Below are 144,179 nucleotides of genomic sequence, written 5' to 3'. Positions count from 1 at the left end.
AGCATGAGCAGGGCAAGGGCAGAGAGAGAGGGAGACACAGAATCTGAAGCAGGCTCTAGGCTCTGATCTGTCAGCACAGAGCCCAACGTGGGGCTTGAACTCATGAACCATGAGATCATGACCTGACCCGAAGTCGGACAGACAATCAAGCAACTGAGACACCCAGGCGCCCTACCCAGGCAGTTAGTCTTGAAGGGTAATCTAGGTTATATTGTTCAAAGGTACAGATTCTATGAGTCTTTTGCTGAGACTTTTCTTTATAAAAAGGGTAGATGCTTGCTTAAAATTTTTCTTTGAGAATTTTTCAAGATAGTTTTGCCAGAACATTCTCTGTAATTTTGTTTGTGTTAAAGCAGACATCAAATAATTTTGAAGGATTTTTCCCATCACAAAGTTGGCAGAGATGCATAGACATATTCACTGTATGTAGATAGCACCGATAGAAAGAGTAAAATTAAAATATTCATAATCCCAACAATGAGGATAACCATTTAACACTTATCCTTCCATAAATTTTTCTGTGTATATAAACGTATTTTTTAAAAACTAAGATCATGCATATTGTTTTCTATTCTGCCTTTAAACATCACCCAGTGTCAATAAATACTTATCTACAAAGTCTATTCTTTTGTTTATTTATTTATTTTGAGAGAGAGAGAGGGCGTGCACATGTGGGGGAGGAGCAGAGAGCGAGGGAGAGAGAGAGAGAGAGAGCACACACATGTGGGAGAGGAGCAGAGATGGACAGAGAGAATCCTAAGCAGGCTCCACACTCAGCATAGAATCTGATGAGGGGCTTGATCTTAATAAGCACAAAATCACAACCTGGGCAGAAATCAAAAGTCAGATACTTAACTGACTGAGCCACCCAGGAGCCCCTAAAATCTATTCTTTTTAAAATGGCTTTATTGAGATATAGTTAATATACCACATAATCGACTTAAAAGTGTACAATTCAAAAGTTTTTAGCATATTCACAAATATGTGCAACCATAACTATGGTCAATTTTAGGACATTTTCATCACCCAGAAGAGAAACCCTGTAAGCTTTAGCTAGCATACCCCCAGGTCCCTAGGCTCCCCTCTGTCCCCCACCCCCCAGCAGCCCCAGACAACCACTAATCTACTTGCTATCTCTACAGATTTCCCTGTTCTGGACATTTCACTTGAATGGAATCGTACACTATGCTAGAGACTTCGTTCAATTTTAGTTTATTCATGTTGTAGCATCTCTCAGTACTTCATTCCTTTTTATGGCCAAATAACATTCCACTGTATGGATCTACCACATTTTGTTTTTCCATTCATCACTTGATGGACATTTGGGTTGTTTCCACTTTGGACTATTATAAATAATGCTACCATAAATAGTTTTGTGCAAGTTTCAGTGTGGACGTGCTTTCAGTTCTGTTGAGTAAATACCTAGGAGTAGAAGTAGAATTTCAGAGTCATATGGTAACTATGTGTTTATTTAAGGAACTGTCAGACCGTTTTCTAAAGTGGCTGCACCATTTTTTATTTCTACTAGCAACGTGTGGGGGTTCTGATTTGTCCACCTCCTTGCCATTACTTGTTGCTATTTGATTTTTTTTTTTTTTTTAGTTTATTTATTTTTGAGAGAGAGAGAGCAGGGTAGGGGCAGAGAGAGACACAGAATCTGAGCTGTCAGCACAGAGCCCGACGCGGGGCTCAAACTCATGAACTGTGAGATCATGACCTGAGCCAAAGTCAGAGGCTCAACCGACTGAGCCACCCAGGCGCCCCTTGATTTTTTTATTCTCGATATCCTAATGGGTGTGAGTTGGTATATCTTTCTGTGTTTGATTTGCATTTCCCTAATGACGGATACTGTCACGCATTTGAGAAGACCGCATATTCTATGATTACTGGGTGAGGGGATTCTACAGATGTCTGTTAGGTATTGTTGGTTTATAATATGTTCAAGTCTTCTATTTCTTTTTTGGTTGTCTAATTGTTCTATCCACTATTGAAAGTGGGGTATTGATGTCTCCAACTATTATTCTTGAACTATCTATATCTGTTTTCATTTCTGTTCTTTTTTACTAATTTGGTGTTCTATTATTAAGTAACACAAGTTTAGTATTGTATCTTCTAATAGATTGAACCTTTTATTACCTTTCCATCCTTTTATTTTCTATCTATTTTCATCTTTAATCTAAAACATGGCTCCTACAGACAACTTATAGCTGGTTCATGCTTTTTATCCAGCGTGACAGTCACTGGTTTTTGATTGAATTATTTAATCCCTTCACATATTTAATCTTTCTATTAACATAGTTGAATTTATATCTGCCATTTTACTTTCTTTTCTATATGTCTCATGCCTTTTTGTTCCTTTATATTTCTTTTATTGCTTTCTTTTACATTAAGTGAATATTTTCTAACATAACACTTTAATATCATTACTGATTTTTTGCACTATATTTTTTAGTTTTTTTTTCTGTCTGTTTAATTTGTTTCAGTGATTGCCCCAGAGTCTACAGTTTGCTATATCAGTATCAGCTTTAAAATTATGTAGGCTTAATTCCAGTAATACACATTACACTTACTGATGTTTCAACCCAATGATACATTGTTAATTATTTTATCATCTGTAGTCATTTCCTTAGCCCCACACAGCTTTGCTCCCACATATCTCCTTTGTGCTATTATTGACAAATATATTATGTTGCATTTATGTATGTTAAAGGCCCAGCAATATATTATATACATATCATTTTTTGTAGTTACATTCTATTTATTTACTTTTTTAAATTTTTGAGTGGGAGAGAGCCAAAGCATAAGAGACTCTTAAAAACTGAGAACAAGCTGCGGGTTGATGGGGGGTGGGAGGGAGGGGATGGTGGGTGATGGGTATTGAGGAGGGCACCTTTTGGGATGAGCACTGGGTGTTGTATGGGAACCAATGTGACAATAAATTTCATATATTGAAAAAATAAATAAATAATGATCAAAAAATAAAATAATTTTTTATTTATTTTTGAGAGAGACAGAGACAGAGTGTGAGCAGGGGAGGGGCAGAGAGAGAGAGAGAGGGAGACACAGAATTTGAAGCAGTCTCCAGGCTCTGAGCTGTCAGCACAGAGCCCTACGCAGGGCTTGAACTCACGAAATGTGAGATCATGACCTGAGCTGAATTCAGACACTTAACCAACTGAGCCACCCAGGTGCCTCTGTAATTGCATTTTAAATCAGTTAAAAAGAAAAAGGAGGAAACTGTGCATTTATACTATCTTTATAATAACATAATTATCTTTACTAGCACTCTTTATCTGGGATGGGGGAGGCGGGGAGATGTGGATTCAAATTACCATCTGGAGTCACTTGCTTCCAGCTTGAAGAACTACTTCTAATACTCTTTGTAAGTCAAGTCCACTAGCAACAAATCTCTCATGTTTTGTTTAGTGGTTAGGTTTTATTTCACTTTCACCTTTATCTCACATTTGGAAGATAATTTTGCTGAATATAAGATTCTAGGTTGATAGCTTTTTTCGTCTTTCAGCACTTTGAATACGTTACCCCATTTCTGCTGAGAAGTCAACTGTTAGTCTTATTGGGGTCCCTTGTAAATAATGAGTCGTTCATTTTTCTCCTGCTGATTTTAAGATTTTTACCTTGTCTTTCAGAATTTTTACTATAACGTGTCTCTTAGTAAATCACTTTGTTTTGTTAATTTTGAGAGAGAGAGCACGAGCAGAGCAGGAGCAGGGCAGAGGGAGAGAGGGAGAAAATCTCAAGCAGGCTCTACGCTCAGTGCAGAGCCCAACGTGGGGCTGGATCGCACGCCCCTGGGATCATGACCTGAGCTGAAATGAAGAGTTGGACACTTAACTGACTGAGCCACCCAGGCGCCCCTCTTAATAGATCACTCTTCATTATCCTCCTTGGAGTTTCTTGAGCTTCCTGAATATGCAAGTTACTGATTTTTAATTAAATTTGGGAAGTTTTCAGCCGTTGCTTTGAATATTGTTCTGCTTCTTCCTCACCCTCCTCTCCTCTCCAATTTTGTATGAATTGGTGCTGTCTATTCTGTCTCACCTTTCTCTGGGGTCTCTTCTTTTTTCTTCATTCCTTGTTCACTCTACTCTTCAGCTTAAATAATCTGTTTGTTATCGATCTCTCTTCAAGTTCATGTATTCTTTTTTCTGCCACTTCCAAAGTACTGGGGAGTCCCTCTAGTGAACACTTTTTAATTAATAAGCTTATTTGAGGAAAATTTTTAGGTCTACAAAAAAGTTGAACAGTCCAGTGAGTTCCCGAGTATGCTTTCTCCCCCACGGTCTCTTCTGTTATAACATGTTGAGTTATTGCGGTATATTTGTTGTCACTAATGAGTCAATTCTGACACATTGCCATTAACCAAAGGTCATAGTGTACATTAAAGTTCATTCTTTGTGCCATACACTTCCATGTATTTGACAAACGTATAATGTCATGAATCTACCATTACAGTATCATAAAGAATAATTTCACTACCCTAAAAATCCCCTTGACCCACCTCTTTGCCCCTTCGTTTGTCCTGCTAACACCTTAACAACCACTCATCTTTTACTATATCTAGAGTTTTCTCTTTGTAGAATACCATATAGAATATCACATTGACTTCTTTCACTTAGCAATATGCATTCAAGGTCTTCTATGTCTTTATATGACTGGACAGCGAATTTCTTTTTATTGCTGAATAATCCCATGATATGGGGCTATCATGGTTTGCCCAAACATTCCCCTACTGAAGGGCATCTTGGTTACTCCCAAGTTTAGAACTGTGAGTAGAATTATGAATAATTATGAATAAAAAACATTTGTGTGCAGGTGTGTGTGGATATAAGTTTTCAACTCATTTGGGTAAATAATAAAGAGCACAATTGCTGAAGCATATGGCTTCTAGAGAATTTTTTATTTCAGTTATTTTATTTTTCAACTTCATAATTTCCACGCAGCTCTTTTTTTTCCATTTCCTTATTGCTATTCTCTATTTGATGTGATATTGTCATCATACCTTCCTTTACTTCTTCTTTTCTTTTTCTTTTTAGAGAGAGAGATAAAGAGCACAGGAATCGGGGGGTGGGGGGGGATTAGAAAAAGAGAGAGAAAGAGAGAATCCCAAGCAGGCTCCATGATGTCAGCACAGAACCCAACATGGGGCTTGATCCCACAATGCTGGGATCAAGCCGAAATCAAGAGTCAGACACTTAACCGACTGAGCCACCCAGACATCCCATATCTTCTTCCTTTGTTTTTTTAATCATGGTGTCCTTTGATTCTATGAACATGTTTATAAGGGCTATTTTGAAATCTTCCTGCCACATCCAACATCCAGTTACTCTCACAGAAGGTTTCTGTCAGTGCCTTTTCCCCCAGTATATGGGTCATGCTTTTCTGTTTCCTTTTACACTTCATAATTTTTTGTGGCAAATTGGATATTTTAGATAACATGTCATAGCAGCTCTGGGTACTAGCCACCCCCCACACCAGATCTGTTGTTGTTATTTGCTTGTTCATTTGCGTCATGACTGTCTGGATGATTTTAGAGAAGTCCCTTTTCCCCTCATACAGTATAAGTTTCTGTTGTTTCTCCTCAGGGAGGCACAGGCTTGAATATATCCACAGTCACCCTGCAAGGTCGGCAGTCATGGTGCATGAGTCCTAGGGCTCTTTTCTTCTCTCTCCTTTGCCACATCCAAATGCCCATCTCCACCAACTGTCAGCTGATTGCTCAATTGTTTCCAGCAATGCCCTGGGTCATAAACTGTTTTGAAAACAAATCCAATCAAATTATGGCTTCTCAGAATAGTTTCTGAAGCCTCTGTCTGATATTTGCTCTGACTTCAGGAGGAGTGTTAGTGGAATCAGGCTGTAATGAAAAGAAAAAAAAAAAAAACCACAAACTGGGGTGCTAAAACAATATTTCTCACAGTGCTGGAGGCTGAGAAGTCCAAGATCATGGCATAGGCGGATTCACCTCCTGGTGAGGGCCCTGATTTGTAGAAAGCTGCTTTCTTACTATGTCCTAATATGGCAGAGAGAGAAAGAGGAGGCAAACACCCTGGTGTTTCCTCTTACGAGGGCACTAAGCCCATCATTAGGGCTCCGTTCTCATGACCTCAACTAAACCTAATTACTTCCCCAAGGCCTAAGCTGCTAACACTGGTGGTTAGGGCTTCAACATATGAATTTTAGGGGAACACAAACATGCAGTCAGTAATGCAAGATTTTCTGCCAGCTGTCTTCTTCCCTGATTCTCTGCTTCCAACTAGCCAGCCTACAGTTTCATTTGCATATTGAGTCTCCTCCAATTGTCTTTCATCACAACCTCTGATTTTTAAGGTCATCCCTAGGCTTGACTTCCTCCAGGCTCTATTGCAAAAGGAGCTGGTTTCTTTGGGAAAAGATTAGAAGCTATTTGTGTTTTTATTGGGGTTTTTTTGTTTGTTTGTTTGAGAGAAAGGGCACAAGTGAGCAAGGGGCAGAGAGAGAGAATCCCACAAGGGGCAGAGATAAATAGATAGAGGTGGGGAGAGAGAGAGAGAGAGAGAGAGAGAGAGAGAGAGAGAGAGAGAGAGACAGGGCTCACCCAAAGTGGGGCTCCTGTTTTACTGGAAGTGGGTCCATATTCACCCGAAGCAGGGCTTTGAGCTCACCCTATGCAGGGCATGAGCTCCCCCCATGTGGGGCTTGAGCTCATCTGATGCAGGGCTCAAGTGCACCCAAATCAGAGCTCAGACTCAGGATCTCTGAGATCATGACCTGAGCCAAAGTCAGATGCCTAACGACAGAGCCACCCAGGTGCCCCAGAAGCTCTTTGTTTTGCAGCTTGCTTCTCCATGCCAGATAAAATCTCTAAGTCAGGGTTCTAGAGCTGAGGGTGGGGACAATGGCCAGCTTCTCCCTGAGAGACACATTCTCTACAGAAGCCGAGCACTGGGGCAGTGGGAGGAGTGGGGCTGACAGATATCCTTTTGGTTTGCTTTTCCTGATTTGCAACCATCATCTCATGAACTGAGGTAAAGATGATCAGCGTCCCAGACTTCAGAGTTTGCTGCACAAAAGGTAAAGCCTACATTCCATGATGGAGGATGGACAAAGAAAGAACCCCTACCTCTCAATCATACTAGCTCAGGACTTACCCCAGTAGCAGACAGCTGTGACAAAACCTTCCAGGTTAGTAAATGCATGGAGATTTGGAGAGTAGACCACTCAGAGAGCATGGAGGCCCTGTGCCCCTTTCTTCATACCTTGCCCTACGCAACTCGTCCATCTGACTCTTCCTGAGTTACTATCTTTTCATAATGACCCAATAATCCAGGAAGTAAAGTGTTTCTCTGAGGTCTGTGAGCTGCTCTAGCAAATTAATTGAACACAAGGGGGTGGTTGTTGGAACCTCTAATCCACAGCCAGTCAGTCAGAAGCACAGGGGACAAACTGGACTTAGCATCTGAAGTGAGACGTGGGGACAGTCTGTAGGACTGAACCCTTCACCTGTGGGATCTGACCCCGTCTCCTGGTAGATATGTCAGAATTGAGTTGAATTGTAGGACACCTAGCTGGTGTTCCAGAATTGCTTGATGGCATGGAAAACACACACACACACACACACACACACACACACACACACATACACACACCCACCCCACGTGCCCCCCCCACACACATTGTAATTGGTGTCAGAATCTTAACCCCCACCACGACCAAAAGTTATCAAGTCCTAATTCCTGCAATTTGTGATCGTTACCTTGTATGGCAAAGTCCCTGCAGATGTGAATAAGCTGAGGGTCCTGAGATGGGGAAATAATTCTGCACGTTCCAGGTGAATGACATTACTGCCTGACGTTCCAAGTGTCCTTGTAAGAGTGGCAGAGGGCTTTTTCACAGACTCACAGAGAAGGTTATGTAAATGGGGAGTAGAGAGGGACTTGGAGATGTGGCCACCTGGGGTTCTGAGAACCACCGGAAGCCGGAAGAGGCAAGGAATGGATTCCCCCGCGGCACCTGCAAAGGAAGCGTAGCCCTGCCGCCAACTTGGTTTTGGCTCGGTGATGTATTTTAGACTTCTGGCCTCCAGTACGGTGGACAAATGTATTTCTGTTGTTTTAAGTCACTGAGTTTGTAGTACTTTTTTTTTTTTTTTTTTATAACAGCCACAGGACTCTAATACACCCATCTTAAAAGTTGACTGTTACACATTCTATATCCTCAACTGTTTCCTAAAAGATACTTCAAGCAACTGCTGTGTGATCTGCATTTTAATATTCAGAGTGATGCACCATCTTGGATTCTTTGCATAGTTCAACACTTTTTCAGCCATTACAGGTGAAAATTATTTTCAGACTCAAATCAAACAGAGCCAGCAATAAATATCACATTTAGCAGAATATATTTAATTTGGCATAGCACTCACTAGTTTATTTATTTTTTTAATGTTTATTCATTTTTGAGAGACGGAGAGAGACAGAGCTCAAGTGGGGGAGGGGCAGAGAGAGAAGGAGACATAGAATCCGAAGCAGGCTCCAGGCTCTGAGCCATCAGCACAGAGCCCGATGCAAGGCTCAAACCCACCAATGGTGAGAATCGTGACCTGAGCCAAAGTCAGACGCTTAACCAACTGAGCCACCCAGGTGCCCCTAGCAGTTACTAGTTTAGAGTTCAACATGGTATGCCAAAGTCCATGGCTGAGGACATGACCCATTCTGTTTCTAGCTGTGATTAGCTGAAAGTGTACCATAGACAATGGCTGCTTTATAAATACAAATAGCTAGTGTGGAATCATTCTTAGACAAGTAACATTATAATCATGCCATTCCAGGTGGTGTTATTTGGGGTATAGGTTTAGTAAACCAGGTATACTTTGTAAAAATATTCTTGGACATCTGTATTTTTTCTTTGTCAGTTGCTTGTTCTTTTGTTTTCTATTATATTTACCTTTTCCATTTTAATAACATTGAGATCAGGTGTCTTAAATGTATTGTCCAGGTGTTTTTCCTACTTTTTCACCTCTTAAGCTTGTTTGAGACAGTTTTTTTTTTTTTTTCTGTCAGGAACTTTTACCTTTTTATGTGGTTATGTTGATCACTTTTCTCCACTATGGGTTCTGCCTTTAGCATAATCTTTATAAAAACATTTTCATTAAATGAAAACTGATGTAGCCACTCTGGAAAAGAATATGGAGTTTCCTCAAAACATTAAAAATAGAACTACCATATGATCCAGCAATCGCACTACCAGATATTAACCCAAAGAATGCATAGATACTACTTGAAAGGGACACATGCTCCCCAATGTTTATAGCAACACTATCTCCAATAGCCAAATTATGGAAACAGCCCGTGTGCATCGATTGATGAATGGCTAAAGAAGATGTGATATATATATGGGATGGAATATTACTCAACCATAAGAAGAATGAAATCTTGCCATTTGCAATGACACGGATGGAGCTAGAGGGTGTGATGCTTAGTGACATAAGTCGGCCAGAGAAAGACAAATACCACATGATTTCACTCATATGTGGAGTTTAAAAACAAAACGAATGAGCAAAGGGGGAAAAAAGAGAGAGGCAAACCAAGACACCGACTCTTAACTAAAGGGAACAAACTGATGGTAACCAGAGGGTTACAGGGAGGATTAAGGAGGGCACTTGTTTGGGTGAGCACCAGGTGCTGTAGGGAAGCGATGAATCACTGTTTCGTACCGAAACTGATATTACACTGCATGTTAACTAACTGGAGTTTAATTAAAAACTTAAAAAAAAAAAGCCTTCCCATTGCTAGTACATACAAACACTCATGCGCACCTGAGCATACATGCATACACCCACATGCACACACACACACGTATTCGTGTACAGCCCAAACTATTTCTAAGAAATATCTGAAGCCAGCTTTAGGAATTGCCTCAGTCCACTGCTGTGTAGAAATATAATAGCCTTCTCTTCCATAAAGCATCCATCCTCCCTAGACCCCTCACTTTCACAGGAATGCGTCAGCTGAAATAGGAAACCCAACACTTACCTGGTAATATACACCCTCTGTACTATGGGTACTTTTCTTAGAGCACATATTAGTCAGCTCAAGCTTCCATAACAAAATTTCTTAAACAGAAATTTATTGGTCACTCTTCTGGAGGCAGGAAGCCTAAGATCAAGGTGTTGTCAGGTTTCATTTCTTCTGAGGACTCTTTCTTTGCCTTGCAGATGGTCAACTTCTCACCGTATCCTCACACGGTCTTTTCTCTATGCATGGGCATTCCTAGTATCTCTTCCCCCTATAAATGCCCATTCAATTGGATTAGGGTCCCACCCTGATGACCTTATTCAACTGTAATTACTACTTTCTTAAAGGCTATATCTCTACATACAGTATCACGGAGGACTAGAGTTTTAACCTATGAATTTTGGGGGGACACAATTGAATCCCTAATAGAGCAAAATCTGAAACTGCCACTGAACACTTATGAAAAGGAAATTCCTTTTATTCCTCTTAAAACCCAATGAAATAAAATTAGGGAAATAGAGAAAAAGAAAGTTCTATAATATCAACAGGCATGAGGAGTTATTAACAGCATATGAGAGGTTTCAATGAACTGGTGGGCCACATAAAGTGGTCAGAGTGTACTGTCAGATGAAACACGGCCAGGGGAACAACCATCAGGAATATTCTCCCAGGGTACTCTAAGAGAGATAAGCACCAACCCACCTTTGGGAAAATGGATAATTCTCTGGGCTCTGCATCAGAAGCTCTGAGAGAAGTCAGGAGTAAAAAGTGGGGCTAAACAATAATGAATTAAAGGTTGGTGGATGCAACGATATAGCCTCTGTGCCCCAAGCCTAACAACTCAAATTATTCAGGAAATCTAGCACTTAACTCGGGGCGGCGGGGGGGGGGGGGGGGGGGGGGGGGAACCGGAGGACTATTTGCTAAAGATATAAATGTCCTTGGAGAGTTTTAAAGCTTCTAGTGTGGGGTGGCTGCCTAGAGTAAATACTTGATCCCATTTTGGCATTTGGGGATCCCTAAGCCTTCTTCGTCCACCATCCACCACTTCTTCCACCATTATTCTTCCTAGTTAAGAATGCCAACCATGGATCAGTAGGAATAGGAGAAAACCCAGCAACATAAAAGTCTACTTGACGAAAGAGGAAACAAAAAGATTTAAAAAAAAAAAAAAAAAAGGTTTTTAGTATATTCCAGTAGAATTGAGATAATACAGCCACCCAAAACAACCGAACACTGTGCCATGAAAGAGAATAATCGCAAAGCAAAGGAAGAGCCTTGGGAAAGAGAGCTCTTATCTTATGATCAATGATTCAGCTACTACGCACATTTCCTTCTCTGCCGTCTCAGATTCTAATGGGTGGTCCACTTCTAGGTCCTCAAAGAAGGGATAAACATGATTTCCACTATTGTTCCTACCTTGTGTCCCTCTTTGCCCAAATTTACTCACTTTATTAACTTTCCATTTGCCTTGTTTTACTTAGTGCATGTCCATAAACTGCCTTAAGTCCTTTCTGGAAAGAAAAGGAAGGGAGGGGGCAAGGAAGAAATCTGGCGTACAGATTGAATAAAGGTTCTTAAGAAGATCCTAACACATTCAAGAAATTACTTATGAAGAGATGAAAAAAATAATCTTCCCTTTATGCTAATACAGATATATTTTCTCCATTCTTATAGAAGCCATATTAACTTAACTCTGCCTATTAAGATGTTGATATAATTGAATACATTAAGAAAATAAACTTCTATAGTTGGAAAAAGTCTCAGAAAAAAAGTAGGTAGTATATGGTCTATGGATGGTGTTTAGGTACTCACAAATTCTCTGAAACTACAGGCAAAATTTTGAGATTGTATTCATTTTCCTGGTGAGAGAGTTGACAGTTTTCCTTAGAATTTCAAAGAGTTTTGGGGCACCTGGGTGGCTCAGTCAGTTAAGTGTCCAGCTCTTGCTTTTAGCTCAGGTCATGATCTCATGGTTTGTGAGACTGAGCCTTGTGTCAGGCTCCATGCTGACCGTGTGGAGCCTGCTTGGGATTCTCTCTCCCTTGCTCTCTGCCCCTCCCCTGCTCTCTCTCTCTCTCTCTCTCTCTCAAACATAAATAAATGAACGTTAAAAAAAAAGAATGTCAAAGAATTTTTTAAAACTAGATCAAAAATCACGAAAAAAGTCCAACTCCACCATATATGTTCTTATTTAGAAAGGAGTTTAGAATAATTTCTTCCTATATACCTTTTCAAGAACTTATCCACAGCTAAAACAAAAAAAAAAACAAAAACACCTTTATTGCTCTTCAATCAAAATCTCAATTCTAATATTCTAAAAATGTCTTTAGAGAAACTGTAAGTTCAGGGAAATGCAAATTAAATAAAATCCAGGACCCTGACTACACCAAACACTGTTGGGGGGGGGGGGTGGAGCTCACAGTCATTGCTCCTGGGAATGCAAAATGGTGTAGCCATTTTGGAAGACAGTTTGGCTGTTTCGTGTGAAACTAAACATACTCTGACCATGTGATTCAGCTGTCATGTTTCTTGGTATTTACTCGAAGGAGATGAAAACTCATGTACACATAAAAACCTGCACACTGTTGTTTACAGCAGCCTCTATTCATAATTGCCAAAACTTGGAAGCAACACAAGATGTCCCTCAGTAGGTGAATGGATACGTTAACTGGGCTATATCCAGACAATGGAATCCTACTCAGTGCTAAGAGGAAATGAGCTTTTCAGGTCATGAAGAGACATAGAGGAACTAAGTGAAAGAAGCCAATCTGAAAAGGCTATGTACTGTATGATTCCAACTGATACGACATTCTGAAAAAGGGAAAACTATGGAGACAGTAAAAAGCTGTGGTTTCTCTGGGGGAGTTGGGAGATCAATAGTTAAAGCTCAGCAGATTTGGGGGGCAGTAAAAATACTCTGTATCATACCATAATGGTGGATACACGTCATTATATATTTGTCCAAACCCATAGAATGTACACCACCAAGAGTGAACCCTAATGTAAACTATGGACCTCGGGTGATTATGATGTGTCAATGCAGGATCATCAATTATAGCAAACATGCCGTTGCGGTGGGGGATGCTGATAACGGGGAGGCTATTGCGTGTGCGGGGCAGGGGGTATGTGGGAAATCTCTATACCTTCCCCTTAATTTCATTGTGAACCTTAAATTTCTCTCTAAATAAATAAAATCTTAATAAAAAGGAAGAGCAACTACAGTTGTGAACTCAGCCATTAGTTCTTTTAAAATTGATTCAACAAATGACACCTTTTTCTGATTATCAACACATACACGTTTATTGTTTCCAGAAGGGAATAAAATCATGTTACCATTTGTTAACAATTTGGGAGAAATATTCTTTCAGCCTTTCTTCCCATCCAACAGTGTTTTGAATGTTATGAGATTTACAGGTTTATGATAAGAGGGATCTTATTTTTTTTAATAAGACAAAAATACCATAAGCTATAGAATGTACCGTGAACAGCCAGTCCCTGAAAGGCTGTGGTACAGCTGAAAAGACACACCTTGGGATTTGTACAGCACCTTGAACGAAACACTTTACTTCCTCAAGTCTCCGTTTTCTCATCGGCATGTTGGTAATAAATAGAATAATTAATATTAATAATATCTCTTTCACCTACTTTTCAGGTTTGTTATGGTCAGATGAGAAAATATAAGTTAAAATGCGTTGTAAGCTCTAAATAGCTTGCACACATTTTCCTCTTTTATTCCAAAAATGCTGCTATTTCCCAAGATATTTTCAAATGTCCTCTCTTGGAATTGCCTGGAAAATCCACTTGCAACTAATGGAGGAAAAGACATCTGATTAATTAATAGCTGAGTTTTATTTTTGACCCACGTGTACATTACCCAGCTTCATTATCTAGTAACCATCTCTCCTCTGTCAGTCTCCAAAAATCAAACCCACTTCTGAAGACAGATTACTTTTTAACAGTGAGACTATAACTAACATTCTGTGTTCTCCAAAGTAAATACCACAATTTTAGGTAAAATTTTTCTAATAAGTATTTAACTTCCCAATATTGTGACTTTGAAAAACACTTAGGTGGATATACATCTAGGCTTGTTTTGTTTTGTTTTTTGCTTTTGTTTGTTTTTCACATGGTTTTCTGGGTATATCAAAACATAAACCAATTTATTACAATCCTTATATGTTTTATTTCATTTAAATGTCACTACTTAAGTATACTTACTTTGCAACTCATATGATATGACAGAGAAGGATATGATAGAACAGACAGAAAAAGGTGCAGAAAGGCACCGAAACAGCACACATTAAAATGGTTAAGACGTTACATTTTATATTATGTGTATTATGTGGTTTTGCCACAATAAAAGGCAAATAAATAAAAAGAAAGACACAGACATTTAAATCATAAGGCACATGAGCTATTGTGAACACAAGTCATTGAGCTCCTTCTACTAACATTCCATGCTGAAGTACCAACAAAAAATCTCAAAGGAGCTAATAATTAATCACATTGCCCTCCTCTAATATACTTATTCTCAAAATGATATTAATACGAGCAAAAACATAAGAGGAAACTGAAGCCCTTTCTCCACCATCACTCCATACCAAAAATGTAGCCAAATTCAGCGAACAATGGAAATATGAAATGCATCCGTTAGAATGTTTTAGTTACAGGAGAAAGAACGGCCATTTGCTAAAATAGGGGTAACCTGCCTCCCAGAAACTCTTCTGTCCTTTTTCTGATGGCCACGAGTTGAAGAATTGTTCTTAATGTGGAAAGCTGAGCATCGTTCTGTTGCATTCTACGACAAACATAACGTCTATGATTTTGTTTTGATGGCTAGGTCTTAGCAAGCACCGTGAGATTGAATAGAGGCAGATATGTCATAATAGCTTTAAGCCACCAGAAGGAGCTCTAAAACAGACTACTGGGAAATTTTAGACCTGCTGGCAGAGGGGGAAATAATATATTGTCTACAGATGGAGAGTTTAAGCCACATTAAAACTTAATAAAGGATTACAAAGTGGCTGAGGGAATTATAACACTAAAAAGTCTTCAGAAGACAGAATACAAGTGCCTAAAGGCATTAGGTTGGTACTGTATTTCTGTGGGTTTCCTTTTTTTTAGAGACAAGAAAAAAATACACAAGAAATATTGATTCAATTAGTGAAACCAAACAAACCATGAGATTGTAAATGAGAGTAAATTTACACAGGACTTCTCAACCTCTCCATCTGCCAAGATACCCCTTTCAGTGCAGTCAGCCTTATGCATGAGGTTTGAAGGATGTTTCAAAAGATGACAAACGTTTCTCTTCATCAGACATCTCTTCTGATAAATCCCTAGTACCTGAAATTCCTAAGACTCACAGCTCATCTTTAAGATCCTTAAGCTTTGTTATGTTTCGACATTCTTACATGTTTACCAGTGTTAAGGCTTTGTCTCAACTTGGATGGCTAATATTGATAATTGGCAGGATTTAGCTTAAACAACATAATCTTTTACTATAGATCAGCATATGGTGGGAGGATAATGCTTCGACCGTTAACTTGATGATGATTTTTAATTATGGGGAGAAGGCCAGGTGTGCAAAGCACGGTCTGTAGCCAGTGGAGGAGATCTGCCAAGACCACCTGCAAAAAGAGAATAATATCAATTACAAAGTAACAGCAAAGAAGCACAAAGATAGTAATAACTCCCTCTTTGGCTCGCTAGGGCTGTCATAACAAAGCACCAGGGACTGGGAGGTTTAACTAACAGAAATTTCTTGGGGTGCCTGGGTGGCTCAGTTGGTTAAGCGTCTGACTTCGGCTCAGGTCATGATCTCACGGTTCGTGGGTTCAAGCCCCATGCCAGGCTCTGTGCTGATGGCTCAGAGCCTGGAGCCTGTTTCAGATTCTGTGTCTCCCTCTCTCCCTGACCCTCCCCCGTTCATGCTGTCTTTCTCTGTCTCAAAAATAAATAACCGTTAAAAAATTTTTTTTTTTAAATAAAAAAAAAAAAGAAATTTCTTCTCACAATTCTGGATGCTGTAATTCCAAGGTCAAGGTGTCAGCAGACTTGGTTTCTTCTAAGTCCCATCTTCTATGCTCATAGCTGGCCATCTTCTCCCTGTGTCTGTGCACGTACATGTCTGTGCCCAAAAGTCCTCTCCTTGAGAGGACTCCCGTCCGACTGGATGAAAGCCCACCCTGATGACCTCATTTTAACTAAATTACCTCTGGGCAGACCCTTTCTCCAAATATGGTCACATTCTGAAGTACTGAGGATTAGAATTTCAACATAGATGTTTGAGGGGGGATGAAATTCAGTCCATAAGACTCACCTTCTTCGTGACATTGCCCACCCTTCTTAAATCTCCACAGGGCAGTGGGCTGGCTATGAAGCAGTGGGGATGGCCTGAGTTTTGGGGTTAGGCCTGTAATAAAATGCCAGCTTCACTATTTCCTAGCAGTGTGACCTGGGGAAATTATGTAGCCTCTTAGCCTTGGTTTCCCCATTTGTAAAATAAGACCAGAAGTGCCTTCCTTGGGGCGCCTGGGTGGCTCAGCTGGTTGAGCGTCTGACTTCAGCTCAGGTCACAAGCTCATGGTTCATGGGTTCAAGCCCTGCATTGGGCTCTGTGCTGACAGCTCAGAGCCTGGAGACTGCTTCCGATTCTGTGTCTCCCTCTGTTTCTGCCCCTCCCCCACTCGCGCTCTGTGTGTGTCTCTTTCTCTCTCTCTCGAAGATAAATAAACATTAAAAACAAATTTTTTTTTTTTAAAAAGAAGAAACACCTTCCTCACCAGGCAGGGACGAAGTCGAAAGAGATGATTAATGTGCAAACATGGACATGACATGTCTCACACATGGACGGAAGCCCTTGTAAGGCTTTCACTGCCCTGGAGAGATGACCCCCAAATCCTTTGCAAAGCCAGCGAAATCCCTTGTGACCTCACTCCCATCATTTCTCCAGCAGAGCCTCTCTGAGGTGAGAAGGGCCTGAACCAAGTAGAATTGTCGACGACCCCGACAGAAAAGAAGCACCCCTTCCAAATGATAAGACAAGGAATCAAAAGCCATGGTCTGTGTTTAAATGTTTATTTAATAAATACACATGCGCATGTACTACGACTGTATACACAAACTCAACTGGAAATAAGCTAAGAGTCTACACTGGAGGCTGTTACGAATTTTTGCCACATGTCTAAGCACCTCAGAGAGCAACCCTAGATTCTTTCACTTCATTTTGCCAGGCTCCTGCCTGCCCCAGGCACTTTCCTCACCACGCTGGACAACTAATCTTCCAGATCAACACTCCAACAGTGTTTCCTGAAGAAAGGCTTTCTCCATGCCTCCAGCCACCGCCCTTGTATGTCGTTTGTCCCGCACACAATTTCAGTGGGGCCACATGAGCTCACAGGAGCTCTGTGATTAATCTTTTTAGCAGTGACCACAATTGTAATGAAATAATTCATTCTATAATTGCTTGTTTCATCTCTGTCTCTCCTGCTCGAATGTAAGCTCCCTGCCAATTGGAACTTCATCTGTCTTGCTCATCGGTCTATCCCCAGAGTCCTGGGAAAGGCCTTGCCTAGGTGTGAGCTCACTAACTATACCTGAGTCAATCAATAAGTGACTTTAAGGTGAATAAAGCTGTTCAGGACTCAGTCCGCTGTATATAGACTTTTGATCTTCTCAACTACAAATGTCAAGCTATATCTACTTTCATTTATTCAAAAATAATTCCTGCAAAAAACAATAAAATGATAATCCCTGCAAAACTCTAACATTTGAAATATCCTCATTCAATATATTTATCCACATATATCATTTACTGTGAGAACAGGCAGTTGAGATGAATGGAGAGGGGGATAAAATATCACCAGTAATACAGGGATACTGTGACTTTTTAGTCACTAATGATAAAATGTTCTGGAAATTATATCATTCAAAGAATGTCATTTTTAGTGTCTGTTCGATGATGAGTTCTGTTGATGAAAACATAAAAACATGTTCCCAGTACTGGGGCACCTGGGTAGCTCAGCTGGTTAAGCGTCCAACTTTGGCTCAGGTCACGATCTCAGGGTTTGTGAGTTCGAGTCCCACGTCCGGCTCTCTGCTGACAGCTTGGGGACTGGAGTCTGCTTCACATTCTGTGTCTACCTCTCTTTCTGCCTCTCCCTGGCTCATGCGCACTCGCTCTCTCTCTCTCTCTCTCTCTCTCTCTCAAAAATAAACATTAAGAAAAAAAAACACGTTCCTCATACTGTATTCTTTTTTTTTTTAAGTTTTTTTTTTTCTTAACGTTAATTTATTATTGAGAGACAGAGCATGAGCATGGGCTGGGCAGAGAGAGAGGGAGGTACAGAATCCGAGGCAGGCTCCAGGCTCTGTGCTCAGAGCCTGACGCGGGGCTCGAACTCACAAACTGCAAGATCATGACCTGAGCTGAAGTCGGTCGCTCAACCGACTGAGCCACCCAGGTGCCCCCCTCATACTGTATTCTTTTGATGGTTTCATTTTCACAGTGGTAAACTGGAGGAGCATCAGGAAGAAATATATCTATCTGTCCATTTTTTATGAAAAAAAAAGTATTTATGAATAAAGAAATAAACATCAAGCTGTTGGAAACACAATTGCCACAAAACAGTGTTTACTCTGGTTCCCAGAGCCCACCATCCAGTCTGTAGGCAGAACATGTGCTCCACATTTTGTTTTTTAACCCAAATAGCTCACATAGATGAGGTGGGAGCCGCATAGGGCCCACCTGAGTATCCACTCCCATTCTGCACCAGTTGCCATGTTAATGAGTATCAGTTAAACACCATAAGGGAGGGCGCCTGGGTGGCTCAGTCAGTTGAGCCTCTAATTCTTGATCTCAGCTCAGGTCTTAATCTTGGGGTTGTGAGCTCAGGCCCTGCATTGGGCTCCGTGCTGGGCACAGAGCCTGCTTTAAAAACAAAAACCAAACAAACAAACAGCCATAATGGAAGCAAAATGCAGACAATTCCATGATTTTCAACTACTCACTCAAATTTAACTCTCTTAAAATTTCAAGTCCAGAAACCTGGATATACCAACCTAAGAATCAGAGACAGTCTGTCTCCTGTGGCAACATGACTTAGAATTATCTGCAGCTGGCCTAAAGAAAGAGGGAAAGTAGGAAGGATTCAAGACATGGCCACCTCATTCATTCAACAAATATTGGCTCCGAGCCTACTACATTCTGGGCACTGTCCTAGGCACGTGGCCCCACTGCCAAAGACCACATTGGAGAGGGACCAGGGAGTCCCTGAGGCTGTCTCAGAGCTGTCTGCTAGCTGCCACCCAAAGGAATCAGGTCACCCCCATTCTCTCCTTTCCTCTCCCTGCATTGCACGGAGCTCAGAAGCTTGTTGTGGCAGTAAGACCTCCTTCCCTCAAACTTGAACATCATCCTATGTTTTTATCTTATTTAGTGGCATTGCCATCCACTCCCATACATGCTGTAGTGATTTTGTCTCCTTTCTAGCTAGTCTCTATTTCCCCTGAGTTATCTTCGTAGAATATAGGATTGATCATTCTCTCGACTCTCTTCTCCAATCCAAATTGTGTCTAGGCTCTCCACTGCCATTTTCTCCAAACCTAAACGCGTCATCACTCCTGCATCCTTGCCCATATGCTCCCCCAGCCTCCTGCTCTGGCCTTTACACTCCCATCCTCCTGCTAACCCCTCCGAGCTTCTCGCTGTCGCCCAGACATGCCACGATCTTGCATGATCTGTCGTTTTCTTAATGTTTATTTATTGATTTTTTGAGAGAGAGCACAAGCTGGGGAGGGGCAATGAGAGGGAGAGAGAGAATCCCCAGCAGGCTCCATACTCTCAGTGCAGAGCCTGATGCAGGGCTCCAGCTCACAAACTGTGAGATCATGACCTGAGCAGAAACCAAGAGTCAGATGCTTAACCCACTGAGCCACTCAGGCACCCCATTGCATTATCTGGTTTGGTTTTTTTTTTTTTTTTTAGTCTCCCTCTGTTCCCCTTGACTGAGATACCTTCCTCTTGAGCTTGAGAAATCCAATCTATTTTAAAGCCTAACTCCTTCTAGAACTAGTTGGCAGAAGGAAGTTGCTGCTGTTTCTGGACCCCCACAGTCTCTTGTCTACACCTCTATTGAAGTATTTATTATGCTGGTTCTATTTAATTGTGTATGTGTCTATTTACTCTGCTAGATTAGAAGTTCTTTGAAGATGTGCCACCATTTCTTTCTTATCTCTGTATTTCCAAGACCTAGCTTTAGGGTTTAGAACAATGTGTGATGCAGATTAAGTAAACTAGAACGATTCTTGATGAAGTCCCTTGTGCTCATGGATACTTGTTTGAATGGACGGAGGTCTGGGGTATTTACGCCACGCTCTCTTGCACACGGCTAAGGCTGGGGCTCTTCAGGTAGCATGAAATTACAAATGCGTGTTTAAATTACAGGGTTAAACGTGGTAACACATGTATGGACACTTGTTTACCTTGGGGTTCTTTGGTTGCAAGCCCAAAACTGGATGTTTAGGTTCTGGTTGCTTACACACAAAAAAGAAAGTTTTCTGGAAAGGTATCAGGAGTAGTGAAAATCCATGGGCAGCCTGGAGAAGCAGAGTTTTTATGGACAGGAGGCCAGGTAGCTCCAGGGACTAGCCAACAAGAGCAGCAGGAATGAAGGGGCAGCAAGGACAGATTTTCCGAGTTAGTGCTGCTAATATACATCAATTCAGTCATCCTCAGTCTCTGTACTCTGCTCAGGATTTAAACTTCACAGAAGGTGCATCAGACTCAGGTTATGTGCCCAGCCTTAGCTTGGTGAGGAAAGAACATTTGACTCAGAAAAAATTCCACCAGATTAAAAACAACAAGAGATAAGATAACCCTCAAAAGGAAATTAGTAGTCGTCTATGGGAAAGAGGCAGGGGATGCTGGCTGCCAAAAAACTACAAACATCTCCTGAACTTGGGGCCTAAAACTAACTTTAGCTCAATACTCTAACCATTGTTATAGTGTGATCATTATTAAACCATATTATTTTTCATCTATAGCCTCTCACTTGGGGGAAATAGACCCTTAATCCAATTTTATTTATTTATTTTTAAATGTTTAGTTATTTATTTTGAGAGAGAGTGCAAACAGGGGAGGGGCAGAGAGCGAGGTAGAGAGAGAATATCAAGCAGGCTCCACACTGTCAGCAAAGAGCCCAACGTGGGGCTTGAACTCACAAACCGTGAGATCATGACCTAAGCTGAAATCAAGAGTCAGATGTTTAACCGACTGCACCACCCAGGCGTCCCCTTAATCCAATTTTTAAAAAGCTTTTGTATTTTTTCTAGACTACTAACTTATGAGACTCTGGATGTGCTGTGACAGCACGTAAGTGAATGAGTAGGAAAATAAATGGCCAGGGGTCCAGCAGCATCAGTAAGTTCCGGCCATCATCATCCATCTGGATCACCATCAAACCCTTATCATCGTGGCAGAACAGTGTGTAGCGATGGGGTACTTCAATAGCCCTTCCAGACCAGTGCTATGTTACAGGCCATTTAGCTCCTGTGTGTAGCTGGTGGAGCCTGAGTGTTGAGGGAGTCATTGGCTCAATTAACTGGCATTAAAACACTGTGCCTCTAGAATCATAATCGGGGGAACATGATCATGACTCCTGAAAATATCTGAAACATTGTCCCTGCTGGGTAGAGAGGGAAAATTAAATTACGTGAAATAAATTCCCAGTTCTCCATATGTGAACTCTCCACATTACAGATTGCCAGCTCGAAAGCTGTCATTTGTCACTATGGCCATGACCATGACCCAGCTGGTCTACGACATGCAGCTGAGAAACTACGTGGATAGGAAATAGGTTTGCTCTGGTTATTTACATTGACAGTGTACTTTATAAAAACTACAGGAATAAAGGATGTTGCTTAAACCTGAGATTTTTATTTTAACTGACGTGTATTACTCTTCTTGTTTCAAATATCCCTTCAATCTTGTTAGGAATTCCAGTCTTTCCATAATCTATAATCCTCTTTATCACCAAGTTTCTTTCTTTTTTTTTTTTAAGATTTTGTTTGTTTATTTATGTTTGAGAGAGAGAGACAGAGAGACAGAGCATGAGTGCAGGAGAGGCAGAGAGAGATGGAGACACAGTATATAAAGCAGGCTCCAGGCTCTGAGCTGTCAGCACGGAACCTGATATGGAGCTTGAACCCACAAACCGCGAGATCATGACCTGAGCCGAAGTCGGACATTTCACCGACTGAGCCACCCAAGTGCCTAATCACCAAGTTTCTTAGTGGCTGTTTTCTGTTAAATGGTTCCCAAAGTCTTACCTTCTTATGTCAATTCCTATTCAGGTTTTTCTTCTTTTTAATAAATCACCGTTTTCTCTGATAGCAAAAGACTAAAATGTCTTTCATACTTGGCATTTTTTATTACCAATAGGATAAGAAAATCTCTTTTATGTTAATGTAATTCATTTACAATTCAGTTTATAACACCAACCAGAAATCTTAGCAGTCATGTGGGTAACTGGAATTGGTCTTAGATCTGTGATACTTTTAACCCTTCCTGAAATGACAAGTGTATCAAACAAATAAGACACCTCTGGCTAACAAATTTTGCGATATCTCTGTCAGAAACTTCTAGATTCTAGAGCTTCCCAATGGTTTTGTTTATTTAGCGATTTTCAAACTTTTCGGTCTGCCAAACACACTGCAGTTTTAAAAATTATGGGGAACTTTTGTGTATGTGGGTGATTGTTGATATCTACCATATTCGAAATTTGTAGTGAGGAGTTTAAAAAATATTTTAAAATGACAATGATAAACCCATTACCTGTGGATATAGATAATGTATTCACCAAAAACAAAAACAAAAACATGTTTTTAAAATAAAGTTAATCCGAAGAATGGTTTTGTTTTATATTTTGGCTATTCCTTTAATGTCTGTCTTCATAGAGGAAAACTGGATTCCCATCATCTGCTTGTGCCTTTAATTCATTGTGATGTATTATTTGGTTGAAGTACATGAAGAAAATTCAATCCCACAGGGGTGTGTAGTTAGAAAAGGGAAGTCTCTTTAATAGACTTCTTGTATAATCGAATATTCTTCTTTAGTACTACACTGAAACTCAACAAGTGGCAGCTTTTTAAAGAGTGGTTGAACGTGGAAACCAAAACCATAGTTAACCGAAGTGAGCTCTTCTTTCCATGAAAGACCATCATTCTATCTCCCAATCTGAATGGATCTTGTACATATGTGATTATATAACTTCCAAATGTTGACAGATTTCATTATTACAATGTCAAAAAAGTCACACTTGCTAATATCCCCACTTATTTCATCAAGAACATTATTTTGACCATTAGGAAACTACCAAGCTCATGGTTTTATATGAAGGTTTTTAAAAATTAAAAGTTTTGCTTCAAAGATGAGTGTGTGTGTGTGTGTGTGTGTGTGTGTGTGTGTGTGTGTGTGTTGCAGAGTACTTAGAGAATTTCTTACTGATTGAAAAACTTACTCGTGGGTCATGATTTCTGGTACATAGGACCTGGTACATTGAACCAGATCTTTCTGTAGGCAAATCATTTCTTTTTCTGCCCACTTCCAGTTTTTTTGGCAAATATTTTGTTAATATACAAAGTGATGTATATTTACTATAGAAGAATTAAAAATTAAGCAAATAAAGAAATAGACAGGAAAATAGATAAATGAATGAATGAATGAATGAATAAAGTATCTACAATCCCACTAACAAAGATAATGCTGTAAATATTTTAGTGTGTATGATACATCTGTTTTTCTCTATTTTGTCTTAAGTAGTCGTTAGACCTATCTAGAAAAATAATAATCAAAGGTAATTCATGCTATAAAGTTATTTCCCTTATTTCCATGTAAATTAGATACTATGCTTAGCCTGGTTTTCTTTTCTTTTCTTTTTTTTTTCCATCTGGAAAGCACTTCCATTACTTTTCCAAAAATGTCATATATTATTTTCCTCTGGCTGCTATATCAAATTACAATAAAGTTAATGGCTTAAAACAGCACAGTTTATTGCCTTACCATTGTGTAGGGGCTCACTGAGCTAAAATCAAGGTGTCAGGAAGGTGGTGTTCCTTTCTGGAGGCTCTAGGGGAAAATCCACTTCTTTGCCTTTTCCGATGTATAGGGGCCACCTACATTCCTTGGCTCATGGCCTCCTTCCTCTGTCTCCAAAGCTAGCAAGGGTGACCTGAGTCCTCACACTGCCATCTGTCTAATTTGTCTTCCATAGGCACGTCTCCCCTTGAACACGCTAGGAAAGGGCCGTGTGATTAAATTGGGCACACCCAGGGCATCCAGGATGATCTTGGATAATCTTGCAATCTCAGGCTCCTTCATTTAATTACATCTTTAAAATCTCTTTTTGGTGCAATTCTGTGAAAGGTAAATGTTCACAGGTTTTGAGAATGAAGATGTGGACATCTTTGGCGGGCTATTATTGTGCCTTTGGCGATTATTGGCAGCATCTGAGGAGGCTTTGTTATTTCCAAAAGCAATTTATATTGTTTAAAAAGTAATAGGCTGCGTGTCATACTCTTCACCGGATATCTTATTCATAAATCTGTGCAAAAGTAGACTGGTATGTTTTGGTTTGTTCTATGGCTATTTTAAGGCTTCTCTTCTAATTTCCACACTCTTTATGTATCTAGAAACAGAGAGTGCATCCTTTCTCTGCATTTTACACCTGTCATTGGTCAATACCTTTTAAATAAATGATTATATTAAATGTGGCAAGCAACACAATCCTGGGTGATAAAAAAAAAAAAAAAAAAAACCTGGTCCATTTTGTAATTAAAATCTATTGAATGTCAAGGCCATGTGGAGAGTGATATTTTGTATCTCTTTCACAGGGACAATGGGGCCTGTTTTCAGTCACCTTTCCGAGTTGATTTTAAGCCCCAGTGAAGAGACTAAGAATTAAAGCAAGTACTCACATTTTAAACAATGCAAAGGGAGTCTGCACCTAATTGTACAAAGAAGGGCAACTGAAGACATTGAAACCATGGAAAAGAGAAACTACATTGAAAGAATGAGCCACGGGGCACAAGAGTTGGTTGAGCATCCAACTCTTGATTTCAGCTCAGGTCATGATTCCACTGTTCATGGGATCAAGCCCCAGCATCAGGCTTTTCATTAACGTTGAGGACCTTGCTTGGGGATTCACTCTTTCCCTACCCCCCCCTCCCCACCCCCACTCATGCTCTCTCCTTCTCAAAAAAATAAACTTAGAAAAATTAAGAAAAAAAAAAAAAAAGATGAGCCACAAAGTGTGGACTCTTTAATTGCCAGGATTTAGACTAGAAAGACACACAACACACAAATCTAAACCATGTGATCAAGGTAAGAGAGATTTGTTAGCTAAGTTCAAAATACTACTATAAGGGGCACTCTGAAACTTGAATGGGATAAGTACAAGAAATATGAGGAAATATGACAGCACAAAGCAGATAATAGACTAAAGTAGCTGAATCTCTCTTTCTTCTTTTTTTTTCAACTTAAAAAATTTTTGAAGTAGGTTCACACCCAGTGAGGAGCCCAACATGGGGCTTAAACTCCTGACCTTGAGATCAAGACTTGAGTGGAGATCAAGAGTCAGAGGCTTAACCAACCGAGCCACCCAAGTGCCCCTGAATCTCTCCTTCTTCCATCAACTTTCATTGATGAGATATGCATGGACAGACATTCTACTAATTGCTAGGAATCAGAAATGAGTAACATGATCTCTGCCCGTGAAGAGATGTTACTAGAGTAAACAGGCATGTGAACAAATATTTACATTATAGTTTGATCTAAAATTACACTATGAACAGGAAACCATGAGGATGCTGGGCATTCAGTATCTCTTGTGTTTTACCTTGGGTGTGGCTAGGTCAAAATGGAGATTGGGGGATGGCTCTAGGAGGAAGTGAAATTTTACTTGAATCATTAATGAGAAGTTGGAGGATAAGGAAGTTACTGAGTCCAAAACAACTTTGCAAATGCTTGGGTGTGTGAGTAAGTATGCTGCTGCTCCCAGTAGAGGCTTCCCTCCCGGGCTTCTGAAGCCTGGGGAGATGCAGACGTGAGCACTAGCCAGAAGTCAATGAGCCGTGTATTCAGGACAACAGGCTGAATCCTTTTTCTACCCAGTCTCCCGTTTCTCATCTCTTTACTTCTGTTATTATTAGAAGCCCAAACTTTTCAAGCCGCTGATGCAAGACACGCATTCCGAATCTGATCCCATCTCTCATCCCTCCCTTTCTCCCCAAACTCTTAATCATTTGTTCTTTTTAAAATTGTTTTTAATCTTTACTTATTTTTGAGAGAGACAGACAGAATGCGAGTGGGAGTTGGAACAGAGAGAGAGAGGGAGACACAGAATCCGCAACAGGCTCCAGCCTCTGAGCTGTCAGCACAGAGTCCGACGTGGGGCTTGAACTCCGGAACTGTGAGATCATGACCTGAGCCAAAGCCAGATGCTTAACCGACTGAGCCACCCAGGCACCCCAATCGTTTGTTCTGTCTTAATCCTGAGTCCTTACACCCCGAGTACTTTTGGATCAAGAGATAAAGTGTTTCTTTGTGCAGCCAAATAGCTCCTGAGGAATAAATTCCTAGACATGAAATCAGTGGTCTTGCCACCTGTTTAAATTGCCTTCCAGAAGGACTGGTTCACTTGTGCCCGTCTCTTCACAACTCTGTCTTCAATGACTTCCTGTTGGTAGCTTGAAATTGGCCATGACAGGAGTATTTATACCACAGCTATTGGTAAGCACTGGAAATCAGTCTGTTTTCTCCCAGCTTGCTAGTTGTTAAATCTGTATCAGCACACACTTGAAACAGGTACCAAAGTTTAGTTCTATCGGTCATGTTTAAGGATTTAGCCAACGCTACCATTAATAGAACAGATTATTTGCTAATTTGATATATGAAAATGACATCTCATTTTGTTTTACTTTTTTTGTTGTTGTTGTTAATTTTGAGAGAGAGAGAGAGAGAAATCATGCGTGTGTGAGCCGGGTAGGGGCAGAGAAAGAGGGAAAACGAGAATACCAAGCAGGCTTGGGGTTCCATCCCCCGAACCATGAAATCATGACCTGAGCCAAATTCAAGGGTCAGACACCCAACTGACTGAGCCACCCAGGAGCCCCTGTTTTACTTTTTATTTCCTTGTTTATTAATAAAGTTGACATTTCTGTATTCTGAGGTGTATGATGTATATCTTAAAGTCACCGTTTCATTTATCAATTGCTACTTACCTTCTAATCTAATTCATACTAATCTCTCACAGGCAATGTTCCTGTAAAAAGTTCCTGGGTTTATAAAGTACTCACTTACTCATGCAGGGAAGATACTCTATGCAGATGACAGATAACAGGTGCCCTCTGACAAATACATTCCCTGAGGAGAAGAATATCTCAATGTGGGCATATGCATTTCCTGAGGCTCACTGAGACTGAGGCAAAAATCCAACTGGCCATAAAAATCTGAATTTCAGAAACAATATTAACTGTGCAGGGAGAACCATTTAAACAATTTTTTTTAAATCTAGCTTAGAAGAATTGCCTGAATGGCACAAGAACAGACACTCAGATCAGTGGAACAGAATAGAGAACCCAGAAGTGGACTCACAAACATATGGCCAAATAATCTTTGACAAAGCAGGAAAGAATATCCAGTGGAATAAGACATGCAGAAGAATGTCTGGACCGCGACATGTGGTCAGCTGGACAGCGACATGCAGAAGAATGAACCTGGACCACTTTCTTACACCATACACAAAAATTAACTCAAAATGGATGAAAGACCTCAATGCAAGACAGGAAGCCATCAAAATCCTTGAGGAGAAAGCAGGCAAAAACCTCTTTGATCTTGCCTGCAGCAGCTTCTTACTCAACACGTCTCTGGAGGCAAGGGAAACAAAAGCAAAAATGAACTACTGGGACCTCATCAAAATAAACAGCTTCTGCACAGCAAAGGAAACTATCAGCAAAACTAAAAGGCAACTGACAGAGTGGGAGAAGATATTTGCAAATGACATATCAGATAAAGGGTTAGTATCCAAAATCTATAAAGAACTTATCAAACTCAACACGCAAAAAACAAATAATCCAGTGAAGAAATGGGCAAAAAACATGAATAGACACTTCTCCAAAGAAGACATCCAGATGGCCAACCGACACATGAAAAAATGCTCAACTTCACTCATCATCAGGGAAATACAAATCAAAACCACAATAAGATACCACCTCACACCTGTCAGAATGGCTAACATTAACAACTCAGGCAACAACAGATGTTGGCGAGGATGCGGAGAAAGAGGATCTCTTTTGCACTGTTGGTGGCAATGCAAGCTGGTGCAGCCACTCTGGAAAACAGTATGGAGGTTCCTCAAAAACCTAAAAATAGAATTACCCTACGACCCCGCCATTGCACTACTAGGCATTTATCCACGGGATACAGGTGTGCTGTTTCGAAGGGACACGTGCACCCCCATGTTTATAGCAGCACTATCACCAATAGCCAAAGGATGGAAAGAGCTCAAATGTCCATCGATGGATGAATGGATAAAGAAGATGTGGTTTATATATACAGTGGAGTATTACTCAGCAATCAAAAAGAATGAAATCTTGCCATTTGCAACTAAGTGGATGGAACTGGAGGGTATTATGCTAAGTGAAATTAGTCAGTCAGAGAAAGACAAAAATCATATGACTTTACTCATATGAGGACTTTAAGAGACAAAACAGATGAACATTAGGGAAGGGAAACAAAAATAATATAAAAACAGGGAGGGGGACAAAACAGAAGAGACTCATAAATATGGAGAACAAACTGAGGTTGCTGTAGGGGTTGTGGGAGGGGGGATGGGCTAAATGGGTAAGGAGCATTAAGGAATCTACTCCTGAAACCATTGTTTCACTATATGCTAACTAATTTGGATGTGAATTTTTAAAAATAAAAAATAAAATTAAAAAAAAGAAGAAGAATTGCCTGAAAAAAAAAGGTAAGGTCGTATCGCTCCACTAACCTCAACACTAACTCAAAAGCCTGAGTAGGCATGAAAGGAAAAAGAAGAGGTTCACGCCCACATTGCCAGAGTGAAAACATTCAAAGGGTTATGGGTAGTGTCTACCATGAGGGGCAGAGCTAGCATCTCATTGCTGTCCCATGACCTGGTCCTTCTCACATACGTTTCACTTGTTTTTTCTCCCCTTCTTCACGTAGCCATGTGCTTTGGGGGAAACTCACTCTTACGTTTGATTTTAGAGATGGCCCTGGCCTAAATCCCATTGAACAGTCCATTTTTCCAAAGTCTTTGATTCAAAGTAGTTGTGAGACCTAGAAATCTGATCAAGGTGGATCTCTGGATTCTTGCTAGGATGCTGGGCTAGATGTGGTCTCTCACCCTGAAGGAGAAAACCTAAACGATCCGTCAGCCCCGTGGGGAGAGGGGCCAAACTTACAATCAGCTAATGGTGCTACAGGCCTAACACAGATGGAAAGAAACTGTGTCTTTGATGAAAATGTTGAGCCACTAGCTCAATAATCCTTGAAGTCCACTGTACCTCTGATTTCCAGGTATCTATGCCGAAAATTCTCTTTGTTAAGCAAGAAGTGAAAGGGAGAGGGAAGCAGTAACTGTTCCCACCTAACTTTCAAAGCTGTTTGTGTACGTTCTGAGCTTCTATCAGGCTAGTTACACCATTATCAAATTTGAATATTTAAATCATATCAGGTGACTCCCCTGCTCTTAACCCCCCAGGTGGCTTCTGTCACTCATCGTCAACGATGACAATAATGGTAATAACATAATAACGAATAGTCTAGTGCCCTCCCTAGCTCCATGTCTCTGGCCTCAGCTGCCTTAGCTCCACCTCCCTTCCTGTGCTTAGCTACTTCAGCTCAGGTCTCAGTGCTGCTCTGTTTACTGTCCCCTCTGTCTGGAATGCCCTTCCTGGGATCTTCACATTCATATCTAAATTCATTCATTTACTAGCTCAAATGTCAATCATCAGAGTGGGGTTCCATGACCCCCTTATTGAAAGCGGTACCTACCACCTTCACACTCTAGCCCTTGTTCTGTTCTTCTATTTGTCTTCATGGCATTTATCCCTACCTGTATTGATATTCCTTGCTTTCAATCTCACTAGGATACACGTTCCATGAGGGCAAGTACTGTATTTTCTTTACAACGGTGTCTCCAGCACCTAGAGCATTGCCTGGCACACAGCAAACAGTCAGTATATATTTGTTGAAGAAAAAAATAGAGAAGACAGTAATAGTGTCCAAGAGTGATCTTCCTTAAGAAGAACTATCAAGGTAAAGTCCTTGACTATTATTTATTTTAGTAACGGGGTACATACTGCTGGTTGGGTGACTCAAGAACCATTCCCCATCCCCTTCTTCCTGGCTACTTTCCACAATCCTGCCTACAAGATTCAAATACTTTTCTTAGCCTCTATTGCTGCCATAGGCTTGCCTATATCACAGTTCTGGCTGATGAGATATAAGTGAAAGTCTGGAGTATGTTTCTGGGAATGCTTTTGGCTGCCTGGTCAAAGGGACAAGAAAGGCTCTATCTTTCCTCCTTATTTCTAAATTTTTTTTTAATGTTTATTTATTTTTGAGAGAGAGGAAGATACCAAATCCGAAGCAGGCTCCAGGCTCTGAGCTGTCAGCACAGAGCCCGACGCAGGGCTCGAACTCACAAACCGCAAGATCATGACCTGAGCCGAAGTCGGACGTTCAGCCGACTGAGCCACCCAGGCGCTCCCCTCCTTATTTCTGTTCAGAAGCCAAGTATGATCGTGGTAACCAAGCGGTGATCTTGTGGACCATATGGATGTAAGCCTAAGAGAAAAGTCACATCATACTCCTGAGCTTTTCAAACATAGCCGATAGTGGGAAAATGAACTTAAACTGTTGACTGAGTTTTCTGTTACTTATAATGCAACAAATCATAACAGACACAGTGGTGACAAAAAAACTACCGAGCAACCACGAGATGCAAGACACTGTGGTGAGTAGTAATGTGATATAAAGACCAAGAAGCTGCTGTTCCTGTTTCCAATGAGTTTCCAACCTAAATGGAGAGAAAGATCCCAGTAATATAAGGTAGACTGGGATCACTATTAAAATCCTCATTTGACTGTGAGCTTTGTAAAGTCACTATCTAGTGCCCATTACGACGTCTGACATATCTTGGTGTGAAATAAACATGTCTCGAGTGAATGAACGTGAGATGAATTCCCTGGGTGCATCAGGGAAGGCCTTAAAGTCTTGAGTGGCAACTTAAGTAGGTAGGATGTTGACAGGGAGAAATGTTGCGTGAAAGATACAATGGCACTGAGGCAGAGAACAGGAAGCTTAAAGGCATAATGGAAGCAAGACATAACATATAAAAGAGAATGATGACTGACCATATTGTCTAGGTAAAAAAAAAAAAATAGGCTACCACTTCTACTTAAGAAGAGCTAAATATGGACAACTTCATAAGATTTCTAAAAAGTTTTTCAAGAATTATTTATTGATATATCAGGCAGCCACACAGTCGTCAGGGTCTAGAACATCAGTTCTTCCACCTTATTATTTTTGAAAACCTTCTTGCTGCTATGTTAGGAAAATGGTACACAGCTGTACGTAATCTTCCATTCATAAGATTTTAAAAAATAACTCAAGCAGACATTTGTCAGAAATATGCATTAGTGAAAGATATTCATTTTACGGACAGGATGAAGACAGTGTTCTTGCTTACTCTGATGATGGTCACCTTGCAAGTGGGAGGTACATAAATTTACACATCCTCATCTGTGACCAAACACAATTTTTTTTAATGTTTGTTTGTTTGTTTGTTTGTTTATTTATTTATTTTTGAGAGAGAGTGAGAGCACAAGTGGGGAAAGGGCAGGGAGGGAGGGAGACACAGAATCCGAAGCAGGTTCCAGGCTCTGAGCTGTCCGCACAGAGCCCCACACGGGGCTAGAACTCATGAGCTGTGAGACCATTGCCTGAGCCGATGTCAGACACGCAGCCAACTGAGCCACCCAGGCGCCCCTCCAAACACAAGTTGTTTTTTTTTTTTTAAATTGATGAGTACAAAGCTCTTTGAAGTTTTTAGGGCTTATTCTGTGCAATGAAAATAAAAACACTTCCGAGAGCTCAAAGATGTGTTTTGGCCTTGCAAAATAGCTCTGAATGAAAATTGTTTCAAGAGAATAAAGCTCTGAGTTTATGAGGATGCTAATAGGGGCGGGGGTAAAGAGATGAGATCTCTTCCAGAGCTTCATCATGTTTTCTGGGGTGTGCAAGCACCTTGATTTGAGGTCGACAACATTACTTCAAACTAGTTTTGTAAGCAACTCAAGATCAAAGTAAGATTGGCTTCGAGCTGGGGCCCCCTGGGTGGTTCAGCTGGTTGATTTCAGCTCAGGTCATGATCTCAGGGTCGTGGGATTGAGCCACATGCTGGGCTTTACGCTGAATGTGGAGCCTGCCTAAGATTCTTTCTCTCTCTCCCTTTGCTCCTTTCCCTCTTGAGCTCTCTCTCTGAAAAAAATTTAAAAAACAAGTAAAAACAGAAGACTATCTTATTTACTCAGCCTCATTGGAAGTCCGACATTCTGTCCAAAACTCCATTGCCTGGGGGACAAAGCAATCTGTCAGTCATCCCCCAGTGAAATCTTTTACTTTGTTATATGTCCTGAAATTTTCCCTCTTGTCTTCCCTGGTAAGTCTCTGCAGGGTAGAACCTTGGAAATTTGCTATTCAATTGAATTCACCCACACCTAAACCTAAGACTATATCTCTGATCCTCCTTCCTCCACCCCACCCAATCACAGCACGGGGTAGAACGACCTGTATGGTGAGTGCAGAGAATCAATGGTATGAAGTTAGGCAGGGGAGAACCCTGCCAGGGAGACTGGGGAAGAGTAAGGACCAACATAAGAGAAAAGCAAGGCAACTGTGGGGCCTTGGAACTCACGGAGGGAAGCACTCCAATAAGGAGCTGTGTCGAACGCGACGTTCAAGTATGCGGAGTTCTGCTAACAGATAGGGAAAAGATAGGATAGAACAGGCAGAGAGGGAAAGGTTAGGTCCCAAGGCCCCTGGGTGGGGAAAAAACATATTTTGGAACAATGCTGGGAGAGTTTGACCACAGCAAACTCCCTCGGGGGTAAGTTTCCTCTTAAGAATGTGAGAGATACCACCAACTCCCCCTCAGGTTCCCCTCAGGAATTTGCCAAAAGACCATGAAATGTATGACCCACAAGGAACAGTATGGTCATAGACCACCCCTCATTCAATGGAAGCGAGCCAATCAAGAGGGAATGACTAGGCATTTAGAGTTACCTAGCCAATAAGGGTAAAACCTGAGAAGGAACAAGGGGGAATATGGAGGCTGACTAGAACTTATGAAGCAAGGACACTTGGGGCTCCTGGGTGGCTCAGTTGGTTAAATGTCTGACTTCGGCTCAGGTCATGCTCTCACGGGTTGTGAGTTCGAGCCCCCCGTCGGGCTCTGTGCTGACAGAACCTGGAGCCTGCTTTGGAATCTGTGTCTCCCTCTCTCTCTGCACCTCCCCCACTCACACTCTGTCTCTCTCTCTCTCTCAAAAATAAATAAAAACGCAAACATTAAAAAAAAAATTTTTTTTTTAAAAAAGGGGCGCCTGGGTGGCTCAGTCGGTTAAGCGTCCGACTTCAGCTCAGGTCATGATCTCGCGGTCTGTGAGTTTGAGCCCCGCGTCGGGCTCTGGGCTGATGGCTCAGAGCCTGGAGCCTGTTTCAGATTCTGTGTCTCCCTCTCTCTGCCCCTCCCCTGTTCATGCTCTGTCTCTCTCTGTCTCAAAAATAAATAAACATTAAAAAAAAATTTTTTTAAATAAATAAAGAAAAACGTTAAAAAAAAAAAAAAAGGACACTTGCCTGTAGTCCATGGGCATTCACTTTAGAATGCTCCCTCCCTGTAAAGGGAGCTTTCATACTGTTCTTACTTTCTAAATTTATACTCTAATAAACTTTCTCGTGCTGCTCATTTTGTGTCCACCTCCTCACTCTTCGAAGCAGCGAGACCACAAATCCCAGTTATTGAGGTAAAACACCCTGCAACACCAAGAGTTCAGGGAAGTTGAAGGTAGAAAGGTGACCAAGGAACATGGTGACTTGACATTTCAGTCGAATGATGGAAACAGAAGTCCTGTTGGAACAGATCGAAGGGAGTCCAAGGAGAGAAAATGCAGGCAGCACATAGGGACAGATGTCTCCAGAAGTTTTGCTAAGAATGGGGAGCTAGAGGAAACAAAAGGACCGTGTTTTGAAAACTGTATTTCTATTTGGGTGGGCATGATTCAAAAGGGAGGGAGAAATAGCCAAAGCAAGGGAGAGAAAGGGACTAGAGACAAAGCACAATTATGAAAGCGAAATTGCTGAGAAGGAAGAAGTTGGTCTTTCAAAGGAGCAAATATACCTCAAAACAGCAGTAAGGAAAGCACAGGAGCAGATGCCAGAAGGATCTGGAGGTGGAAGGGGGCTGAGGAAATTGCCGCCCCAGTTCTCTCAATTCTCCACCAACATACACTCTGTGACGGCAGAAGCATCCGTCTTCTGAGCCGTTGTTCTAGAAAATCCTTTTGAGTGAGTTTCTTCCCCTCCTCTTGTCAAAGATAAAGCTGGGGAAGTGAAGAATTACAAAGGGTTAATCAGTGTAAAGGCAGTATCTGTATCTGCTACCTGGCAATTATCTTCCTGGACTGGGAGACAGAAGCCTGATCCTTCCTGATGATTACATTTCAAAGGAATGGCTTTCAAGTCCTTGAGAAAGGCATTCCTGAGTTGTAGGAGGTACATGTTTGTCCATCTCACAGGTTCAGAGAGAGAATTCAGAATTGGAACCTCTTTTTAGTAAATGCTCTAAGAAACAGCAGTCAGGGGTTCATGTCAGGTGTTGGCTAGAACAAACATGAAATTCTATCGGCAGCCTTGAGCTTTCTCAGACGGGGACGTTAGAGGAGGCTAGGGTCATCCCAGGTGTGAGGTCTTGAGCTGTTAGAAACAATGCTAGTGTTGGTTTAGGTCTTTTAACGTGGGTGAGGGTGTGGAGAAAATCATTTGTGCTGAGAGTCTGTAGTCTTTATGGGGCACGGTTGAGGCCTAATTGACAAAGAAGTTCAAAGAGGCCTGGCTAAAGTTCGGTCAAGGAGAAATTGCTTGTCACTCTGCCTACCAGAATCACATTATCCTTTAATGTTTAATGCATATTTATTTTTCTTTCTTTCTTTCTTTACTTAGGAGAGAGAGAGAGCACAGGCTGAGGAGGGGCAGAGAGAGGCAGACACAGCATCTGAAGCAGGCTCTAGGTTCTGAGCTGTCAGCGCAGAGCCCGAGGCGGGGCTTGAACCCACAAACCAGGAGAGCATGACCTGAGCTTAAGTCGGCGCTTAACAGACGGAGCCATCCAGATGCCCCATCCTTTAACGTTTAAAAGAAGAAAACGTGCATGCTGTTTTCTTGCCTTTTCCCAGCCAAAAGTGGTACCTCATAATACCTATAACTCTTAATATGTATTGTGTACTTGTCATATAGAAAGCTATCACATTGTGCCTCTTTGCAGTTATATCATCCTGTTTCATCGTGGATCTACTCCTGTATTTGTCTTGGCCACCCGACTAAATCAGAGTTTCCTAGAGGTATACTGGGGCTAACGCCTCGGACACGTTTGTACAGTTACAGGTTCTGTGCAGTACTTGGTCACACGGAAGGGACTCAGTGCAAGTTACAGGGTATCCGCACACCCTCACTCCTTCCCAAACGCTTGTAATGAGTGCCCCCTTTATGCATATCATTTTTCCAATGCTGCGGGGATCAAGTTCAGTAAGATCCGGCCCTGGCTTTTATTCCTGGTTCTCCATCTTTCCTTCAGAGATGTCCTGCCACATCCTAGCGAGCTGAAATACTCATTTACCCTGAAGCTTTTAGAAATCTAACTCTGCAGAACCAGATCTGTAAGATAATACATACGTGTTAGCATATATACAGTTTAGAAGTTTGTTATTCTAGAAATCCTTTACAGTCACAGAGTCATGCTCAGGATATATGAAGGAGTCATAAACACAGTGAGATACTACTCACTCCCACTAGGATATAGCTATAATCAAGAAGTCAGATAATAACAAGTGCCAGCAAGAATGTGAAGAAATTAGAACCCTTATACCCTGCTGGTGGAAACGTAAAATGGTGCAGCCATTTTAGAAAACAGTTTGGCAAAAAAAAAAAAAAAAAAAAGAAAACAGTTTGGCAGTTTCTCAAGTGTTTAAACGTAGAGTTCCACGACCCAGCAATTCCACTCCTAGGCAGGTAGTCAGTAGAAATGAAAACATCGGTCCGTGCAAAAACTTGTACAAGAATGTTCTTAGAAGCATTATTCATAACTGCCAAATGATGAATGGATTAACAAAATGGGGTACGTCCGTACGCTAGGATCTCTCTCTCCAGCAATAAAAAAGAATAAAGTACAGATACATGAATGAATCTGAAAAACATTCATGCTAAATGAAAGAAGCCAGACATAAAAGGCTACATAACGTACGATTGCATTTATATGAAATGTTGCGGATAGGCAAGTTCATAGACACAGAAAAGTTGATAAGTGCTTGCTCATGCTGGGCTTCGAGGACGTGGGGGTGATAACCGAAGGGTATTGGGCGGGGGGGGGGGGGGGGGGGAGTTCTGCATATCTGCTACCGTGGTAAAAATCACCGAATGGTACACTCTAAATGGGTGAACTGCTTGCTGTGTGAATTCTAGCTCAACAAAGCCGTTAGAAAAAGAGAGAAAGAGAAGTCATGCGACCAAGCATTTCAACTACCAAGAGATCGAGAGCCCCAAACGGTGTTATTTGGAGTCCCGGTGGCCAGCAACGTGGGGGCAGTCCACGGGCAAGCTTCCGTTTTCACGCGTGCAACATTCAAAACGGGGCTGTGCAGCGGGTGACTGAGCGGGGAACGTTCGGCGCGTAAGCACAGACCGCAGGCTGGCCCCGGTGCTTCCCCCGCACCCGGCGGCCAGAGTGTCGGGCGCCTCGGGTCAGCGCGCGCCCCTCCTCCGGCCTGAGTCACGGCGCCGCGGGAGTCCCCACGCGAACATGCTCCGCTGAGCGCGGCCCGGACGCCGCGGGCCCTGGGGGCGCAGCGTCAGGCGGTGGGGCGCCCAGCGGCGCCGCCGCGCGCGAAGCCAGGCCCCCCAGCCGCACTCCCCTCCCGGCCGGGACCTCGCGGGCCGGCTCGCGGGGCCCGCCTCCCAGGCGCGTCCCGGACTCCTCGCGGACTGCAGAGGCGCCCGAGCCGTGCGTCCCCGCGCGCCGGCGCCCTGCCCTCCCTCCATGGCGTTTATCCGGAAGAAGCGGCGGGAGCAGCAGCTGCAGCTCTACTCCAAGGAGAGGTGAGCGCCGGCCCCGGCCTGCGGGCGGAGGCGGGGAGGGCCGGAGCCGGGGTCGGAGGCCGGGGGAGGGGGGCCCGCTCGGGGGCGGGAGCCGGGTTTCCGGCCGGGCCCCGAGAGGTCGGACCCGGTGTGGGGACCCGGCACAAAGGCCGGGGCCCGGAGCATGCCGGGCGCTCGGGCGGGGGCCGCGGCCGGAGCCCGGGAGCCGGGTCGGGGCCGGGGTCGCGTCCCGGTCGGGTAGCGAGCCGGGCGCAGGTGGGGCCACGCGGCTCACCCGGAAGAGGCCGCGAGGGTCCCGGCGCCCCGGCCCGGGACGCGAGCCCTGGCGTTCTCTGGAGGGGTGCGGCTGGCGGTGCGCGGGCCGGCGGCCTCCCCCTGTCCCCCGCGGGTCACCGGCGCCGGGTCCGGGCACTGCGTGGGCGCCGTAGGGGCGTTCCGCCAGGGCTGCCCTCCGCGGTCGGCGACCACCCCGCCTGCGCCGGGACGGACCTGGATACCACGCTTTATTGCGCCTTTTTTTGTCGACTTCTTCAGACGATAGGCCAAGGCAAGGGCCTGCCCGGCTCCCTGCCCTGCCGGGCCGCGAGGTGGGCCGCAAGAAAGGCCTTATTCTGCGAAAAGCCAAGGGCCACCCCACAAACTTGTTGTACCGAGCGATGGGTCTCATTATATACAAGACAAGTGCATTGGAAGGCTTTGCATTCAGACGCGAGGTGAGGCACAGCAGTCATTGTCCCCAGATCCCAGTAGGGATTTGGGGTCCCGCGAGCTCAATCAAATGATCTCTGAGCAGCGGCACCCGTTTAGTTTCTGATTCTCCGCCTCCAAGGGAAGTCATTTCTAAAAAAGGTCACTTCTGCCCTAAGTAAATTACTGGTGAGCGAAATAGCTTGCTGAATTTCGGGTCTGTAGTCTCGGATGTCAAAAGGAACTGGGAACGAATTATTTTACAGTCGTTATTTTGATTGTGAGAATAAGTTATCTAGGAGTTCTGCTAGCCTGTCACGTTGTTGTGTGATCAGCGGTGGCAGGAAACAAGAATTTTCCTTTACCTTTGAAGGTCTTCCAGCTGGGCTAAATTCAATTTGCATACAACAAATGAACAGGGGGAGAAAAGCAAAGTTTTATGACTTGTCTGCAGAGGCCCAATATTAAAATAGAGACCTAAAGAAATGACCAAGGCAGGCAGTTCTTTCACATTTCAGACAAAGAGACGATACATTTGTGAGGAATTGATAGGATAAAGAAAACAGGTGTTTGGGAGCTTTAATTAGTAGGGAATTCAAGGTAGAATTTAGGCTGAGGTAGTAGATGGGGGGGGGGGATAAGGTTTGTTTCTACAGCTTTCTTGGCTTTAAAGGCCTTATCTGTGGTGATAAAGATGTCTTTTTGTTTCTTAGTAGGGAGGGTATTTCTCATTTGGAAGATTCTGTTCCTGATTTCAGGCGGGAGGAGGGTCTGAGTGTCCCTGCATTGGCTATTTCTTAAGTAACTTTTATGTAAAATATGCCGCAGGGGCACGTTTTGGGACAGCCTGCCCTTGGCCTCTACAGTGGACACCAACAAAGCAGATTATACATGGAAATACAGGTGGAGACTTCAAGGTTTGCGTGATCTTGCAACATCCACACCTGTTTTATAGGTGTTGATTTGATCCGTTTTGTCCAAACATTCATATCCTTTTCTAATCTATAATGTTGGCCTGGCCAGGATATCCGTAGGTTGAAATTTCATTCCCCACTGTAGAGAAGAAGATAAGATGTATCAAAAAAACATATCTCAGACATGGCTTTCAAGAATGTTTCTGGTTTTGTGATTAGCCTTTTATCCACAGAAATGCCTTTTTTTTTTTTAATGTTTATTTTTGAGAGAGGGAGAGAGAGAGACAGAGTGTGAGCGGGTGAGGGGCAGAGAGAGAGGGAGACACAGAATCCGAAGCAGGCTGCGGGGTCTGAGCTGTCAGCACAGAACCCAATGTGGGGCTCGAACTCACAAACCATGAGATCATGACCTGAGCCAAATTCGGATGCTTAACCGATTGAGCCACTCAGGCATCCCCAGAAACGCTTGTTTTTTAAATAATGACTGGACCCTAAATAAAGTAACTCATACTTGTAGAGGCTCTTCTGACTTCATTTATAATGCTTGTTTCATTTGGAAGGAGCTTGAGTAGAGTTTCTTTGTTCTGTACCAACACCGTTAAGAATTGGGGGTATTCTGTATTAAATAGATGGATGTTCGAATTTGCATTGTAAGACCTTAGAAACACTTGAATTGCCCTCATGTTCTCTGATCAAAGAGTTATTTGTAACAATTCTGTGGCCTCTTTCATAAGAGGAAAACCTGTTTTCTTTAGATTTGTCAGTTCATTCAATAGCTGTAATTTTTGCTTAATTTGCTTAGTTTATACAGCTCTACAATGTCGCACAAATCCTAAAGTCTGCACTTGCCATATCAGGAATCTGAAGACGTTGGCGCCATATATCTTAGAGTTATTTGGATCTTACTTGCTGACTGCCCACGTTTTTTAATACTCTGCTTTCCGACTTTGCAACCTTGGGCTGATGAGTGGACTTTAACCCCGAAGATGTCCTTAGAGTACCAGTTGAATGAAAGGAATCTGTCTCACAAGCAGATGTAGGCTAGAACCACGCACTCTCTATAAATCTTAGAATTCACTCTGAAAGACAAGGCGATTTATTTTAAAGCACCTTCATTTCCGGGGTGCCTGGGTGGCTCGGTCGGTTGAGCATCCGACTCTTAGTTTAGGCTCAAGTCATGATCTCAGGGTTCGTGAGATCCAGCTCTGTGTTGGGCTGTGTGCCAACGATGCAGAGCCTGCTTGGGATTCTTTCTCTCCCTCTCTATCTGCCCTACCCCTGCTCACTCTCTCTCAAAATAAATAAACTTTAAAAAGCAAACTTTATTTCTGCACAGATTTTTCCTAGCTCATCCCTTTGTGGCAATAAACACCAATTAGCACAGTGATTGATATAGGCCATTTGCTCAAGCATACCCAAGAGAACTGTTTCTTTCCTTGGGACTCCTTCGGAGGTGACCCTTAATAAAAGGCCTCACCTCTCATGCTGCTTTAGAGATTTTAGATTTCTACCACTACCCAGTAATAACCTCAGAAAAGGAGAAACCTGAAGTTAGCATTTATTTCTTTTAGTATTAAATTGATGCTACTGCATTTAGAGTAAGTGATATTTCTACAAAGATAGAAGCAGAGAGACCGGTTGGGAGATTCTTGGTGGCTGAGACCAAAGCGGAGGCAGAAGAAATGGAGAAAAGTGTATGGATTTTACACTTAGGAGATGTTCTTAGGAGGTGGAATTGACAGGTCTTGGTGTGGTAGATTTCATGTAGGAGGCAACGGAGAAAGAATCCCAGCTAGAGTTGTCAAATAACATACAGGGTGCCCAGTTAAATGAATTTCAGATGAATAATGAAAAATCTTTTAGTGCAAGTATGTCCCATGCAGTATTTGCTACATACTTATATTAATTTTTTTGTAATTTGTCTGAAATTCAGATTTAACTAGTATCCTGTATTTTTGTTTGCTCAGCCTGGCAGTCCTACACTCAGGTTTCTGGCTTGACCAGCTGTACAGTAGTACCATTTATTAGTCATGTTTGTAAAGAATGCTTTGGGAATTTTCGGTAGTGTATCAGAAAATGAAGAGATACTTGGTCATTAAAAGTACATTAGTATTCTGGTTAAGATTTAGATGCCAGGAACTATATTAATTTTACTGGTTTTTAAAAATGTGTTGTCGGGGTGCCTGGCTGGCTTAGTCGATTAAGCGTCCGACTTCAGCTCAGGTCATGATCTCACGGTTGGTGGGTTTGAGCCCAGCATCGGGCTCTGTGCTGACAGCTCGGAGACGGGAGCCTGTTTCAGATTCTGTGTCTCCTTCTGTCTCTGCCCCTCCCCTGCTTGCGCTCTGTCTCTCTCTCAAAAATAAGTAAACATTAATGGGAGGCCTGGGTGGCTCAGTTGGTTAAGTGTTTGACTATTCGTTTTAGTTCAGGTCATGATCTCACAAGTTTGTGAGTTCGAGCCCCACATCGGACTCCGTAGTGACAGTGCGGAGCCTGCTTGGGATTCTCTCTCTCCTCCTCTTTCTCTGCCCGTCCCTGCTCACTCTCTCTGTCTCTCTCTCAAAAATAAATAAACTTAAAGTAAATAAAATAAACATTAAAAATGTTAATTAAAAAATGTGCTGTTAGGTCTTAATGAAGATCAGTGGAAAACATTTTTAAAAGGCAACTCGTGTCTTTCTTTGGAGTTGTTGGAAATAACGCGTCCAGTGGGTTAGCAGATAAGGATATTTTACAAACTGCTGCATTTAAGATTTTTCTATTTCAAGATTTAGGAGTAGGTTAACTGTTAAATATTTTTATCTTCACATCTAGAGTGGTATGATGGAAGAATAGCTATTTTTTTCTGGGGTGATACAGAAATTTAGATAACCTAAGGCATACTCTATTGGGGAGTCAAATTTTTCTCTAAGGTTGTACAGCAAATTACTTAGCTATAGCTTACAAGCTGTCATTCTAGGATAAAACATTAGTGATCGTGAATTCTATATTGGGCACACATGTTTCATTAATACTTTTACATAAGACACTTCTTCAAATTCATCTTTGCCTCAAACATTCCATGTGTGTTTAATTCCCTTGGTTATGCTGATCCCAAATTTCTTGGCTGATGTTAAATATCTTTTACTTCAAGTGTTATCAGTTGATTCTGTATTTATTATACTAATGATGCTGGTTGAGAGGGCCAAGTGACTTGCTGTACTCCTGTTTATTCTTTCATTTCCGAGACTGAGCATCCCATTCTTTCAGTATCTCAATTGGGATGTGCCCGGTGTTGAATTTGGAGACTTAACTGCGGAATCAGCAGTTAGAATGCTGAAGGGTTGAAGGAAATCTGCCTGTGACTCAGAAATAGGACGTGTTTTTCTCACATAAGAGCAAACAAAAAAACAGTGGGAGAAAAAATAAATGCTGTAAATATTTTGAGTAATTTAAAATTTACATTGGCTTTACCCAAACTACATTACTAGCCCTTCACCTTATGCCCTCATTGCTGTCTGACATTAATTTCCTCCAAAATGGCTACTGTTTAAGAAGACACAAGAGAATGCTTATACATTTTGAGTGGATTTGCTGTATGATTTTCATTAAGGAAAAAAAAATTTTTTTAATGTTTATTTATTTTTGAGAGAGAGAGAGAGAGAGGCAGAGAGAGGGGGGGACAGAGGATCCAAAGCTGGCTCTGCACTAACAGCAGTGAACCCGATGCAGGGCTTGAACTCATGAACCGTGAGATCATTACCTTAGCCAAAGGTGGATGCTCAAACTTGCCTAGCTTCCTAGGCGCCCCAAGAAAATCTTTTTTAATTTTGTTTTAATATTTATTTAATTTTGAGAGAATAGAGTGTGAGCAGAGGAGGGGCAGAGAGAGAGGGAGACACAGAATCTGAAGCAGGCTCCAGGCTCTGAGCTGTCAGCACAGAGCCTGACGCGGGGCTCGAACTCACAGATCATGAGATCATGACCTGAGCCGAAGTCGGACGTCCAACTGACTGAGCCACCCAGGTGCCCCCCCCCCCCCCAAGAAATTTGTTTTAATGTGATATAAAATGGGTATGGCCATTTAATGAATTCATTGCTTGTTTTATTTTCCTATATACCATTGTGATTTCATCTTTTACCCATCAGACATGTAAAATTGTGATTTAACATTTATAACTCAAAAGATTTTGAAAATTATTTTGTTTTTCATTTTTAATTTGTGTTTAGTGAGTAAGGTCTGTATAATACTAATGCTTTGAAATTATTATGACTTAGGTTATAGTTGTTTGTCACAAACTGATGTGAGGTTGAAAATAGATGTACATTAATATTGATATAATATCTGTATATCTGTTATGTTAATCTTGTTAACTGTGTTTAGATCTTCTTTTTCCTTAATGAATTTTTTTGATTGACTTACCAGTTACCGAGAGATGCTTCATGATGCAAACTTTGACTAATATTTCCATCAATTTTTGCTTATATTTTCAGGGGTTGTTATTGAGTATGTAAGTTTAAAATTGCTATCTTACAAAATTGAATCTTTAGTCAATATATGATGACTTCTTCTAGGAATGATTTTTTTTTTCTGTTTTGTTTGATATTAATATAACTCTATCAGTTTTGTTTGGGTTATTTGCATTATATGGAATTTTTCTTTTTTTTACTTTCAACTTTTCTGTGTCCTTAGGTTTTAGACGTATTTTTTACAAATAGCTTTATAGTTGGATTCTTTAATAATAATTTTTGTCTTGAAAGATTAATTTAGTCCATTTATATTTATTATGGTACAGATATATTTGGATTTATTTTTATTTTTTTATTTTGTTCTTTAATTTTTTTCTTATTTTTTTCCTTCATTTGGATTAAGACTCTGTTCTCTTTCATCTTTCCTGAAGAATATGGTAACTTATATATTCTGTTTCTGTTTTTCTAGAGCTTACCTTGAAATTTTAACATTTATATTTAGCTTAAGATCTGAAGCTAATCATTCTCTTACCATCCCACCCCACTCCCCGCCACCTTCCTAACAATATAAGGACCTTGGAATACTTCTGTCCCATCCAAATTATAGTCTCTTATTGTCTAGTATTTTCAGTCTGTATTTTAAACCTATAAATTAGATTTTACAATTGTCTAGTTTATGTTTATATAGTTTTACATGCATGTTTACCATTGTCTTAGTTCAGCATTCCTTCTTGCCTATCATATCTTCCATGTAGAATTATTTTCTCTTTCCTGAAGAATATCCTTTAGAAGTTCCCCTAATGGTACTAAACTCTTCTTGTCTGTCTGAACATGTGCTTATGTTCTTGTTTTGGAAATCAGTCTTGCTAGATGTATACTTTTGGCCCTTGAACAAAAGGGGGTTTGGGACACCAACCCCCTGCGCAATCAAAAATCTATGACAAAATCTTTGACTCTCCCCAGACTTAACTATTAGATAGCCTACTGTTGACTGGAAGCCTCCCCAATAACAAACAGTTGATTAACAAGTATTTTGTGTATCATATGTATTATATACTGTATCCTTACAATAACGTAAACTAGAGAAGAAATGTCATTAAGAAAATTATAAGGAAGACAAAATACATCTACAATACTGTGGTATATGTATTGAAAAAAATCCACATATAAGTGGGTCAGCACAGTTCAAACCCATGTTGTTTGGGGGTCAACTGTAATTTTCTCAGCAGTTTGAAGATTGCGCAAATGAAGGGAGATATCCAGGGAATATGCACCCGACTTGCTGAAGCATTTTTTGGTGGAGGGGATCTCAGCTCCCAAACTAAGAGAAAAGGTGTGCCTTGCCCCAAGGTACAGCTCTTAGCTACGTGGTAAGATCAGGCTTCAGACTCCAGGAGAAACCTGGACCCCATGGAATGACCAGGAGCCAGGAAACAGTAGAGCTGTGTTGTGATGGAGACTTGACTCACCATCCAGCTCAGCGTTTGTGGCTATGCGTTGGCCTCGCCCCTTCTCTGACCTGACTGGGGCTGGTAAGCCTTGCACTTGAGGCCATATGATATGGCAGGATAGGGACAGGATTTGATGTATTTGTGCCCGTGGTTAAGGAACCACCAGCACTTTCCCTGGCATAATTAAGACACTGGGGTCCAAGCCTTGCGTTTGTCTGGACTGTTTGACATAGAAGCATAGTGGGTTTGTGTGGAGCTTTGCAGGAGGCTACTTTTTATTCTAGAGGAGACCAGCCTGCCACAAACCCCTATCATTTTTTTAAAAACAATTTTTAATGTTTGTTTATTTTTGAGAGAGAGAGAGAGAGAGAGAGACGGACTGTGAGTGAGGGAGGGGTAGAGAGAGGGGGGAGACACAGAATCTGAAGCAGGCTCCAGGCTCCAAGCTGTCAGCACAGAGCCCAACGTGGGGCTGAAACTCAGGAACTGTGAGATCATGACCTGAGCCGAAGTCGGTCGCTTAACCGACTGGGCCACCCAGGCACCCCACAACCCCCTATCATTTAAGTCTGATTGTTCTTTGTAACATTGATCTCTGTCTTTTCTCTGGCTGCTTTTAAGATCTCCTCTTTGTAGTGCTTTGCTGTTTGTCTGTATAAAAATTTCTTTTTATTCACCTGTCCTGATTGGTATTTCAAAAGCTGAAACAGTTTTAGAAAATTTGGAGCCAGGCCTTCAGCTCTTAGGATATTACTTTTATTTCTCGTAAAGTCTCTTTAATATGTATTTTTCTGTGCTGCCTTATGGACTCTTTAAATCTATCTTACATTTTACATTTTTTTCTCTAGTTGCCTAATTTGCTGTCTATATCATTAGTTTGTTCTAATTTCAATTATTTTTAAATTTCTAGTTTTGGGGGGGGGTCATTTATAACTGCCTGATCAGTTTTGATAAAAGTCTGTTTCTCTGTTATACTTTTGATGTCCTTCTGTTTCTTTAAACTTCTCTATTGGAGTGCTTAGATATAGGAAATAAGCTATCTGTAGCTTATACATGTTTGATTGAATAGTTTGTTGCTTGTATTGAGCCTCATTCAGTAATTTTGTTCCTTATTTTATGATTTTTTGATTGTGTCTTCTTGTTCCTTGGAAGCTCCTTCTTGGGAGTCCTTGCAGACCTGGATTTAAGGTGGAGTTTTCTAGAAAGTATTTGCATTCATTTCTGCCTGGGGTGCTGAGAGAGACCACACTGGTTTGTCTGGAGTTTTATTGGGCTAAATAAGTAGTGTGAATTCTAGCCCCAGATGTGTATCAAGACAGGCTGGTGGTTTCACATTCTCAAGGAAGACGGACTTTGTCCCCAGCCCAGCCAGAGCCTGGGTCCTACCATCTCCCTCTGGGGAAGGGTGGGAGGTGGTTTTTATTTCCATCCTTCAAGGGTATTAACTTTAGGGATTCTAGCTTTCTCTACCCCTGTCCCCCTTCCCACTGTCCCCTCAGGACACAGGGCATATAAGTACGGGCTCTCTAATACTCAGAGTTGGGCAAACACCCAGGGGAAAAGACTGCTCCAGTGCCTGCTAACTTCTCTCTTCTGAAGCTTTTCCTCACTTTCCCATCACCTCAGACAAGCATTTGAAAAGAGATTTCAGTAATTGATCCAGCAATTTTAGAGGTTCTGTACTGAGATTGTTTCTCTGGACGTGTAATCTGCCATAATGTCTGAAATGGGATTCCTGCTGATTTGTGTAAGCCCGGGTTTATTTAGTAAATCTATAAACCCGCTGGTTAAGAAGAGGCTTGAGGTAATCTAATTTGTCTCCCTCCCCTCAATTTTATAGTAAAGTGATTTGACTAAAAGTCTAATGGCCAAGTCACGGCTGAACTAGGGCTAGAAAAGATACTGTCCTATCCGAGCCCATCTCCTGTGCCACCACAGCATCCTGCTTCTGTTTTAAAATGAGGTCTACTTATTTTTATGGTATCTCAGAAACGTAGAATGACTGAGGGACGATCGAAGCCTGGTGTACGTGGCTGTTGGTTAGCATCTGTTGTCCTCGGGGTAATCCACGGGCTGGTGGCATCAGCACTGCCTCAGAGCTCCTTAGGAAACGCGCAGTCTCAGGCTGTGCCCCAGATCTCTCGCATCTGAACCTGCACTTTAACGTGATCCCCGGATGATCGCACACACATTCACGTTGGAGAAGCACTGTTCTAGAGAACAGTAATTAAGTATTCCTCTTTTTCTTTCCTTTTCTTTTCTTTTTTTTTTCTTTTTGGTTTCTTTGAACTATGCTTCTCGACAGTTTAGGGAGTGCTCATGGAGCATCCTCCCTTGATGAGGAAATTGAAAGTCTTCGAGAGCGTAGGTGATAGTTTTGCCATTTGTTCTCAAAGATAGTTGAGACTTGAGAGCAGAAGTGATTGGCTTTACGGATGGTCAATGAAAGGGATTTTGATATCTGAACCATCTTGTCCAGGAAGTAACTGCATCTCACAAAGTCAGAGGAGAATGTAATTTCCTAGAGTCTGGCCAAGGGCTAGAGTTTTAAACTTACTCCCAAGGGAAAGGATCACAAGGGCAGATGAAATGGTGATACTGGTTACACTGGAAGACAGCAGGTAGGAGATGAAATGCTACTCCAAGGGAAGAAGGGGCAGTAATTTACATGAGAAAACAATGGGTTCAAGACCTAGAAATAACATTTAGTCACACAGATGTCTCTGTGCAATCGTGTGGACCATGAATGATAAAATGAGTCGAATTTTATTACAGAAGATGATTAACGGTGTGTCTTCGATGGTGCTGAAGCTTGGCAGGACAGGACTCCAGATTGGAAACTAGTGCTGAAAAGCTGCAGAGCTATACAAAAGGAAAGACCTGTCAGGAAGTGAGGCAGTGCACCCGAATGTCAAGAAGCACAACTGCAGGGGAATCCATGACCAGAGGGGGAAACACCCAGGGCACTTACTGGAAAGAGGAGCAGAGATCATTGCATTCACTTGTTTTAAGGCATCTGAGTGAGTGGGAAAAAATGGCGGATGTGTACCTCATGTAGATTGAAAACAGGAAATAGCACCCAGAAAATGACAAGAGACCTTACTTAGTCGATGCTTAGTGAGATACAGTTATTGTTTCTTGAGTTTCCTTGTTGAAATGTTGATTTATCTTAAGACAGAGAGCTTGAAAGCTGTGAAATTCTGAATATTAAAGAGAAATTACTGAATTAAGTAGCAGTGCTGGAAACCTTCAGGAAAAGCAGTCCATAGCAAGTTATTTGTTGTTGAAGCCCAGGGTCGGGATCAAGAAGGATTCTGTCATACATAGTATCTAGACTTTTAGAAGACAGATATTGAAAGTTTCAATGAAGAAAAAAAAAAGATAGACATTTTTACTGGACTCTTCTGGAATGGATATTGATCCAGAAAGTTGTGAAACTGTCAAAAATAAAATTCAGAACATTCATGCCAAATGGTCTTTGGTAAAGAGTTACAGAAAATCAGACAAACAACTAAACATAGGATGGTTGTACAGGTAGTGTTCCTCTGAGCTTATAATTTTTTTTTTTTTTTAATTAGCAAAAAGAAAGTTAAAGCCCCAAATGGGAATGAGTGGTGGCTTTAAAAACTGCTATAGATTAAAAAAATTTTTTTAAGTTTCCTGATGTTGAATTTAAATAAGCAGGCTGCTGGGTAGGGCCCAGGCCACTACTGTAAAATTGATTTATAACAGAGAAAGTGGTTCTTATTTTGTACTCTGTCATGACACGAACCTTCAGACTGAGAGTAACAGAATAAGCCTACGTAAGATGGGTGAAAACGTGTGCCCTCCCCTGCTGTAAGCTGCTGGGAGGGTTGGCGTTTGGGACCACAGGATCGTTTTCGTGATCTAGGAACTTTGAAAGGTGCAGAAAGAGCATACGTGCATAAGCAGGCTTCGTGCGACTTCTAGATCAGATGGATTGTTTATAAACCACTAGAAGAGGAAGTCGTTGCCACCGGTCTCTAGCACGAATCCACTGTAAAGTCACATCTTGCGAATCTCTTTTGACAGCATTCTGACTGGTCGGTCAGGAACACACAGTAGATTAGTTCATCTGAACTTCGTCAAAGAATAAGGTTTGTTCTCGTGATGTCTTTTAACAGAATCAAGAAGGGAGAAATTAATATTAGTATGACAGGTGGGATAATATGTGTGTGAGTGACTGTATTCAGACCGTCAAATGTCTTATTGGGGAAACATCTCTAATGGTGAGTCAAGGACTGTGTTCTCGCCTCGTTTGTTGAGCGTTTTTCTTAACATCCTCGTTTTCGGAGCCATTTTAGGAAGCTGACCCAAAATGCCCAGTTCGGTTAAACCAACTCTGTAACTGGGAGGGGCGCTGGAATCTAGCTTAATCCAAGCATGGTGTCAGGGTATCCAGAGTAGACATGGTAGATACAGGACTCTCGTGCCCCTTCCTGTGCCCGTGCACGCATCACTGAGGCCTCGGGGCCTTTTCTCCCATTGAGCACGTAACGCAATTCTCCTCAACACAGCGAAGCCTGTTGTACAGCTCCAACCGAGAGAACTAATCGACTAGAACAATCTTCTGGATCCATCGTGCATACTGTTCATCAGTGGAGTGTTGGGTAGGGGCCGAGTGGGCATGAACACAAGGTTGCCGTCAGGGCTGCCTAGGGTGAGCTTATTTTATGCTATTGGTTAAGTGTTGAATGGTATCCTTTAAAATTTAGGTGACATGAGGATGGGACAGCATCTTTTTCAAGAAAGTTAAGTTGCTGAGTGAGTGAATTTATCAGGAGAATCTGAAGAGCCCACCACACCTCTGTAAAGACAGATTAAACTGAGGAATCCCAGGGGCAGGGCCAAGAGCCTCGGAAAGAAATCATTTAAAGTTATAAAAGCGATTTCACAGAACCTTTTCCTCCAGGGGATGTGGTTTAAAAGTCATTGTTCAAAATACCACGAAACCTTATTGGAACCATTTTTACATACAAAAATTTTAAAGCAGGCATAACGAAACACTTCAGTAGAGAGAAAAATAAACTCAGAAAAATCCCTTCATCCTTTAACTTTAAATAATTTGGTTCTGTCCCTTTACCATGTGTTTTACGTTTCTTACAAAGTATGAAATGAAAAGTAAATGAAGCAGGATACAAGTTACTTAGCAAATGATGACTCCAGTTCTATAATGGTTGATACTATTTTTTTTAATTGTGGTAAAAAACACATAGCATAGTTTTACCGTCGTAACCATTTTCAAGTGTATAGTACAGTAGTGTTAAGTATGTTCACATTGTTGTGCAACAGATCTCTAGAACTTTTCCGTCTTGCAAACCGGGAGCTCTGTACCCACTGAAAAGCAACTCCCTGAAAAGCTGTTCTACTTTTCCCTTTACCGCCAGCTCCTAGCAACGGCCATTCTGTTTTTTCTTGGTGAGAGTTTGACTACCTCAGATGCTTCACATGAGTGGAATTTTGTAGTGTTTGTTTTTTTGTGACTGGCTTATTTCACTAGCATAATGGTTCATCCATGTTGTAGCATAAGACAGGACTTCCTTCTTTTTGAAAGCTGAATAATATTCCATTGTATGCATATATCCCATTTTCTTTATCCATTCATCATTGATGGACATTTAGGTTGTAAACAGCACTGCAGTGAGCCTGGTTATGCTCACTTGATACCTTGAGGTCCCCTTTTCCATTCTTTTGGATAAATACCCAGAAGTGGGACTGTGGATTGTGTGGTAGTTCTTTCTTTAATTTTTGAGAGAACCTCTACACTGTTTTCCATGCAGCTGCCCCATTTTACATTCCTGCCAGCAGTGGGCAAGGGTCCCCATTTCTCCACATCCTTGCCAACATTTGTTCTCCTCCTCCTCCTCCTTCCTGATGATTGATATTGGATATCTTTTCATATACTTTTCAGCCATTTGTATATCTTCTTTGGAGAAGTATCTATTAAAGTCCTTTGCTCATTCTTAAATTGGGTTAAGCTTTGTTGTTGAGCTGTAGGAGTTCTTTATATATTCTGAGTAGTAACTCCTTACCAGATATATGGTTTGCAAATATTCTTTCCAGTTCTTTAGGTTGTCTTCTCATTCTGTTGATTATTTTCTTTGCTGCACAGGAGTTTTTAAGTTTCAGGTGGTCACATTCATTTATTTTTGCTTTTGGTGTCCTGTCCAAGAAATCATTGCCAAATCAATCTCAAATGATCTTTAAAAGTGTTCCAAGGCCACACAATAAGAAAAGAACAGTCTTTTCATGGGGCGCCTGGGTGGCTCAGTCAGTTGAGCATCCAACTTTAGCTCAGGTCATGATCTCGGAGTCTGGGAGTTCGAGCCCTGCGTCGGGCTCTGTGCTGACAGCTCAGAGCCTGGAGCCTGCTTTGGGTTCTATGTCTCCCTCTCACTCTGCCCCTCCCTCGCTCACACTCTCTCTCTCAAAATAATAAGTAAATATTAAAAAAGTTTTTGAAGAAAGAAAAGGACAATGTTTTCAACAAATGGTGCTGGGAAAACTGGATTTCCACATGCAAAAGAATGAAGTTGGGCCCTTACTTTAAAATCGCATACAAAAATTAACTCGAGATGGATTGCAGGCCTAAAATGCAAGACCTGAAAGTACAAAACTCCTAGAAGACTTGGGGGGAAGCTTCATGACACTGGATTTGGCAATGATTTCTGCAGATCACTTTGGGTAGTATGGATGTTTTAACAATATTAAGGATAGGATTATATATGTATATATGTTTATTTTTCTTTTTAAAAAACTTAGTGTATAATATAATTATTCCACAAGCCTGTACGTTACTCGGTGCTCATCACAGGTGTGTTCTTAAATCCCTTTACCTATTTCAGCCACCCCCCAACCCCTCCCCTCTGGCAGTCACCAGTTCTCTGTATTTAAGAGTCTATTTTTTTCTTTGTCTCTTTATCCTGTATTCATTTGTTGTGTTTCTTAAATACCACATATGAGTGAAATCATATGGTATTTGTCTTTCTCTGATTAATTTCATGTAATTTAATACCCTCTAGATCCATCCATGTTGTGGCAAAGAATAGGGTTATATTTTAATAATTATATGGAAGAGCCGATTGTCTATGAAGGTTCTTTGTGCTTCATAGCAATAAAATTGTGCCATTGTCTTACTAAAGATACTTATCTTATTTTACCTTTTCTCTTAAGAGGAGGAGTGGGGACCAAGAAGGGGAAGGAAGGATTATATAGCTCCAGCCCAAGCAAAGGTTTTTAGGTCATTAAGACACAAGCTAAAAACAAGGGCCAAGGTAACTAGGAAGTATGTCTCTGATTTAAACCTTCGTGGCAATTATCTGAAGCATCAAAGGACTGTTCTAGCAATCCTAACTCTGGTGATTGTATTCAACTTCAGAATAAGAATTAATAGTGAGCATTTGCCTTTGAGCTCTGGCATTTTAGCCAATGATTAATTCTTGTTCATGGACTTAAAGACATAGAATAAATAGGCTAATAAAGAGTTACCTATGAGGATGGTAAAGCTGGTTCCTGCTGTCATTATTTTTAATTTATGAGTTATTTGTCTTTTGGTTCAGGTTTTCTTTGTAACGAGCAATGTCTTGTTGTCTGGATGTAATGGCTTTTTTGTAAGTATATTATAGGTTTTTGAGCTCCTGTTCTCTGTATTATGTCTAGAACTTCACATTGTGTTCTTCCGCTTGTTTTGCTCTAGTTCCTTCATGTTAGAGCCTGGTGATCTTGAGTTATCGATTCGTATTGAAGCATGAAGCATGTAATTCTGTGTCACTGTGGGCAGGCCCTTTCTGGTGGGCTCCAGTAAGGGATGATATTGTAGAGACCCGGCTCCTTCAAGTACTCCTATCCATAGGTCTTTTCTCTAAAGCTAGTCGGTTTTTTCCTAAAAATAATCTGCCAAACTGTTGCTTGGAGTGGTTATGTGTTCCTACTTTTTCCTTAATCACTCTCTTTTCACGCCGTACGTAGCCTTGCTCTCCACTGTGCTTGGTGTCTGCTTTGGAGCCTCTTACTCAGTTTTTGTCTAGAAAAACCTGTGCCAGAGCGAAGTAGGATAGGCATCAGGGGAGGAATCTGGGCTACTGACTCATCCAGACTTCGGGCCATGCCCCCCATGCTTCCTCCCTATCTTCTTGGTACCTGATTCCTGCAATTTCAGGACTTTTTGGAAGTCCTGTGACTTGAGTTGGTTTTCTACCGATTGGTATCTTCTACTGGAGGCATCTGCCGTTCTGGTTTCCGATCTCTGGCGAGTCCTCCCATCTGCTTTCCATTTCTTACATATTTGTTGCTCTTGTCTTTGTGACTCTTCAGTTTTCTTTGGTCTGAGGTCTTACAATTTAAAAAATATTTTCATTCACATGTTAGTGGAGCAGAGATAGACACACATTCTTGATCTGCTATGTATATCAGAGATACCTTCCTCCAACACACCAGACCTCCAGTCCCACACTGCCCGTGAGAGCTTTTCCTGACCCTGTAGAATGCCGCCAGTGTTGCCCGATGTCACCGCAGAACAGACAAAACACTTGCTTTCAGTTATTTGCCATGTGTTTATTTCTGTGGCCATACAACTGAATTCATACTTTTAAAGCACTTAAAACTTTTAAAAGATCTACATTTCAGTCCTCTTCTGTTCAGTTTACTTACTTACTCAACACCAAAGCATTGGACTGTATCTAAAGATCTGACTCTCAGAATCATATGATCTTGTAGAAGTCGTAAGATAAACCCAACTAACCAGAAGGTGGAACACTAGAACGGGAGGAGGGGTGCAGTCTGAAGGGGAGGTGGGGACGTCTGGTGGTCGGTCAGAGGAAACAAAGGATGAAAAAACTCCATAGATGGGAAAGCCCCAGGTTTTGTTCAGGCAAGAATAAGTTTTATTTCAAAAAATTGGGGGGTTCTCAGGCACCTGGGTGGCTCAGTCGGTTGAGCGTCCGACTTTGGCTCAGGTCATGGTCTTGCGGTCTGCGGGTTCGAGCCCCACATCGGGCTCTGTGCTGACAGCTCAGAGCCTGGAGCCTGCTTCGGATTCTGTGTCTCCCTCTCTCTCTGCCCCTCCCCTGCTCTTGCGCACGCTCTCTCTCTCTCTCTCAAAAGTAAATAAACATTTCAAAAAAAATTTAATATAAAATTTGGGGGTTCTCCTAAAGGAGTTAAAAAATCCACTTGTAAATAATTTTATTTGTGTTATTTTTGGCTTGGCCAGGTAGGTCTGTCTGTCGCTTTCTCCCAGTGACTAGAGAAGGGTTTCTGGTATAGGATCTACACTTAATAAGTACTTGTTGATTTAATGAATGGAAAAACGCTTTGAGAACAGATGCTTTAAATATTCTGCTTTCTTATACTTAAAAAAAATAATAAACATGAGGTTTCGTTTTGTTTGCTCTGGTTTTTCCAAATTTAGATTTTCCTTGCTCCTACTTAACTTGGAGGAATACTACTTTGAACAACATACAGCTAATCATATTCAGAGCAAAGGTGGTCACAACGAAAGGTAAGGAAGATTTTTGGATCTTTACAGAGTCACAGACCTTTTCCTTGCCTGATGTTTTAAAAATTAAATGTATGATCTTGCAGATTCTCCCCCCTTTTGTACTGGGAACATAATGAGAAAGGAGGCCTTACAAGTTGCTGTCATACTTCAGATTTTTCTAAAGCTAAGAAGTAGTGTGTATGAATTCCTCTAATATGGGTGCTTAAATCAGCTGGATAGGACTAGGCTTCATTATTCCATCTTTTTTTTTTTTTTCATGTGTCACTTTTGTACTTATACTCTCAATTATTTGGGTTATGGTGTTATAAGGTAATGATCATAAAACACCAGAGTGGCATAAAAATCAGTACTTTCAAAATGAATAATTTGATCTGAAGTAGAAGTGAAATCAGTTTTCTGAATATTGTAATAGTTACAGCTTATTGCTATAAAAACAGATTCAGTTTCTTTGGCCATACCTTTTGAAAGCTGTGTACAAAAATTTATAATGAAATTTTTTGTTTAAAATACCAACTTGAAATGCATAAAATCAGAGTTGTTGCAGCAAAGTTGTTTTTGCTTATGGTTTCCTTTGAGAGATGTCCCTTAACAAATACAGGCCACAACTTGAACATGCTTTGATACTAGTTAAATTCTTTAATATTTATTGTTCTTCAGGTTTTATTTTGAAAGGGCCATCAAAGCCGTGTGGTGTTTGTTTGGATACAACCTAAAGTGAAAATTACTTAGCTTTTTGTTTGGGAGAAGTGGCTAAGTCTAAGTCTGGGGCAGGAAGGGTACAAGTTGACCCTGGAGTGTCTGTCCTATTGGGGAGGAAGGCAGGCATCAGAAACTACTGTGCATTGAATGTCTGTTTCCTTAGCATTCAAATTAGATAATTACTATTCCTTGAAAGTAAGACCTTGTTTTCTTACTTCCGGAATTTTGCTCATATTCTTTTCCTTAATTTCATACCTTTGTTTTTCCTCCCAATACTCCTCTGCCCTATATCATAACAATGTCTTGCTTAAAATTAAGTACGGTAAAACCTTGATTTGTGAGCGTAATTCATTCTGGGAACATACTTGTAATCCAAAGCATTTGTACATTAAAGCAAATTTCCCCATAAGAAATAACAGAAACTCAGATGATTCATTCCACAACCCAAAAATATTCCTATAAAAATGATTACAATACTGTAATATTATATAAAATAATAAAGAAAATACAACATCTAAAGAAAAATATATTAACCTGCACTTACCCTTGAAAACCTTTGTGACTGGTGTGAGGGAGACAAGAGAGAGGAGGGTTATTGTGTAGGACAACTTTCACTATCACTAACGGATGTTGACTACAGTACAGTATTAATAAATTCTTGCCATGTACTGTATTTAATGTAACCGGCAATAAGGCTGCAGAGGAGAGGGTCTCTATCTGCGGGTAGCCTGACCTAGAATGAAGCAAAGCGTTCCTAAGCTGACTCTCCTGGAAAAGCAAAGGACTATGCTGTGAAGTGACAAAAAATACCCTAGTGCCCGTTGCGGGCACCTTCCAACATTCTGAAAAATCACTGATTTCTGCCGAACACCGTGGCTTGAGACCGAGCATCCGTGGGGAGACGATCACCCACGATCCCGTAGAGAGCGAGAAAGAGAGACAGAGAGAGAGAAAAGAACCATTGGGTCAGTGGTGATCATGTGATGTTCGGCGTCATGTACTATTCATATTGCAAGACGTTGCTCGTTTATCAAGTTAAAATTCATTAGAAATGTTTGCTCGTCTGGCAGAACGCTTGCAGAACAAGTTACAACCCAAGGTTTTACTGTACGTTTGTTTCTTATTAAAACACACATGTAAGCTAGCAAACTGAAACCTATTTTTCTACGTTTTAAGTTACCATTAGAGTACATTGGTATAATCCACGGAAGTGAATTCGGTGATATCTAGCAGCATGGCATGTGCATTAACCTGTTGATCTAGCAAGGCTGCTTCTAGGAAGCTGTCTCAGGGGTACCGTGGGAAATATATAAATGGATCCATGAACAGGGTTATTTACCATAACGTTGCTTGTAATAGCAAAATACTGGAAAGAGTCCAGTGACTGAAGAAGTTGTGCATAGTGCTGTGGAGTTGTCTCCGGCATGCATTCAGTGCAAAAAGTGAAGGGCAGAATACTGGGTACTGTATGCTATCTTTCACATAAGAATGGAAGGAAATAATTTTTTGGCTATATTTTTTAAAAATTAAAAATTTTTTAAATTACACATTTTAAAAAGCATAAACTAAAAGGTAATGAAAATGATTACACAGAAGAAGGAGCGATGGGGGAATAATATAAAATGACAACTAGACTTCTCTGAGTGTCCCTTATTTTATATCCTTTGCTTTTGGAACTATAGAAATATTTTGCATAAATTTTTTTTAACATTTATTCGTTTTTTGAGAGACAAAGAGAGACAGAGAGTGGGGGGCGGGGGGTGGCGCAGAGAGCAAGGGAGACACAGAATCCGAAAAGCAGGCTCCAGGCTCTGAGCTGTCCTCACAGAGCCCGATGTGGGGCTCGAACTCACAGACTGTGAGATCATGACCTGAGCTGAAGTCGGACACTCAACCGACTGAGCCACCCAGGCGCCCCCTACCCATATTTTAATATAGAATTGAACTTCAGAAGAAACAGCAAATCCTAAAAATGAAAAGAAAATGAAGCAAATGAACTTAACTACATATAAGTTGAGGGGTAACTACAGTAATTTGTGTCTCTGGTGAGATGCAGCCTGAGTAGAAAAAGAATTGCAAAAAAGGTGGCAAATGTTTTAGTAGTAATATTGTTGTTAGTATTTTTGGTATTATTATTTTGAAACTTCGTTATTCACACACGCACGTAGATTTATGTGAAGCAAATGAGTAGTATGTTGATGCTGTGACAGAGACTTTGAGTACGAAAGAGATACAAATCCAATCGTAAAGGAGTTAAGTTAAAAGCCTGATCTTACTTTTGAATTGGAAACATTTATGTGGATTCATACACTTTTCTTTTAAAAGAAAGCATTTTCTAGCTCTCCCCTCAGAAAAGTAAGAATCAAGCAGTTTTCCTGCTTTCTCTGTACAACTTGTACTTTTAGGGTAACCAGATCGCAGATAAATACTGTCAAGTTGTTCTCTATTAATGAATTCTAGATAATAAACACAGAAAGAATGATAAAAATTTCAGTTCCTAATGAGCAATGGGATCAGGATGGCCAACTATGGCCCCGGGTTCAAAATCTGGCCTGCCACTTCTCTTAAATTGCATTGTTGTTCTTTTAGTTAATGGTTTGGCTATGTACTTTCTAGTTAAAATGTATTCTAGTTCTTTGGTGACTTCTGTTATGTTCGTGAGCAATAATCCTTTGTATTTTGATCCCTAGGAAAATCAGAGGCTCCTTAAAAATATGTTCAAAATCAGTTATTTTTGAACCAGATGCAATATCCCAGCCCATCATTAAGGTAAATGCATCTTAAATGTGAACAGAGACATTCCTACTCTTTGTGTATATCTTACCTTTGCTTATTTTTATAATGTTTCTCCCTCAATTTTATCCAGATTCCTTTGAGAGATTGTATAAAAATAGGAAAACATGAAGAAAATGGATCTAGTAGACACTTTACAAAGTATGTCTTTGTCAGTAACTTTTTCTGTAACAGTGAAACTATTAATTTTACTTCTGCCAAAAAATTCTGTATATTTAATGACTTTTATCTGCGTTGTAGGGCAAAATCTGGGGCGATTTCACTCCTTTTCAGTCAGGTAAGAAGCACATAGTGAATATTTTTTTCTTAACCTGAGTAAAAACACGCACACACCATTTTGGGTTGTTTTAGCACAGTGAAATTATTGGTAGAAATCTCAGACGAAGACTGCTGGAATAGATCTTTAAATGCTTTTAATATTGAACCATTGAGAAATATTCTCAAAATTTTTTATTTATTTTTGAGAGAGAGAGAGAGCGAGCGCACAAGCGGGGGAGGGGCAGAGAGAGAGGGAGACACAGAATCCGGAGTAGGCTCCAGGCTCTGAGCCGTCAGCCCAGAGCCCGATGCGGGGCTCGAACCCACGAACCGTGAGATCGTGACCTGAGCCGAAGTCGGACACGTAACTGGCTGAGCCACCAGGGGCCCCGAGAAATATATTTTTTTAAAGCTGTGATCACTAATGAGATCCTTAATGTTTATAAAGTCGTGTGATGCCCGCAGGCTTGTGGTTTCGTCCTGAGGATCATGATGGTGTCCGTGGGTTGAGATGAAACCACCGCAGCCCCCCCCTCGTCCCCTCCTCCCCCCAGGCCTCCTGGCCACTTAGTCGGTGGGGGCCAGCAGCACAGCACTGAAGTAGGATCTCGGCTTGACTCATGGTGACAGCAGGCCACCAGCTCAGGATGTGCCGGCTTGTACAGTGATGAGGCTTGGGGTCATGACCTCTTACTCATTCCAGATGTATTCCGTGTACAATGATGTACCCAGTGCCGTGCTTACTGCCAGCAACACAGAGAAAATTAAAATACGGTTTTTCTCCCATCATATACTTAGTTCGTTCATAGATTTTTTTTTTTTTTTTTTTTAACTTATAAATAAGAAAGGAGTCAAGGGCCTCTCCCACTTGCTTTTTGCTCTGGATTTTACCTTTTTTATCTTTAAAATGAGAGGGTTAGAGATCACGTTGCCCCAACTGTCTGCAGAGGCCTAGTTCCATGAAGTGGATTTTCTCAAAGGGAAATCATTCCACGGTCAAGTAAGCGTAGGAGGGACATGATTGGAGCAGAGGCTGCTCCGGTGGGTTTTTTTCAGATCACCTACCCCTTCTGTTCATGGAACAGTTTTTTTTTTTTTTTTAAGTTTATTCATTTATTTTGAGAGAGAGAGCGAGCAAGGGAGGGGCAGAGAGAGAGGGAGAGAGAGAATCCCAAGCAGGCTCTGTGCCCAGCACAGAGCCCGACATGGGGCTCAAACTCACGAACTGTGAGATCATGACCGGAGCCAAGATCAAGACTTAGACACTTAGCCGACTGAGCCATCCAGGAGGCCCCATGGAACACTTTTTAATGTGTATTGAAAAGTGTTTTATGAAAGCAGGGAGATAAACAGATGAGGTGATTTTCTAGGTCTACCTTCCATGATTCAGTTAGTTTCCAGGAAGAAAACATTTGAAACCAGCCTATCTTTGACTTCCTGTTGTTTTACCTGGTATAAATGAAAACAGTTAAAGCCATCTATTACTTTGGAGGTGGGGTGGGGGGAACACCATAATTCTGGCCTGCACCTGTGCTCTCATTATTTCTGTAGTATCATCCTACATCATAGCTTTGTTCTAGAAAGTCCACTTCTTGAAAGGAAGAGGTACTTTCTCAATTGGAAGCGTGGTTTCCATTATACAAATGATCCATTTTAGTCATTTACAGACTTAGTAGCAGAGGTCTCGTGTCAGACTAACTCAAAATCAGCTTAAGTATACAATTAAAAGCAGCTCAACTTTTGTGGCTTTTGATTACTTTAAGAGGTCACACTTGTTTCAGAACTATGTTATGGTTCTTTAGGCTTTAGAGAGTAGGTGTTTGTGTAAATAATAGTTTTTATTCATGCATTTATATATTCAGTATATATATTCACGGCTTTGAAGGCATAGGGAAGAATAAAGTATTCAAAGCCCCTCTCCCCATGGACTTTACTGTTTGATGGGGGCAACAGACAATAAGCAGACATCTTCTGTACTGAAGAAAATGCAAACAGGACAAAAGAATTGAGAATGATGAGGAAGCAGGAGCTGCTTTAGAGAGAATGGGCAGCGGTGCCTGGCCGCAAAGGCACATGGGAAGGCACACCACTCAGAAGGGCTGAGGGAATGAGCCAGGCAGCTGCCGAGTGGTGGGGGCCTGAGAGGCGAAGGTCCTGGCAGGTGGCAGGCTCAGTGTGGGTGAACGTGCCTGGGGCGAGGGATGAAGGGCAGCGGGGAAGGGAGGTGGAGCAGTGGTGGGCTCTGTGTCACGGAGGCCCTGTGGGGTAATAAGCAGTCCACATAAAGCACAAAAGAGAATAAATAACCCCTGCCAGCTGAGTTGTGTGTGTTGGTAAATCTCTTGGAGGCTGGGTAGGGAATGTGCTGTAGGGGGCATGAGCGGAAGCAAGGAGAGCCTTGAGGGGTATTGAGAACCTGGAGGTTTTAGTCCAGGATGGTAGCAATGGGAGGGTGAGAGGTGGCCAGTGTCTGGATACATGCTGAAGAAAAACCTAACAGGTGTACTGATGGGTTCGTTGCAAGGTACAAAGGAGAACAGTCAGGAATGACCCCCAAAAAGGTGGATAGCAAGGCCCTTCATTGCTGTCAAGGAGCCTGGGGAAGAGCAGGCTCTGTTGAGAAGGTGACCTCCGAGAGGAAAAGTCTGCCGGGCCTCGGGAGCATTGGTCTGGGTTTCAGGGAGAAGGCTGAGGCGACAGACATAAGCTGGGTGAAGCCCTGGGCCTGGATGAGGTTTCTAGGGGCCGGGTGTACACAGAGGGGCCTGAGGACTAGACCCAGCAAGTCTGCCTTGGGAGGTTGGGAAGAGAGAGGGTCTGAAGGAAGACAGAAGGGGTAGCGGGCGAGGCCACGGAGGGCTGGGAGCCGGTGGCTGGAAGCCAGCTGGACAGCTGCTTCAGGAAGAGCCATCCTGAGCTCCGAGAAACAGAACCCAGGAAATGCTCAGAACAGACCCTTGAGTTTGGTGACCTGGAGATCTGGTGCACCTTTTATGACCTCAGGAGTGGATTCACCCCTGTAATGTGTGATGTGGCTAAAAACCCACCCAGGGCCCAAGAGAAAGTACCGTCAGCTCTTGCAAAGAGTTTTGCCACAAAAAGGAACAGAAACAGTAAAATGAGGATATAAGACCCAAGGGAGGGTTCTTATCTCTTGTTTGTTTCAAATGTGAGAAAGTACAGCAAGCGTTATCACCATAGGAGCCGAGTGTCTGAACAGCTGGCAGGTGGAGGGAGGTCTACATTTTGTGGCCTAGTAGAGTGACCGCTTCTGAGGGCCCGGGCACACCCATCATCATGGCAGGAGGGAAGGCAGGGAGACGGGTAGGGCTCCATGTTGACGGCCCTGGTGGGTGGCATTGCTCCTTGGACATGGTTGCTAACATACAGTGTAGGCAGGTGACCAGTGCGTGTAAGACACCCTATGCCCAGATCACCTACAGAGAAGGGAAGTTTCTTTATGTTAATAAGCATATCTCATACCACAGTGACTTTGTTTTACCCGTTTCTTAGAAAATTGGCACTTCGATTAGCTTCCTTCCTCTTTCTGCTTGGTTACTGGGTACAGGTCATGACATTCGTAAAACATCTTGGGGATTTTACTTACCCGGCAGTGATTGCTACCTTGCTGCCTTGATGAATCCCTTTTTAAAATTTGTTATCCTAACACTACAACTTTAAAGCCATACTAAGAGCAATGCAAGTGCTTTTGGAAATAGAGATTATGTTCACACTGCTTTAAATTTGATGCATAATATCTTAATTTATAGTAACTTATTACTGAGAATTTTTAATTATCTCACACGTAATTGATTTGTCCTTCTCAGGTATATTTCATTAAAGAACACAATATTGTTGCGCCGTATAAAATAGAAAGGGTAAGTAAAGCTTTTCATTTATTCCCGGCACTTTATATAGTGATTTTAAGCAGTAAGATTTTGTGATTTTATTAACATCTTTAATCGAATAGAAGAATAATAAAGAGTATTTAAAGCTTGTTACCAGCAGTTATAACAGAATTACCCAAGGGAGCCATAGCCTTTAGTCCAAGAGATTTCAATAAATTTTTGACTTAAAAAAATAAATGTGTCTAATAGGGGGGAGAAATAAAGCTTAAATTATTAGATTAGCAATTGAAATCAGAATGTGTGTCATTTATAAGGTTATTTGCTAACTGTATTTTTTAAAATGTTTAAGAAATATTTATAGGATATAAAATGCCCTTGAGAGCTGAATAATAATTTATAAATTGTCTTAATTGAGAGAGCTATGAGTATACTTACATACATTTCTGGTTTTCCAGGCCTTGTCAAGGAAGCATAGGCATCACATTTAACCGTTCTGTACATCACTTCATTCTTTGGCTTCAGCTTAATATATAGTAAAGGGGTAACTCCTACCAAAAGAGGGTTTTTACGGGACCTGCATTCAGGCTGGTGCTCTGCACATGGACACCACCGTGAATGAGGAAGAGCCACCCTCTCGGAGCAAACAGCCCCACAGGCTAAACCTCCGTCTGTCATAGGCCAGCCTGCAGTGTCTCAGCACTCGGGGAACTCGCAGACTACATGCTGTGGCTTTGAGGTTTATGCACAAGAAACACTGGCATTTACCAGTCAGAAACTGTAGATATGAGATTTAATTGCTCTCCACTGGTGCTGTTGGCATTTGGGGAAGGATGGTTCTTAATGGTGTGGGGGCATCCCTCACACTGCAGGTATAGACACCCTACTCACTGTTCCCCCTGGTGTTGAGTAGGACCTCAATGCACTGGGGTAGTAGGAACCCCCCCTGCCCATCCCCCCCCCCCCCCCCCCCCGCCAAGTTGAGACCACTGCCTGGGGTACTCTCCCTCCCATCGCTCTCCTGATATCCACAAAGCTGTTCTTGGTCCATTGAGAAGTTATGTAAAAGGAGATGAGGGAGGTTTCCGAAGCAGAGAAGCTCTGTTGCTTCAGCGTAAACTGGGTGTGATTTTCAGATTGAAAAAGAGGGATAGTGACATCGGTGGTGACCATGAGAGATGGCGGAATAGGAAGCCCTGGTTCCTCTCATGGAGACCCTGATTCAGTCAACAATACATGGACCACCAGTGCCTTTTGTGACAAACCTGGAAACCAGTTAAGAGGCCCTGCACCCCAGGTTAGCATGGAAACAGCCCCACTGAAGCCAATAGGGATGTTTGTAACATCCTTTCAATATAGTCCCGCCCCCAATACCGTACCGCGTGACGGGAGGGAACTGGCAGCTCCTTCCGGGAGAAGACAGGACCGTGTCCAACCGTGTGTCCGGGACTGTGTTCTGACTGTTGGGGTGGCTGCCCGAGGGACTGGCTTCAGTGTTGCCTGTGTTGGAGCGGTGACAGGACCCAGCATGCTCTAGATGCCTGGGGCCACCGACCACAAGGAAAAGCTGGGCATCAGGCTGCCGCTCCAGGGACCTGTGGTGCAGCAGACGGAGGACAGTGCAGCCCAGCAGATGCTCCCTCAGGGCTAAGAGGAGAGAATGTGACAAATCACATTAACCATCACAGGAGATATTCACCTGCCCTCTGAGCACCTAAATGTTTGAAGCAAACATTGACAGAATTGAAGGGAGAAATTGATAGCAACACAATAAAAATAGAAGATCTCAATGCCCCACTTCCTTTTTTTTTTTTTTTTTTAATGTTTCTTTATTTTGAGAAAGAGCACACAGTCGGGGAGGGGCAGAGAGAGAGAGAGAGGGAGAGAGAGAAAATCCCAAGTAGGCAAGTAGGCTCTGTGCTGTCAGTGTAGAACCTGACGCAGGGCTCGATCTCACGAACTGTGTGTGAGATCATGACCTGAGCCAAAATCAAGAGTTGGATGCTTAACCGGGTGCCCCTCGATGCCCCACTTTCAATAATAGGTAGAGCATCCAGACAGAAGGTCAGTTAGGAAACAGAGGATCTGAACAACAGTATAGACCAGATGAACCTAAGAGACATACAGAGAACACTCCACCCAACAGCAGCAGAATACACATTCTTCTCAGGAGCACAAGGAACATTCCCTAGGACATAGCACATGTCAGGTCACAAAACGAATTTAAGAAGATTGAAGTCATACCAGACATCTTTTCTGACCGTGGTGGACTAAAACTAGAAATACATAGCAGAAGGCAAGTTCACAGGCGTTACCAGCAACGACCAGTGGGTCAAAGAAGAAATGGGGCAATTAAAAAACACCTCGAGACAAAATCGAAAACGGAACATGCCTAAACTTACAGGATGCGGCAAAAGCTGTACTGAGGGGGAAGTTTCTAGTGATACGTACCTACAGTAAGGGAAGGAAACATCTCAGATTTAAAAACCTAACTACACACCTCGAGAAATGAGAGAAAACAGCCAACTGAGTCCAAAGTTGGCAGAAGGGAAGAAATAATAAATGTAGCAGTAATGTCTGGCAGGGTCTGCTCCTGCCCCCTCCCCCACCCCCCAGCTCTCATTCCAGGGGGAGGAGCCGGCAGACGCGGGCACAGCCCAGCAGAGGCATTGCAAATGTTCCTAAAGTAGTATGGTTGGGCTTCTTCTCTTCCCTTGATTTGATTTGTTTCCCTTCTTCTTAGGGCACAATGGAGTACGTTTTTGAATTGGATGTTTCAGGGAAAGTGGAAGATGTCGTGGAAACGTTGCTTCAGGTAAGCCAGCGCCTTCCTCGGGCATTCCCTGGGCAGAGAATTCAAAGCACGCTTAGGCAGAAACTTAAAAAAAGAAAAAAAAATCTTATTTATACATCTCTCTAAAACCATAATTTCTTTTCTAAATATGAAGCAGATTTACTTGAATATGTTGCATTTGAACACTGTATGTTAGGAAGAAGTCACAGATGTATCAGAAGTGATCTTACCTGTTACCGAGGAACAGAATGATTGCTGGTTTTCATTGCTTCTAAGGAAATATCTTTGTATCGTTTTGGAGAAAAAAAAATAAATTCTTGTACATTTGTATATTGTAGCTTCACAGAGCGTCCTGCCTTGACAAACTTGGGGACCAAACTGCTATGGTAAGAGTTTCTAAAGATCGGTGTCTTTTTCGTGAATTAAATTGTATTGAGGTTTCACTCCTAAATCCTTATTTTTTAATGGTTCTGTTTTAATAGATAACCGCTATTTTGCAGTCGCGTTTGGCTAGGACATCATTTGACAAGAACAGGTAAGTTTTTAATGATTTCGTTCCCAGATTCTAAAAGCAGCAGATGTCTTTGATCCGAGTGCCTCCTTTGGCCTGTCCCAGACCGCCGATGTCACCGTCCGGGCCCCCAGACCTGCATGTTGTCGGGAATGTCCCTGCCTCCGCTTCTCCATCCTGACTTGGGTCAGCCAGACAGGCCTGTGGACTGATGCTCACTAAGATCTTTCTAGGCCGTCAACTTCCGTCTTTTCACCCTGCTGTTGCCTGAGTTCAGGCCCCCACTGCCTTCACTCAGAACACTGTAGCGGCTGTGAGCTTGTCCACCTGACTCCAGTCTTCTCTTTTCCTATTCTCTCTTCCCTACCGAGCATGCCTTGAAAATGTGCTTTTTCTAAGGAACTTGATTATATCGCACGTCTGTTTAAAACTCTTCAGGATTTCCAGCTGCCCTCAGGGTAAAGTCTGAACCTTACGTGGCTTAGGTTCTAGCCCTTGTGTGTGCAGTACGTGTGGTCGCTGGTGTCCTGTGGAATTCTGTGCTCCCGCTCTTTGCATCTGTGCAGATCCTGAATCAAATGGTCTCGTCCCTCTGAGCCTTCCTGCATGTTCCCTGTACTGAGAGCATTCAGCCTCCTTCCTCTTTTGCATCTGGCTGACTCTTACTTATTCTTCTGATTTCAGCTTGGCTGAAGTCACTTGTTTCCAGTTGTTCTGGAAAGTCTTATCCGACCCTTCAAGCTGTGATAGGTACCTTACTAAGGTGTCCTGTGGGGACTGGGAAACTATATTCCTACTAGTCCGGTGATTTTTTTCATTGATTTTCTCAGCTTTTCTAAGTATACAGCATATTTCCTGCAAATAATTATGCTTTTTGTACGGACCTGTGTTCTTATTGGTTTCTTGCCTTCTATTAAGTAGATCTGCATTTCCTCTCTAATACCACTGTCTCATTGTACCTGTATAATAACTCTTGATATTTACAGGTTCAGGGCCTCACACTTTATTTTCCTTTTCAGTTTATGTCTTCGCTATTCTTGGCCTTATCCTGCACTTCTACGTGCTTTTAAGAACAGCTTGTCAAGTTCCATAAAAGAAAGCCCGCTGGGATTCTGATTGGGATTGCAGTGAATCACTCATTTATTTAGGCCTTCTTTAACGTCTTCCTTATGATTTTTCTCTGTAAAGGTCTTTCCCCACTTGTGTTAGATTTATTCCAGGGACTTCATATTTCTGACAGTGTTGTAAATGATGTCCTAAAAAGTCCTTTCCTGTTCATTGTTGATACATGGAATGCAGTGGATTTTTGTGTATTCAGTTTGTGGCTAAACTTTGTGATCAGTTCCATTAACTTTATATGTAAATTCTTTAATATGTACAAAATCTTGTCATAAATTATTACAGTCCCTGTTCACTAAATACCATTTTTATTTTAGATTCTTATTTCAGATTCCTACATTTGTAATGACTCCAGCTTAAGACAACGTAGAAAGTATTGGTTGAATAGACTCATTTATGGATTATCATATGCCAGGCTTTTGCTCCAGGCTTACGTTTATAAATGAGATTAGTTTGTAATATTCTGTTTTATTGCTATCTTTGTGAGATTTGTGACCTTACACTACATTTTAGAGTGTTGAAGCACTTGCCAGGAAAGCCATCTGGCCAATAATGTTTCTCTGTTTATGTTTGTTTGCTTCTCTTTCTGTTTCACCTATAAAGCATTAATCTTTCTTTCTGTTTTAATACTTGCAGGATATTTTAGGTAAATGGATTGCCAGGGGAAGAATAGCTTCCTTTTTAGGAAGGAAAAGGAATAAGAAGAATTAGCTTCTCTTGACCTACTTAGAATGCATAATTCTGAGTAGCGATTTTTTCAGTCCTGGGCTTCAGCATCGCATTAATTTTAAAAATGGCTCACTGTGGAGGTTTTAATTTAATCCAGCCTCCAAAATGTTAGGCTGAAGAATTTAGAAAAGAAACTTTTACTGTATAAAATGCGATATTCCCGTGTGGTATACTTCCTCTCAAAGAAAGGTAAACTTTGACCATCATAGTTCCAAGGAAATACTTTCTTATTGAAGAAATAAAAGATAACTACGTTTATTTTTCTCTACCGTTCATTCTGAAAATTTTCAAATCCTCACAAGTCCGAAGAATAAGATAATGAACAGAGATACCCTATGAGTCACCAAGGGTTAATTTGTTAACATTTTGTCAGATTTGCTTTAGTTCTTGCACGTTCTGTGTTTGTGTGTGTACAAGTATATGTGTGTGTATATATATGTGTGGGTGTATGTCTGATATTTATATTTCCTTTATACTTACATATATGTGTATATACATTATAAGTCGTGTGTACTTGTACGTAAATGTGTTACATATAAAATATTCTTTTTCAGAATCATTAGAAATTCCATTGCAAGACATGACACTTTACCCATAACTATCTCAACTTGTGTCTTTTACAAGGATCTTCTCTGGCACCCCTCCATTTTGTTACAGTACTCAAGTGGCAATCATTCTATAGCATCATGTAATTTATAGTGTCATATTCAAGTTGCCCCCATATGTACCCCAAAAATCCCCTTGAAAGTCTTTTATTTTGGACTAATTTGGGGTATAAAGGAAAGGTGTAAAGATAGCACACAGAGTTCTACAATTCACCTGCTTTCTCCTGTTGTTACATGGTTAGTCTGTCGATGTGGCCATATTTGGTTGGACAGATTCCTAGATTTGTGATTTCTTTTGTTGCTACTTAAATGTTTTCTTCCAATTATTTGTTACTGGTATGTAGAAATACAGTGTTTTGTTGTTGTTGTTGTTGTTGTTGTTGCCTGCTTTGATTTTTACATCCACCTTGTATCCTGTGACATTTCCAGGTTTACTCATTAGTCCTGGTGGGTTTCTTTAAATTGCGTAGATTTCTGTATACATAATCGTTTCATCTGTGAATAATGACAGTTTCACAGAAATCCTCATGGCTTTTATTTCTGCGTTTTGCCTCATTGTGCTGTTTAATTAATGGATGTGATGGGAGCACATACTTGCCCTGTCCTTGATCTTACTGGAAAAGGGTTTGTTTCACTGCTGAAGAAAGAGGCTAGCTCTAGGTTTTTTATAGATGCCCTTCATCAGAATGAGGAAGCTCCATTTTATTCCTGGTTTGCGGAGAGCATTTTCAATAATAGGTTTAGAGTTTTGTTAATTTTTTCTTCTGCACTTCTTGAAATGATCATTTTTTTTCCACTTTATTCTGTTAATGTTGTGAATTACATTGATTGATTCTTTTTTTCAATGTTCAACCAACCTTATTCATGGGATAAATCCAACTTGATCATAATGTATTCTCCTTTTTTTATTACTTGATATCACTAGGTTTGCTTTGCTAGTATTTTGTAAAGGATTTTTGCCTCTATGTTCATGAGGGATGTTGCTCCATAAATCTTTAATGTATCTGTCGGGATTTGCTATCAGGGTTCTATTGGCCTCATCAGATGAGTTTAGCAATGTTCCGTCATCCTGTTTTCTGAAAGACGGCTTGTCAGATTATATTTCTTTCTTAAGTTTTTAACAGAATTCATTGGTAAAGCCGTATAGGCCTGAGGGCTCTTACTCATTTATTTACTAGACATGAGACTGTGTATGTTGTCTGTTTCTTCCTGTGCCTGTTTTGGTTATGCTGTGTTTTTCAAAAAATTTGTCCACTTCATGGCACATTTATTGGTGTGAAATGGTTATTGTCCTTTTAATGTCAGTAAGATCTGTCGTGATGGTCGTCCCTCTTTCACTCCTTACATTGAAGCTGTGTGTTTTCTCTTTTCTTTCTTTGCCAGCTTTTCCAGGGCTTTGTCAATTTTATTAACCTTTCGAAGAACCAACTTTTGACTTTATTGATTTTTCTCTACTTTTCTATTTTATATAAAATGGATTTCCCCTCTTCTGATTTCCTTCCTTCAGCTTCCTTTGGGTTTAACTGTTCTTTTTCTAGCTTCTTACAAAAATCAGATCAGCAATTTTAGACCTTCTTTTTGTACTTACATGTAAATTGACCTCTAAGCATGGCTTCACCTGAAGCCCACACATTTTATGTTTTCACTGTCATTACTGCAAAAATATTTTGTGATTTCCTGTGCCATCTCTTCTGCGACCCATGGATTATTTAGAAGTGTGTTATTTAACTTCAGCCTATTTGGGGATTTTGTTATTGTTACCGACGTTTAGTTAAATACCATCTTGGTTCAGAGAATACATTCCATATGACTCCAGTCTTTTGGTACTGTTGAGATTTGCTTTCAGCCCAGCATATGGGCTGTCTTGGTGAAAGTTCCATATGTCCCTGAAAGGAAGGTGTGCTGGGCAGTTGTTGAATATAGTGTTGAGTAAATGCCATTTGGTTCCACCTGGCTGATGGTTGTTTTGATCATCTATACTCTGGCAAGTTTTTGTTGATTTGTTTTATCAGTTACCGCGAGAAGGGTGTTAAAATTGCCAGCAATGATTGTGGGATTATTCCCCTCCCATTTCTGTCAGTTCATGGCTTGTATATTAGGAAGCCACATTGTTAGGTTCACGTACATTTTGATGTGTAATGTCTTCTTTTTTTCAAATGTTTATTTTGACAGAGAGACAGAGAACATGATGAGTGGGAGAGGGTGAAAGAGAGAGAGAGGGAGGGAGAGAGGGAGGGAGGATCCCAAGCAGGCTCTGCACTATCAGCCCAGAGCCCGACACAGGGCTCAGTCTCACGAACCATGAGATCATGACCTGAGCCGAACTCAAGAGTCAGATGCTCAACCGACTGAGCCAGCCAGGACCCCTAGATGTGTAATGTCTTCTTGATGCCCTGAACCCTTCATCATTATGAAGTATCCCTCTTTATCCATTTGTCTTGAAGTCTGCTTTGTCCTCTCCTAATCTGGCCATACGAGTTCCTCATATGGTATGATGGCATGGTATTTCCTTTTCTGTCCCTCTACTTTTTTTTTTTTTTTTTTTTAATTTTTTTTTTTTAACGTTTATTTATTTTTGAGAGAGAGAGAGACAGAGCATGAACGGGGGAGGGACAGAGAGAGAGGGAGACACAGAATCGGAAGCAGGCTCCAGGCTCTGAGCCATCAGCCCAGAGCCCGACGCGGGGCTCGAACTCACAGACCGCGAGATCGTGACCTGAGTTGAAGTCGGACGCTTAACCGACTGAGCCACCCAGGCGCCCCATCTGTCCCTCTACTTTTAACCTGTCTGTGTCTTCATTCTGTTACCAGACAACACACACTTTATGTAGTTGAGTCTTGCTTTTCATGCAGTCTGACACCCTCCCTTTTTAATTGGGATGCTTAATTCATTTGTAATTATGTGTTATTAATATAGTTGCTTTTAAATCCCCTATCTCAGTATTTGTTAGCATTCCATTTGTTCTTGGCTTTTCTGACTCTCCATTCTTGCCTTCTTTGGGGTAAATCTAATATTTCTAAGTAGTCCATTTTGTCTACTGTCTTGACTTTTTAAGCTGTGCCACTTTGTATCATTTTTAGTGGTTGCTCTAGAGATTACAGTAGGCACCTGGGACCATAGTGTATCTTCGATAATATTATACTACTCTACAACAATGCTTTACAGCAGTGTATTTCCATATGGCCTCTCCTGCCCATAAGACCTGATCTTATGGTCTTATATTATATTTCTATATCTAGCATGAAGCCCATAACCACGGTGTTCTTATTTTTGCTTCAAAAAAAAAAAAATCATTTGATTTTTAAAAGAATTTAGCTACGTACATGTGTGTATGTAAACTAAATATACAGAAAAACACATCTTGTTCCATATACTCAGATATTTAAACATGTACTCATTCTGCAACTCCAGTGTGTTTAATCTAGTCTCATTTCTCCTCGGGTTGAAGAACTTTCTGTCACATTTCTTGTAGTGCAGTCCTGTTCAGTGATTTCTTTCGGAGTAGGTCTCTCTGAATATATCTTTATTTCCCCTTCATTTCTGAAGGGCATTTTTGTTGGATATGGAATTCTGGGTTGGTTTTCTTGTCACTATTTTAAAGAATTCTGTTCTTTTGTATGTTGGTGTCCCCTGTTTGCTGTGAAGTCACGTCATGTGTTGTCCTGTTGCCTGCATGTAAGGTGTAGTTTTCTCTGTGCTCATCCTGCCTGGGGACCTCACGGTTTGGGGGTAACATGAGTCTAGAACCCGTGTCTCTCGTCGGTTCTTCCGCATTCTCTCCCTCAGTGTTTCTTCTGCCCCATATTCAGTCTCTTCCCCTGGAACTGGAGTTATGCCTATGTCAGTGTGTTTTGTATATTCCCTCAGCTGTCAGATACTCTGTTCTGTTCTTTTTTTTTTTATCATTTTGTTTCAGGCCACTTTTTATTCACCCATTTTCAGCCTGACCCGACTTCTTCCCTGCTATGTCCCATCTGTTCAGCTTGTTTAATTAATTCTTCATTTCTCCTATCCAGATTTTTCATTCCTAGCGTTTCCTCTTGGTTCTTTCTCCTAGTTTTGATTCCTCCGGTGAAATTCCCTTTGTCTTCACACATGTTCTTCATCTTCTAGATATTTAGCGTGTTTATGATCTCGAAGTCTCCCTGTGGTGGATCCAACCTTGAGTCATCTTCCATTGAATCTTTTCACTCAGGAGCATGGGTCATATTTTCTGGATTCTTTGTGTTTCTTGTAACTTGTTATCGTATGCTGAGTGTTGGGTTTTAAAAAGAACTGTGGAGACTGAACTAAATACTATTTACCTCCAAAAGTAGTTGTGCGCCCCCTTCTTCTGTCCGGCCACCTGTGCTGAGGCTCTGACAGGGTGCTGACCATGTGACCCCTGATCGAGGGGGGTCAGGGCTTCACTGCAGCCCTCGTTCCATTCCCCGTCTCTGCTGCGGGCGATTGAGACTTCCTTCCAGCAGGGCTTGGGATCCGAGCCCTCAGAGGATCCCTAGAGCCATCTTTATGCCATGGAGCTGAACCACCTGCTTTCGGAGCCGGGGGCGACCTCCGTCTGCTTTCCCCCCGGTTGGCAGCATCTTTGCACCTCCACTCTCAGTCCTGACTCTGCCTTCTGCTTCCCTGCAGACCTCTCTCCATCCTGCAGCCCTTCCCCTTCTAACACAGGTCATTCCTCTTCCCACCACCCAGCTGTTTCTCTCTTCTTTTAGGTTTCTTTGCATCTAAGCTTTCTGATGGCTTTGTAAAAGGCTTGTGTAGCCCTCCAGCTGGTTTTTGTGGTGAGGGTGAGAGCTCTGAGGTCCCCTTGACTTCTCAAGGAACCTCAAGTCTGTCCCGCGGGCTTTTGTCCCATTGTTACTTGCAGGGGAGATTTTTTTTTAATATTTATGTATTTTTGAGAGAGAGACAGAGAGCCCATGTGTGCACATGTGCAGGGGAGGGGCAGAGAGAGAGGGAGACGGGGGTTCCGAAGCAGGCTCCCCGCCGTCAGCACGGAGCCCTGCACAGGGCTCAAACCCACGAATCAGGAGATGATGACCTGAAGCTGAAGTCAGATGCTTAACCGTCTGAGCCACCGAGATGCCCCAGGGAAGATTTATTTTTATCCCAGTTACTTTTAGAAAGGAATTGCTTTAAAATATCGATGACATGGTTGTTTCCCCTCTATTTTGTTTTAATTAGTAAAAAAAAAAAAAAAAAAAAAGGAAAATGGGCTTTTTTGACTAAACGATTTAGGAGGAGATAGTGGAAAAATCATGTGTGACTGGTTTTTCTGCAGTAAATCCACAAAAGAACTACCTTGGAACTGACATACAAGTGATTGTAATTATATACTCATAGCCTCCTAAAGTAGAATGTGAAGTAAATGCCATTTACTCCAGAAGACTTATGGGACTATAAAAATAGGGCTTAGTGGCCCCCAAACAGCAAAATACGTTAATCTAAGAATAGTTTCAGGGCACCTGGGTGGTTCAGTCAGTTGAGTGCCCGACTGTTTTGGTTCTAGTTATGATCTCATGGTTGTGGGATCGAGCCCTGTGTCAGGCTCTTTGCTGAGAGCACTGAGTCTGCTTGGGATTCTCTCTCCCTCTCTCACTGTCCCTCTGCCGTGCGCACTCTCTCTCACAAAATAAATAAACTTAAAAATAACGGTTTCAAGGCCAGTTTATGTTGGGAGGAAGAAGAGTTGAGCTATAAGGGATTATTTAGTATAATTTACTTGTCTGTTTTCTATGATACATAAGTTCATCTGTTGTTTTTTTCTAAGTTTTCATTATGCCATTTAAAAGAATGTCAGGGTTTTGTTTGTGTAAAGAATGCCCGTTTGATTTAAGCGACCGATTTAGATTACCGTTGTTCTTGTATTAAATGTCGTGTTTAGACACCTCGTGCAGAGTCAGGCTATAGCTCCCTTAGAGAAAGTTAAACCTAGAAATTCGATTGATTTCTGATTTTTCTCGCTTTTGCTGCAAACTGTATTGTCAGATTCCAGAGTGTTTCTGAAAAGCTGCACATGGAATGCCAGGCAGAAATGGTGACCCCGCTGGTGACGAACCCTGGACACGTGTGCATCACAGACACAAACCTGTATTTCCAGCCTCTCAACGGCCACCCGGTGAGGAAGGACACAGGGTCAGCAACAGGCCTCCCTGTGTCATCTCGAGGCCTGCTCATCCAGATCTGAGCTCTTCTGATGTCTTTTCCGTAATTTGGGGATCACTTGTTCTCAGTGCGGTGAAAAGAAACCCTGCCCCTCCCACTTTTAGTGAAGAGTCAGTGGAGGTTTGTTACAGCTTTCTACTCGGAAGCACTTCGAGAAATGGATGTTTTCTGTACATCTGTTTATGCATTTGTATATGCGGTATATTTTGTTTTTCTTTAATTAGGAACAAACTCAGTAGGTCTCCATACGCAAAGGAGCGAACGAAGTGGCCCTCTGCCAGCTAGCGCGGGGTGTGTGTGCGGATGCTGGAATGGGGCAGCTGTAGTGCTTCTGCTCTGGAAACAGGCTCCTCTTTCACAATGACTTTAGGCTTACTGGGCCAGAAAGTGAACTTGAACTCAGATTTTCACACTAAAGTTTGTAAAGATTTGTAGCTTTCTCTGGATCTCACCCCTTTTTGGCCTGGTTCATTAGAAGAACAGAAATCCTAATACACCATGATAAGACAGTCGGACCATTTGGTGCGACTTTCAGCTTAAAGAACGTGTTTTCTGTCGTAGGAGGCTGCATCCTGGAAATTCTCCAGGCTGGTCACTCAGTCACTATGTCACTAAAACATCTAACACTTTTGTGTGAAAAGTGGTGCTATGACAATTTTGTCCACCAGGTGGCGGGGCACCCTCACCGAGCCCTGCAGTAGACCCTACGCATTGCTGATGGGCGTTCTCTCCTGGTGTAATACTTGGCTTGGCCGCTACTGTTACTGTGGCTTGGGTCCAAAACTGTAGGAAAATATCTGAGTATGTGCCATAGCTTGAGAATCCACAGTATGAGCATACATCCCCTCCCAAATCTCTAGGCTAGGATCCTTGACCAGTCTTCAGGCAGTTTCCACAGTTGCGCATCCTGGCCTCTGCGGGCTCCTCTTCCCTCTCACTCGGGAAAAGCACGGATGTGTCACCTTTTAGCCAATCTCCGTGGCTTTTTTTTTTTAAGTTTATTTATTGATTTTGAGGGGGAGGGAGAGGGAGAGAGAGTGGGGGAGGAGCACAGAGACAAGGAGAGAGAGAATCCCAAGCAGGCTCTGCCCTGTCAGCATGGAGTCGGACGTGGGGCTCAGTCCCATGACCTGTGAGACCATGACCTGAGCTGAAACCCAGAACGGAACCCAGGGTCGGAGGCTTAACTGACTGAGCCGCCCAGGGACCTCTCAGTGGCTTTTCTAACCTTGGTCTCCCCTTACTAGTGTTTTAAGCCTTTAGAGAAGCAAGAAAATATTCTTCCTCATAAAGAACAAAACTTTTAGAGGACCTGCTTAATAGTGTAGTTGTTTATGAGCCTTAACACAATGTAGTTTTTACAGAAATAAAGATGATTACAGAAATAAAAAAAGATGTACTGTGTCAGTTGTAAGCAAACCATTGATCTAATAAAAAGCAAAATTCCTGAGAAGTTACCTGTACCAGCACGTTAATATTCCTTGTCACTCAGCAGCAGCCTGGCAGTATCCTGAGCGATAGAGTAGCGCATTTATCATATTTTGGGTACTGAGTGAAGGTAACAGAACTTGTCCAAGGTCATAAAGTTCGTGAAAAAGGGCAGACCAGGAGCACCTGGGTGGCTCAGTTGGTTGGACATCCGACTTTGGCTCAGGTCACGATCTCACAGCTCGTGAGTTCGAGCCCCACATCCAGCTCTGTGCTGACAGCTCAGAGCCTGGAGCCTGCTTCGGATTCTGTGCCTCCCACTCTCTCTGCCCTGCTCGTGCTCTTTCTCTCCTTCAAAATTAAATCAACATTTTAAAAACAAATAAAAACAAAAAAAAAAAAAGGAAAAGAAAAAGGGCAGAGCAGCATGTAAAACCAGAAGTGGAGAGAGTGCGTCTGTGTGCCTGTGTGGGAGATGGGCAGAGAGAGAAGGTGAGAGAGAACCCCAAGCCGGCTCCACACTGTCGGCAACAGAGCCCGAAGTGGGGCTCGATCCCACGAACTGTGAGACAGTGACCTGAGCTGAAACCAAGATGCTCAACTGACTGAGCCACCCAGGCGCCCCATAAAATCTCCCTTTCCAGTTGTTCACATGTAACGCTTTGGAAAAGCAAGATTTGGCCCCTTTTTTCACCTTTCTGATACCAAAGGACAGCTTCTAATTGTGTCAGAGTGTTGATGTCTGAAGCTGCCTTTCTACTTTTAAAGAAACCCGTGGTGCAGATAACACTCCAGGATGTCCGCCGCATTTACAAGAGGAGACATGGCCTCATGCCTTTGGTGAGTTCGTGTGCAGTGTCCCTTCTGGGTGGAGGACTGTCATGTCTTCAGTTTAGCCAGTGGTCTCTCCGCTTGTACACACCCAGGGCGTGATTGAAAAGCGCAGGTATGTTGTCATAAGCACATTGACTCTGAGTCTTTCTTTCAGATGAGCTGTGTGCGTGCGCGCACACACACACACACACACACACACGTCACTAAATCAAATTTGTATGTGGAGATTATAAATAAATAAGACCTACAGATAAAAAATAGAAATGTTTAATTGAAAGGCTTTTGTACTCACGTAGCTTGTTTTGAGATTGCAGGGTAAATACAACGCTATTTACTTTACTGTTTTCTTTCTGAATTTACAGGGCTTGGAAGTGTTTTGCACCGAAGATGACCTCTGTTCTGACATCTACCTGAAGTTCTATGAACCTCAAGACAGAGATGACCTCTATTTTTATATTGCCACGTATCTAGGTTTGGTGCTCACCCTTCATTGTATCTATTCCTTCTATTCTGTTCATCTTCTAGTTCAACTCCTAAGTGCCTGGGGTAGGAAGTAAGAAGCTTGCTATATGTAGAATCCCCTTTCCGGGTCTGCTTGGTTCTCCTCAGCAGTGACTGTGGCTGGCAGAATGGCCTTCCAAAAACCGAGGGAGATAGAAGTGAAACTTGGTAATAGCTCATGCCAATTGCGTCTTTTAAAATCTCTTGATAAATACATTTAAATGTTTTTTACTTTTTAACACCTCCCACGTTGAATGAATTCTAAAGAATCCATCTAATTGTTTTTATGTTCATTCATGTCTTGTATTCGTTTATGAAAACCAAGACTTGGTTTCTTAATATGAGGCCGTGAGTTACCCAGTCATGTGTCTGTGAGCGTTAGCTGTGGTCTTAATCGCAGAGCTGAAGAACAGCACCGAAGGTGCACGTGAGCCTTTTGTACTCAGTACAATACTATGGGACTTGATTTGCTTTTTTTATTTTATTTAAAAACATTTTTTTTTAACGTTTATTTATTATTGAGAGACAGACACAGAGCGTGAGCGGGAAGGGGTAGAGAGAGAGAGAGGGAGACACAGAATCTGAAGCAGGCTCCAGGCTCCGAGCTGTCCCCACAGAGCCTGATGCAGGACTCAAACCCACAAACCATGAAATCATGACCTGAGCCGAAGTCGGATGCTTAGCCGACTTGATTTGCTTTTAATTAATATTTCCTCAGTCTTCCATAAAAATGTGAATTTTCCCACCTTTGTTAGAAAGAACACCTATATTTTTCTTTTTAGGCATAAACGATATGAAGTTGTATATGGTTCAGTTGAGTTATTCTTGTTTACAGAGTTGTCTGTAAACCGTGAAAACTACAATGGGTTGATTTTCAAAAATAGATGTTGGGCTTCTATGAATGCCATCTTAATTTTATTTGCTGCTTTTACTCCCTTGGAAATGGAATTTTCCCTCAAAGAAGAATCGTTTATTTTCAATAAGAAATATATTTTATTTTCTAGTAGGTTTAGAGTTCATTTTTTTTCTTCTCACATTAAGCTCTTACGTTTAATTTAATGCCTAAGTATAGCTCTGATATGAGTTGACTGTTATTTCTTGCCTCCTGATTAATTTTTTTTTTTTTTCATTTTATTCCTCTAACTATTTAACAAGATTACAACAAAAAACTCAACTTTCATGGTGAGTCCTCAAATCTCAAGTCAAGGAACTTGCCATGACCTAAAAACCTGTCTTCTGTAAATCTTCCTTATTCTCTCTGGTATTATTCCTCAGGTTGGTCAGACTTTCTCTGAGGTGTTCTGAGTGTGGGAAATGAGAAGAAGAAGCATTTTGATTTTTTTAACCCCTTTCCTCGTAGCTGGTCGGAGAAGCAACGTGGTAAAAGTAAATAGTAAATACTGAGCCAGCAGATGAGTTAGATAAGTGGCTTGGTGCAGCCAGCAACAGGTCGACAGCAGAATTTTCTCAACAAAAGAGAGCAGTCAGTCACTTTATGCTCTCTGAGAGGAAAGCTATCCTTGGTGCCACATACTGATTCCAAGTTTCCTGAGGTGTTCTGGGTGGCGGAGGGGGTGGCCCTTCTGGCTCTTCTCATTTGAGAAATTAGGTTTTCCTGCCAGAGACCTTTTTCTCCTTCAGCCTTGCTCCTCACCCGCATACATAATGCACAGGCATCAGCAAACCAGCTGTCGTACACCGCTTCCTAATCTAAAAGAAGACTGAAAGATTATTTTTGTTTTGATTGCATAAAAAAATGGAGGAAATAAGCTTTTACGAGCGGCCATGGCTTCTTTAGGGCGTTAAAACTCAAGCACTTTGTATATGTGGCAGACTATATATATATAATATACTAAGTATTATGCATTACCATGTAATTTACATATTTGCTCCATACCTTCATATTTGTTTTCTTTCATATATCTGATACATAAGTATGTTTTATACCATATATGTGATAATATTCCCTCCTGGATCTTGGAGATAGTCACACAACACAACGGCTGTTTGGTGAAAACCAGCCATAGCCTCCTTTTCGTTTTCTTTCTTTTTTTTAAAATTTTTTTTTTTTTAATGTTCATTTATTTTTGAGAGACAGGGAGCGTGAGCGGGGGAGGGGCTTAGAGAGAGGGAGGCACAGAATCCGAAGCAGGCCCCAGGCTCCGAGCCGTCAGCACGGAGCCCCACGCGGGGCTCGAACCCACGAACCGTGAGATCATGACCTGAGCCGAGGTCGGACGCCCAACCGACGGAGCCGCCCGGGCGCCCCTCGTTTTCTTAAAATGTATTTTTCAAAAACGCGTTGAAGGGCCTCCGTGGAAGGCACCTAGCTTTTACACGCTCAGTAACACGTAGCCAGCGCTCGCCCAGCTCGGTGGTGACCGCGGGCCCCGTCCTCCTCAGAGCACCACGTCGCGGAGCGCACGGCCGAAAGCTACACCCTGCAGTGGCAGCGCGGGCACCTCTCCAACTACCAGTACCTCCTGCACCTCAACAACCTGGCCGACCGCAGCTGCAACGACCTCTCTCAGTACCCGGTGTTTCCGTGGATAATAAACGATTACTGCAGCACAGAACTGGGTAATTGCCGCCGCGCTGAGTTTGTAGAGGGAAGAATGGATTCTCACTGAGAATCGTGTTGTGATATGTAAGCACGTTAGAACTCATCTTGATTTTTTGGTTTTTGGTTTTTTGTTTTTTTTTTTTTACTGAAGGTTGCTAATGTCCATTCTGAGACACTGGATAAGTGTTCCATAAATTATATATGGGTTTCATAGGTGTCTTCTCCACTATCTCAATTTTTTTAGTCCTAACAAAAGCCCCGCCCCCCCGCCATACTTCCGGAAAGACCTGCCCAGAAAGTAGGCGGACGATTTGAAGCCAGTTACCAGCGTTACCTCTAATTACCACGTTAGAAATACTTACGTTTTTCACTTTGAAAATTTGTTCCAGGTTGTCATAGACTTTTAAAATTCACGCTCAAAAATGAGATTGCGAAAAGTAATAATTATTCATTCCAGAACATGTAGAAAATACTGAGATGTTTAAAGAAGGAAATAAAAACCATCAATAATTACATAAATGAGTGGCAACCATTTTAACTTTGTGTATTTATCTCTCAAATTACTTCTAACAGAAATGTGATTCTATTATAATTTTATTTTCTAGTATTTCTAAATAACGTACTGTGGGCAGTAAATTCTTTCTGACAGTTGACTGATTGAACCCTCACACTTGAAGGAAATAACAGATTTTCTAAGAATGAGAATTTATTTCTCTGCTAATATTCTGTCCCCAATTCTCAAATTGTGCTATAATAGAAAAATAAGAAAAATAAGGTTGACTATAATTCAAACTTAAACCGTAAATCTTGTAGAAGAATACTAGCTTTTAAAATGTGTTTATTTTTGTTGTTTTCCTTGGAATATAGTGTTTTTTTTTTTTAATTTGTAGTTCTTTTTTAAAAAAATCAATATTCAGGGCATTTTCAATTAGAGATGCTACTCTTTTTTTTTTAATGTTTATTGAGAAAGAGAGTCACATGCGTTGGTGCACATGGGGGAGGGGCGGGGGGAGGGGGAGGGGTACAGAATCCTAAGCAGGCTCCAGGCCCCAGCTGTCAGCACAGAGTCCAACATGGGTCTCAAACTCACCAACCGGGAGAGAATGACCTGAGCTGAAGTCGGACACTTAACCGACTGAGCCACCCAGGCGCCTCTAGAGATGCTACTCTTGAGTGACTGTTGCTAACTTAAAGCTCAGGCTGCAACCGTTACAGCTGCATAAGTAACTATCAGAAACACTAGAATTCTAATGGGTCTGTCTCAGGTTTTTCAAAAACTATTTGTGGAAATAAATGTGTGCATGTGTATCTGTTGTGTGGGAAGTGAGGTTCTTAAGTATAAGCTTGTTTGCTTTATTTTAAATAATTCATTTTTTAAAATGTATTTATTTTTACAGATTTGTCCAATCCGGGAACGTTCCGGGATCTCAGCAGGCCGGTAGGGGCTCTAAACAAGGAACGGCTGGAAAGACTTCTGGTATGTGGGTTCAGGGATACCCGGCTTCTAAACAACTCCACGAGCCATGGCCTCTGTGTCCATAGTAACGGAAACTCATTTCTCCAAGACTTAGATGAGGACTATGCTGAGTGACCAGAGGCTCTACGTCATATTTCTTCTTACTATCCTCTCTGCCCGCTGCCTTCCCCCATGGGTTTCGCTGCTCACCCGCCATTTGCATCTTTGGCCTACAATTCAGGAAGTAGGAGTTTACTGATCACTAGTTGACTGATTTATTTTCATGAAGGTGCTCTGGTAAATTGCTCAAGAGATGCATAAAATCCATTCTATTCAATCCAGCCCAGCATTGTTCCCACTGAGCCAAGAAAAGCAAAATACTTATCACAGGAATACTGTGTGTGCGGTTTTATTTTCTATTCCTTTTTTTTTTTCCTTCCTTCTATTCCTATTTAAGAGAGAAATTAGGGGATATAATGTATCCATGCCACGAGCTGAGGCTTTTACTACTTGGGTCAGTTGTTACTTTCAGGCCAGCACTTAGCAGGATCTTTTTCCGTGTGTTGTAGAGCCGCTACCAGGAAATGCCAGAGCCAAAGTTCATGTACGGCAGTCACTACTCTTCTCCGGGCTACGTGCTGTTTTACCTTGTTAGGATCGGTAAGGTTCTTTACCCTCGCTCCCAAATGCGGTGTTATTTCACGTGGCGTCTTCGGTGACTCGGTGGTCTCACTTTACTCTGATCTCTCCTCTAGCACCGGAGTACATGCTGTGCCTGCAGAACGGAAGGTTTGATAATGCAGACAGAATGTTCAACAGGTTTGGCCTAATGCTTCCCTTACCGTGTTTTAAACCCTCTAGTTACAAACGTGCAATGTGTTTGCTTCCAAAAACTGGATACCAAAATGTCAAGAGATGTAAAGAATCACTGATTGGTATATCTTTTCCATTCAGGCTTTTTCTAGTCGTGGGTGTGGGTGTGTGTGTGTGTGTGGGTGTGTGTGTGTAACTGTAAGAACTTCTTTTAAATACAGCTTTTGTCCTGCCTGTTGCAGCCGCGTATTAGATGTTGAAGTTTTCCATATTTCCATATTATTACATGTTCTTCAAAACAGTGATTTTTTAAAATTCCCATATCATATCCTGATGTGTGCCATAATTTAAGTATTTTAGCAGTTTTTCTATTGTTGGACATCTAGACAATTTCTGACATTTTGCTATTCTAAATAATACTATTGAATATAATTCCCTTTGAGCATTTAACTTCTTTATTGTAAAGGTAATATTTCCTTGCAAAAAAAATCAGAAAATATGAAGAAGAAAATTAAGTTCACTTGGCCTCCCACCATGCTGAGATAATATTCATTGTTAATCTTTTCATCTGTGCCTCTCCGATCATTTTTTAAACTGTACGCTTGTTTATTCATAATTCCTTTTTGAAACGAGCTATTACAACGGCTGTGCTAGGTTTTCCGTGTCTAAGCACCGGCCGCTGTGTGTGCGGAGGCTCCCGGCAAGGACTTGGAGACACCCCATCTGGGTCTGTGTCCTTCCCCCGTGTCCCTCCCTGCATGAGCTCAGGGAGGTGTCTCTTCTGTAAAAGGGGATCCTCATACAAATGTTGAGAATTGTGAGTTAGAGAAGTGAGTCACTGCAGGTAAAGCGTAGACCAACACCTAGCTGCATAGACTGCGATGCGGTTGCTGTTTCACTCACCTGAGCGTTCAGATCAGTTGATTTTTTTTTTTTTTTTTTTGTATTTAGTATTGCAGAAACTTGGAAAAACTGTTTGGATGGTGCCACAGACTTTAAAGAGGTAAGCGGTTATTAAAGCTAATGATTCACTGGGCTTGTGGTTTCCAACTGCTTGAAAAAATATTCGTTGCTCTTCCTTTCCTTTTTTTTTTTCTTTTTCTTCCCCTGACACTTTCAGTTGATTCCAGAATTCTATGGCGATGATGTCAGCTTTTTAGTTAACAGTCTGAAGTTGGATCTGGGCAAGAGACAAGGAGGGCAGATGGTGGATGACGTTGAACTTCCGCCCTGGGCACGGAGTGAGTACCGCCGTGCAAGTACTGAATTACAACAGTTCCTCACCCGGCAGTGCCATTGGAGTATTATTATGTATAGTTGCCTGGGTGGTTTTAAATGACGGTGTAATTTTCTATGTAAATGAGGCAATACCAGTCCTATTCCAAATCAGAAATGGTCTGTGAGTCTAAGATGCAAAAACATTGATATGTATTTGAAAGACCTAAATGTTGTGAACGTGACTTTTGCCACCCCCCGCTTCCCACCAAACTTTATATTTTATGTGATGGGGGCGGGGGGGGGGGACCTCATTAAGAAATACGTACCTCTTGCCTCTCCTAGAAGCTCTGTCTGCATACGGGCAGACAAGAAATGGGAGAAAACAAATGAAGACTGATGTTTTGATCAAGTCTAATCTAATAGGTCCCGAGGACTTTCTCCAGAAGAGCAAAGAGGCATTGGAAAGCGGTTACGTGTCAGAACACCTTCATGAGTGGATCGATCTAATATTTGGCTACAAGCAAAAAGGCACCGATGCTGTTGGGGCCCATAATGGTACGTGATAGCCTCGGAAAGTTCCTATAGCCTTTGATAAAAGCGAAAGCAAACCCAAAATAAAAAATAAAATAAAAAAAGAAGAGGAAGAAAGAAAAACTGAGGCATTGGTGCGGCAGAAGCATCTGACACCCGCCTCTGGGATCAGACTGAGCCACAGAGGGGGAAGGACTTTTGCCTTAAGAACATCAACTTTACCGTGATCCCGAGAAGTGTTTTTCTACAGCCTTCCAGTTTTAGCATGTACTCTCCATCCCACCCAATAATCTCAAGTAAAACTCAGTCAGGATAGACTAGGAGAGCACGCTCCGTTCCTATGAAGGGCCCCAGAGTGTCTTATTAATTGAGCAGAAAGACAGACGCGGGCAGAATTCCACCTCCTCCTCAGTCTGGTTCTTACCGCCTCCAGGTTTCCGGTGTCGCTCATGAGGGTGGCTGAGCTGAAAGTTCGGGGCAGTGCGGGGTGATTTGTGCTGCCCCGGGGCGGGGGATGGGGGTGGGGGCCTGAAGTGCTGGTGGGGAAACACCCGGAGATAACAGACTGTCTGAGCTGCCGATGAGATTTTTGCTCTGCGAGAGATAATAGCCCGAGTTGATATTTATTGCCGTTGGATATTATTAGTCATTTTTGCAAAGTGACCGTCAATTTCTTTGAATAAAAATTTAAAGCTGTTGAGTTTAAAAAAAAAAAAAAAAACAGAACTCTGTACAGCGTTATATTATCTAAACATGACCTCTTTCAATAGTGTTTTTCATCTCCTTTTTCAGTATTTCATCCACTGACCTACGAAGGAGGTGTAGACTTGAACAGGTATTTGTATGTCTGTAAGGAGTTTCTACTTAAGTTACAAAATACCTCTTTATCGGGGCACCCGGGTGGCTCAGTCGGTTGAGCGCCTGACTTGATTTCGGCTCAGGTCATGATCCCAGGATCGTGGAAGGAAGCCCGGTGTTGGGCTCTGTGCTCAGCATGGAGCCTGCTTAAGGTTCTCAATCTCTGTCTCTTTCTCTCTTGCCCCCCTTCCCTTTCTCCCCCACTTGTACTCTGTGTCTCTCTAAAATAAAAAAACAAGTACTTCTTTAAATGATTACTGCAGCTCTGTGAATAATAATACTAAGGTACGGAAATTTCACAATGAATAGTATCTTGCATTCACCACTAGGTACATTCCGGAGCCTCAGAAAATGATCGAACAACCTGTAATGAGGCTTCAGCAGTCCCGGCACATAGCTGTTGCTCAACAGCAGCTATGTGAGGGTTAACCTCTCGTGTTGACCTGCATCATTTGACGTTTATGCTTTCAAGAAACTAACTGGAACCTCGAGGTTCACTGCATTATTTGTGTTCTGTCCTAAAGCATCGAGGACCCTGACGAGAAAGTGGCCATGCTAACCCAAATCTTGGAATTTGGGCAGACGCCAAAACAGCTCTTTGTGACGCCCCATCCTCGACGGATCACCCCAAAGTGTAGAAGTTTCTCCCAGACCTGCGGTCATAATGCTCCCCTAGCAGATTCTCCAGGTACGTTTTGTAAAGGGAATAAACGCGAGCACCTTGTGTTGCTCTTTTCTGACGAAGATGTTCCGGAAGATTCTGAAGCGTAGCTGAAGTGGGAGCCGTCGCGTTCCCTGGAGGTGGGTGTGTTCGGCCATCTTACTGCAGTTCAGCCGAGAAACGACTCTGACAAGGCTGGTTTTGTCGCTGTTTTGTGTTTGACTACTGACTTCAGAGAAAACCAAGTTACTTTTATTTTCTGGTAGCGTTACTCACGTCACATGAGACTTGGCAGTACTCTGTTAGCATTCTGCTTCTCTTTCTTCTCTGTGGGTTTCCACGCTGCCGTTCGGTCCTTAGCCGCTCACACGTCCGCGTGGACGCGTCCTGGCCCTGCCGCTTCACCCGGCTCCTCCCGGCTCTGTCCCAGAAAGGACTTCCTCCGTCCCGAGTTCTCCTCCTCCTTCCCCACACACAGGTCTTGAGTTCCAGGTGCTTTATTTTCTTTACTGGATTCTTTTTCCTTATTCAGTCATTTGACAGACATTTCCGGAGTCTCTCTCGTGTGCCAGGCATGTGCTACGTGCTCAAACTGAACTCGACCCTGCCTGTTCTCACATCTAGTGTTTGGAAAAGGAGGAAAGAATACTCCCCTTTATCCCGTTATCCATGTTGTACATGGCACGTAGGACAGCCTCAAACCCACCGGCTCCCAGAAGGAGTCTGACAGGACGTGGAACATGGGGAGCACAGTCACGTGATTTCTCCTCCTCCGCGCTTGTGCGTCTGTTCCGGGCACACACACAGCTTCGGGCTTGTGCACACACAGCTGAGTGCTCCCTCCGGCGTGGAGGCGTGGCTCGCAGGGGCCCTTGAGCCAGGGCTGGCTGGGAGTTCTCGGAGAGGTCATGTCCCGCGGGGTTAAGTCATAGAGACCATGGGACTGTCTTGTGATGCCTCTTAAACCTGTGCCCTGTTTAGTCAGCAGGCTCATACCACTGTCTTGTGATGATTTGAAAGGGTAATTGTGCCAGCCGCTCATAAAACAGGAGGGATGGCCTCGCTGGTCCCGTCCGGGGGCACTCGTAGCTCTGATCGTATCTCTGCTCTCTCTCCCCCTCAAAACCAAAAGGACAACGCAGCATTTTTCGGAAACGGGTTTTTGCAAGATTACTGACAAGGAAGTAGTTACTCAGTCTGTGTTTCCTGAGGTTCCTAAGCTAGGGGCGAGTGAAAACTTTGCAGACGCTGATAAGAGTCTAAAATGACTTCAGTTACCGCTTAGGTACTTTTTAGTCTTTCCCCACAGGATTTTTATGTTACTTAGATTATACATTTTATCATTTTCCCTTGACCGACATGGAGCTGCCTAGCAGGTACATTTCAAAGCAGTTCTATTTCAGTGGGGCATTTTGTTATCTTGGTCGTTTGATTTTAATAGAAAATATGGTGATTCTGGTATTTGTTGCCTGGGTTGCACGTTAGTAATCGGGTTGACTCACTTAGCAACAATTCAATGTAGTCTCTCCAGGTGAAGAGTCTTTTGAGGACCTGACCGAAGAAAGCAAAACACTGGCCTGGAATAACATCACCAAACTGCAGTTACACGAGCGATATAAAATCCACAAAGAGTAAGAGTGTCTCTGTGCCATCATGGCAGAGGTCGGGGTCTTGGCTTGGGGCCCCCGGTTTTACGTGGAGTCAAGGGGGTGGAAATTCTGTTTCAGTGCTGTCTTGATCGGTTTTTATCCCCCGAAATGTCTGTAGTGATCAGCCATCTGAGGTCAGTGTGGCAAGGGAAACAAAGTTTGGCACAAAATGAATTTATGTCAGCATCCCATGCTGTCCTTTGTACCCCTGGTCTTTCTAGAGCACAGGATGGGGTCTGCAGTCAGCAGGTAGATTTGTGCCTCTCACGCTGGGGCGCACGGCCCCTCTCGGCTTTGATGGTGTGGAGCCGTGGCAGAAGCACAGTGTATCCTCCCCGGGTGTTGAATTTTACGGATATCGTAGGGGAGAATGTGTCTTTGTAAAAAAATTACAACAAATGTGTGTATTGAGAGAGAGAGAGAGATTAAAGTGCTAAGTTCAACAGGAGTTTTCAAAATAACACCTATCCTTTCAAAAAATGCGGGCCTGCTGCCAGACCCAGAGGGGTTTCGGGCGTTCAGACTTCTGCCGTCAGGTCATTCACGCACTGTGCTGGAAAGGCTTGAGAAGCACTGACGTCCCGTCAGCCATCCTGTCACAGATAAGAAAACGCCAGCTCAGGGGTGAGGCCCGTTGTCCTGTCCCACGGACACGGACGTCCCCTCCGACGTGCTGGTGCCACAGACACCGTTGGTCATGGGTGGAACTGAATGTGCCACCTACTTGAGACAAGTGGCTTCCTATCAGAGCACAGCCTCCTGAAAAGAAAGCGTCCTGCCTTCCTCATTACAACAGAGGCTTTCCCTTGTCTCAACTTCTCCACGTGATGCACAGAAAGAGGCCTTATCATCCAAGGCAGTGAATACGCAAAGGGTCCTTTAGGAGGAGATGGCGGAACCAGACAAGGGTGTCATCGTGAACAGATGCTAGGTAAATTCGACTCCGCCACGGAGCGAGCGAGCGAGCGTGAAGAAGAGAGGGGTTCAGTAATGTTGGGAGATGGCCCAGGAGAGTGGAACGGAAGGAGAGGCATCCCAGTTTTCCGGCTGTCAGGACGGTGTGCGACTCGGAATGTGGCAGCCAGGGAAGCCGGGAGTGGGGATGATTTCTAGCCACGGGCGTCGCCCAGACGAGATGAGGAGCTCCCCGGCGATGATCTGGCGGTGGCGGGTGTCACGGGGGCGGGGGGGGGACGGATCCGGCAGACGGATGTGACGAGGGGAATCCCAGGAGCTTGGTGAGATGAAATCGGAGACTCGGAAGAGACTCGCGTCTGGCACACGGTCGATGGTGATTTATCAGAGTCTGTTTTTACACAGGGCGGTTACTGGAATCGCAGTGTCTGGCAACGGCTCCTCCGTCTTCACCACCTCGCAAGGTATGTCCCCTGCCCGAAAGGTGGTTCGCCTGGAAGCGCGAAGCGTCCAAGTCGCAAAGTCTGTTAACTCTCGGTCAGGGGCTCACACTTGAGTGTGCTGCCTCCCCACAACGTGAATTTTGAGCAGCTGTGGCGTTTAGCACGCAGCTTCCTCGTGGTTTGCCGGAAACGATCACGCAAGTGCCTTTCTGTTGCTGACAAGGTTTCCCGAAACTTAAGGGAAACTTAAGGGACAGAAAGCGCTTGTTTCCCACCTGCTTGCGCGGTGGGGCCCTTTCTGCCTCGGGGCTGGCTGTGGTCCCGAGCCCGGGGCCCGGCAGGGTGCCGCAGTGTCCAGCAGAGGGCGTCCCCGGGCGCGGAGCGTGAAGGGGCGCATTTGCCGCTCAGGTTTTCGTTCTTGTCCGCTGGTATATATTTCAGGGAGTTTGATGTCGATTTCAGCTGGAAACCCCGTTCATACACTGTTAATGTTCTTATGCGTTATCAAAGTATGTCTTCGCTGTCCTGCTTGTGTTTTACAGCTTGCTCTGACAGAGTTAGTAGCTGGCTGTTTTTTGAGGGTACTTCTTCTTTAGCGTTTTTCAGAGGAAATCCTATTTTTTGTCGCTGGAGGTCAGCAATGGTGCTAACCAGACACCTCCAGATAAACGAGAGTTGCTACGCTCCGGTTCTGCAATTGTGGTTTACTGTCTGTAGCACGTCGTTCCTTTCCCTTCCCAGTACAGTCTCAGGTTTCATGAAACGGAATTTTCCACAAAGTCTAGAAAACGATTCTACCGTAGGGGCGCCCGGGTGGCTCAGTGGGTTGAGTGTCCACCTCTTGATTTTGGCTCAGGTCGTGACCCTGGGGTCGTGGGCTGGAGCCCCAAGTTGGCCTCCACACTGAGCATGGAGCCTGCTTAATAGTCTGTCTCTCTCTCTCTCTCTCTCTCTCTCTCTCTCTCTTCCTCTGTCCCTCTCCCCCACTCACACGCTCGCTCTAAAATAGAATAAAAATAAATTTAAAAACATAAAGTGATCGTACTGTAGACCAAAGGGAGTTAACATGCAGGACACGCACCGGGCCCTGTTGGGGTCACGGAGGTGTTGCTCCGGTAGAAGGAAGCCATCCGTGTTTTGCCAGGATCCTGCCCGCTGAATGTGCCAGCATTATAACACAAGACAAAATGCTTCAATCAGAGCCTGTGTTCTTAGCCGGATTTGTCTGACATGGTCTGTTAAATCCTTTAGTCCATTGTACTTGTATGACCTTGTAAAACCCTGAGTCTTAGGAGTGTCAAGGCTTTGCACCTCCGAGGCTTTTATTAAGCATTGTATTGCTTCTTTGTGAATTTGACAAATAAAGGAGAAAGAGGGTTCTTTTAAGTCAGAAGCTTTGGTTTTTTTCTGGTTTCTTTCTTCTGTTGATAAAACTTGTATTACTGATTTATACATATCGAGATCACCACCCCAAAGTGACCTTGCTTCCTCCCGTACGTGGTAGATGCGTTTAGTGACGTGAGCATTCGGCGGGGACCCATCACCTGTGAGCCTGGCTCTTACAGCCGCCTTTGACAGGATCCCCCCCAGCATACGCAGGGAACCTTTGGTTTTGAGAACAGCATCCTTGTCCCCCAGGCTGGCTTATGGCTTTCTATAGGATGCCCCAAATTAGTGAGCTTTCGTAGACCCTGGGGTGAATACTCAAAAATGCCCAATAGGAGGGGCATTCTTTAGAATCACAAGCACTGTTGGAAAGAGTCTCAGAAGTAATTGTGCCCCGCAGGGTGAAGTTCAGGTAATGTGCTCACTCTTCGGGCTTTGTTTCCAAGCTAATCCTGGAGAATTTTCAGTTTTACGAAGTCTCAGGGCTCGTGTGTGTTGGTGTTGCAAAAATTAGGTTGAGAGGTTACCTTTTACTATACAGAAGAAATTGCCTAAAACTCATTCGGGCCTTTTATTTATCGTAGATTAGGAAATGAGTTGTTACATGTTTCAAATATGGGGCGTTTGGAGCTCATTGTAAGTTTTGTGAATCTTGGTTTTTAAAGAAATTGTTTTGCTACACCTTTGTTTGTTAGGCAAGGACATTATAATCCCTACTTTATTATCCTTTAGAAAGTTGAGTGGTTCTTCCATAAACGCTAATTCAAGGGTATCACACCCTAACTGGGCTGTTTAAAAAGAGAAAAAAAAAAAAAAAACAGATATTGGCAAGATTTTTGTTTTCATTAATTCAAAATTGCTGTTTTACTTCTCTTTAACTTTTAACTCCTGTCAGTGACTGGGCCAGCTCTGTGTTCAGCCATGCTGAAATGTCAGCAGTGTGCTGGGCCCGTACTGGTATGTTAACTTCCTCGTCCAGGGGTTACAGGTCGCCAGTGCTGTTGCCCAGATGGGCCGCAGATCAGCCCCCCACCTGCCACCCAGCTCTCCGTAAGAGTGTGCCACTGCCTGCTGGCCTCTGGCTGTTCTTTGTCCTCTGTAAGGGTCAGGAAATCTTTCTCACATGTCTGCCTTCTCGTTATTAAATTAGATTCCACCCTGAAGATGTTTTCTAAGGAATCCAAAATGCTACAAAGAAGTATATCCTTTTCAAATATGGTGAGTTCATTTTACTTTTAAGTCAGCGTCACCATGGAAATTCACGTAGCACTTTGTTTTCAACACACGTATAATGGCATTTCATTTCTCCCCCAGACAATTGGGTTTATTCCTGTGTAGGTGTGCACAGAATGCCCGAGTTAGATTAGTTCTAAGTTCAATTTCAACTTTTTTCAGGGTACCTCTTTCTCATAATACCGTGTTTTCATTTGTAGCCTAGAAAATTTGAAGTACTACTCAGTAGAATTCTCTACTTAATAAATCTGTGCTTTTCTGGAACTATCTAACTAAATGTTTCTGTAGTTTATAAATAACTTGTGTTTCTGAGTTGATAGGACACCTAATACTAGAAAACCAGTTCTTCTGAAAAAGACACACTTTATTATTCATGTAAACCATCCGAAAGGTTTTGAAATTCCCTAAAGAATTTTTGAAGTCCTCCCTACACATGGGAAGTGTATGATCCAGAGAGGATTCTTGAGGATAAATAAAGCCCCCACCTCTGCCCACCCCACGATTCACCTGTGTTAGGATTTTCTCTAGCCCAGGGCCACGAGAGCCATCCGGAGCCCCTGAAAATCCTCAGGCTAGACCCGTGTGCACTGCACACACTTTGACCTCCTTTCTTATGTTTGGGAGGAAACTAAGCCTCTGGAATTGGCCGATTGAAAAAAAAAAAAACTCCCTGAATATGAGGAAGGCCAAAATAAGCAGAATGTGAGCATTAATTTGGCAGGGGAGGGCTGCCAAGATAATTTCACCATGTTCGGGATCTGCTGATTATCGTAAACCATTAACGTCAAACCATTTGTATTTCAGGCTTTATCATCTTGTTTGCTTTTGCCAGGAGACGCCACGGTCATCAGTTCTTCGTGGGACAACAATGTGTATGTATCTGCGCGGGCTGCTCGTGTAATCCCTCGCGTGGCCCCGCTGTCTTTGCGGATGAAAGGCAGGAAGGGCCAGGTCTTCCGCTGGGGAGACGCTGTGTTATTGTCACGTACTACAGAAGGGTAGTGCTGATGGCTTTGACTCTGCATTTGAATCTAATAAGTTCTCCAACTGGACTCTGTTTTCCTTTGTGTGTTAAATGGAGGTGAAAACACAGATGAGCCAGACCTGGAGATTTCTAGCTTTAAATTCAGATTTTGAGTATTTTGGCCTGATAACAGGAGAACAAGTAAATTTGTCATTCTAGTGGGCCTGAGTAAGTAGAGAACTAAAACGATAGAATATTCCTTGAATATGTGTTTAAGGGTCTTAAAATTAAGCTGGAATGCTTTTTAATAGTTCTCATTATCTTGTCTGTTAGCTATTTTTATTCTATAGCATTTGGAAGACGCCAGGACACGTTAATGGGACACGACGATGCCGTTAGTAAGATCTGTTGGCATGACAACCGGCTGTATTCCGCATCGTGGGACTCCACAGTGAAGGTTTGCATAGAATTTCTAGCTTAAAATGTTAGGATAATACAAGTATTATAAACCATTCCGCTGTCTGTTCATGTGTTCGGTCACTTCACTATTTTTCACGAAGTGTATAAGTGATATATAAAGATCCTGTATGTTAATGCCTTTTTTTTTTTTAATATTAATTTATGTTTGAGGGAGAGAGAGAGCAAGCATGAGCAGGGGACGGGTAGAGAGAGGGGAGACTGAGGATCCAAAGAGGGCTCTGCGCTGCCAGCAGAGAGCCCAATGCAGGGCTTGAACTCACGAACTGTGAGATCATGACCTGTGCCAAAGTCGGAAGCTGGATGGACTGAGCCACCCAGGCGCCCCTGCCTGTGTGTGTTTAATGTGTGCACCTCTTAATAGGAAGTCTTCATGACTTTTGTACTGTGCGCTCAACCAGGGGGTTAAATGAGGTGGAACGGTTGGACCCCTGAATCACACAGGTCGGAACTGCTCAGGTCCACTTATACGTGGATTTTTGTTGGTAAATTCATACACTACTGTAAATCTATTTTATGATTTTCTTACCATTTTATGTTCTGTAGCTGATTGTAAGATTACAGTCTATAATACATATAAGATGCAGACTAGGTTAGCTGTTTATGTTGTCAGTAAGACTTCCAGTCAACAGTATGCAATCAGTACAGTAGTTAAGTTTGGGGAGAGTCAAAGTTATAAGTAGATTTTCAAGTGCATGGCGTGGGGGGGGGGGGGGGTAGGGGTGGTCAGAGCCCTAACCCCTGCATTGTTCAAGGGCCAACTGTATGCAGTAGGAGTCCTCTTATCTCACAGTTGGAACTAGCAGTTAATCAAAAAACATCAAGCTGAAGTGGGGAATCATGAAAAGAGAATGCATTCGACTTAAAGTTAGAACATACAAACGCACACGCCTTCACCGTTCTGTCGACGTGGGGCATCCATGGCCTTCGCTTTGGAATCCTGCCCAACTGTCTTGCAGAGACCACACCAGCGTTCACCATCCTCAGTTTCCAATTTGCATTTATGTAAAAAGCAAGCAGGAACCTAAAACTATTAGAATTCCTTCCGGAGTTTTTCAGGACTTCCCCCCATTCTTCTAGACAAATTTTCTCGCTCGCGCCGCATTTTGGCAATTTTTTTCGGTGACTTGCCTTTTTGGGTCTTCTCGAAACATCACCGGATGCCACGGCGCTTCTGCAGTCAGGTTTCCGTAGTTCACACGAAGACCACGACGACGACAGCAGGTGCAAAGGACAGAAACAGACACAGGTGCAGTCGACACCGGGCAAGCGCCTGTGGCAGGAACAGAAGCGTGGGCAGTGCAGGGAGGGAGCCAGAAGCACTTAGTCACAGCTGTGTTTTGTTGGCAAATAGGTTAAATGGGAGTTGGTCGGTCAAGGGCGCTTTTCTTGGATGTGTTAGAAATGCTTTCGCTCTGAATGTTTGCAAATCCCTCCCGTGACACGTTCTACCCTAGGTGTGGTCCGGGGTTCCTGCAGAAACGACATGCCCCAAAAGACACCGGTTTGACATGCTGGCCGAGCTGGAACACGACGTCAGTGTGAGTACCAGCAAAGACACGCCTGAGTCCGAGGGAGGGTGGGCTGTTCTTGGTCTTACCTGTGTTTTCATTTTTTTGCTTCATTTATTTCGCTCATGGGAGGAGAGCACGGGCTCCCCGTTCTTTTGACTCGACTCTTTGGGTTTCCAAGTCTACTTTGCCTTTTTTTCTCCGATTTGCTGTTTCTCTGAAAATCAGCTACCGTCCGGTCCAATTTCTGAGCATGACAATGAATATTTAGATCCCCTCGAACTATTTGGGGCAAGAAAGTATGCCCCATCATCTCTCATGTTTTCCAGCACATTAGTAGAAGGGACTATCTAGCGTGACACCCTCCAACAGCCAAGAACGTAAACCTGGTGTTGGGTGGCCCGGGCGCACATGACCTGGGGCAGAACCAGAGCTCGCACTTGGTTCCCCTCGCTCGTTCCACAACCAGTGGGTCGCACAGCTGCTCCTCCCACTGGAGCTCACGGTACTCTTTTCTCTGAGATGGTGACCTGAAACCTGATTTGCGTGGTCGACAGACGAGCTAAGGTTCAGAAATATTTACGGAGTATGTAATTCCAGGCGGGCACGCAAATATAACCCGAGAGATCCCCATTTCTCCGAAATCCCTCAAATAACATGGATCACCTGTGCCTCAGTTTGGTACCTCGTTACAATTTGTAATTCACAGAGTTATTCAGAAACTGTTGATTTTAGGCTATTAAAAAGAATTTCTTTTAACATTTTTTGAGACAGAGAGTGTGAGTGGGAAAGGGACAGAGAGAGAGGGAGTCACAGATTCCGAAGCAGGCTCCAGGCCCGGAGCTGTCAGCACGGAGCCCGACAAGGGGCTCGAACTCTCAAACCACGAGATCATGACCTGAGCCGAAGTCGGCCGCTGTACCGACTGAGCCACCCGGGCGCCCCAATTTTAAGCTCTTTTAAAACTGCATTCCATTTACGTTGGCAATATTTCATTTTGTTCACTAGCATATGAAGAATTTCATTTTTCAGTAACTGCGTAGGCGATGTTGAAACACGTCTGCATTAGCCACATCAGTACACTGGCCGTTAGAGCTTAACCTTCATCACGTGCACATAGTCGAGTCAGCCTAGGGAAACCGTGATGACCGTAATTCTAAATGGATTACGTTATGTGTTTCCTTCCTCAGGTAGATACAATTAGCCTAAATGCCGCAGGTACGATGTTGGTCTCAGGCACCAAAGAAGGCACAGTGAGTATCTGGGACCTCACCACGGCCACCGTACTGCACCAGATCCCGTGCCATTCGGGGACCATACGTGATGCTGCTTTTAGCCCAGGTAGTTTTATCCTTTTTAATACAGAGGATACTGGGGGAATCAGAATTATTATCTTGAAATCATAAGAATGTAAAAAGAAAAACAGGCTGCCGATAGAAGTAGTTTTGCCCGTATCCAAGGCTGCTTCGTGGCAGAATACGGGCTACTTGGGCCATTTGTACCTCCAGGAGAGCTACGGCGGACGCTGCTCTTAATTCGCCAGCTCACCAGAGGAACTGATTTATAGCGCGCGGGTGGACTCACCCCACAGGGTCATCGGCCCAGTGTCTTAGAAACAAACATTTCCACGAGAGGAGAGTCCTTGGTTAAGTACAAGTAGCTCAGGGAAAATGCAGGCGAACGCTATGCCAGAGATGAAACGTCAGAACGATCTAGAACACACTTCTGAAGCTGTAATTGTCTCTCGCGTTACAGACAGTCGCCACGTCCTCAGCACAGGTGCAGATGGCTGTCTAAACGTCATAGATGTGCAGACGGGAATGCTCATCTCCTCTATGACTTCAGACGAGCCCCAGAGGTACGTTCTCTTGCTCGCGTTACTAGTGGGCGAAGACGTTTACGGACAAGCTCGTGATCGTGACATTTGGGCTTGCTTTGGCCGGCGTGGATAGGGCCCTTCCTTCATGACAAATGACCAAATGACTGTTTCTAAATCATTGTTGCAGGTGCTTCATCTGGGATGGAAATTCTGTTTTGTCTGGAAGTCAGTCTGGTGAACTGCTTGTCTGGGACCTCCTCGGAGGAAAGCTCAGTGAGAGAATACAGGGCCACGCAGGTAAGCGGTTATGCAGTTGACTTGACCTTTCTTCCTAAAATGCTGAACTCCAACCTGCTTTTCCCATCAGGAAACCTACCTTTCCCAGGCAGAAAACACCCCACTGCCCTCCACGTCGTAAACGTTCCCCACGAGCCTCTTCGTTGGCCAAGTGACCCTTCGGGACTGAGATTTACGTTGACTGACTCCAAAAAGGAAGTTTTTGCATTAACTCCCACTTGGAGAATTAAAAACCATAGTAAAAGCTGCAACTTTTTTAAGTACACGCACAAAGTTTTTTAAAAACCCCAAAACAGCACAAAAGTAATTAATTTCAGTAAAAACGATCTTCCTCCCACCACTGACCCCCTTCCTCCCTGTTCTCCTTTGAGGACTTCCTTCCAGTTTGCGTCCTGGGTGTGGGTGCACCCTTACTGTTGAGACGAGGGATGTGTTGTACGTGTATGAAGTATTCTGCCCTTTTCTTCCCACCCAGTATCCCCTGGAGACTCGCTGTATGTGCTTCTATTTGCACGGTTGCCTCCTCATCTCAAAGACTTATGGTCTTTAATTCTTCTAGTTTCTAAGGTTATAAGTATCTGCTTTTCCACCGTGACCAGGAACTTCCCCCCCCGACATCCTCTTCCCTCTGTCCTTTGGTGACATGGTTATCTCGTCACGTTCTAAAGTGACCTGCGTAGGTCATTCGCAGTTTACCGGCTTTAAATAACCTTCGACTCTGTCCAGTAAATGGACTTCGCAGCCTCACACCAATTCCTTACCTCTTCCTCCCGTCCGTCTCCTGTTATCGTAGGTGTATATACTTGCATTCTGGTGTCACTCCTAATCCTCCGTTATTTCAGCTTTCCACGTGAGCGGTTTCTCATTCCTCACACATTCCTTGTGCCAAGCAGTTATTTTTCATTGACACACCGATTACAGGGTGAGAGTACTTAACAGCGGATCTCCGGGCCCCCTGGTCGACTTGCCACCTAACCACACGGTCTCTTTCCCTTAGGTGCTGTGACATGTATATGGATGAATGAACAGTGTAGCAGTATCATCACAGGAGGGGAAGACAGACAGATAATGTTCTGGAAATTGCAGTATTAAGTGCCTTTTCCTCTCTTGAATGTCAAGTTGAACTCTATTTAATGTATTTTAAACCAAACTTTGAAATCAACTGGTGAATGTGCAATGATGGTATTCGAAGTTTTACCACATGAGGTATCTGTGGTTTTAAACTTCCAAAATCATGGTGACTTCATTGAAAGCCACTGGTCGCCATCCTCTAAGGCGGACAAAACGTGGCGGTGGTAGGGAGAAAACATTACATCTGTAAGGCAGGTGTTCGTCCCGCGGCAGGTTTGAGTGGCAAAGAAAAGTAGCTAAGAGATACAAAACGGAGTTGGGAAAACTTTCAAAAAACGCTGAGCAGCTCAGAATTTTCCAAGAAAATGTGCAGTATTCTCTGCTACTTCCGAGTCACGCTGTTTTGTCTTCCTTACCTACGAAATTGCTGCCCATTGGGTCCTTGGGTATGTGTTTTCATGGAGTGGTTTACTTTGTATAACCTACTGTTCTCAGATTCTAAGAACCTGGGGAAGGATCGGCAATTCTTGTAACAGTAAGTTTACTGTGTACAGGACGGTTTATTTCATTATAGCTATTAAATGCTCATCTTTTCTACATTAAAAATATTTTTCTGTAATGAAAGCTGTTTTCATTTTCTTAAGTGATTTATTACCAAGGCTAGTGCCCTTTACGAACTTCAAGTATTGGTCCTTCTAGAAAACCAAACTTAGTGATGAGAATGTCCTTCTTATATTTTTGGAACTGTCTTCAGATAGTCCAAATCCAGAGAACAAAACAAGGTAAAGTAAACGGGGAAATGTTGTTTGGTTTGCTTTTCTAAATCTCAAGGTAAGATGTTAAAACTCTTTTATGATCTTTAAAAACATTGTTAGGTCTTATAGGCCGTATCACATGGGGGGAGAACCTGACCAGGGTAACAAGCGTCATTAAACATGACTCGGTCTCAGGTTTGCAAGGAGCCTCAGCGGCTTCCTGTTGCTCTGCCTGGATGTGCACGCCGGCCCTCTGGGGTTCAGAGGCGGAAGCACTTCTCCTGACAGGCGCTCCTCCTCCTCTCTCAGCACAGAGGGCTCTTCTCAGGGCCCGTGGACGTCAGCTGCTCCGGGAGAAACCCCACGGGCCTGTTTTCTAAGTCATGCGCAAGTTTGGTGAAATCCACGGGCAGTTTCCAAATGATGCAATAAATAGGCTAAAAGTTAACTTTATTTATACATATTTAATTAAAATGGAATAGGCATAAACCAAAACAAAAAACAAAAAAATGAGGGTAATGTGTCATATGCCACTTGGTTTGTAGGGAGGGGTCAGGAAACGGAACAAATTACCTGGAAGACATCCTAAGGCCATCCCGAAGTAGCTAGGTTACATAATGTTAGAGTAAATGACAAAACTAGACACTATTCCACTTAATCTACAAATGAAAAAAGAGAGTCAAAGTTTATCCTATTTGGTGTAAGAATTTTTACAGTTAATACATACTGATTCATTTCTAGGAAGGAAGGTCAGTAACTTTTGGAAGAAAGAAATTTCCATTACACAACGACTAGAAAATCTCCAATGCAACTAAGCAGCTATGCGGTAGCTCAGCATGTACCATTAACCGTTCTGGGCTAGTGTACATTTCAGTTTACTACAGAACTGCATTCTGGGTTTTAGAAAGGCAGCAATAGTTCTATTTTGGCTTTTATTCTAGATGCTTAACACAGTTAAGGCGACAGTTCAAGCATATAGAGTAAAGGTAGTTACAATTTAATGATGATCAACAGTCTCTTGCAACCTACACTGTATAATGCTTACACGGAATGAAACCAGTGTTCTTAATTGGTGTTGGACGCACGCACGCAGAACTAAAAAACCATCAAAAGCAATCATTCTACACGTACTATGGTAACACATCAAAAAGGCAATTATACCACAGAACTAAAGTAACGTGAGCGGCACTACTTGATATACAGGATAAAGGTGATTCGTTCTAACACAGAGCTAAGCCTGTATCAGTCATTCTAATCATAATGGCTTGTAAAAGCATCGGGTTTCCAGTAGAGAAACTGCTCTATGAAAATCAGTAAATCTGTCCAAAGTTTCACATCTGTAAAACCAGGATAAGGCTACAACGATCTTGAAGTGGGACGAGATATCCGATCAAAACAGTTAAGATTCCCAGCCATAATGTAAGATAGAAAGGGCTTCATGCAGCATATGCTCTCTGGCTCCTAGAAAGCTTCATGTGCATCATATAAAGTTAAGTTGCCCGAGAAGTAAACCGGAGAAGTTCAGTGGAGTTTCCATTGTGCCATGACGTTTAAACTTCAGGAATGGTGTGATCCATCAGGCTTTTCATAATGCTTGGGGCCATCCTACGAGAGAGTTTATTAAATACGGAGGTCTGGGTTTCTTGGTTCAAAAAAGCTATCATGCTGATCCAAGAAAACTCCCACTCAAGCTTAGCACTTGGGATCCAGTGGAATTGTGGGGAGAGGGAAGGTCTTTTTCATGAGTTCTAAGAGTCTCAGGTAATCTAGTTCACAAAATACCCAGTGTGAAAGGTTGGGAAAAGTTAGATCAGATACAAGTAAGTGCTTGAATATTAATACCGGTGACGAAAACAAGGAAAATGACAACACTGCTATGAACTGGGAGGGAAAGGGGAAGGGAGACCCTATCGCTGGTCTGAGAGAACTCTGACTAGTCTCGACTCCAGCTTCCTTTTCCTTCCATCCATAAACGCAAACTTTACTAAGGTATTATGTTTTTACTCTTTTAAATGCTATCTCCACAGGCAAGACAGAATCTGAAAAAAGGATCCAAGTTGGCTTGGTAAAAACAGCTGACAGAAGCCAGGATTCCAAAGGTTCTAGGGAAGGTAACACTGGCTGTCCCTCTTCTCTTCCCCCGAGTCAGTTTTCCCGCCTCCCTTCCTGAGGACCACGGTGGCACCACGCGCCTGACCTGCCTCCTGAGATGCTTTCAGAATAGGCACTGTTACTCCTAACATCCCACAGGCAGGAATTCTCCATCGTGAACCCCCACGAGTAGATTTCTACTGAGCAGAGGAACTGCGGGCAGAGTGCAACCCTAGTCCGTTTTACTGAAGCTGAAATGAAAGCCTGCCCACTTCTGCTCACGTCCCTCTTTTCTACCAGAAAAGGTCAAAATTTCAGAAGCAGATGGTGAATTTTATTCAATACTTGGGAAGTTGTGAGCGGTCATCCTGACCAATTCCCCCGATTTAAATATTAACTTCAAATTTCGAGATCAACACCACGTCATCCCTTAGGTAAAAGAACCATAGACGGAGGAATTCATACAGGCACAAGGACTTTCTTTTACCTCACAGGACCGTAAGCACCAAGTTGAAGTACGGTCTACTTACCGTTTGATAATATGTTCAAAGATAAAAGCAGGCATGATCGTAATAGTAACTACAGACTCGGATGTTGACAGTATGTCTGCAATTTGAGAGTCCTGTTAAAAACACGCAATGAAAATTAATTCTAAGGCTTTAAGAAGTATGAAATTATGTTATTCTTGGTAAATACGTATGTCCACATACGTTTTGCTAATAATTCTAAAATCTGACCCTCGACGTTTGGTATTTTTTCTAGTTTCACCGAGTTTAATTCTATAGAATGGCAATTTTATAGATGGTAACAAAATTGCTAAGTAAACTAAGTATTGTAGCCAAAGAATCATCTTTTTCATTACTTAAGATGAAATCATTTTCTTCATGTACAAGACTTCCCATGTCTTCTCAGTTAACAGTGCACTCTTAACCAAGTTCATGAAACGAGGTCTTAATGAAAACCTTTCGACCCTAACATAGCCTTATTTAGGAATCTGTGGAGGGGGAAAATGTGGTACTGACCCAAACAGAAACCATTACTCACTTCCTACCATCCCTGGGTTGGAAAAAGCTGAGCAATCACTCATTCAGAATGTCCTCAAAATCCTCAACGCCCACATCGCCACAGAATTCTAGTTCAAGGGACTGCAGAGATCACAGCGGTCAAGCCCTCTGCTATAGGAACGACAATTCCAGAGAACAGTCCAGGTAATTCCTTTGGCCTGAGAGCACAGCCAGAGTCCGAGGGCCCACATCTCCCCAAGTTCCTGTTTATTTTGCAGGTCTACACGCAAACGCCACCGAAACAAATGGGAAAGGTAGCACGAGACCCAAGTTCTGTTCTTACCTTCAGCCCGATGACATTCTGCCCGTTGACTTCACAGATGTTGTGCTCCGTGAGAAGACCATTTCTGGCTGCAGAACTGTCTTTCACTATGGATGTTATCTTTCCATTTTTAAAGATAAACCCAACATGTCCAGTACTATCCTTATGCATGGTAACCGTCCGCTCAAAGGGCCTGCAGACATAATGGGTTACGTGAAAAGTTTAATTCTTTCTATTGGCCCAAGTTACTCTTCAAAATTCTCCTTAAAGTAGAGAAGATGTTCCATCTGCAGAATGTTTACTTAAACACCTACCGTGTGAGAAACTAGGAACAAAGTTAGATAAAACCGAAGTTTAACTGAGAAGAATAAAAACCCAAAAGCTAACTGTACCAATGTGACATAGGTCGACCCTTAACACTTGCTAAGGGGCAGGAAAATAGAGGCCTTATTTCAGTGCCAAATGTTTGGTTTATAAACTGCTAAATATAAAAATGCCACCTTTCTACCTTGGCAACTAGAGCTTCATAACCCCCCTGAAGGCCGGATTTGGTTTTTAGAACTCCCACCCCAACTTGGGAGTTCTGCAGGGACCCTGGCACGGTGTCCCTCCTATGCTGGATGTCTAAACAGTAAACTGGAAAGTGAGGCCAGAGATGCCATACTGCTTGCCCTTCCAATGTTCATTTACTACGATCTAGAGAAAGAGACAGGAAGGTAACTTCTAGAGGATGCATACGAAACCAGAATGCTCTAAAAATTTTTAAGAAAAATCTGCACCAAACAACTACAAGACTGTAAGGCTAATCAATAACATCTAATATTCTTCTGCAACACAGTCAATCATATTCACAGAATCTCAAAGCCCCAGAGAATGGAAAACTAGTCTTGAATTTCCATTTCAACAGTCTAGTCAACTTACCGGTCACGAACAGTCATAGTAATCTTCTCCCCAAAAGCCTGTTTCAGCACCTTATGTGCCTTATCAGAGCTCCAACCTGCACAGTTCTCCCCGTTGATCTGGAGTACCTGGTCCCCAAATCTCAGACCAACCAAAGAGGCTGGAGAATTTGCCTGGACCAGCTGAACAAATATACCCTAGAGAATAAGGAAATAACTTTAGTGATTTGCCACTGTTACGATAATGGTTTAAAAACACTGGGAAATTAAGAGCCAACTGTTCAGGTTACGAATCTACCCTAGTTAAAAAAGAAAAAGAAAAACTACATGAATATGTATGCGTCATTACTCCCAAAAAAGAAACTGAAAATTTTATGGAGGCAATGACCCCAGGAATTAGGGCAAAAACGTAAAATCACACTAGTAATTTCTACCTCAAATCATGACCCACCTGACCAACCTCAATCACCCCCTTCATCTTGGAATAAAAAGTCTAAGGAAAACAAAGTAGGGTTTCTACAAGCGCCTGGGTGGGTGGCTCAGTCAGTTGAGCATGACTTCAGTTCAGCTCATGATCTCACGGTTCATGGGTTCGAGCCCACACCGGGCTCTGTGCTGACAGCTCAGAGCCTGGAGTCTGCTTCGGATTCTGTGTCTCCCTCTCTCTCTGCCCCTCTCAAAAATAAACATTAAAAAAAAATTTTTTTTTAAATGACAGCGTAAGGTCACAACTCTTCTTTAGAGTTGAAGGACTCCTCAACCCATTTGCTAAATTACAGAGAAGTAAATAAGGTTAAATAAGATTGAGGTTTATTTAATAGCCTAAAAGGTACATTCAATACCACTCCAGTTTTTATAAAGAATCCACTACGAAATAAATACAGAAAACTCAAGTTTAGTCAACAGAGAATTAAACCCACATGGATACTTCTACTCCTATAAACTCTCAATCTCAGATGTTGAATATAAAAAAAAAAAAAAAATACAAGTTTGGGGCGTCTGGGTGGCTCAGCCGGTTAAGCATCCAACTTTGGCTCAGGTCATGATCTTGTGGTTTACGAGTTCAAGCGCCGCGTCGGGCTCTGTGCTGATAAGCTCAGAGCCTGGAGCCTGCTTCAGATTCTGTGTCTCCCTCTCTCTCTGCCCCTCCCTCACTCACGCTCTCGCTCTGTCTCAGAAATGAAGAAGAGTAAACTTGGCAAAATATGAAGGCATCTACAAAGCTAGACCCTTTCTATACTCTTAGGCTGGGTCGGACAGAATTCCTGTCCCATATCTTACAGCTTACTTTAGGACAGTACCGAAAACTGGCTGGCCCCCTATGAAATGCTCAGAGCAAGGAGTTTTGGCCAAACGGCGAAATCCACTGCAGGGATAAGTGCAGTGGAGATAGGGGCCTATGAAGAGTATCTTGTCTTTTAGGGCAGAGGAAGGAGCAGAGAGCAAATCCCGGCAGAAGGGGCTGCATACACTACTGAAAAGGAAGGAAAGGCAGTGAAGTCGGGGCTTCCGAGGAAGCGTGGTGACGTGTCCTGCGTGAGTTACAGGTGTGCGAGCCGCTGATGCCCTGGGCCCTCCGGGTAGGCAGGCAGGGTTGGGGCTTCCTGCCAGGATCAGCGTCAGCCATTTACCACAGTGTGCAACACTCATTACCGTTAGCATTTTCTATGTGAAAAGGTGGGACACACTAAGCTAATAAGACTTCAGACTGCTAAGGAATCCGAGGTAATGCCTGAAACCACAAATCGGGGTAAAGACTCAGCATGTCTTTAACAATCCTAAACGCCTCCTCAGAGAGTAACCACCCCATTTAATTTCTTCAGTATGGTGCGGTAAGAAGTAATTACAAAGTAAAATAATGACTGCCCTAATTAGAAAATCACTTTTGCTCAAGAAATGACCTATTAAATTCACACTGAAGGATGGAAATAACAAGCCTGCAAACTCACTTCACAAGTTAAATGATCATTATTGGAAAATACACACAAGACCACCAACTCTCACTGGTCAGTCTTTCTTAACATGTACATACGATGCCCTATTTGAAGGTCATGATTTTATCTGTATAAACTATGTTATACATAGACCGATGAACTTTATTCCAGAAAGGAGACTCAAAAAATAATTCACTTAAGGTAATGAAGTATCAGCTCTGCCTCTGCAGAATAGAGCATCTCCAAGTGGAAAAATTTAAGTTAGTGGACTTAAAATAATCTTGATTATAGATGCAATACAATTAATTAAAACATCTGCACTGCAGGGGCGCCTGGGTGGCTCAGCCAGTTAAGTGTCTGACTTCGGCTCGGGTCATGATCTCGCGGTTCATCAGTTTGAGCCCCACGTTGTGCTCTGTGCTGACGGCTCAGAGCCTGGAGCCTGTTTCAGATTCTGTGTCTCCGTCTCTCTCTGCTCCTACCCTGCTCATGCTCGCTCGCTCTCTCACAAAAATAAACATTAAAAAAAATTTTTTTTAAACATTTGCACTGTAAATTATGCTAATAGTGATCACTTAATATCCCATAAGCTATTTTGACAAACTGAAATAGAATTAAAAATACTTACATTATCTATTGATTTAAGCCTGAGCCCAATCTTTCCATCTTGATCCTTACACAAAATGACTTCACGAATCCCTTGCTTAATTTCTGCTCTACGAATTCCAACGTCATTACCAGTTACAGGAGCCACCATATAGTTCATACTGGAAGGTCGTGCTACCAGCTGCTGACAAAAACATATACGACGTGTCAATACTTAGAAACATTCTTCATGAAAAAACCTAAAATGACAATTAACTCGAATATACTCAGTTGTGGTTTCCCACAAAGTAATTTGCACACTGTTTCCTTCAAATAAATGGATTTACACAAAAATGTCCCCAGCTTTTATTTACTAATCCTAAAGGAAATTTATTACCACATGTATCACCTCCAAAAGATTCAATGGCTTTCTCTGTCGCCTTCTGAATTCACTGATACCTGCTTCATGTATACTCTGGCTTGTCTTCAAACATATTATCCTTGAGCTTAAAGGCCACATCATACTCTGGAAAACACACATTTTCCAGAGGGTTCTTCTGTATATGGTCTGATGTGTAGCCAGCTACTGACCCTTTCAGAGTTTCTATAAAAGGGAGAACCTTCTTACCTCACAGTGCCATTGTAAGGATTAAAACTGCATGTTCCAGAAGTGCTGGCACACGAGACAGGATCATTCTCCTCCTCCACAGTGAACATTTATGGACTAACCAACTGTACGCACAAAGCAGACTGACCGAGAAGAGCTATACTTGGCATTCATGGCGGGTACCACGTTCCCAGTTTCTCAGTTTTCTCAAGTTTTCTTGACCAACACTGGTTTTCTAGTTTAAGCGGACCCTTTCTTCAACCAAAAAGATAATGTGGGAAGAGCTTACCAAGCCTTCTTAATCGGAATCTGTCAAAAGAACCTCCGACCTACCTAAGAACTATGAGTTCAGAGCAACAATAACAGGGAAAAAGGAACCTCAACTACATAATCACAGATCGCAAATTTTTGGTTCAGAATGTGTGGTGATTATGACCGCATATTCCTAAAGCTGAAAGTCTTAACGGGAGTAATGCACACATAAAATTATGCTAGAAATCAGAACACAATGCCAGAAAATACTACTTATGAGATTATACAGGTTCAAAACAAGAAATGATTACAGCTATAAGAGACACAGGAAAATCAGGTAATGGGATAGAAACAAAAATTGAAGCCAATGAATTATTTAGTTTGGCTGGAATACAGAACAAAGGGGCAAGGGAGCTTTGGAGGAGGTTTTACTTTTGAAATATCTTTATTTTTTCCAGCAAGTATTTTTAAGTACTTGATGTACTAGGCGTTCTTACTTACTATGACCAACACATCATCTCTGCGCCCTTCCCCCATTCTAAGCAAGCAACCATTTCCGGAGAGGGCTACTACAATAACCTTCTAGACCGTCTTCCTGTCTACAGAGCAAAAACATAAATTTAAAAAAAAAAAGGGGGGGGGGGGAGAAGGAAATCAGATTACACCACTCCCACAACTCAGATCCCAATCCCTTACCACGGTCTACAAGGCCACAGACCACCCGGCCCTCACTACCCGTCCAATGCCATCTGCTACCACCATGTCCTACCCTTGCTTCCTCTGGCCATCACACAAGTCTTGTCAAGTCCACCAAGTTCATTTCTGCCTTCAAGAAATGAAGCCTTCAAGTTCTCGGTGTTCTCTTACCAGATATTCACATGCCTTACTCCCTCATTTCCTTCAGTTCTTTACTCATCGTACGTCAACCCCTCAGAGAGAACACATATGCTCACGATATTGACATATAGCCCTGGCACTTCATTCATTTGGTTCATGTCAAAAGCGCTGGCTTATTTGCCTACAATGCGAGTTTCACTGGCGTGTGTGGTGGGCGGGACACTGCTGTGGTTCACTATCAGATCTATCACACCTAGCACAGTGCATGAGACGTGTGGGTTCTTAAGCTACTGGCTCTCATCGCCCCTCACTTAAGGGCCAGTGGAAGACAGCACCCTGAAAAGGGTTCTAGCTTCTAGAATAGATGCTTTGAATGTGCAACCAAATACATGATGCAGTTTTTTCCAAGGCCAGAAGAAAAGATCTGGAAACCAAGGTGTGGCTGTGGGAACAGTTAGTTCCTCTCGCTGTTATATCTAAACACAAAAGTTTTGCATCCCGCCCCCCGTACCCCCATACCGAGCTCTACAGTGTGAAGGTCTTATTTACGAAGGAGGCATGCCTCCACCTGGGAACACAACACTGTCTCCTCTGAATCAGAAGAACATCACCTAACCATTGTTTTGGACTTCATATGCCACTGAACAAAGGCAAGAGGAGGTTACTAAATTGGCTAGTGTGATTAATTCTGGTAACCAAGTGAAACTGGGTTGCTGCTTGATAATGGGTTCTAGACTCTGTTTGGAATCCAGAAAGTTCTTTGAGATGCCTCTTAGGTCTTCCATGTCCAACAGTAAAATTAATAGAAAAATACACTTCAGCTTGTAGTCACGATGGAGCCAGAATTACCCTCCTGCGATAAATCACCAGAAAACTGGAAAGATAGGAGGCAACAATTTTTGGACAGTGGACACTATGTAGGGTAGGACAGTAATCCCTGAAAGATGGGAAACACATGAGGTGAGCCCTGTCATCGCCTGGCTTTCTGCCCAGACCACTATCTGGACTGGAACACAGAAGTACAAGTCCCAAGCAGAGCACTGTGCTCTTGTTAGTTGAAAAGACAAAAGTCAGGAAGGCAGAAGCAGCTAGAAAGACTGCTAGAATTTATAGGGCTGAGTTCCAAAAAGGAGGGAGCTACACAGAGAAAAAGCTCCAGAAAGCTGTAGGGGTCTCCTTGAACCCTCTGCTGAATGCTAATCCCAGTATCTATGAAATAAAGCTCCAAAGGCCAGGCAAAGAACATGCAGGGAGCTGTAAGCGGAGGCTTCCCGCAGATGCCCCACGACTGGGAGACATCCAGGGTCCTACCAGCAAGTGTGGTGTGCTCATTAAATACCCAGGACCTTCAGCAGAGAACCTGAGGGGACACGCATGTTGAGGAATGGGGCTACAACAACCCTACAATAAGATAAAGGCTGCCCCGGGGGGCCCGGGTGGCTCAGTTGGAGCGTCCGGCTTTGGCTCAGGTCGTGATCTCACAGCTCGTGAGCCCCGCGTCGGGCTCTTTGCTGACAGCTCGGAGCCTGGAGCCTGCTTTGTACTCTGTGCCTCCCTCTCTCTCCGCTCCAACCCACTCGCATTCTCTCTCTCAAAAATAAATACACATTAAAAAATAAACATTAAAAATAAAGGCTGCCTCAGACCTACCCTAACAATGTGTAAAGTCAAGCCCCTGAATGACCAAGCTGATGCACATGTAACGAACTTAACTGCTTGCCAGAATAAGTGCCGACACTCTTTTTAGAAGTACAACGTGAGGGGCGCCTGGGTGGCGCAGTCGGTTAAGCGTCCGACTTCAGCCAGGTCACGATCTCGCGGTCCGTGAGTTCGAGCCCCGCGTCAGGCTCTGGGCTGATGGCTCGGAGCCTGGAGCCTGCTTCCGATTCTGTGTCTCCCTCTCTCTCTGCCCCTCCCCCGTTCATGCTCTGTCTCTCTCTGTCCCAAAAGTAAATAAAAAACGTTGGAAAAAAAATTTAAAAAAAAAGAAGTACAACGTGATTCAGCACCTAAAAACGTAAATTTCACAATATTCGGTTCTGATTTTAAAAAAACGGGTGGCATGTGAACAAGGAGGAAAACGTAACCCATGATTAGGGGAAAGGGCAGTTAACAGAAACTCAGAAATAAAAAATCATAAAATTAGCACACTGGGATTTTAAAATAGCTACTATGATTACGTTCAGTACACTCAAGGACTCAAAACCAGCTGGACCATCTGGAGAAGAAAAATACAGTATGTGAAATGAAAAATTCACTACATGGAAAAGGTTAGTAGAAATCTCCAGCAACAAAATAAAACAAAAGAGAAAGCAAGATGCTTAAGAACCCCAGGGATTCAGGGCACTTGGGTGGCTCAGTCGGTTAAGCGTCCGACTCTTGGTTTCGGCTCAGGTCATGATCTCACAGTTCGTGGCATCAAGTCCAGTGTCCAGTCTGTGCTGACAGCACGGACCCTGCCTGGGATTCTCGCTCTCCCTCTCTCTCTCTCTCTCTCTCTCTCTTCCCCTCCACTGCTTGCACTCTCTCAAAATAAACATTAAAAAAAAAAAAAAAAAAAAAAAAAGGAACCCCAGAGAATCAGACACTTCAAAAATGGTTTAGGTCACCCCAGTAGGTATTAAGAAAAGACCAGCTCAAGGGCAGAGGGGGTAAAGAATGTGTAGCAGTCAAAGGGAGTCATAATACCAACTACAGCATCATGATCAGTCACCAGGAGAATCACAGTAGCCATGACTACCTTCTGTGATTGTACCTGTACACCTTCTGTAAATACAGCAATTGATCTTTTTGTTTCCCCCTACTTCCTTTACCCAAAATACCTGAATTTTTTATAGCAGTGAACTCGATACCTTTTCTTTAGGTTACAAATATTCAGCTGGGAACATGAGTAGTAAGGAGTAACTGATATTGCACAGTAACTGGTACCACAGGCCGCTGCGCAGACATGGCTATGATAACTGGCATTGTCCCATTCTGGGGAAAGGGTAAGAGAAACGTCGTTCCGTCAGTGGTAACTGACTTGGTTTACACACCCTTGGATTAAGAATGACTTTTCTGTTTCTAAGGGTTGTAAGCAAACAAAGAAAACCGCAAGAATAGGCGACAGGAACCCTATGTGCCCAGCAAAGCCTAAAACGCTTACCATGAGGGCTTCCCTTAACAGAAAGTGGACTGAACCTCAGTTTTACCAAGAATTACATCTTTTAAAAGGCACCTGTGAAGTAACTGCTGTCCTAGGAAATTACAATCCTTGGAGAAATGTGTGCATATACTGAGTAGTCAAAGGAGGAGGCAGTGCCAGCTCTTAAGCCACCCTTCTAGACTCTATTTGGCGACACTGGGGCTCACGCGTGCAGGTTACGTGCGTATTCCTGGGTCAGGGGCTTCTCGTCAGCATCCACCACAGGAGGCTGGAAGGCTAGAGGAGGACAAGTGCCTTGTTCCCTCCTCTTTGTTTCCTGTTCCTGTCAGCACGGCCTGGGCCTCACCCTTCATCTTGGTGGCAGGAGTTGATTCCGTTCTCCAGCTTTTCCTGCCACTCCCAGAACCGGCCTCGCCACACCCTCCCCGAGGTCCCAGTGCTAACAGCAGTGTCCTCTCCTGCAAGGTCTGAGGCCCAGCTCCAAGGGGCCCTTCCCCCCAAGCTTGCGGGCTCTGCAAACTCCGAACCCTTCCCTGTGCCACCCCAGTGCCAGGAGCAGCAGCTACTTCCTGCAATTACATCTCCGTTCCACGTCCGCGTTTTCAAGTCTTCAACTTTTCTAATTTCTTCTGCTGTCTACCAAATGGACTCTGACTGATCCGAGCAAGTTTTCAATAAATATTTGGTAAACAGGTAAATGCCAGGTACCGTATTAAGTACTGGAATTACGGCAACAAGACAGACACGGACCCTGTCTTTGTGATTTAATTATAATAAGTGCTATAAAGGGCTATGGCCTCACAGCAAGAACCTTAATAAGAGGCTGTGAGATGCATCAGATTCAAGCCTAGAATCTGGGGTCTTATTACAGGGAGCTTTAGACTTGGGAGTGCTAGAAGATTGTGACCAAAGAGATGTGACAGACCTGTACTTCAGAAAGATGAATCCAGCAGCAGCTTAGTACTGTTTGATATAAGAAGTCACTCGAGGAAATTGAAGAGGTTAGAAGTAGCCTGAGTAGGGTTATAGCAGCCCTGGAATGACTAAAGGGAACACAAAAATCACAGTGAAGACAAAATCACCAGGTCTTCGTAACTGACTAAATGCAGAAGACTAAGGAGAACGGACTAGTCAGCGGCGTCTGAATCTCTCACTCTTAAGAAACTAGAAAAGTGGTAAAAGGATGAAAGTAGATCATTTACGAAGTGAGATCCAGGAGGCAATCTAAAATTAGAGAAGTTATAAATCTGTGAAGTTATAAATCTGTTGGCCATAAGAGTTGGCCATAAGACATTTTATCTATGTCTAAAATATGATTTTATACAATTCAGAATTAATTACACTATACGTACCCCCTGAACTGATGCTCCAGGGACCAAGGCCATATTTGCACGGACTTCTTCTTCATTTAAACTCAGCCCCATGTACTGAGAGAGCTCCGGATACAGTTTAGGATAGAGATCTAACATAAATGAATGCATAAAGAAAACAGAGGAATGTTTAAAATGAAAACTGTTATTATGGGCTTCTAGTTGTGTTTAAAACCTACATTTAATTTAGAAAATCTAGAATGAATTTAAATTAGCAATTTGGAAAATCGTCTCCTTGTCTCTGTAATGACAATTAGAAATGGGAAATACAGAAAAAGTTTAAGGTGAAAGTCATAAAGTATAAAGACATTTAAACTGAAATAACCTCAGATTTCTAAATAGTGAAGAGTACAAATAAATTTTTCCAAATAAATTATCTTGCCTTTTTTTCTTAACATAAACCTATTTCTCAATTTTGTAAGCATAGCACTGATCTCCACCTCAGAACTGACTAAAATGTTTATTGTCAAGCCAGCTACTTTACAACTCATTTAATAAACACAGCTTTGAAATGATTCTTCTGAACTAAAATAAAAAAAATAAATCAAAGCTTAAAAACGTATTTAGTGTCAGAGCATTTAAAAAACATTAACCACATTCCAACGAAATCTTAGAAACAATATATTTAAGTATCAGCAGTATTTAACTTAGTAGCAAAGTTAGGTGCTATTTCCTTAAGTTCCTTTTTACATGACTTGTGACTTAAAATGAATTTTCTAGAAGAAACAATGTTATAAGTAGTTATAAGATGACTGGGTACAAAAATCTATCGAATACTCCTTTTTTATTTTAAGTCATACTAATTAGGAGCTCTGGTCTAAACCTCTCTAAACAAAGAAGGAAAAGGAATCAAAGAGACGTATATACGGAGACCTAGTAGAGGTTCCAGAATTTGGGACGCTCCCCCAAACGGAGGTGGTTGGAAATTTCAAACCCCACCCTCACCTCACAAAGGTGGAGGACAGTTCACAAAGTTCAAGAGCAGTAGCATGGGACACACAGTGCACATATACTGTTTTTTCATAATGAAGCAGTCATAAATTAGGGGTTTATGGGGCTGAGATGTCACTTAATCCACTTAAGTTTGATTAAACTATAAGACCTATCTTCATAGTCATAGTTCATTCTTTTGATTAAAGGATTCTATTTTGAAGTAAACATTTTTTTCCTACTATTACTGGAACTTGAACCACATATTATGCTACAGGTTAAAAAAATTTTTTTGGATTCCCTATTTCAGTAAAAGAAAGCTTAAACATATTTCTGTTCAAGAACAATGAACCCAAAATATAAACCTACTTCCATCTTGAGAAATGGGAGCTGAGGCCTCAGACAAAATTGCTGGGTTGGCAGGGTTGGCAGAAAAGGCAGTTTGAGCCTGAAAAAGAAAAGAAGATTCTTACAATGCTACATATACACTTACTTAAAATTCTTCCATAATTTATAAGTTAAATTTAGTACTTCCAAAAAAACTAAAACATTTAAGTCTTATTCAATAAAGTTTAATTTCAAATCCTTCAGCAACATATTTTTCAAAGAAAATCTGCAAATCTAAAATACACTTCATATTCTGAATATTTTAACATTTACCATATACCATATGCGGGGCTCGAACGCTCAAGCCATGAGATTATAACTTGAGCTGAAGCTGGACGCTTAACCCAGGTACCCCTAAACTGCATTATTTAATCCACGTATTTATTTAATGCACGTATTTCCAATTTAATCCACATATTTATTTAATCCAGCCAAAAAGAATGAAATCTTGCCATTTGCAACAACGTGGATGGAACCAGAGTTAAAGTGTATTATGCTAAGCGAAATTAGAGAAAGACAAATATGACTTCACTCATACTTGGAATTTAGGATACACAACAGATGAACATGAGGGAAGGGAAGCAAAAATAATATAAAAACAGGGAGGGTGACAAAACATAAGAGACTCTTAAAATACAGAGAACAAACAAGGTTGCTGGGAGGGGTTGTGGGTGGGGGGATGGGCTAAATGAGCAAGGGGCATCGAGGAGGGCACTTGTTGGGATGAGCCCTGGGTGTTATACGTAGAGACGAATCACTGGATTCTACTTCTGAAATCACCGTTGCACTGTATGTTAACTAACTTGGATGTATGTTAAAATAAATACGTGAATTTAAACAAAAGAGAGGTGGGCCGTACAACTTTACAATATTGTCTCTAAATGATACATGGTGATTTCAGAAAGTCAGATCCGTATCAGAAAAAGGATTTCATCTTGGAATACTTAATGTGACATGCGCTGTGAGGCAGCCTGAGAGGAGTTCCTGGCGTATTTCGGTAAGAGTAGCATGTTGACAAATACATGCATTGTGAAATGACTTTGACAAATTTGTTTAAAAGTTATACGTTATTTTAATCGTTATTCTTTGTACCCATGATAAAGTATGCACTTTGCTTACTCCGTAATAATTTTGTATTTAGTACAGTGTATCCCTCTGCTTACAGCTGATAAAATGAAGATGATTTCAGTGGGATATGCTAAAACGGCAAACTATTAGCAACTTAAAAGTATTTACATTTTTAGGTGTTTTTCTGATGTGTGACTTTTTATATGAGTCTGGTTGAGCTTTTTTTCTTCTACAAGTATTTGTAGAGTAGTGAGTAAAAGAGTAATGAAAAGTGTAAATGTCTGTGCTGACAGCTCAGAGCCTGGAGCCTGCTTCCGATTCTGTGTCTCGCTCTCTCTGTTCCTCTCCCACTCATGCTCTCTAAAATAAACGTTAAGGGGCGCCTAGGTGGCTTGGTCGGTTAAGCGTCTGACTTCGGCTCAGGTCACGATCTCACGGTCCGTGGGTTCGAGCCCCGCGTCGGGCTCTGTGCTGACAGCTCAGAGCCTGGAGCCTGTTGCAGATTCTGTGTCTCCCTCTCTCTCTGCCCCTCCCCCGCTCATGCTCTGTCTCTCTCTGTCTCAAAAATAAATAAACGTTAAAAAAAATTTAAAAAAATAACTTATAAAATAAACGTTAAAAAAATAATGAAGTGTTATACCTATTCCTGAAATTAGTGCCAAGAGTAGTCCCAAAGAGGCTTGGAGTGATGGAAGCTTAATTTAAATAAGCACAGCCTATAAAAGCATTGGAGGGTACTTCATTCATTTGGGTTGTAAATATTTTGATATGCTTGTTATTGCATACTTTAGTATTGATTGTTTTACAATTTGTCACATTCTAAACTGAAATAAAATGCAATGAAAATCTCTATAATTTTATATAATAGTCCACAAACTCAGTGCATGTTGAATTTTCAAAGTTCTTTCAGCAGCTATCAGCTAAAATGAGCTAGGAGCCAGTGGATTACTTCTTGGATAACCTCTAAGGAAAAAAAAAAATACTGTTCGGCACTCGAAGGAAATGAACTATCAAGCCATGAAAAGGCATAGAGGAAACTTAAATGCATACTACTAAGTGAAAGAAACCAACCTGAAAAGTCTGAAAACAGTATGATTTCAACTATATGACATTTTGGAGAAGGCAAACTATGGAGGCAGTAAACAAATCAGCAACTGCCAGGGTAAGTGGGGAGGAAGAGAGGAATAGGTAAGAATTTTTAGGGCCATATTTTGCAATACAGAATTCTGTATAACACTAGATTCTGTACAATACCATGGTGGCTATGTCATTACACATTTGTCAAAACAACACCAAGTACGTAACACCAAGAGTGAACCCTAATGTAAACAAACTATGGACTTTGAGTGGTAATGTGTCCGTGTACGCTAATCACTTAACAACAAACATACCAATCAAATGAGGATACTGATAGTGGGGGAGGATGTGCTCTATGTATGTGTTGAAGGGAGGGGTGGTTAATTACAGGTTAACCCTCTGTAACTTTCCATTCTATTTTGCTGTGAACCTAAAACTGTTCTAAAAATAGAACGTAATAATTAAAAAAAAAATTAATGTTTATTTATTTTTGAAGGAGAGAGAGAGAGACAGAGCATGCATGGGGGAAGGGCAGAGAGAGAAAGGGAGACACAGAATCTGAAGCTGGCTCCGGGCTCTTGAGCTGTCAGCACAGAGCCTGACATGGGGCTTGAACTCACTAGCCAGGAGATCATGACCTGATCCCAAAGTCAGACACATAACTGACCGAGCCACCCAGGCACCCCTATTTTTAAAAAATTATTCTTTCTCATGATCTCATGAGCCTGTTTCAGGCTCCGTGCTGAGTGTGGAGCTTGCCTGGGATCCTCTCTCCCTCTCTCTGCCCCTCCCCGACTCTCAAACTTTTAAAAATTGTTTGGTTTTTTTTTAATTTTTTTTTTTAACGTTTATTTTTGAGACAGAGAGAGATAGAGCATGAACGGGGGAGGGGCAGAGAGGGAGGGAGACACAGAATCGGAAGCAGGCTCCAGACTCTGAGCCATCAGCCCAGAGCCCGAAGCGGGGCTCGAACTCACGGACCGTGAGATCGTGACCTGAGCTGAAGTCGGACGCTTAACCGACTGAGCCACCCAGGCGCCCCTAAAAATTGTTTTTTTAATGTTTAAAAAATTGTTCCTTTTTACGTTGGGTATATTTTTCTGTTCTTGTACTCATTGCTTCTGTTCTTATACAAGAAATACTGAAGTGAGACTATATAGAGAAAGCTCTCTGCTAACAGGTACATATTTAATTATCATATAATCTGTAGTAAAGATAAAACACAAGAAAGAAGGTACATCAAGGGCTTAAAGACTATACACCATTAAAATGTAGCAAACTATTTCACACTTACTGGAAATCTCAAATTACTAAAAAAAAAAAAAAAAAAAAAAAAAAAGGAATGGGATCCCCAAGGAGTCCCTTCCAGGGCATGCATGTGGAGACACTCGCGTCAACCTCATAATGGATAGAGATTCAGGGATTATATGATGCTAAGAGCAACAGCCTAATGGCTTTTGTAAAACAGTTTACACAATATGAACTGCCAGTTCGCTGCTGCAGTTTAGCTTTGCCGTGGTGTACAAGGTCAGAAGATTAGAAAATAAACGCTGCTTCTGCAGGGGCATCTCAAGCACAAAAATAAACCTATCTCTATCTTAGAAAATGAAACAAGAAAGACCAGCCCAGGACTACAGTGACTAAGGCAGGACTATTTTTAAATACAGAAAGAATAAAAAGCCAAGTTTCCCCCTCCTTAACTCATGGTTGTATTTCTAAGCAGCTAGCTTCCTGCTCAGAACATTAAAAGGTCTTCTGATGGAAATACCCATATAATTTGCTTCTCCTTAAAGAGGTCAGTGTGATGTGTTCGTAGCCCTCTTTATTTTCCAATCAAACATTTATAAATATCAACTTTCCTTTTTGTTTTTCAAAAATCAAAAACTTCTGTTCAAAGGCAACTCTGGTTAGCGTTCAATTCTATAAAAACTAACAGAAAACGATGAAAACAGATTAGTCATTCCTTCAGATCCATCTGCAAATCCTTATTGATGTCTTATTAATGGCTTGTTATTCGTGAAGGCTAAATACTTCAGACACAAGCTTTTTAAAAACAACGTATGCTCGGGGCGCCTGGGTGGCGCAGTCGGTTAAGCGTCCGACTTCAGCCAGGTCACGATCTCGCGGTCCGTGAGTTCGAGCCCCGCATCAGGCTCTGGGCTGATGGCTCAGAGCCTGGAGCCTGATTCCGATTCTGTGTCTCCCTCTCTCTCTGCCCCTCCCCCGTTCATGCTCTGTCTCTCTCTGTCCCAAAAATAAATAAAAAACGTTGAAAAAAAAATTTAAAAAAAAAAAAACAACGTATGCTTGTTCAGATGAATTTTGCAGAAATAAAACTATATAAGAAAAATGCTGACAAAATACTGAAGAAAGGATAGAGCATTACATGACTGAACAAACCTCTTAAAATTGAAGCATCAAAGCCTTTAGCAGCTGAACAGATTTCAGACACTTTTACCAACCGTATTTTAATATCCTCAGTGGATTTATAATGGAAAATAAATACTCATGATGTCCACCCATATTTACCCAATCATTGCTATAAGCAGCCATACAACTGCTACTGTTATTGCTGGGGGTTTTTCACCCTAGAAAGGCCAACATTTTGCCCAAAAAAACTTACATACTTGAGGTTGCTTAAGACTTCTTGCAGGCTTAGAATAAACTTTTTAATTTTTTTTAATGTTGATTTATTTTTGAGAGAGAGACAGAGCATGAGCAGGGGAGGGGCAGAGAGAGACAGAGAGAGAGAGAGAAAGGGAGACACAGAATCCAAAGCAGGCTCCAGGCTCTGAGCTGAGAGCACACAGCCCAATGTGGGGCTTGAACTCACGAACTGCGAGATCACAACCTGAGGAAGTCAGACACTCAATGGACTGAGACCCAGGTGCCCCTATAATAAACTTTTTATGTCTGTTAAATAATTACTAAGAAGTAAATCTTACTTGGAGTAAACAAGGATCTTCAGGATAAGAAGCTTTGAAGTAATTAACAACTCAGAAAGAATCTCATCACATTTATCATTTTAAAAAGGTTTTAGGACTAATGAAGGAAATCACGGAGTTTCATTTACCTTATCAAATTCAAAGAATAAACAAGAGCTAAAAAAAAATGAGCTTATTTATAAGATCAAGTTTAATGTAAACTGGAAAAAAGGATAGGTTCATTAAATACTACAAATTATCCCAGTTAAAAAGAATAAAAACTCACAAAAACAGCAAGAATTGACCCCTATTTCCAACTTTCTTAAGAAGACTCAGTCTTCATTCAAAAACTAAATTTTCTTTTAAGTTTATTTATGTATCTAGAGAGAGAGAGGAAGAGCATACACAGGGAGGGGGAAAAAGAGAGAGAGGGAGAGAAAATCCCAAGCAGGCTCTGCACTGTCAGCCCGGAGGAGGGCTGGACCTCATGTCCATGTGAGATCATGACCTGAGCCAAAACCCAGAGCTGGATTAACTGACTGGGCCACCCAGGTGCCTGCCCCAGAAGCATCTGTCTTCAAAACTAATACTCACATGAAGTACTACAAAAAACGTTTGACTTAATGAAATACATTTAGAGGACAAACACGTGAAATGTCTGCCACTTATACCTAAAAGGAAACAAAACCCTTCACTTTCATTGTGCTTTTACGCTACTTCTAAAAGCATTCACCATTTCTGTAATTTTTAACTTCGAAGAAAAGGCAAAGACTCATTTTAAAAATCAGTCATACCTGAAGATCCAAGAGAACAATGTACTAATTTTAAACAAAACTATGAACCGCCTAAGGAGTTGAAGTGTATTTTACCAACTTAAATATATAGTATTTAAATTCTGGTCTTAAAATCAACCTATCTTTAAAGAGCTTTAAGTCCAGTTTTAAAGAAGTAATACCCCAGGCCCATTAATTCACAGTGAAATAAAAAAGAATTGGTAGCTTTTCTGTAAATTTTTAGTCTGCAATTAATAAACTGAAAAAAGTTGAACTGTAAAAATGAATGCACCTGCTATTTAAGTTTCTTCCTTCACTTCACCTATAACTAGAACATTATGACATTACATATATATTTTCTAAAGTACACAAACAACTTAAACATACCTGAATAACTTTGTCTACCTTCAGGTCTTCAAGAGATGGGTACAGAGACATTTTTGCAGGATTTTTCTAAAGAAAAAACAAAAATAAATTTCTGTAATTCAAATGTCATTGAAATTTAAATACTATGCATAGCCAGCAACATATAAACCAGCAATACATGTGAACATGTGTAAATTTTTAACACAGTAAGAAACATCTGAACTGTAAGACACATGGAAAAATAGGAACATCTAGCCTACACTAAAAACTGATTACTGGTTAGCAAACTATTTCTCCCTCCCTTACTACTACTACCAAACTGTATCCACTGCAGATTTTAAATTTCCCTTCAAGGAAAAGTCCACTTCAAAAGTTTAGAAAATCAAAGAGTACAGTTATGTGACTTACCTAGTGTGCACATGCACTTGGCAGATGTGCAATGATCATATCCTAACAAAACCCTAAAAGAGTTCCTATGCAGTATCTATAGAATCTCTATCACTAGGAAAAACACACACACACACACACACACACACACACACACACACGTAGTTAGAAGAAACAATAGACAGCAATTATTAACAACAGTTTTATCTTCAGGACACACGAATGATGCAGATATTAAGGGACTAAGGAATAAGAGAAATTTTTACGTTAAAAAATTTTTTTTTTAATGTTTATTTATTTGCAAGACAGAACATGACCAGGGGAGGGTCAGAGAGAGAGGGAGACACAGAATCCGAAGCAGGCTCCAGGCTCTGAGTTGTCAGCACAGAGCCCGATACGGGGCTCGAACTCATGAATCATGAGATCATGACCTGAGCTTAACTCGGATGCTTAACCGACTGAGCCACTGAGGAGCCCAAAGAAATTTTTACATTTTAGACATTTCTATACTGTTCAATGTTTTTTAGTGACCATGAGTTGTTTTTTCTAGTAATTTAAAACAAAGTTCTTTAGAAGTATTACAAGGATATGTACTTTAAAATTTTGTTTGGCTATTTTGAAATAAATATGTGGTACTTCTTTAAAGCCAACCAAACAGAACATATCCCAAACTGGCATAGGGTAGGTATGACAGAGATTCGGGAACTAGCTATCAATTTATTACCTACCTCCCCTCTCCAAATCCAGGCATTCCTCTAGGCTCTGCGATATGGAGATGGGCCCTTGAACACTGCTCTGTGACCAGCAGCACCAGGTTAAGCTCCCTCCGTGCAGGGAGCTGGAGATACGCTGGAGGCGAGAGGGTTTTCGCCTCCAGGGTCCAGGACACCGCTCTGGCCAGGCCCTCGCGGGACCTGCTTCTCCAGCACCTCGCTCCCGCCAGGGAGCGGCTTCTTTAGCGCCCGAGGCCCACAGTGCGCAGAAGCGCCTCGGACCCCGGCGCCGCGCCGAGCAGCTTCCCGCTTGCTGCCACCCGCGACGCACCTCCCCGTGAGCAGCTCTCCCTGACACCGCCTCGTGTGCAGCAAGTCCCCAGAGACGGCACCATCCTGGCCTCCACCAGCACCCCGGAGGGAGAAGGGCCAGTAGGGTTGCCTCTGAGACGCCAACTTCACCCTCCACCGAGCAAGAACCGCACTCCCCGAGGCCCGGGTCTCAGACGCAGGAAGAGGGCAGCCACTGGGGGCGCTCCAGCTCAGCCCCGGGGGTAGTAGGTACTAACTAAATCTGCTCTTCCTGTATTCATTAAAGTTGTCTTTACTTTTGGCCAGCCAATTCCTGTCCCTTAAATCATGGTATAGTTAATAATTCCGTGCATTCAACTTTCACCGTTTAAATTGCTGTATCGCTTCCATTTCTTGACTGGATGCCGGACCACCGTACTTTTAAAAAAATTTATATCCTCCACATACCATAAAATTCACTTTTAAAAGATGCAGTTCTACAGTCTTAACATGTCTACAGTTGTGCAACCATCCCTACCATCTAATATTAGAGTATTTCCAGCACCTCAAAAACAAATGACACGCCTATCTATTCTCCCCTCCCTCCAGCTCTAGACAACTAAGAATCTACTTTTTGCTTCTTGATTTGCCTATTCTGGATATTGAATTTAGAATCACAAAACATGTTGACTCTCGTGTTTCTTTCTTTTGCACTTAGTATAATGCTTTCCGAGTTCCTCCACGCTGTAGCACGGACCAACACTTCACGCCTTTTTATGGCTACGTAATATTCCACTGCAGAGCCACTGCATCTGGGGTATCCATTCATCACTCGATGACATTTTGGGTTTTTACACTTTTTGACTATTGCGAATAATGCCGCTAATGATGCTAATGAACATTCACATCCAAATTTTTGTGTAAACGTGTATAGTTCTCTTGTCACACAGGGAAGAGTAGAACTGCTGAGTCACGTGGTCACTTGATGTTTTTAACTTTTTGAGGAACTGTCCAACTGGTTTCCAAAGTGACTGCATCATCATACTCTGGCTTTTCAGATTGCATACATCTTTTGCTTTTTACCCAAGTGCATCACTCGACATTGCCACCAGTAGCAAATAACAGAGGGTCCCAATTTCTCCGTATCTTCGCCAATACTGACTATTGTCTTTTTGACTACAGACACCCTAGCATACATGAAGCTACACCCACTGCAGTTCTGACTTGTGTTTCCCTATGACTAACGATGTTCCGCATCTTTTCATTTGGTTATTGGCCATTTGTGTATCTTAGGGAAAATGCCAATTCAAATCCTTTGACTACTTTATTACTTTCTTTCCTCTCTCTTTTTTTTTTTTTTTTTTTTTTTTTTTTTTTTGCCTAATTCTCCTGGGATAGGGCCTCCAACAAAATGCCAAATAAAAATGGCCTGATAGTTTTTAAGGGGAAAATAGGGCTTAGGTTTATGAATAAAATACAAATTTATGTGAAAGCACAATTTTAAAAAATGACTTAATTCTATTAATCCAGGGGGCGGGGGGAATGGGAGTACCTTTTCTGTGTCTCAAAAAATCATTTCTCTAACAGCTTCCCCCTTAAACACATTTTATTTACCTTTCCAACCATTTTATCAACCTCATAAAATCCTTTGAAATTCACTGGAACAAATGTTGACTTTTAATCTAGTGCTATTTCTATTTTTGGTTTCTACTTTTAGTTTTGCCACTGGCCACCCACAAGATCCCCTTTTCCTCATGAAAAATGAACTGGATGAGTGGTAAGTTTCAAAACTCAGTGAATTTTCTCAGAGATTTTCCTCATAGAAGCTTTCCCTCAAATAAATATTAACTGAAGTCGTCCGAACTCTAAGGCTGCTCATTCCCCAGAAGTGACTTCACACTCATACAAATACTCAAATTCAATCCCCGAAAAAATAAATGGCTTTTCAGACATTTTTTAAATATCAAATATCACCCCAACCTATGCTTTTTTAAACATTTAGTTTCAGGTTTGCTCTAAGTACGTTGAACTTAATTAATTCTCACCATTCTTCTAAAACACAAAGGATTCCTTAATGATTTTCCTTCACAAACTATTGTTGTGGCCTCATTTCACATCATTTCCTTTAAGCGTTACAACATTCTAGCCACAAACTACTTGCTATTTCCCAGCCAGGTCTAGTGCTTCTGTGTCTCCGTATCTTTGCAAAAGCTGCTTCCTCTTCCCAGAATGTCCTTCCAGGACTTCTCTATCAAAATCGCAGTCAAGAGCCACTTTTGTGAGGACACCACTGATGACCTCAGTCTGACACCGTTTCTCTCAAGTCACCAGCGTCATTCTGCCTTACGTTATACAGCTAGTTTACGTTTATCTCTGTTCTTGAGGTCAAGGCCTTTAATTTCTTATTTATCTAGCATGATGTCTTGTCCTAAACCAAGTCAAATGTTTATTACATTTTTACTGATGTTGTCAATAGCAGTAAGTATCTTTCGAACATTTATTGAAAAGTTCAATTTTCTTCACCTACAAGTCTACATATTTGAACACAACCCTGTTTAAAGCTCTTCCAGGATAATAATAAATTCTTGTATTATTTTTCCGAAAGGCTCTATCAACTTGTATGAGTTAATCTTTGGTCTAATCTTAAGTGTCAACAATAAGTAGTTCTTTCTGAAGAACTACAAAGCTATCTTTGAAAAATCCTTTCAAGTATGGCTGGAATTTCAGAATGACTAATGATGAGATTTAAGGGGATTGTGAAAATAATTCTATTACATCAGTATGTGAATTCTCATTTCACTTTCTCTTAAAACGCCCCTCACAGACTATCATCGGACTGACTATACAATTTTGTTTCCAGGCCTCCCCTACAGCTGAGAATCAACTGGTGTATATCCTACTCACCCTGAGATTAGTAGGCAAAACATCTTGCCATCCACTCTACTCCACCAGTTCAGTACAACATTCCTGACTGTAACAGCTTTCTTTCACTGGTCTAATGCCCGGAAAGAACTGGTGTTCTCCATTTACCTCTACACCAGGTTTGGCCCACTCTATGCAACCTCATGGACTCTCAACTTTCTCCATGCATAATGAAAGGCCTCTGCATCCCAGGCCTTAGAAAATAACCCCCAAATTCGTTTCTACTAAGAGGTTTCTCAGAGCTTGAAATAGTGCCAGGGTTTCTTTAGAACGCCTAAAAATAAAAATTACCCAACTACTCTGCCTCAGTATCCAGTTTCCCATTTGACTCTCCATTTCCTCAGGGCAGTGTCAGGGTAACTTCCTTGGAGTCTTTCTATCTGGGCGGACTAAAGGCCTCCATAACTCAAATGCCATATGTGATATTTCAGAACATCTAGAAAACCTCTAGGAAAAAAATATAGATGTTAAGCTCCTTGACATTCATCTTGATGATTTTTTGAATGTAACACCAAAAGCAAAGGCAACAACAGAAAACTAAGTAAGTAGGACTAAAACTAAAAACTTCTGCAGAGCAAAGGTAACAATCAACAATTGAAAAGGCAACCCACAAAATGGGAGAAAACACTTTCATGTCATATATTTGAAAAGGAGTTAATGTCCAAAATAAAGAATTCATACAACTTAAGCGTGCGAACGCACACACACACACACACACACACACAAATCTCATTTAAAAGAACGGGCAGAGGATCTGAACAAACATTTTCCCAAAGATGACATACAAATGGCTAACAAGTATATGAAAAGGTGCTCAACATCATTAACCATCAGGGAACTGCAAATCGAAACTACAATGAGATATCACCTCTACCTGTCAGAACGACTGTAATCAAAATGACAAGAAATAAGTGTTGGTGAAGATCCGGAGAAGAAGGAACCCTTGTGCATCAATGGTGCAAACATAAACTGGTGCAACACTGGTGCTGTGGGAAACAGCACGGAGGTTTCTCAAAAAATTAAAAACTGAATTACCAAGCAATTCCACCTTTGAGTATATATCTGAACACAAACACCAACGTAAAAAGATATCTGCACCTCCACGTTCAAAGCAACACTATTTAAAATAATCAAGACACAGAAGCTACATAAGAGTCCATCAATGGATGAATGGGTAAAGAAAATGTGGTATATATACACAATGGAATATTTTCAGCCATAACAAAGAAGGAAATCTTGTTATTCATGAATAAAGGAATGGACAAAGAAAATATAAGACACACAAACACACACAATGGAATATGTCGCAGCCATAAAAAAATAGGATATCTTGCTATTTGCAACAACATGGACACACCTTATGGGCATTATGCTACGTGAAAAAAGTCAAAGACAATAACCATATGGTCTTTATTATATGTGGAATCTAAACAACAAAAACAAAAACAAACTTGTTGATACACAGAACAGACTGGTAGTTGCCAGTGGTGGGGGAAGGTAAGGGATGAGCAAAGTGAATGAAGGGAGTCAAAAGGCACAAACTTTCACTTATAAAATAAATCCTGATGATATAACGTACAGGATGATGACTACAGTTAATAATGCTGTACTGTATATCTGAAAGTGCTAAGAGAATGAATCTTAAAAGTTCTCACCACAAGGGAAAAAAGCTATGTGTGGTGATGATGTTAACCAGACTTACTGTGATTTCACATTATATACAAATATAAAATCATTCTGTTGCACACCTGAAACTAACAATGATATAGGTCTCCTCTGAACTTTAGTAACAGTTTTTAAAAATTAAAAAATATAGTGGGGGGCAGGGGAGCCAAGTCTTAGTCTCAGCTCTGCCACCAACTTAATTTGCTTTCCAGGGTCTCAATTTAACGTATGACATCAACAAAATATCTTTCCTGTAAGGCAAAAATTTTTAGAACCCATTTGTTTTTTAAATATCTGCCACCACAAGCTATATTCCTGAACTCTTCAACAGCAAAGGGCTTGAATGTTCTAGTCCCACAAGTTATTTTCACAGGAAGTCAGCATATGAAACTATTCTCTTATTTAAACATAGAAGTAGCCTAATTAGCTTACAATTACTGTAAAATAAAATATGGTACAAAACATTTTTAATTAGCACAAGAAACAACAAATGCACATCAGTAAAGGAACCTAAAGTACACTCATAACCTCCTTATCTGCAAGGGACACGTTCCAAGACCCCTACTGGATATATGGACTAGTTATAACACTGAACCTAAACACACTATGCTTTTTCCTACACGTATGTATCTACGACAAAGTTTTAAGCATACTAAGAAATTAACAATAACAATAAAACAATTATAAAAACATACTGCAAAAGTTATATGAATGTGTTCTCGCTCTCTAAATATCCTTTTGTACTATAGTCACCCTTCTTATGATGTTAGGTGATAAAACGGATGAGGTGAGGTGAATGACATAGACATTGTGACCTAACGTTAGGCTACTACTGACCTTCTGATAATACATCAGAGAAGAATCATCTGCTTCCAGACCACATCTGACCATGCAGATAAAGGGAGACTACTATAGTACCGTAATCTAGATTCCTAGCCCAGAAAATGAAACAGTCAAGTCTGGAGTCAGGTTCAGAAATCTGCCCTCAACACTGTGTACCCATCAGGGTCCAATGAGTTCCCTTTTTTTTTTTTTTTTTTTTAGGAGTTCTGTTTAGCGACTTTTATTCTTTCGTACAGATCATCCAAAGAACAAAGAGGAAGAAAAATGTTTAAATGTAGTAAAATCACTCTATCTTATAAATTTAATAAGGGCTCAACTGGACTTTTTTTTTTTTTTTATAAAACTAAGATCTATTATGAGATCTTAGTGAACTTATTTTCCTGTCTTTGAAACACCTATTTCATCAATCTAGGAATTATTTCATCAGAATTCATCAGTTATCCCCAACCATGCTAAAAAAACCAAATTAACAAAAAATAAGATCACCTAGAATGATGCAATAGTAAATTAATCACACTCTTTTATCCTTCAGTTTGTACTGGCCAGAGTATTGCATCCTCTTTCAAGAATATATATACTCTTTAGACACCACATTTGTAGCTTATTTTCTAAACAAGCATTTCTTGAACACTTGGAATTTTTCATTTTTCACCCATGATGGAAGAAAGAAGGAAACTGAAGGAGGAAGTTATTTATTAGACAAATCAGAAGATAATGCAAAGTGACAAGTAGCTGTACTCTAGGCTCTTATATAATGAGGAAATTGATTATATAAGCAAATCACAGACTGGGTTTTCAGATGACAATACCCTAACAGAAATTCTTCAAATTTAAGAATCAGTAGGTAAATATATATCTCTAATAAAGAAATATAACTTTTCACTCAGTTTTACTAAAATATTATCATCTTTTTACTCTTGTATCTGTGAATCAAAATTTACTTGATATGGCTTTTAAACGGCCAAATGAAGGCTGGTGTTCAACAAAGATGATTGGAAGGAAACTAATGTAGAGAAATTTTTTAAAACTCAGCACATTAATTACCCTAATTGGAGTTTATAATATAAAGTATAAGTGAAAATTCTCTGTAAATATAGAACAAAGATAGTGTTCCCCTCAAAAAGACATTAATATTTGCAGAAGTACTGCATTTTGACAATGCAAATACAAAAATTACCAGATGGTAAAAGCAGAATCTATTAGAGATATATTTGAGATCTAGAATCAGTATTGTTTTGACAACAAATATCATGAAGTAATGACAAGCTAGAACATATTAGAGACATATTCAAATGGAAACAATATTTATAAGATAGACACATGCTAATTTCCTTTATTACAATTGATGAACAATTAGTTGTACTCAAAAAGATGTTGCCCATTTCAGCCACATACGCTTTCAAATCCAGGAAATGTTACTTATTTCTTTTTTTTAATTTTTTTTTCCTGCTCTCTGTGTTATTTATTGTCTGCTACACATATTCTCAGGTTTTTTTTTTTTTTAATGTTTGTTTATTTTTGGGAGAGGGAGAGACAGTGTCAGTGGGAGAGGGGCAGAGAGAGAGGGAGACACACAATCCCAAGCAGGCTCCAGGCTCTGTGCTGTCCGCACAAAGCCTGACATGGGGCTTGAACTCATGAACCGCGAGATCATGACCTGAGTTGAAGTCGGACCCTTAACTGACTGAGCCACCCAGGCACCCCAAATCCAGGAAAATTTAGAATAAAACGTGGGTTTCTCGTGTCCAGTCATTATTAAAATTGTGTTTTCAGTAAAACTGTGCTTCACTGTCCCTTTACTTTTTACTTCTACAAGTTTTTCATAAGGTGAATTAAAGTATAAAAAATAAAAGAAGTGTCCATTGGGCTTACATGGTAAATGGTGATAACCATTTATTACAGTACACTAAGGATTACTAAGCATTCTATATGGCTCATAAATGGCGTCAATGCGCTCACTTTGATAAAGTCCTAAACAGGTCTAGGGTGATGGTTCTCAAACTTGGTTAATCATCAGATCAGAATTACCTGGGCACTAGTTAAAAAGAGCTTCCCAGGCTGACACAGACCATGGAAGGACTTAGGAACTCTTTAATAATTATCCAAGGAGATTCTCATAAACCACTGTGAAACGTGGCCATATAAAGTCTACTGTTATGTAAGGATACTGTCTTCTTACCCATAAGGTTACATTTCTGACTTGCTGGATTGGCAAAAATCCAAAGTTTGGCAACACTCTGATAGTAAGGTTGTGAGAAACACTCATACATTATTAGTGGAAGTGTAAACTAGTACAAGTTCCATACAGAAGTTTGCAGTATCTACCAGAATTATAAACATAGTGCAATGCCACTTTAGATCTTCAGCCTACAAAAATATTCGCATGTAAAGAGTGACATATGTAAAAGCTTATTCATCGAAGCACCAACCGCAATAGCAAAAGACTTGAAAGGAGGAAGTTCTATATATACGAACACTGAAAGAGGTCTAAAATATCATTAACTGGGAAAACAAATTATGCTTTAGAGCACTGTACAAAATATGCTAACATATGTGTTACAAGGAGAGGGAACTTAAAGAACTAAAACAAGAAGTATAAACTAAACCCAAAACTAGCAAAAAGAAGGAAATCATAAAGATTAGAAATAAGTGAACCAGAGAATTGAAAATATGAGAGAGAAAAAAAAAAAATCAATGAAACCAAAAGTTGGTTCTTTGAAGAAAATCAACAAAACTGACAAACCTTTTGCTAGATGGACTAAAAAATAGAGAAAACTCAAAATACTAAAATCAGAAAATGGGAATATTAACAATTATTCTGCAGAAATAAATTATAAGAGAGTAATCTGCATGACTGTACATCAAAGTATCAGATAACCTAAATAAAATGGACAAATTCCAAGAAACATAAAGCCTACCAAAATTAAATCACAAATAAATTCAAAATTTGAATATACCCATACCAGGTGAGAAGACTAAATCAGTAATCTAAAATCTCCCAACAAATAAAAGCCCTAACCGTGAAACTTCACTGAATTCTGAACATTTAAAAAAGAATACCAGTCCTTCTCAAAATTGGTGAAAAAGCTGAAGAGAAGGTAATAACTTCCTAACTCATTCTCTGAGGACAGCATTAACCTGATACCAAAGCCAGACAGTCGCTCCAAAAAAGAAAATTACAGACCAACATCCTTTATGAACACTGATGCAAAAATCCTCAAAATACAAGCAAATGGAATTCAACAGAACATTAAAGGATTATACACCTTTTAACAATTGGGATTTATTCCTGGAATACAAGGATGGTTCAACATACAAAAACTAATCAACGTAATAGGTCACACCAATAAAATAAAGGAGACAAAAACCACATGATCATCTCAACTGATGCAGAAAAAACATTTGATAAAATTCAGCATGCTTTCATGATAAAAACACTCACCAAATAGAAGAAAACTACATCCATTATTAAAAGCCATACATGAAAACCCCACACTAAATATCATACTCAGTGGTGAAAGACGAAATATTTTTCCTCTAAGATCAGCAACAAGGCAAGGAAACCCGCTTTTTCCATTTCTACTCAACACAGTACTGGAAGTTCTAGTGAGAGTAATTAGGCAAAAATAAGAAATAAAAGGCAACCAAATTGAAAAAGAAGTAAAATGATCTGTGCATATTATATGATGTATATGTTTAGGGTTTAAAAACTTCTAAAGACTCCACACAAAAAAAGCTGTTAGAACTAATAAATTCAGCAATGTAGCAAGATACAGTCAATGCACAAAAATTAGCTACATCTCTATACATGAAAAATGAACAATCTTAAAATTGCTACTGTCTTACAATAACATCAAGAAGAATAAAATACTTAGGTACCATATGTTCATGGATTGGTAGACTTAATATGGTTAAAATGTCAATATCATCCAAAGTGATCTCAAGATTCAATGCAATCCCTATCAAAATCACAATGAGTATTTTTCAAGAATAGAAAAACTCATCCTAAAATTCACATGGAATTTCAAGGGACTCAAATATCCAAAACAATCTTGAAAAAGAACAAAAGTGGAAGACTCACACTTGCTGATTTCAAAACTTATTATAAGGCTACAGTAATCAAAACAGTAGGGTATCAGCATAATAGCACAGAGATCATTGGAAAAGAACAGAAAGCCTAGAAATAAACCTTCACACGTATATATGGTCAAATGATTTTTGACAAGAGTGCCAAGATCATTCAATGAATAAAAGTCTTTTCAACAAATGGTGCTCAGAAAATTAGGTACCCATATGCTACAGCATAAATGTGAATCCTTACCTAACAACCCCATTTCAAAAATTAACAAAATGGATAAAGGATCTAAATTCAAGATCTACAACAACAGCAAAAAAAAAACTCTTGGAAGAAAACACAGGACTAAAGATTCATGAATTTGGATTTGGCAGTGATTTTTTGGACATCATACCAAGGCACATCATACCAATGTGTATATTTACAAAAGAAAATATACACATTAGACTTCATTAACTTTTAAAATTTTGTACTTCAAAAGATGCTATCAACAGAGCAAAAAGGCAACACATAAAATGGGAGAAAATATTTGTAAATCATATGTCCAGTAAGGGATTAATACTGAGAATATTTAGAGAACCACTAAAACTCCACAAGAAAACAAAACCAACAAAACTGGTAAAGGACTTGAATAGACATTTCTCTAAATAAGATACAAGAATGGCCATAAACACATGAAAAGATGCTAAACATCATTAATCATTACGAAAATGCAAATCTAAACTATGAGATATCACCTCACACCCATTAGGATGGCTACTATAAAAACAAAAACAAAAAAAAACACAAAAAACAAGTATTGAAGAAAAACTGATCAGGCACCAAAGAATGAAACTGGATCATTTTCTTACACCATACTCACAAAAATAAATTCAAAATGGATTAAAGCCCTGAATGTGAGCCCTGAAACCATAAAAATCCTAGAAGAGAGCCCAAGCAGCAAGGGTTTCTCATGTGGGCTGTAGCAACATTTTTCTAGATATGTCTCCTGAGGCAAAGGAATTGAAAGCAAAAATTAACTATTGGGACATCAAAATAAAGAGTTGTTTGCAAAGCATAAGAAACAATCAACACAACTAAAAGGCAACCTACTGAATGAAAAAAGATATTTGCAAATGACCGATCTGATAAAAAACTGGTATCCAAAATACATAAAGAACTTATACAACTCAAAGCCCAAAGAATAATCAGATTTTTAAAAATGGACAGAAGACATGAACAGACATTTCTCCAACCAAGACTTCCAGATGGCCAACAGACACATGAAAAGATACTCAACATCACTCTCAAAGGGAAATGCAATCAAAAATACAATATCACCTAGCACCTACCAGAATGGCTATAATCAAAAACTCAAGAAAAGGGGCACCTGCATGGCTCAGCTGGGTAAGGTTCATGACTCTTGATTTCAGCTCAGGTCATGCTTTTTTTTTTTTTTTTTTTTTAAAGTTTATTTATTTTTGAGACAGAGAGAGACAGAGCATGAACAGGGGAGGGTCAGAGAGAGAGGGAGAGAGAAGGTCAGAATCCGAAACAGGCTCCAGGCTCCAAGCCATCAGCACAGAGCCCGACGCGGGGCTCGAACTCACGGACCGCGAGATCATGACCTGAGCCGAAGTCGGACGCTTAGCCGACTGAGCCACCCAGGCGTCCCAATGACTTCATGGCTTTGTGGTTCCAAGCCCCGAACTGGGCTCTGCGCTGGCAGTGTGGGGTCTGCGTGGGATTCTCCCCTGCCACTCGCCATGACTCTCTCTCAAAATAAGTAAACTTGAAAAATAAATAAATAAAGTGGTTCAGGGGAATCTTTTTTTTTTTTTTTTTTTTTAAAGAAAATCTTGGTATTTACTGCCTAAAACAAGTATCTAAATCTGGCAAAAAGAGGAAAGAAAAAACTTGTTGAGTCATGTTTAATTAAAGGAATGGCTTTATTAAAGAGTGCGTTCAACTGCCACCTATTCGTAAATTCATCCTCTTCTGGTCATGACTTTTATATCCTTTTAATGCTCAAATAAGTAAAAACTAATGCTGTCAAAGTTAAATTTGGATTTTAATGGACTATTTCCTGAACGTTTTAAAACACGTTCCACATCCTTAGTTTCATTCTGTGGCACAACCCACTTGATCCATAATATTTACACACCAATTAACGGACAAAAACGTATACAACTAAACTGGGACCAGAACACATGAAAAAAGAAATTTCTTTACCTTTTGCCCTCAATAGTAAAGCTAAAGACTGGAAAATCTGAATTTAAACGAATCCCTTACATACACTGGAGAGACAGCGAACAGCCTGCAGCTGTTTTCAATGTAACTTTCCTTTTTAATCAATCGTTTTCTCTGTCAAACAAGTAGAGTTTTAAAACAGAAATTTTTTACGCTTAATTAATTAATTAAGAAAGAGACACAAAGAGCAAGGAGTGCACAAGCGGGGGAGGGGCAGAGAGAGGGAGAGAAAGAATCCCAAGCAGGCTCCCCGCGGTCAGCACAGAGCCGGATGAGGGGCTCGATCCCACCAACTAAGCTCAAGACCTGAGCGCAAATCACGAGTCCCAGGATTAACCGATTAACCCACCCAGGTGCCCCGCAAACAAGTGGATGCTGAGACTTTGGTAAACCAACGTAGTGTACTTAAAGAAAGAAAGAAAAAAAAAATCACAGTAAATGCCTATGCAGATAGTACACACAGCCTAGATAACCTAGAAATTCCTTTCGAAAACTGGCACACCGGAAGACCCCACGATCAACTCCACTGCAGCGCAAAGGAAAACTTTCCACCTCCATACATGCCTTCACTTTCCCATTATTACAAGGAAATCCTGAAATGAAAACTGTGAGTCATTTACATCTCGGGGGGATATTTCCCTCTGAACACACCCTGCTGGAACGTTTCTCCCTTTCCTCCAACTTCTCCAGAAATCCGCGCGGCGAATAACCTCTCCCCACCCCCTTCCAGAAAGTCAAGGCTTGGCCCACTCAACAGACACCTCCTTCCTCCTAAATCCAGGCCGTTCCGATGAAGCCACCCGGGAAGGTGGCTAAGTGCAGTCCAAGGAAAGCGGCGCACCGTGACGAGCGGCAGCCAGGCTCTTCCCACCCCGGTCCCGAGAGATCTCGGCCAAGACGAACAAAAACGATCCAGAGCGACCAGAACCAGGAGTCCGAGCTGAGGCGGCAGCTGACGGCGTCGCCGCGGGCCGGGCCTCGGGGCTTGTCCCTACGCCCGCCGCCGCCAGCCCCCCGCCGACCCCGATCCCCTCGCCCCGGTCCCGGGCGGAACCACGAAACCCACAGGGTCGCGGGCAGGCAGAGCGCGCCGCCCGCGCAAACTTTCGCCCCGGGCCCCGCGGGGCGGAAGGAGGGGCGCGGCGACCACTGAGGAGAGAGAGGGCGTCGCCTCCGACTCCCGAAAACCGCTGTGACCCAGACGCTCTCCGCTAGGTGACCCGGGGGCCCCCTCGCCTCCGCCCGCAGTCTCCGCGCCCGGGACGCGGCTCGAGCTCCCCTCTCTCCACACCGAGGCTGCTCACCTAGGCCACAAGGACTCGCTCACCGCCGCCGCCGCCGCCGCCTCGGTAACTGGCACCGACTTCCGAGACCCGAAGAGAGAAGAGCGGCGCGCGCCCGAGGACCGCCCGCGAGGCGCGTCACGGTGCCGCCCCCGCCTTCCGCCCGCGCAAGCGCGCGGCTCCGGGTCAGGTGATCCAGTCCCTATGGTAACGGGGCTGCGGCGGGGGCGGGGTGTCGGGGGCGCGACGGGGGCTGCTCCGGCTCCCGCTCCAGCCAGGGATGGGGCGCTCTTAGTGCTCACCCGCGGCCCCGGGTTACGCTTCCCACCTTCTCCACCCCCCACCCCCGACGGGTAGTGCGGCAGGGCCGGGTGCCACCTGCCCTCCGCCGCGTTCGTCCGTGCTTAGGGTCATTTGGTTCCCATTGCCTCCAATACAGAGGGAGTCCTGAAGAGCCCATCGTCTGGAGATTTCCTCGCCAGCCTTGGACTTCTACCGCTTTACTCCTACTAATCTCTTCCCTCTCGCTTTACCTCGCCACTCACAGGCTTAGAAACATTGCTTCCATGAACCCTTCCCAACGCCTGCCCTCTTTGGGACAGCTGCTTTCTTCGGCTGTAATAAACTCTTCGGCCATCCGAGCGAAAGTTCGTTGGCCGTTCAAGGTTGTGTGTGGTATTGCGTAAAAGTAATAACCAGTATCTGGATGCAAAAACTAAAACAACAACAACAACAACAACAACCATATTTCTTGAGGGCTATGTTCCAGGCACTGTCCTAAGAACTTGATGTGTATAGTCTTTGGTCCTTACATCAGTCTATAAGGTACAACATCCCTGTTAGCATACAAAGAAACTGAGGCACTAAATCACCAAAGTTTACCGTATTACCGTAGAGTAACATCGAGTACTTGGCCACATAGCATTAACTTAGAAGCATTTTATCTCTAGCTAAGTTATTTAGTGCCACAATAATCTGTGGTAAAACTAATAAAAAATCTGAGCATAAAAGGGATGACGAGTAAATGGGATGAAACTTGCCCTCGGAGAGTTTATGGTCTAGTGAATGAAACAGACGTTTAAAAATAATGAGACAATAGATTGGTAAGGAAAAAAATATACCTGCTTTTTAATCATAAACGTGACATGATTATGTAGAAAATTTTTAAAAATTAACCAAGAAAACCCCCTAAAATTTAAACAATTATAACAAAATTGCAGGATAAAAGTTTAATATATACAAAAGCCTATTGTTGTTATATTTTCCATCAAGGAACAACTGAAATTTGAAATTAGACACAGTATCACTTATATTAACACCAAAAAATGAAATACTTAGGTATAATCTAACATAATGTGTACAAAATCTATATGAGGAGAACTATGAAATTCTGATGAAAGAAATCAAAGAAGATCCAAATAGATGGAAAAATATTCCATGTTTATGAATGGGAAGATTGAATATTGTCAAGATTTCAGTGTTTCCTAACTCGATAAATTTGATATGATCTCAAAATCCCAGCAAGTTATTTTATGGACGTCAACAAGCTAATCCTAAAGTTTTTATGGAAAGGCAAAAGTCCCAGGAGGACCAATAATATCAAAGAGGAACAAAGTCACAGGCCTGACAGTTGCCTGATATCAAAACGTACTGTAAAGCTACAGTAATCAAGACAGTGTGGCATTATCAAAAGACTAGAAAAATAGATCAGTGGAACAGAATACAAAGCCCAGAAACAGACTCACACAAATACATTCAATGGATCTTTGCCAAAGGTGCTAACTGGATAGTCTTTTCAGCAATGGGGCTGGAAGGGGCGCCTGGGTACCTCAGTCGGTTAAGCAGCCTACTTCTGCTCACATCATGATCCTGCAGTTAGTGGGTTCAAGCCCTGTGTAGAGCTCTGGGACAACAGCTCAGAGCCTGGAGCCTGCTTCAAATTCTATGTCTCCCTCTCTTTCTGCCCCTCCCACACCTGCGCTCTGTTTCTGTCTTCTCTCTCTCAAAAGTAAATAAACATTGAAAAAAAAATTGTTTTCAATGGTGCTGGAACAACTGAATTTCCACCTGCCCCCCCCCCCCAAAAGAAAGTCTAGACATAGACCTTACACCTTTTGCAGAACTTAATTTGAAATGGATCACAGACTTAAATTTAAAACATACAACTTTAAACTTCTGAAAAATAACATAGGAGAAAAACTAGGTGACCTTAGGTTTGGTCACAAGTTTTTAGACACAACACCAAAACACAATCCATGAAATAGAAAATTGACAAGTTAGACTTCATTAAAATTTAAAACTTCTGTGAAAGACACTGTTTACAAAATGAAAAGACAAGCTACAAACTACAAGAAAATATTTGCAAAATACATATCTGATGAAGGGATTGTATCGAAAATAGTCAAAGAACACCTAAACCTCAACAATAGGAAAACAACCCAATTTAAAACTGGGCAAAAGATCTGGGGTGCCTGGGTGGCTCAGTTGGTTGGGCAACCGGCTTTGGCTCAGGTCATGATCTCAAGGGTTCGTGGGTTCAAGCCCCGAGTTGGACTCTGTGCTGACAGCTCAGAGCCTGGAGCCTGCTTCGGATTCTGTGTCTCCCCCTCTCTCTGACCCTCCCCTGCTCACGCTCTGTGCCTCTCGGTCTCTCAATAATAAATAAACGTTAAAAAAAAAATTTTTTTTAAACTGGGCAAAAGATCTGAAACAGACACTTCATCAGATATGTAAATGGCAAGGAAGTGTATGATGAGACTCAACAGCATATGACCTTAGGGAAATGCAAATTAAAGCAACAATGAGATAGCACTATACGCCTATTAGAAAGGCTAAAATCCAAATTACAACACCAAATGCCAGTGAGGACGGGGAGCAAAAAGAATGCCTACTCATTGCGAGAGGATAGCCAAATGGTTCATCTACTTTGGAAGACGATTTGGATATTCTTACACAGGTCAACATAGTCTTGCCGCACGAACCAGTTACCACACTTATAGATGTTTGCTCAAATGAGTGGAAAACTTATGCCCATGCAAAACCCTGCACGTGAATATTTGGAGCTGCTTTATTCATAATTGCCCCAAACCAGACGCAAACGTGGTATCATTCAATAAGTTAAATGGATAAATGAACTGTGATACACCCATACAATGGGAGTTTATTCAGCGATAAAAAGAAGTGAGCTTTTAAGTCATGCAAACACATGGGGGGAACCTTAACTGCATATTGCTGTGTGAAAGCAGCCAGTCTCAAAAGGCTACATACTGTATGATTCTAACCATACGACATTATGGGAAAAGTAAAATCATAGAGGCAGTAAAAAATAGCTGCCCGAAGTCTGAGGAATAACAGGAAGGATGGGTGGGTGAAACATAGGTGGTGAAGCTCTTTTGCATGATACCATAATGGTAGACAATGACATTATGCATTGGTCAAAGGCCAGAGGACAGTCTGTGGTGTTTAAATGTTTAGTCTTTGTCTCCAGTTCCTGGACCAGAGCTTCAGAAACCCTTCAAGTTTCCAGTGATAATGTGCGTCTTTGTTATGCTAATAAGGTAGCTAATGGCCGGATGTGAAAGGAGCCCTAGATAGCTTCGTGATGGAGGCTGGTTGCCAGAAAGACCAAGCTTGTGATTAGAGAGTTGGTACTTTCAGCCTTGGTTCCCAGAGTTTAAGGAGGAGACAGCATTGGAGACTGAGTTCGTGCATAGGTTCCCAGGTAGAAGAAACATGTCCTAAGCTCCCGAATGAGAATCTGAATGGATTGGACTTCCCACCAGAAAGTCTTGAAGCTACGGAACAATGGAGCCATGCCTTCAAAATTCTAAGGGAAAGTGATTTCTAAGCGACAACTGTATACTGAACCGAACAAGATCATTCAAGTGTGATAGAACGAAAGACTTTTTCTACATACTACAAAGAATCAATCATAAAGTTTCTCTCTCATGCTCTCTTTGACAGGAAGTAAGTGGCAAATTAAATGTGCACTTGCTGCACAAAAATAAGACCGCAAGTCAAAGGAGGTGAGAAGTTTCCCACAACACAGAGGCTTCAGCATCAGTAAGAGGCAAACATTGGTGAAGGATGTTGTTGAAGGGAGCCCCTGGGATGACAGGTGTGTAAGAGGCCCAGAAAGGAGCGATCCCATTTGAAACTGGATGATAGAGGGCTCTAGGCGGCATGTCTCCAAGAAAAGTAATGTATGTGAACATAGCAAGAGGTTCCTGCTTCTGGGAGAGGGGAGATGAATTAATAAGAAATTAGAGTACAAACCAGTGGGAAAAAATGAGGCAAACTGACCAAGAAAATAAATGTAATCATATCGTTTTACATGACTCATCTTTGAATAATATTTATGTAGGCATAGTAAGATCAACATATTATTTATTAGTTTAGGCCCAAACCATGATCATGGGGTAGCCACAGACGCTGATGTTATTTTCCAGAACATGTTACTTTCCTTGGTCTGATACAAAAACAGATCCACAAATACGAATATGCTCTGACAATGACCATGGTAGGGTATGCCTAACCAAAGATGTTACTATATATTGGGGCGCCTGGGTGGCTCAGTCGGTTGAGCGTCTGACTTCGGCTCAGGTCGTGATCTCACGGCATGTGAGTTCGAGCCCCGCATCCAGCTCTGTGCTGACAGCTCAGAGCCTGGAGCCTGCCTCTGATTCTGTGTCTCCTTCTCTGCCCCTAACCCACTTGCATTCTGTCTCTGTCTCTCTCAAAAATAAATAAACATTAAAAAAAATTTTTTTTAAAGATACTACTATATATTAAAATCTCTTTATATTCCACGCAATGCCTAAAGTATAGTACTATTATTTAAAAATTGCACCTTGGATCTCTTCCTGGTTTATAATGTTGCTTATGGGTAGCAGTAAAGATAGGAACGACTACGATACATTTTTATTCAATCTCCAGAACTGAGAACTTTGTCTTTTTCAGGCCCTTGAAATACTAATAATGAATAGTACTATCCTAATTAGCATTATTGCTATTTCTAAAGATTTCATTTTACCGTAAAGACAAAAAACAGTCAATCACTTATAGGTCACTTGCTCTATTGAATTATGTAACTTTCTCTTCCTTTTTAAACTCTCAGCCACATGACTAACCAGACTGCCCTAAACTCTTTATAATGTTAACCTTCATTCCGGAACACATTTCCTTCCTCAGGGTTTTGCATCAACAAGGTTATGAACAATGTTTTATTGAACAGTGAAACCACCACTTAAAACCCTCCTCAGCTGACTTTTCTGGAACAAATTTACGTACATTCTAGAGAATCTCACTTAAAAGAGAATACCTTCCTGGAAAACAAATATGTGAATAATATGTCAATTCAGTCACTTCTTAAATATGCAAGGGGTGCTCCCTATTTCAAAAGAACATTGACTTAAGTGTAAAGACACTTGCGAAGAGTGAATAATTATTCCTTAGTAAATATTACTTCTTAAGTTTGGATGTAGTGTGACTGGTTATTTTACAATAGAACACTGATGTGTAAATAATAATCGTCTCTGTTGTTAAATTACCATTTTTTCCCAGGTATTCACAATTTTTACAAAGCTACTTTTAAGTTTTAATTGTAATTCCAGTTAGTTAACATACAGTGATGTTTCCCCCCCTTTGCTTATTGGTCTTGTTTTGTTTCTTAAACTCCACGTGTGAGTGAAATCATATAGTATTTGTCTTTCTCTGGCCGACTTATGTCACTAAGCATCACACCCTCTAGCTCCATCCGTGTCATTGCAAATGGCAAGATTTCATTCTTTTTATGGCTGAATAATATTCCATTGTGAATATATGCCACATCTGCTTTATCCCATCTGCTTTATGCCCATCAATTGATGGGCACTGGGTTTGCTTGCATATCTTAGCAATGGTAAATAATGCTGCTATAAACATAGGGGCACATGTATTCCTTTGGATTGGTGTTCTTGCCTTCTTTTACAAAGCTGTGTTTAAAATGCCTTCATCATAGGTGATTTCGTCATGTTGAACTGGTCGTCTGCACTAAAAATTCCATCACAGGGGTGCCTAGGTGGCTCAGTTGATTAAGCCGCCAACTCTTGATTTCAGCTCAGATCAGGATCTCACAGTTGTGAGATCTAGTCCTGCTTGGGGCTCTGCACCGGGCGTGGAACCTGCTTAAGAGTCTCTCCCCGGCCCCCCCAATAAATAAGTAAATAAATATTCCATCACAGTCATGAGCCACACCTTTCACAGGTAATAAAAGTATGGTTGGATGACATACCAATAAGTTGAACATAACTCGTAAATATAGTTGAATTAACTTACATCATGGCACTTGACTCTCATTTCAAAGGTGTGTGTTGAATTCCGCTTCCCTAAGAAATTAAAATACATTTCATCTCATTTAGAAAGCCCTCTCCTCCACAAAATAGAAATATTCTAGGGGGCTACTGAAAAATTTTAAAGCAAAGCTAACGTGAAGTGGGTCTTAAAAAAAAGAGTTTCAACTGTCAATTGGGTCATTTGCTTTGTTTCAAGGTTCTATCTTCTATATTCTTTCACTGACCCTGATGAATAACACTTCCGAGGCAAGAAATATAAATACACTGTAGTGCACTGGATACAGAATTCTTATAACAGAAAATATGAGGAGATGGTCAGCAATATACAAGAATTTACTGTAGCGCATGCGAAACAGCCATGTTGATAAAAGGACACGGCTCTTTCTACACCAGTGTCCGTAACGATTATTGAAAGAACACCATAATATGTTGTGTCCACTCAAATTCAATTTAATGCTTAATAATACCTGGAATAGTTAGGAGTGTCTGGGTTCTATTAAGCAAGTAAAATCATTAAAGTCTCTGAATGCATCCGCATTTCGCAGGAGATGTGCCACATTGACATTTAGGTTACCCTGGGCTCCATCATTTATCAGCTGGGTATTCCTCTATCTCACAGGCCAGTACTCTTTCGGTATATTACAAATGGTATTTGCTTTTAACTGTGGCATTCTCTCTGGGATTCCTCCCTAAACGGTGAAAGCACACACCCTTCACAAGGATGCCAAATACTCTGTTCCAAGTTTCGCGTGGCCAAAAGCGTTCCAGATGTTCAGAATGAGCCGTAGCAGTTGCATTTACACAGCCAGGAAAATGCATAATTTCTGAACTGTACTCATATGGAAAATTACTACAGTTTCAATCATTCAGTCTCTCGCGTGTGGATAATGAGGCAGTTGTAGTAACTTGACCTTTGGATGGCTCCCTCATCCTTCAGCTCTTTCGATAGCCCTTCATATGTAATTTTGCGCGTCATCAGAAATGGCCTTGTCTTTGCTTTTCTTCTCTATCGTTTCTTCTATGTCATCATTACTTCATCATATAGAAACTTCCTGAGGGCTGGGTCTATGCTGGAAATGGTCTTTGATGCCTGGCGCTGTGCCCGGGGAACGGCTATTTTTCTACACGTCTAGAGTTACCGTATTTTTTGGTTCCTGGGACCCACGTTCCCATTGTTGTTCCCATTTAAAAAAAAATTTTTTTAACATTTATTTATTTTTGAGACAGAGAGAGACACAGCATGAATGGGGGAGGGGCAGAGAGAGAGGGAGACACAGAATCGGAAGCAGGCTCCAGGCTCTGGGCCATCAGCCCAGAGCCCGACGCCGGGCTCGAACTCGCGGACCGCGAGATCGTGACCTGAGCTGAAGTCGGACGCTTAACCGACTGAGCCACCCAGGCGCCCCTGTTGTTCCCATTTTAACAAGTCAGAACTTAAGAGTTCTGTAATCATCAGTGTCGATAGGATGTTTCAGCTGCCGGACCAAAAAGTAAGTTGAGACAGGTTTTTAAAAAATGTTTTGCCTGCTCATGTCGCCAGGCTCAGAAGATATCCCTTGAACACTTTGTCACCTGGCTGTATTATTTGCATTCTTTTTAAAACAAGGAAGTAATCTCTTTATTTTTTTTTTTAATTTTTTTTTTTTTCAACGTTTTTTTATTTATTTTTTTGGGACAGAGAGAGACAGAGCATGAACGGGGGAGGGGCAGAGAGAGAGGGAGACACAGAATCGGAAACAGGCTCCAGGCTCCGAGCCATCAGCCCAGAGCCTGACGCGGGGCTCGAACTCACGAACCGCGAGATCGTGACCTGGCTGAAGTCGGACGCTTAACCGACTGCGCCACCCAGGCGCCCCTGTATTATTTGCATTCTTAACCACTCCAACCGTTAGATTTTTAACATAAGTTTGGATTCCTTGTTGTCACGGAAAATGCATTCCAAAAGATTGCACAGGGAAGTAACTCAAAACCGCAAGTTAAGCGGCAGATTATGCAATGAAAAGAAACAAAACAAGGCCAGAGGGAGGAATTCATGATCTCACTTGCGTGTGTATTTTTAATTGTTTTTTCATCATGATAAGCGTATTCTTTAATCCTCATCAAGTACTTCATCTATCTCCTCACCCGTCTCCCCTCTGGTGACCATCAGTTTGTTCTCTCTAGTAAAGAGTCTGCTTCTTGGTCTCTCTGTCTCTCTCTCTCTCATTTACCTCAGTTCTTCTGTCTTGTTTCTTAAATCCCAAATATGAGTGAAATTACAGGCTATTTGTCTTTCTCAGTCTGACTTATTTTACTTAGCATTACACTCTCTAGCTCTATCCATGGTGTTGCAAATGGCAAGATTTCATTTTTTAATAATATTTATAGTATAGGTATATACACCACATCTTAATCAATTCCTCAGTCAATGGGTGCTTGAGCTGCTTCCCGATTTGGACTATTGTCAATAATGCTGCTATAAACGTAGAGTTGCATGGATCCCTTTGAATTAGTGTTTTTGTATTTTTGGGGGGTAAATACCCAGTAGTGTAGCTACTGGATCATATGGGAGTTCAATTTTTAACTTTTTGAGGAACCTCCACAGTGCTTTCTGCAGTGGCTGCACTAGTTTGCATTCCCACCAACAGCGCAAGAGGGTTCTTTTTTCTCCATATCTTCACCAACACTTGTGATTTCTTATGATTTTGATTTTAGCCTGACAGGTGTGAGGTGGTATCTCATTCTAGCTTTGATTCGCATTTCCCTGATGATGAGTGATGTTGAGCATCTTTTCACATGTCTGTGGGGCATCTGGATGTCTCCTGGAGAAATGTCTGTTCATGTCTTCTGCCCATTTTTAAATTGGATTATCTGTTTTTTGGGTTTGAGCTGTATAAGTTCTTCATGTATTTTGGATATTAACCCTTTATTGGAGAAGCCATATACAAATATCTTCTCCCATTCAATAGGTTGCCGTTTTTTTGTTTGTTTTTTGTTTTTTTGTTTTTGTTTTTGTTTTTTTTTTTTTTTTTTGCTATCAGAAACTTTTTATTTTGAGGTAGTCCCAATAGTTTATTTTTGCTTTCATTTCCCTTGCCTAAGAAAAATGTCCCATAGGGCCACCTTGGTGGCTCAGTTGGTTAAGCATCCGACTTTGGCTCAGGTCATGATCTCATGGTCTGTGAGTTCCCAGTCCTGTGTCTGGCTCTGTGCTGACACCTCAGAGCTTAGAACCTGCTTCAGATTCTGTGTCTCCCTCTCTCTATGCCCCTCCCCTGCTCATGCTGTGTCTCTGTCTCAAAAATAAATAAAAACATTAAAAAATTAAAAAAAAAATAAACATTTTAAAAAATTTTTTTAGAAAAAAGAAAAGAAAAATGTTCTGTGGCCAATGTCAGAGCCATTACTTTCTGTGCTTTCTTCTAGGATTTTTATGGTTTCAGGCCTCACATTTAGATCTTTAATCCATTGTCAATTTATTTTTGTGTATAGTGAAAAAAAGTGGTCCCCTTTCATTCTTTTGTGTGTAGCTGTCCAGTTTTCCCAACACCATTTGTCGAAGAGACTTTTCCCCTTTGTATATTCATTCCTCCTTTGTCAAAGATTAAGTGAGCATATAATTGTGGGCTTATTTCTGGGCTTTCTCTTCCAGTCTGTTGATCTCTGTGTCTATTTTTATGCTTGGTATCATACTATTTTAATTATTACCAATTTGTAATGTAACTTGAAGTCTGGAACTGTGATATCTCCAGTTTGGTTTTTCATTTTCAAGACTGCTTTGGCTATTCAAGGTCTTCTGTGGTTCCAGACAAATTTTAGGATTGTTTGTTCCAGCTCTGTGGGAAATGCTGTTGGTATTTTGATAGGGATTGCATTAAATCTGTAGATTGCTTTGGGTAGTATGGCCATTTTAGCAGTGTTTGTTTTTCTAATCCATGAGCATAGAATGTCTTTCTATTCTTTGTGTCATCTTAAATTTCTTTCATCAGTATTTTGTAGTTTTTAGAGTACAGGTGTCTTTCACATCTTTGGTTAAGTTTATTCCTAGATATTTTATTGTTTTCCGTGTAATTGTAAATGGGATTATTTTCTTGCTTTCACCTTCTGCTGCTTTATTATTAGCATATAGGAATGCAACATATTTCTGTACGATAATGTTGTATCCTGCAACTTTACTGAGTTCATTTATGTGTTCTAGTCGTTTTGTGGTGGAGTCTTTAGGGTTTTATATATATACTATCACCTCATCTGTAAACAGTGAGAATTTTACTTCTTCCTTACCAGTTTGGATGCCTGTTGTTTCTTAATGTTGTCTAATTGCTGTGGCTAGGACTTCTAGTACTATGTTGAAAAAAAGTGGTGAGAGTGGGCATCCTTGTCTTGTTCCTGACCTTAGGGGAAAAGCTCTCAGGTTTTCACCATTGAGCATGATGTTGGCTGTGGGTTTCTAACATAAGGCCTTTATTATATTGAAGTATATTCCCTCTAGACCTACTTTGCAGAGGGTTTTTATCATGAATGGATGTTGTACTTTGTCAGATGCTTTTTCTGCATCTATTGAAATGATCACACGGTATTTTTCCTTTTTCTTGATGTGATAGATCACGTTGATTGCTTTGCAAATATGGAACCACCCTTACATCCGGGGTATAAATCCCACCGGATCATGGTGTATGATTTTTTTTTTTTTTTTAATGTCTTGTCGGATTCAGTTTGCTGTTTTGTTGAGAATTTTTGCATCTATATTCACGAGAGATACCGGCCTGTATTTCTCCTTTTTTGTGGTGTCTTTATCTGTTTTGGGTGTCAGGGTACTACTAGCCTCAGAGAATCCACTTGGAAGTTTTCCTTCCTCTTCTATTTTTTTTGGAATAGTTTGAAAAGAATAGGTATTCACCTGTATATATTTTAAGAGGTTGTTTCCTCTCCAAGGATCAGCCTCTTCTTCAGTGATTGACCTTATGAAGGCCCACCTTTTGCAAGGGAGGCCTATATCACAATAAACCCAGTATCCGTCAAAGAGGCGTATAAGATTCGCAAGGAATCTTTCAGGAGCAAGATCGGGGCTGGGCATAGGAAATTGAGAGAAACAGGTGTACTATTGTTATTTGAAGCCAAAGGTCTAGATAAGCACACTCAAAAAGAGCAACTAGACGATCAGAATTTTATACCTCTGGAAAATGTGCAGAGATGATGCTTCCTGACCAGGGTTTTAGGACGGAGGGAAACCCTCTGAGCTAGGCCACCGGCACAAAAGCACAAAATATCCCATGGGCTCAGGGCAAGTAAATCTCCTATTAAAAGCACAGGGCTGTTACTGGAACTCTTGAAATGTAACAGGATGACATCCACGTTGTTATTCTTCCGTCCTAATGGCCAGCGTAGGATGCGTGACCCACACTGTATAGTGGGAGGTGCAAGTGTTGTCCTGTCTCTTGTTTCTTGAGTCAAGTCAGGACTGGCTGTCTGTGGTCTTACCGCTGA

The 144,179-nt window shown here is 41.7% G+C and overlaps 2 protein-coding genes and 1 long non-coding RNA gene across 6 annotated transcripts in view; 2 read left to right on the top strand and 1 right to left on the bottom strand.

Annotated features, from left to right (window-relative positions):
* Positions 1 to 36,799: 36,799 nt before the first annotated feature.
* On the top strand, positions 36,800 to 97,488 carry NSMAF (neutral sphingomyelinase activation associated factor). 3 transcript variants are annotated; one of them, XM_060610578.3, is made up of 31 exons: positions 36,800 to 37,473; positions 54,408 to 54,497; positions 57,887 to 57,965; positions 58,063 to 58,130; positions 58,230 to 58,266; positions 62,075 to 62,125; positions 64,836 to 64,907; positions 65,225 to 65,272; positions 65,369 to 65,421; positions 73,846 to 73,975; positions 76,219 to 76,290; positions 76,647 to 76,755; positions 79,189 to 79,365; positions 80,746 to 80,825; positions 81,374 to 81,464; positions 81,560 to 81,623; positions 82,569 to 82,620; positions 82,738 to 82,858; positions 83,259 to 83,390; positions 84,159 to 84,201; positions 84,749 to 84,912; positions 86,408 to 86,516; positions 87,855 to 87,913; positions 90,429 to 90,496; positions 91,316 to 91,383; positions 91,809 to 91,932; positions 93,410 to 93,493; positions 94,654 to 94,804; positions 95,219 to 95,321; positions 95,470 to 95,579; positions 96,577 to 97,488. In XM_060610578.3, exons 1-31 carry the CDS (start codon positions 37,415 to 37,417, stop codon positions 96,669 to 96,671), a joined length of 2,763 nt encoding a protein of 920 aa, XP_060466561.2. In that variant the 5' UTR covers positions 36,800 to 37,414; the 3' UTR covers positions 96,672 to 97,488. The 3 variants fall into 3 exon arrangements, with proteins under 3 accessions (XP_060466561.2, XP_060466562.2, XP_078298097.1); XM_060610579.3 differs by lacking the exon at positions 36,800 to 37,473 and adding an exon at positions 37,653 to 38,186; XM_078441971.1 differs by lacking the exons at positions 36,800 to 37,473; positions 54,408 to 54,497; positions 57,887 to 57,965; ... (8 more) ...; positions 76,647 to 76,755; positions 79,189 to 79,365 and adding an exon at positions 79,402 to 79,432.
* A 361-nt stretch (positions 97,489 to 97,849) lies between these two features.
* On the bottom strand, positions 97,850 to 132,533 carry SDCBP (syndecan binding protein). 2 transcript variants are annotated; one of them, XM_060610586.3, is made up of 9 exons: positions 132,406 to 132,533; positions 117,998 to 118,063; positions 111,751 to 111,829; positions 110,434 to 110,543; positions 104,284 to 104,445; positions 101,744 to 101,919; positions 100,844 to 101,015; positions 100,027 to 100,118; positions 97,850 to 99,010 (listed from the first exon to the last, which is right to left on the bottom strand). In XM_060610586.3, the coding sequence occupies exons 2-9, from the start codon at positions 118,046 to 118,048 to the stop codon at positions 98,956 to 98,958; spliced, it is 897 nt and encodes a 298-aa protein (XP_060466569.2). In that variant the 5' UTR covers positions 118,049 to 118,063; positions 132,406 to 132,533; the 3' UTR covers positions 97,850 to 98,955. The 2 variants fall into 2 exon arrangements, with proteins under 2 accessions (XP_060466569.2, XP_060466570.2); XM_060610587.3 differs by having other exon boundaries at positions 104,284 to 104,442.
* A 3,827-nt stretch (positions 132,534 to 136,360) lies between these two features.
* Positions 136,361 to 144,179, top strand: part of LOC132664097 (uncharacterized) — a 21,808-nt gene continuing 13,989 nt past the window's right edge. The window contains exon 1 of the long non-coding RNA XR_009603433.3: positions 136,361 to 136,501. This is a non-coding gene — a long non-coding RNA (uncharacterized LOC132664097). The remainder of the gene's footprint in view (positions 136,502 to 144,179) is intronic.

This window comes from Panthera onca, chromosome F2 (genome assembly GCF_046562875.1).
Source record: "Panthera onca isolate mPanOnc1 chromosome F2, mPanOnc1 haplotype 2, whole genome shotgun sequence".
Classification (NCBI taxonomy): domain Eukaryota; kingdom Metazoa; phylum Chordata; class Mammalia; order Carnivora; family Felidae; genus Panthera; species Panthera onca.
The sequence above is the reverse complement of the archived record's forward strand: the minus strand, read 5'-3'. Positions and strand labels throughout refer to the sequence as shown.

Excerpts from the sequence above, each read along its gene's own strand:
- SDCBP (XM_060610586.3), bottom strand. The coding sequence starts at position 118,048 with ATGTCTCTGTACCCATCTCTTGAAGACCTGAAGGTAGACAAAGTTATT. Across the intron at positions 104,446-110,433 it reads CTGGAGCATCAGTTCAGGGG|CAGCTGGTAGCACGACCTTC; the intron begins GTACGTATAGTG and ends TGTTTTTGTCAG. Across the intron at positions 101,016-101,743 it reads ACTATGACTGTTCGTGACCG|GCCCTTTGAGCGGACGGTTA; the intron begins GTAAGTTGACTA and ends TTATGTCTGCAG.
- NSMAF (XM_060610578.3), top strand. The coding sequence starts at position 37,415 with ATGGCGTTTATCCGGAAGAAGCGGCGGGAGCAGCAGCTGCAGCTCTAC. Across the intron at positions 76,291-76,646 it reads GACATGGCCTCATGCCTTTG|GGCTTGGAAGTGTTTTGCAC; the intron begins GTGAGTTCGTGT and ends CTGAATTTACAG. Across the intron at positions 91,384-91,808 it reads TCTTCGTGGGACAACAATGT|CTATTTTTATTCTATAGCAT; the intron begins GTATGTATCTGC and ends CTTGTCTGTTAG.